Source organism: Selaginella moellendorffii, unplaced genomic scaffold (genome assembly GCF_000143415.4).
Source record: "Selaginella moellendorffii unplaced genomic scaffold, v1.0 SELMOscaffold_2, whole genome shotgun sequence".
Lineage (NCBI taxonomy): Eukaryota > Viridiplantae > Streptophyta > Lycopodiopsida > Selaginellales > Selaginellaceae > Selaginella > Selaginella moellendorffii.
The window spans coordinates 464,497-592,478 of record NW_003314263.1 but is presented as its reverse complement, the minus strand read 5'-3'; the positions used below and the strand labels follow the sequence as shown (position 1 = coordinate 592,478).

The following is a 127,982-nucleotide window of genomic DNA, read 5'->3' as shown; positions in this document are numbered from 1 at the left end:
GATGCAGAGGAGGATGCGGAAACTAACTCCTTCAATGTAACTGTGGAGTGGTTCAAGCCAAGTTCCGGATATACGAAGGATTGCCTAGAAAAGAGATGGGTGCTGAATCCAAGGGATCCCAGCATGAGCATATCGGTGGATAATGTTGTGCATGGTTGGATGCGGAAGCAGAGTGCCACCATCACCTTGCCAGACCATGCAAGAGATGCAGCAAGAGCATTCATAACTCGGGTTCAAGGTGAGATTCATTAATATTCCTTTACAAAGTTTCTAATGTATTTTATTTCAAGGTGAACAATCCGAATCTGAATCAGAGGAGGCTTGATATAGTGTGTGAGGTAAAACAAAGATGATGTGACATATGCATTTACCAATCACACGTGCATAAATCTAATAATATGGCGTGTGGCCCATATTAATGGCACATAAACCCATATTGTGGGCTTACGTGCTTTATGTACCATCATTCCCTTGCAGCGTGTGTGTTGGTTTCCTTTTATAACACAATGAACTCCATATTTTAGGGTGAAGAGCGTTCTCATGGCAAGCACAAAATCTGTAAGTGAGGCAGAAAAGGAGACGGAGAAGGAGATAGGTGAAGATGTAGAATATATAAGTCTTCCAAACTCCCCGTACTATACTCCAGGTGATCATTTTTCTGAACAAACGGCAACATTAACAACTATCGAGAACGCCCCAGTAACGTCAGAGACAACAATCCAAAGCAAAACAACTGACCCGGAGAAGGATGATAGTACCGCTGAGAGTACCAAAAAGGAGGTGTCCACTAGCGCTTAGGCTTATAATGGCGTGTGCCCTCATGCCATTTACTTGATCACCAAATACCTTTTTCCCTTTGCACTAGTATATCTTAATACCGGTCTGAGAAATAGAATGGCATGTGCCCTCAGGCCTTTTACTAAATCACCTTTGAAAGAAATGCAAGCCTCTATGTCATAAAAAAAAGGTACTAGAGAAATTCCTTAATAATATGAATGTTATTTAGTTTCATGAAAATACACTAAAGGTCAAATGAGTTAAATGACTTCTCCAGACTAGCAATGCCTCTTGCTACACCTTCACAATTAGATTCGTTAGAAAAAGATAACATTGAATAATATCTAAATGTTCTCACCATTAAGTTATATGTCTGGCTAATAGGAATGATGTTCATCTTGGAAAGCTCACCACACGCTCAATGAACAAACAAATAGTGTGTGCGCGCATGCCATCACTCTTCTTTAGCTTCAGATTCGGCTTGTTCACCTTGACAATGAGATTTATTATACAACTAGATGGACTCAGTCTGGACATAAGGTCACCGCGCTAGTCACCATGCCCCAGATATGTCTAGCCCCTGGACAAAAAACATATAATTTCACGTCATTTTCAAATACTTGAAAATTTGTACCTAGTCCCATTTTACTGAATAAATCCCACTTTAACGAAATAGAGCTTTTGTTTGGGTTAAGGAATAAAGTTCCTAATTCAAAGTGTTGATTTGAACTATTGATGATGGTGTGGCTTGGTCAAGGTGACCAAGTGGGAAAAGCACCTTAGGGAAATGAGCTATGTCATTGCGATGGCATAGTGTGTCCAAGGAAAGTAGTCTCTAAAGAGACCCATGGGAGGGTCACAAAGTTGGGCCGTGGATAGAGCCCACAGCAGAAGATGCTAAAGTGTCGCGAATGTGACTTCAGGTATCGAAAGTTACCTGTCGGCTAGTCCTTACGGACACTCTTACCTTACTGCCACGATGGCAGGAGGTCGGTATTGCTGGACCCATTATCAGTCTCCGCCTAAGCTAGTTGAGAAACTGGTCCTCGCGTGTGCACTTGACCAGATGAGCATAAGGACGGAATTCCTACGTGCTATTTGTCAAGCATACTTGACTTGGTTAGAGAAACTCATTCGTTGACTTGCACTTGCTAGTGTTGGGAACCCCCGCGATATTGAGCTTGGTCCCTCAATATCGCTAGATGATAGCTTACCGTGTTTGCCAAACACCCTCGCTATCATGCCCTTTGTGTTAGTCTCATTTCGGTCCTAAATATTATTTATGGAAAGTGTCTAGATTTGCTCATTTGGCATATCTACAGAATGTAGAGATCGGCCTGAACACAATGGTGTTCGTCCCGTGTCCAAATTCACAATCTAAGGACATTCCATATTTAGTAAGTTTCGAGCTTGTCCCAAAGACTAACTCCTGATACTAAAGGAGGCTTGGGGTGAAAGCCTAAAGCGTGTGTTCCTCAAGGGGGGGGGGGGGGGGGGCTATGGGGGGTTCCAAATGTATAGTAGGGATAGTGGGTAGGTCGGGCATGACCGACCAACCTGAGGTATAGTCTAGCTTCCGCTTGCGTGCCTGTCCTTGTTCTGCGTCCGGCTTGGGTCTAAGCCCAAGTTCCATTCCATGCTAGTTGGTGGAGTACCCATATCCTCGCGTTAGGCCACCGGTATGCCGAAATAGCGCCAGACTCCGTTTGGCTCCGTTTTGTGTGCTGGTCCTGGCATTGGGATGCTGGCTACTCTAGGACTGTTCCAAGTCGCTCCGGTCTCCTGTCCCTTCGTTCCTTGGGCTTTATGCTTAGGGGTTGCTCCATGGTTCGGTTCCATCATTCCTTGGCTCCATGCTTGGGAGTTTGGCACCATTCCTTCGTTCAGTGGCTCAAGGCCCTGAACCTCGGGTTCCTATGGACACGTGGCATGGACACGTGGCATGTGACACGTGGCATATGTCACGTGGCACAAAGAGGGTTTAGGTTCCGCTTCGTGGTGTTATCCTATGGTAAATCACCATAGGATAAAGGGTCAAAACCACGTGCGCTACATTTGGTATCAGAGGATGAGTCTCGGCGAGTACTATCCAATGAGATTGGGCAACTAGTCTCGTTGCATACGCAGAGATGAAAATGATGATCCGAGTGGGTACACGTTTGGGTGCAAAGGCTTCGCAATTGGTTCCTTGGGTATGGATATTGTTACCTTATTGTACCTTATGATGTGAGCTTGCGCTTGGGCTCACAAGAGGGATTGAGTTGTTCCGTTCGCACGAGTTTGAGCTTGGACTCGTGAGTGAGGCACATTAGTAACTCAAGGTTACACTTTGAGTTGGCAGGATTAATGTTAGCCTATCGGTGGTTCCATGAGTTGTTCCTTGTACCATGGGTAAAAGTAAACCTTCCCTGAGTTTGCTATGAGTGGCAAATAGGCTGGTCTGTAGTTGTTTAGCACGGCACTAGTGGATCCTTCCTTGGCATGGTTACAGTGGATCAATCAAGACTGTAGGGATAAGTCTATTGATTTCAAGTAATTGTTGCCGTGCTCTCTCATAAACTTTTCTTGGATTGAACTGAAGGCAGTGCGAATGCAAGCTTGAGGTTTAGTCAAAGATGAGACCGAAAAGAGAGTCATCAGGGACGAAGGATCAAATACGTAAATCATTTTCTCTTCTTGGAGAGATGATTTGCAACGAGGTGTTGACTCATTGCTCATGTTCATATTATGCAATCAAGATTCCCTACCTTGATGCATCTTGGAGATGATGGTCTTACAAATGGTGAGTTATGGGATGGATAGTGGTGAAACACTATACCATTTTGTCTAAGCTTGCTATTGGAAGACTTGGGTTGCAATGTTCAATTCTTTTCCAAAGAACCTTGCTATTGCTCCTTGAGTAGCTTGGTGTTGGATTAGTGTTGAGTTTGGTCGGATAGAGAGTGGCATAAGCTTATCTATGTTGTGAACAAAAGTTAGTGGTGTTGGGTGTTGTAAATCTCTGTCGGTGAAGTGTGGCATTTATGTTGCATTTTGTCGAATCGAGTTGGCACTTGATAGTCATTTAAACCTTTGTAGTAGTGACATGGGCATTACTCGTGGTGTTACTTGATTGATGATTACTTACTTGATTTTAGGACTATCCGTTGACTCTACTTGAGTCATCCAGCAGTTTTGGACTTGGTTAATTCACAGACCCGTAAGGTCCTACTTGTGAGGCACTAGCTCACTGGAATACACTTCTTGCATTCCTGTCCTACTCAAAAGGACTATTTTCACAAGTGTTACTCCGACACTTGATTTTGTTCTCTGGGGGCAACCTTTGCCCCTTAGGACTACTTGTCCATGTGATGAGAACACCAACTCATCCACTTAATACACCCCCAACTCCTTGGGTTGTTCCAGCATTTATTAGAGGTAGCCCCGGCTACCTTTTCAAGGACTTGAGTCCTCTTCCGTATTTGACCTCCCACGGTCATTACTTCTGGTCTCACATTCATAAGCACCAACCTCAACTATATGAGGAAAATCTTGTGCCTCCTTTATTGCTTTGGAGTCTTTATCTTTCCCGTGATCCCAACTGTAGTTGTTTACCACAACTACATTAGCTAGTTTGCTAAGTCAAACGCTCCTCTGGATCACATCCTCAACTCTTCGAGGAAAACCATATACTGTTCCCAAGATCCCAAAGTCGTTCCATTATTGGCCTTTTTCTATCCACCACCTTGTCTACAAGTTCACACATGAACTGTAATGAAGAGCCATATCTTCCCGACCTGCTACTCCTCAAGGATAGGCCCACTTCTCGGACCTTCCGTTGCCAACACCAGTGGTGATATATTTGAGCACCAATAAAAGTCGGACTAAGGAACAACTCCGATACCAAATTGTAAGCGACTAAATTTTTCATTCTACTTTAGTCACTTAACCACACCTCTGACCACTTGGAGGAGTCTCATTCACAACCTCCATAAGTCCAATCCAGGACTTGGGACTTGCTAGCCCCGAGAATGGCATCCATGCCACTCAACATTTGCACTTGGTCCAAGTGCTCCACGTGTCCGATCCCATGACCGACACTCAAAGGTACCACCGACATAGCAGCCCGTTACGCTAAGGCCATGCCCAATCACCTTTGCCACACTGGTAGTCCAATACCACTTGCATCACAGTCTTGGCTCTCCAAGACTAGGAAAACCATCCGTGAGTGGTCATCTCAGATCCACTCCTTAGCATCCTTAGGATGCCCACCGACAAGGGGAATAGCCTTCCCCAATATCCCTCTGTCAGTCCCCACTAAGTCCCTTTCTGCCCCTGGCCGTGTTTGCCAACACTGCCACTGGATCGAGACCCACAGGCCCGACCACTAAGTCCCACGGTCCTCTGGGACTTCCTCACCACACGACTGTGTCCTTGGTCACTACCCCAGAGGACTGCTCCTCTTCCTTTCCACAGTCTGGGCCTTTGGGACAACATTTCGGAACACCGTGGCCTTATGCGAGCCACCTGGGTACTCTCCTCGCCTTCTGCCCTTGGGTGCTCTAGCCATGGGCTTAGAGCGGGTTCCGTTGAGCCACACCAGGTATCCAAGTAGGTAGTGCCACCCACACTTGGACTGGGAGCATCGGCCAGTCGATCTCCCGGGGGAACTAGAGCCGGCTCTTGAACACTTCACCAAGCTACTCCGCTTGTCGGTCTGTGTTCACTCTAGTCTTGGACTTCCCAGTGGGCAGCTCATCACCCAACACTGGGTCCGGCCTTCCTGGGCCAAACTGGCTCCACTGCAGTCCTCCCCCTACTATACTTTTGGAGCTCACCAAACCCCCCAGGGTCTGGGAGATGAACGCTTTGGGCTTTCACCCTCTCAGGCTCCGGACTCGGACTCGGACTCGGACTCGGACTCGGACTCGGACTCAGACTCGGATTCGGACTCGGACTCGGGCTCGGGCTCGGTCTCGGCCTCGGCCTCGGTCTCGGTCTCGGTCCCGATCTCGGTCTCGGTCTCGGTCTCGGTCTCGGTCCCGGTCTCGGTCTCGGTCTCGACTTCGGACTCCATCTCGGACTCCATCTCGGACTCCATCTCGGACTCCATCTCGGACTCCATCTCGGGTCCATCTCGGGTCCATCTCGGACTCCATCTCGGACTCCATCTCAGGTCCATCTCGGACTCCATCTCGGACTCCATTTCGGGTCCATCTCGGGTCCACCTCGGACTCCATCTCGGACTCCATCTCGGACTCCATCTCGGGTCCATCTCGGACTCCACTTCGGACTCCAACTCGGGTCCATCTCGGGTCCACCTCGGACTCCACTTCGGACTCCATCTCGGACTCCATCTCGGGTCCATCTCGGACTCCACTTCGGACTCCAACTCGGGTCCATCTCGGACTCCTCTTCGGACTCCAACTCGGGTTCATCTTGGACTCCACTTCGGACTCCAACTCGGGTCCATCTCGGACTCCACTTCGGACTCCAACTCGAGTCCATCTCGGACACTCCCACGTGTCATGTGTTGGTCCTTTTGGGTCTCTTTTTGGAGCCTCGCCTTTTGCTCCCTTCGTGCTCGTTCCTCGAGCACTTCGTTAGGAGTTCCACTCCCGCTCTTGACTTTTCAAGTCGGAGCTTTTGGTCCAAACGTGTTACACTCGTTTGGCTCTCGCTTCGGCCACTACCATGTGGCGCCCTTCCGGCTCCACTTTGGGGCCTAGGGATTTTGTGTCTCACATTTGCATTTCGTTAGACTGTATGAGAGTAGTGAGCTCTCACTAATCTTGACTTGGCCTTGGTGGCCCTACGCTTTGGTTGAGGATGGTGATGTCCAACTTAGTTGTTTGAGGTTGAGATGTTAGTACCCGTACTATAGCTTTATCTATGAGGAGGTTGTGTACCGATATGAGTCCATCTCATGGTCTTCACTTTAGTTTCGATTGAGTGTTGATCACATAGCTAGCCTCTTCAAGGCATGCTCAGAGCTAGTGGCTAAATGTTTTAGTGAGCTTATTGCGATTGAGTTGGATTCGAGTGGTCATTTAATTTGTGCTTGTCTATGAACTTTTATCTCATACCTGGGGTATCACGTTCATGTTGGACAAGTATATAACTTGATGATAAGAGTTGGTGTTTAGGTCTTGTGAAGGCAAGTTGAAAGGTGATTGTTGGTTGCTTTGCGACTAATGATTACTTGTAGACTTCGTCAAGGATTGTTGACACTTGCTTTGCTCGATGATGATTTAGCAATGGGCTTGCTTTACTGGATGGTGTTGCGGAGGATCGTGTCGTTAGACTCACATGAGTTTTTCCATGTTGGCATATCGATTTTACTTTTGTCAATATCATTTGGTTGCATTTAGTTCATGGTATTGGATTTCATTGAGTCTTGGACGTGGTGATTCACTCCTTGAGGAAGTGTTATCTGTAACTGAGTTTTGCTAAAGGATTGGTCTCGGATACTAACTAAGGTATCTTTGACTTTGGTTAGCTTGGTTGCTAGAAAGTCTTGAGTGGTGATACACTCGTGCTTTCTTCTAGCTTTGTTCTAGTGTTGATGGCATTGAAGTGATGCCTTGTTGTTGATATTGTTGATGTTGAGATTTAAGTGAGATGAGATGTCTATCCTTAGGATTGATATTGCGTTTCATTACTCTCGATAGAGATCGTGTTGATGATTTGGCCATGACTTTGTGTTATTAGCATTTGCGCATTTGCTAGTTAGTAACTATGTTGACGTTCAAATGAACTGAGTGGCAAGTTTGAGTTAGTTGTGTTTTAGACGAGATTATTTAGTAGGGGTTGAGTGTTGGCTTTTCTTTGAAAAGTGATTTAGTCATGGACTATGCTAACTCTATAAGTGGAAGAGTTAGTGATCGATATTGAAAAGTTTGAATCCTTATTGGGTTTGAGTTGGAATATATCGATCATTAATGATTCTTCTTGTGCTTGTTATGAAGTGAGTTACGTCTTGCTATAGATGGATTCATGGAGGATCATTTAGTGATCACTTGTTGAGCATAGCTTCATTGTGCTTGGCTTTTGGATTGATGCAGATATGCTCTTCAATAGCTTTGGCATTATGAAGTTTAGCTTATGGATGTGTTGAGAAAGATATTGTGGGTTATACCATGATTTCTTCTTTAGCATTGAAGTTAATTCATGCGAGACTCGTGATCATTGTTAGGCAAAAACTTAGCTATAGACTTCTTCGAGCTTTTGGTTCCTTGCGTTATCATACTTGTGGTCCATTTGTTTGAAGTTGTTGGGGAAGGCATTTTTGGCTCTTTAGCTTCAATGTTGAAGTTAGTATTTGCGTCTAGCAATCATTGGTGATGATTGACTATCATCTGGGATAGTTGATTATCCTTGTCAAAAAGGTTTTGCTTGATTATTGTTGGTATAGACTGAGTTGCTGTTCTTCAGGATGGTAGATTCTTTCTTCAACGATGATTATGCATCTCTTTCTTGATGGGATGATTGATAGTCTTTCATGATAAGTTAGTTATTCTTTTTGATGGCTTCTGGCTTTTTGCAATACCACATGTTCTTTGTGGTTTGTTCTGGATTGGTCTCTTGGGTTTGAAACATCAGTAGGATGTTGCTGACACTTGCTTAGGCAACTTGAGTTCCTTGGTATTGTTGGCTGGGATCTATTCAGATTGGCTTTTGTGATAGCTAGCAGAAGTGAGTGTTTGTTGGTCTTACCGCATTCATTCTGTTCTGTTGATTATTGCTCAGGTTAGTTTTGATAGATTGGGATGTTATTTCTTTCGGGTGATACATTCGCGAGCATTGTGCTTGTCCGTCAATGATACTTTGTATTCTTTGAGTTATCTTTCATAAGTTGTTTGGCATTCTGTCTGCAATCTTTAATAGTTAAACTTTATCATTGAGTTTACTTGATGATATACTTGCTATTGCATTTTGTTTGATGGTGAATCCTATGTTTACCAATTATGATGATCTTGGTGGTTCCTCTACTATAATACTAGTTTATCAGATGATAACATACTTGGAATACTTTTGTGTTCTAATATAAGATTTATTCACTGATAATTAAGTCTCTAAGATATCATTGTCTATGACTTTGATATTGTCCATCTATTGATCTTTGAGTTTGGGCCAATATAGGCAGACTGGCTTCGGCACTTCGTGTGCATGGTGAAATCTCTAGTCATGGGATAGCTACTGTCGACTGGTCACATCACCCGCCTCTCTGTCGATGTTCCTTATTCCATTAAAAGGGCGTGACCGTGTAAACAACTCTAACTGCCTGTTTACAGTAGTCTATCTAAACCTTACCGACAGGTTTGGTTTCTTTGCTTAGGAGGGTTGGGGCCTCTGGCTTCTCTCTCTATGTCCCTGCGGGCAGGGGCATATCACACTTTTGTAAGCTGGGTGACTCCCAGAGTAGCAAGGGTGGCTGAATCTGTTAGTCATTTCCTTGTCGGCGATGGCCGGAAGGTGTCTGAGCTGGTAGCGCATCTGCGTTAGACAAAGAGGTTGCCCTCTAACTCATTTAAGTTGGTGCATTTCTCACATAGTGTGAGTACCGTGAAATTTTTCTAGAGTTGTTTCCTTGGCGGTATTCTAGACTTGAGTATGCATCGACGAGGACGTCGATCTTCCCTAGGGGGGGAGAGTGTCGCGAATGTGACTTCGGGTATCGAAAGTTACTTGTCGGCTAGTCGTTACGGACACTCTTACCTTACTGCCACGATGGCAGGAGGTCGGTATTGCTGAACCCGTTATCAGCCTCCGCCTAAGCTAGTTGAGAAACTGGTCCTCGCGTGTGCACTTGACCAGATGAGCATAAGGACGAAATTCCTACATGCTATTTGTCAAGCATACTTGACTTGGTTAGAGAAACTCATTCGTTGACTTGCACTTGCTAGTGTTGGGAACCCCCGCGATATTGAGCTTGGTCCCTCAATATCGCTAGATGATAGCTTACCGTGTTTGCCAAACACCCTCACTATCATGCCCTTTGTGTTAGTCTCATTTCAGTCCTAAATGCTATTTATGGAAAGTGTCCAGATTTGCTCATTTGGCATATCTACAGAATGTAGAGATCGGCCTGAACACAATGGTGTTCGTCCCGTGTCCAAATTCACAATCTAGGGACATTCCATATTTAGTAAGTTTCGAGCTTGTCCCAAAGACTAACTCCTGATACTAAGGGAGGCTTGGGGTGAAAGCCCAAAGCGTGTGTTCCTCAAGGGGGGGGGGGGGGCTATGGGGGGTTCCAAATGTATAGTAGGGATAGTGGGTAGGTCGGGCATGGCCAACCAACCTGAGGCATAGTCTAGCTCCCGCTTGCGTGCCTGTCCTTGTTCTGCGTCCGGCTTGGGTCTAAGCCCAAGTTCCATTCCATGCTAGTTGGTGGAGTACCCATATCCTCGCGTTAGGCCACCGGTATGCCGAAATAGCGCCAGACTCCATTTGGCTCCGTTTTGCATGCTGGTCCTAGCATTGGGATGCTGGTTACTCTAGGACTGTTCCAAGTCGCTCCGGGCTCCTGTCCCTTCGTTCCTTGGGCTTTATGCTCGAGGGTTGCTCCATGGTTCGGTTCTATCATTCCTTGGCTCCATGCTTGGGAGTTTGGCACCGTTCCTTCGTTCAGTGGCCCAAGGCCCTGAACCTCGGGTTCCTATGGACATGTGGCATGGACACGTGGCATGTGACACGTGGCATATGTCACGTGGCACAAAGAGGGTTTAGGTTCCGCTTCGTGGTGTTATCCTATGGTAAACCACCATAAGATAAAGGGTCAAAACCACGTGCGCTACATAAAGAGACTTACTAGGGGTGAACACCCTAGTCTTGGCAAAGCAGAGCCTTTGGTATGGAATCAAAAGAATACCTCAAGGAGGGAGGTAGAGATTCGATGTTGCTTGGTGCAACAATCAATGGATAGGAGCAAAAGATGAGTGGCCAAGATAGGGCCGTGGAATCCCTTGGAAGGAATCCAAGTGACAAAGTTAGGCGAGGAACACTAATGTGTTGGACACTAACAAATTGCGGGAAAGGAAGTGTGTTTCCAAGGATGGATTCCAAATTGCTCCAATTTGGCGAAAGTGGAAGCTCCAAGGGAGGGAGCGGTAAGGTAGCCAAATGATAGGGCCATGGACAGCCTTAGCACAAAGTATGATAAATAGAACTTAGTGCCCAAGGTGGCACGAAATAGAAGAGAGGATGATGGTGCCCTCAAGTAACGAACTTCCTAGAATGGGGAAGTGGAGTTGCACAATCTGTGCAATGCAAGGTGTTGGAGACACCTAGGAAATTGACTTCCAAAAGTCAAAAGAGTAAAAGTTCCAAGGTGCAAATGTTCAATAGATGGAAATTGAGACTACTCGAGAAGGAGTAGTGGGATTGACTTAGAGAAGGGTCTCTAAGAGGTTTAGCGAGAACTAAACCAATAAAAGGAGAGAATCACTACATGTGGTCCAATCAGTCTCTAAGTTGGAGAGACTACCCTCCTTAGAGGATGGGCAAGGCATGGTGAGCCTTTGGTGTCAAACCATTGAGGAATATGCAAAAGGCATGGTGAGCCTTCAATGTCAAACTATTGACGAATATGGAGAAGGCATGGTGAGCCTTCAATGTCAAACCATTGACAAATATTGGCTAGGTGCCAAGGATGGAAATGGTAACACATGCGGGTGTTACTTTATAAAATGGTTTACCGTTCGATGAGGACATCGAACTTCGTCTATGGGTGGTGGAGTTGTGAGACACAAAATCCCTAGGCCCCAAAGTGGAGCCGGAAGGGTGCCACGTGGTAGTGGCCAAAGCGAAAGCCAAACAAGTGTAACACGTTTGGGCCAAAAGCTCTGACTTGAAAGGTCGAGAGCGGGAGTGGAACTCCTAACGAAGTGCTCGAGGAATGAGCACGAAGCGAGCAATAAGCGCGGCTCCAAAAAGGGACCCAAAAGGACCAACACATGACACGTGGAAGTGTCCGAGATGGACCTGAGATGGACCCGAGTTGGAGTCCGAACTGGAGTCCGAGAAGGACCCGAGGTGGAGTCCGAGGTGGAGTTCGAGTTGGAGTCCGAAGTGGAGTCCGAGTTGGAGTCCGAAGTGGAGTCCAAGTTGGAGTCCGAAGTGGAGTCCGAGTTGGAGTCCGAAGTGGAGTCCGAGTTGGAGTCCGGGATGGACCCGAGATGGAGTCCGAGATGGACCCGAGATGGAGTCCGAGATGGACCCGAGATGGAGTCCGAGATGGAGTCCGAGATGGACCCGAGATGGAGTCCGAGATGGAGTCCGAGATGGAGTCCGAGATGGACCCGAGATGGAGTCCGAGATGGAGTCCGAGATGGACCCGAGATGGAGTCTGAGATGGACCCGAGATGGAGTCCGAGATGGAGTCCAAGATGGAGTCCGAGATGGACCCGAGACCGAGACCGAGACCGAGACCGAGGCCGAAGCCGAGACCGAGACCGAGACCGAGTCCAAAACCGGGACCGGGACTGAGTCCGAGTCCGAGTCCGAATACTAATACAGGTAGTTGGGTGAAAGCCCAAAGCGATCGTCCCCCAGGGGGGGGGGGGGGGGGGGGGGCTGTGGGGGGTTCCAAAAGTATAGTAGGGAGAGTGTGGGGGTTGGAGCCCAGTGGAGCCAGTTTGGCCCAGGAAAGGCTAGTTTGGCCCAGGAAGGCCATACCCAGTGTTGGGTGATGAGCTGACCACTGGGAAGTCCAAGACTAGAGTGAACACGGACCGACAAGCTGGGTAGCTTGGTGAAGTGTTCAAGAGCCGGCTCTAGTTCCCCCGGGAGATCGACTGGCCGATGCTCCCAGTCCAAGTGTGGGTGGCACTACCTACTTGGATACCAGGCGTGGCTCAATGGAACCTCGCTCTAAGCCCATGGCTAGAGCACCCAAGGGCGGAAGGTGAGGAGAGTACCCAGGTGGCTCGCGTAAGGCCCCGGTGTTCCGAAATGTTGTCCCAAAGGCTCAGACTGTGGAAAGGAAGAGGAGCAGTCCTCTGGGGCAGTGACCAAGGACACAGTTGTGTGGTGAGGAAGTCTCAGAGGACCGTGGGACTTAGTGGTCGGGCCTGTGGGCCTTGATCCAGTGGCAGTGTTGGCAAACACGGCCAAGGGCAGAAAGGGACTTAGTGGGGACTGACAGAGGGATATTGGAGAAGGCTATTCCCCTTGTCGGTGGGCATCCTAAGGATGTTAAGGAGTGGATATGAGATGACCACTCACAGATGGTTTGCCTAGTCTTGGATAGCCAAGACTGTGATGCAAGTGGTATTGGACCACCAGTGTGGCAAAGGTGATTGGGCATGGCCTTAGCGTAACAAGCTGCCATGTCGGTGTCACCTTTGAGTGTCGGTCATGGGATCGGACACGTGGAGCACTGGGACCAAGTACAAATGTTGAATGGCATGGATGCCATTCTCGGGGCTAGCAAGTCCCAAGTCCTGAATTGGACTTATGGAGGTTGTGAATGAGACTCCTCCAAGTGGTTGGAGGTGTGGTTAAATGACTAAAGTAGAATGGAAAATTTAGTCGCTTACAACCTTGGCGTCAGCAACGTCCCATTGGTGCTGTTGCAATGGAAGGTTTGGACACCGAGATGCATCTGGGGGGGGGCTGTGGGGGGTTCCAAAAGTATAGTAGGGAGAGTGTGGGGCTTGGAGCCCAGTGGAGCCAGTTTGGCCCAGGAAAGGCTAGTTTGGCCCAGGAAGGCCATACCCAGTGTTGGGTGATGAGCTGACCACTGGGAAGTCCAAGACTAGAGTGAACACGGACCGACAAGCTGGGTAGCTTGGTGAAGTGTTCAAGAGCCGGCTCTAGTTCCCCCGGGAGATCGACTGGCCGATGCTCCCAGTCCAAGTGTGGGTGGCACTACCTACTTGGATACCAGGCGTGGCTCAATGGAACCTCGCTCTAAGCCCATGGCTAGAGCACCCAAGGGCGGAAGGTGAGGAGAGTACCCAGGTGGCTCGCGTAAGGCCCCGGTGTTCCGAAATGTTGTCCCAAAGGCTCAGACTGTGGAAAGGAAGAGGAGCAGTCCTCTGGGGCAGTGACCAAGGACACAGTTGTGTGGTGAGGAAGTCTCAGAGGACCGTGGGACTTAGTGGTCGGGCCTGTGGGCCTTGATCCAGTGGCAGTGTTGGCAAACACGGCCAAGGGCAGAAAGGGACTTAGTGGGGACTGACAGAGGGATATTGGAGAAGGCTATTCCCCTTGTCGGTGGGCATCCTAAGGATGTTAAGGAGTGGATATGAGATGACCACTCACAGATGGTTTGCCTAGTCTTGGATAGCCAAGACTGTGATGCAAGTGGTATTGGACCACCAGTGTGGCAAAGGTGATTGGGCATGGCCTTAGCGTAACAAGCTGCCATGTCGGTGTCACCTTTGAGTGTCGGTCATGGGATCGGACACGTGGAGCACTGGGACCAAGTACAAATGTTGAATGGCATGGATGCCATTCTCGGGGCTAGCAAGTCCCAAGTCCTGAATTGGACTTATGGAGGTTGTGAATGAGACTCCTCCAAGTGGTTGGAGGTGTGGTTAAATGACTAAAGTAGAATGGAAAATTTAGTCGCTTACAACCTTGGCGTCAGCAACGTCCCATTGGTGCTGTTGCAATGGAAGGTTTGGACACCGAGATGCATCTGGGGGGGGGCTGTGGGGGGTTCCAAAAGTATAGTAGGGAGAGTGTGGGGGTTGGAGCCCAGTGGAGCCAGTTTGGCCCAGGAAAGGCTAGTTTGGCCCAGGAAGGCCATACCCAGTGTTGGGTGATGAGCTGACCACTGGGAAGTCCAAGACTAGAGTGAACACGGACCGACAAGCTGGGTAGCTTGGTGAAGTGTTCAAGAGCCGGCTCTAGTTCCCCCGGGAGATCGACTGGCCGATGCTCCCAGTCCAAGTGTGGGTGGCACTACCTACTTGGATACCAGGCGTGGCTCAATGGAACCTCGCTCTAAGCCTATGGCTAGAGCACCCAAGGGCGGAAGGTGAGGAGAGTACCCAGGTGGCTCGCGTAAGGCCCCGGTGTTCCGAAATGTTGTCCCAAAGGCTCAGACTGTGGAAAGGAAGAGGAGCAGTCCTCTGGGGCAGTGACCAAGGACACAGTTGTGTGGTGAGGAAGTCTCAGAGGACCGTGGGACTTAGTGGTCGGGCCTGTGGGCCTTGATCCAGTGGCAGTGTTGGCAAACACGGCCAAGGGCAGAAAGGGACTTAGTGGGGACTGACAGAGGGATATTGGAGAAGGCTATTCCCCTTGTCGGTGGGCATCCTAAGGATGTTAAGGAGTGGATATGAGATGACCACTCACAGATGGTTTGCCTAGTCTTGGATAGCCAAGACTGTGATGCAAGTGGTATTGGACCACCAGTGTGGCAAAGGTGATTGGGCATGGCCTTAGCGTAACAAGCTGCCATGTCGGTGTCACCTTTGAGTGTCGGTCATGGGATCGGACACGTGGAGCACTGGGACCAAGTACAAATGTTGAATGGCATGGATGCCATTCTCGGGGCTAGCAAGTCCCAAGTCCTGAATTGGACTTATGGAGGTTGTGAATGAGACTCCTCCAAGTGGTTGGAGGTGTGGTTAAATGACTAAAGTAGAATGGAAAATTTAGTCTCTTACAACCTTGGCGTCAGCAACGTCCCATTGGTGCTGTTGCAATGGAAGGTTTGGACACCGAGATGCATCTGGGAAATGAGGAGTCACGCAAGTAATGGAAGGACCTTGCACAAATAAATTAGTGACCCCTTCATCTTTCTTTTGGGAGCATCATTAAGGGGTTCACTTGGCACCAGTTCATCCAGTGTTTACTTTCCAAGCTTGTTTTTATAACAAAAGGTCTCCTATTATTTTCTCCATGTTGGTTGATACAGATTTGAGTTTATCTTCTATTGCTCGACTTATTGCCACATGTTGCCCTCTACACTAGCGTCGTCGGCAGAACCAGTTTTCATTCTTTATGGCAACAGCCGTACACATGCATGTGCACAGGATGAGGCGGACCTAGTTGTGCATGTGGGTGATCTCGAGCTTGAGTTGCAGTCATTGCGGGTGGTGCTAAGTCAAGCTTTTGACCTCATTCTTCGTATTGATTGGTTACAGTGCAATCATGCCAAGTGTGACTTTGAGGCTTCTCCCCTTGTTTCATACTTCCTTATGTTTCATCCATTTCTCTCACTTCCATACCTCTTCGTCCCTCTACTTCTACCTTTGCTTCCATTACTTTTGTTCCCCCATTATTTCCTCCTATATTTCTATCTTGTTCTACTCTTCTCTTTTCTGATCCCTCTGACAATCTTTGTGTTGTAGTGGTTGACCGGCTCATGAAGGAGTATTCTGATCTCTTTGAATTTGACCTATCGTCTGGGGCCAAGATTGCCACATATCATTTGATTCCAACCGGGGATGTTCGTCCAATCAAGGTTCCTATTTGTCATTGGTCACCCAAGAAGATCAAGATTTTATGTGCAAACGTCAAGGAGATGTTAGAGAAAGGTGTTATTCGGAAGTCATGGAATCCTTAGGCATGTGAACCTCATCTTGTGATGAAGCCTGATGGGAGTATTTGTTTCTGCATCGACTATCGTCCGTTAAACGAGGTGACGATCTCAGATGTGTACCCTCTTCCTCACATTGCTGATCTCTTGGATCATCTGGGGTGAAGTCGGTTCACCAAGCTAAATCTTGCTTCTAGGTACTGGCAAGTACCGATGGCTGAAGAAGATATTCCTAAGACTACTTTTCGTACACCATTTGATTTATACGAGTTCTTAGTGATGCCGTTTAGTTTGAATAATGCTCCAGCAACTTCTAGCAGATGATGGACGATGTTCTTTGCAATATGCCAGAAGTGACTGCTGACTTCATTGATGATGTCTTGATCCACTCGGAGGGGACGTGGGAGGAGCACGTTCATGATGTTTGTAAAGTGTTGGATCGGCTACACGACGTTGGTTTAAAGCTAAAGCAGTCGAAGTGTGTGTTTGGGTCCAAGGACACAACTTATTTTGGGTACTGTATTTCTTGTGAGGGTTTGCAAGTTGATAATGACAAATTTGTAGGTATTCTAAAGTTCCCTACTCCGAAGTGTGTGAATGATGTGCAGTGCTTCTTGGGCAAGGTGCAGTATCTCGGTTGTTTTGTGGATCATCTTTCTGATCGCAGTGCACCGTTGTGAGTATTACTAAAGTCATCAACATCATCTTTCATTTGGTCTTTGGATTGTGAGCAAGCGTTCATGGATCTCAAAAAGCTATTGACAACTCCTCCGGTTTTGGCATATCCTGACTACACTCGACCTTTTATTTTGCACGTGGATGCTTCCAATATTGGTCTTGGAGGTGTGTTGATGCAAGAGAGCCTGAGTGTGCCTGGTCAGCACCATTCCATTGTGTATATAAACCGTACATTGCAACTAGCGAAGGTGAACTACTTTATGACAAAGAATGAGTGTTTAGCAGTAGTCTAGGGTTTCGAGAAACTTCAAGCTTATCTACATGGTTCTTGAACGTTATTTGAAGGTGACCATGCTGTCATTACTTCATTATTGAAGCGAAAGAACATTATTGGTCGTACTGCTCGGTGGGCTTTAAAGCTTCAGATATATGATTTTGATGTTGTTCATTGCCTAGGGAGTTCTATAGCTGATGTTGATGCCCTTTCTCAAGTTCTTTTTCCTTCTCCACTGTCTTCTCATGTTTCTGACGAGTCTATTATTCCAGCATTTGTGGATTTTTTAGACGAGGATTCTGTGCCATCGGCAGTTGATGTACTTGACGTTTAGTGTCCATAAGGTGCAGAGCAAGATCTACCTTCTCTTGATGAGATTCGCGAGGCTCAAAAGATTGAACTGTGGATTCGAAGGCTTCGAGATGGGTTTGAGAATCTTGTATCACTTGCTGATGACTTGCCTTTCCGGCATTTACATTGTCAATATCACCTTGAAGATGGCCTTCTTTATTTTGTGGGGACGAATCTTGATGATCATTTACGGCTGGTGGTGCCTTCTTTCTTTATTTCATAGTTTCTCCATGCCTACCATGATTCTCTTATTCTAGGTGGGCATATAGGACATCGTCGTGTAACCGAGAAGCTCCACAGGTCTTTCTATTGGTCGAAGATGCGACATGATATTATCCGGTATGTGCGTAACTGCGTTTGGTACTAAGCTCATAATACTGTGTTACAGAAGGATGGTTGGAGTCAATTGCAGTTTCCCGTCCATTTGAGTTGCTGGCGTTTGATCTTATGGGACTTTTTCCATGGTCAACTGCTGGCAATGAATATGTTATTATTGTTTCTGACTACTTGACTCGTTGAGTGGAAGTTGGTGCTCTTACTAGTGCCTCTACAACTACTGTTGGATACTTCCTCTTTAATCGAGTGGTGTTCCAGCATTCTTGTCTAGAGCAAATTCTTTCTGATAATGATCACTTTCATGAGTGTTTATCATCTACAATCAGACGATCTGGTGAAACGACTCGTTTGGACATTCAAAGGGATGATTGTGAAGTATGTGAACTTTCAACATTTGGATTAAGATGGTTATTTGCCGTCTCTTCGGTATGCATATGTCATAGGGGTGCAGAGTTTTGTTGGTGCTTCACTATATAAACTCCTATATAGTCATGATCCAATATTAGCAATGGAGTTGGATTTACCTTCGCGATTGCCACGAGCTACCGATGCTAGGTCGTGGGATCAGTATTTGAGGAGCATTCTTCCACTTATCCGAGCAGAGTCTGCCAAACATTTAGACTGCGTACAAGTGGGATAACAACGACGTTACAATTCCCATCATCGTCCACCTGCAAAATACAAAGTGGATGATTTGGTGTTAGTCCATTTTCCCTATCTTACGGTACGTGGTTTATCTAAGGGGCTCCTTGTGCAATAGAAAGGACTGTATCGGGTGTTGTGGCAAGTTAGACCACAAGTTTATGAGGTTCGGTATGACGTCCAGCAGGCCAATCCTCTAGAGATTGTGCATGTGTAGCAATTGAAATGCTTCATACAAAGGGATCAAGAATAATTAATACCACCTACAGATCCGTTAATGCCTCCTCCTTATGTTCCTCTAGATCCCGGCCCGTCTACAAGAAAACCCATTATTCCAATAAAAGGAGATGATGTGAGGGCTAAGTGTACAGATACGATGCTATATATTAATATTAGTGTAGTGGGATTTTAATAGCTGTCGGATTGTTTTCAATCCGGACCACTTGCTCCTATATATAAACTAGGGTTTTTGGACTAATTGATATGCACATTTTCTGTATTCCCTTTCTATAATCCAAGCACTCACACTTTTATTTTTAATTTCAAGTATTAAAAATCTGAAAATTTTAAATTCCTCATTAAACTTAGAGGGCTTAAACAAATTCATCCTCTTTAAGCTTAACAATTGCAATTATATTTGAAAGGAACTGTGTGTATAATGAGTTATAAATATAATAATACAGTTATAGAATTCTAGAATATGTTTTTTTAATTTAATTGGCAAGTGGGGAAGTGGAAGAAATCCAGGATGTCTTGGCGTTGCTCACTGGCGTGCTCAGGCAAGACCAGCTCCTCTTCTCCGGCGATCACTGGGATTCTGTAACTCAAGGACTAGCACAATCTGCAAGGAGGACACTAACGTCTTGACTCCAATCTTCTTCCAGGACAGTCGGGCAAAAGATTTATTAGATTTGTAAACAGTCATCGCTCACTTGCTCGCAAAGCGAACGCGAATAAACTCCTTGAGCTTCTCGACTTGCGGCAGCGCCACTTTGGCCGAGGGATGCTCCGCCGCGGCCGCCAAGAGCTTGTGGAAACGCGGGCATTTCGCGGGCTTCAAGCCCATTACTTGCTCAACTCCTGGGATCCACACCGCATAGGGTGCCAGCAGCACATCCAAGAACGACATGCTCGCGCCACCAAAGAAGGGGCCCTCTTCCTCACTGCCCAGCTCCGCCAGAGCTCCCTCGATAAGCAAACAGTTTTGGTTGAACTCCTCGTTCACGGCCGCGTCATCGTTACTACGCAAGAATCGTATCCAGGAGTCGGAAAGCTGTGTGATCGATAAGCAAGAAGAGTATGAAACCCGTAGCAGCAGATTTCTAGTAAGAGAATCCATACCTTTTTGTCGATGAAATCGCTCCAGAAGCGGTGCTGTGCGCGAAGGAATGCGTCCTGAGGCAAGAGTGGGCTTGTTTCGGGCCAGACCTCGTCGATGTAGTGGACAATGATGGCCGATTCCAGGATGGGCTTGCCCTTGTGGATGAGAACGGGGATCTTCTTGTGAACTGGGTTGGATTCGAGCAGGATCTTGCTCTTGTTGCCAAGGTCTTGGGGGAGATCTTCGTGCTCGATGCCTTTGAGCGCTAGTGCAAGCTTGACTCGCATGGAATAGGGGCTGGGCCAAGCGCTGAGCAGTGTCACCTCTTGATCGCGAGAAGCCATGGCTGGAAAATTGACAAGGAAAATTGGAAATGCGAATGGAATGAGGTTTGATCGAATGAAGGGTCGCTTTTTATAACATAAAGAGCGTGTTCAAGGTGGCTCCACCTACGTGAATTTCCGAGAAGGCAGAGGAGAAGGCTGAAGGTAACAGGCTTAAACTTTAAAAAATCGATTGATTTGACTTTGGTCCTTCCATGAGCCTGAAGCTTAGCCCATTCTTCACGGTGATCGTATCCAACAGCAAAGCTCAAGCCCTGCTGGTGGCAATCGTCTCATCCAGAAATTCTTGGAACACTTTATTGGCCTTTGATTTTTGCTTGATTTTTGCAGTAACTTGTGATCTCGAATACGAGAGCCTCCTGTTAAGAGTATCAGCCCAAAGTCATCAAATTAAACCCAGCATGATCCTGATCTTGAGGAAAAAATACCCCAGTAATTATCTCACTATCTGTGAAAGTATTTCTTGCTATTACCTCACAGTATGGAAGCAATCTGGATATTTGCCTACGCTCTTATTGAAATTCCTGACCTGTGGGTGAGTTTTAATGCTTGCTCAAACTTAGAATAATTGTGAGTGAGTTATTGTAAAGGTTACTAAAACTGTTGATTTTGCATAAAATAAAAATAATTAGAAGTATATGTTTTTAAAACCATCTCTAAAGTTCTTTTATTTTAAATCTCAAGTCTTAAAAATCTGAAAATCTTAGATTCTTCATTAAACTTAGAGGGCTTAAACAAATTTATCCTCTTTAAGCTTAACAATTGCAATTATGTTTGAAAATTTATCCTCTTTAAGCTTAACAATTGCAATTATGTTTGAAAAGAACTGTGTCTATAATGAGTTATAAATATAATAATACAGTTATAGAATTCTAGAATATGTTTTTTAATTTTAAAAATATCATACTGTGAGGGCCAAGTGTACGGCTACGATGCCGTATACTAATATTAGCGTAGTGGATTTTGGTAGCCGTCGGATTGGTTTCAATCCAGACCACTCGCTCCTGTATATAAGCTAGGGTTTTTGGGCTAATTGATATGCACATTTCTATATTCCCTTTCCATATTCCATGCACTCACATTGGTGGAGGTGAGGGGCACCTTTGATTGTCCCTGGGGAGTGCTTGGATTTGGGATTTCAATTTAGATCTAGCTTTTGCATTGTCTAGATCTAGCTTTTTCCATTTCCTTTCTTTTGTTCTTTCCTTTCAGGATTTTGGTTTAGATCTAGCTTTTTGCATTGTCTAGATCTACCATTTCTTTCCAGCTTTTTGTCATTTCTCTTCTTTTGCTCTTTCTTTTTCATTCATTTTCATGGCCGATCCGCAATCTCCTCCTTTGACTCTAGAGCAGCAGTTGGTTCAATTGCTTGATGCTATGCGCTTGCAATTGAACAACCAAACTCAGTTGATGGCGGCGTTCACGGCACATGGTACAACTCCTCCTGCTTTTGGTGCCAATCCTCGCGTTCGGCCGGAGTTCTTTCGTGGGAATCCTGGGGATGATGTGTACCATTGGTTCGATCACTTCACGGTGATTGCCACATATCATTCTTGGGATGATGCTCGACGTTTGCGTGAGTTCCCCACATGTCTCCAAGGGACGGCATTGCAGTGGTACAATGGATTGAGTGCAGCTACTCGTGGCGATTGGAGTGTTCTTCTGGACGTCTTCAAACGCGCCTTCGGACACGCCGACGATTGTGATGATGCCTTCCAACAATTGCATCGTCTTCACCAAGGGCCATCTGAGTCGGTGATGCAATTTGGCGTTCGTTTCCGAAGTCTTTTGCTTCGTGCGGAGCCAAATATGTTAGAGCGGATCAAGCTAGGAATGTTGTGGCCAGCACTTCGTCAAGATCTTGTCGGACTTGTGCATGCACTTGCTCCTGCCACTCTTGACGATGCTCTTCGCTTGGCACAATGTTATGAGACGTCGCCTCTTCCACTTCTTGCTACACGTCCTTCAGCTCCACTTCCTATGAGTGATGGTCCTGTTCCCATGGAGGTTGATGCTGCTGCTACTTGAGTCCAAGGACAAGGGCGAGCACGTGGTCGTGGCCGTGACGTTCGTTGCTGGGTGTGTCATGAAGTTGGTCATACTTATCGGCGTTGTTGGCGCTTTCCGGATTGGCGACCTCCATTTCCTGGGTGGAGACCTTGGCGTCAGCAACGTCCCGTTGGTGCTGCTGCGGTGGAAGGTTTGGATACCGAGGTGCATTCGGGAAACAAGGAGTCGCGCGAGTAATGGAGGGACCTTGCGCGAATAAGTTAGTGACCCCTCCATCTTTCTTTCGGGAGTATCATCAAGGGGTTCACTCGGCACCGGTTCATCCAGTGTTTACTTTCCAAGCTCGTTTTTATAACAAGAGGTCTCCTATTCTTCTCTCCGTGTTGGTTGATACAGGTTCGAGTTTATCTTCTATTGCTCGACCTGTTGCCACACGTTGTCGTCTACACTTGCGTCGTGCGGCAGATCCAGTTTTCATTCTTTATGGCAACGGCCGTACACATGCATGTGCACGAGATGAGGCGGACCTGGTTGTGCGTGTGGGCGATCTCGAGCTTGAGTTGCAGTCGTTGCGGGTGGTGCCGAGTCAAGCTTTTGACCTCATTCTTGGTATGGATTGGTTGCAGCACAATCATGCCAAGTGTGACTTTGAGGCTTTTCCCCCTTGTCTCATACTTCCTTATGTTTCATCCATTCCTCTCACTTCCGTACCTCTTCGTCCCTCTACTTCTACCTTTGCTTCCATTACTTTTGTTCCCCCACTATTTCCTCTTGTGTTTTCATCTTGTTCTGCTCTTCCTTTTTCCGATCCCTCCGATGATCTTTGTGTTGCAGCTGTTGACCAGCTCATGAAGGAGTATTCTGATCTCTTTGAGTTTGACCTATCGTCTGGGGCCAAGATTGCCACACGTCATCCCATTCCAACCGGGGATGCTCGTCCAATCAAGGTTCCTGTTCGTCGTCGGTCACCCAAGGAGATCAAGATTTTACGTGCAAACGTCAAGGAGATGTTGGAGAAGGGTGTTATTCGGAAGTCGCGGAGTCCTTGGGCATGTGAACCTCATCTTGTGACGAAGCCTGATGGGAGTATTCGTTTCTGCATCGACTATCGTCCGTTAAATGAAGTGACGATTCCGGACGTGTACCCTCTTCCTCACACTGCTGATCTCTTGGATCGTCTGGGGCGAAGTCGTTGGTTCACCAAGCTAGATCTTGCTTCTGGGTATTGGCAAGTACCGATGGCTGAAGAAGATATTCCTAAGACTGCTTTTCGTACACCATTTGGTTTGTACGAGTTTTTGGTGATGCCGTTTAGTTTGAACAATGCTCCAGCAACTTTTCAGCGGATGATGGACGAGGTTCTTTGCGATATGCCGAAGGTGACAGCTGACTTCATTGATGATGTCTTGATCCACTCGGAGGGGACGTGGGAGGAGCATGTTCGTGATGTTTGTAAAGTGTTGGATCGGCTATGCGACGTTGGTTTAAAGCTGAAGCGGTCGAAGTGCGTGTTTGGGTCCAAGGACACAACTTATCTTGGGTACCGTATTTCTCGTGAGGGTTTGCAAGTTGATCCTGACAAACTTGTGGCTGTTCTAAAGTTCCCTACTCCAAAGTGTGTGAATGATGTGCAGCGTTTTTTGGGTAAGGTGCAGTATCTCGGTCGTTTTGTGGATCATCTTTCCGATCGCACTACACCATTGCGAGCGTTGCTGAAGTCATCAACGTCATCTTTCATCTGGTCTCCCGATTGTGAGCGGGCGTTCGTGAATCTCAAAGAGCTATTGACGACTCCTCCGGTTTTGGCATATCCTGACTACACTCGACCTTTTATTTTGCGCGTGGATGCTTCTGACATTGGTCTTGGAGGTGTGTTGATGCAAGAGAGCTCGAGTGTGCCTGGTCAGCGCCATCCCATTGCATACATCAGCCGTACATTACAACCAGCGGAGATGAACTACTCCACGACGGAGAAGGAGTGTTTAGCAGCAGTCTGGGGTTTCGAGAAACTTCATGCATATCTACATGGTTCTCGGACGTTACTTGAAGGTGACCATGCTGCTGTTACTTCATTATTGAAGCGGAAGAACCTGGTTGGTCGTACGGCTCGATGGGCTTTGAAGCTTCAGATATATGATTTTGATGTTGTTCATCGCCCAAGGAGTTCTATGGCTGATGCTGATGCCCTTTCTCGAGCTCCTCTTCCTTCTCCACTCACTTCTCATGTTTCTGACGAACCTGTTGTTCCAGCATCTGTGGATTTTCTAAATGAGGATTCTGTGCCGTCGGCGGTCGCTGTCATTGACGTTCAGTGCTCACAGGGCATAGAGCAAGATCTACCTTCTCTTGATGAGGTTCGCGAGGCTCAAAAGATTGAGCCGTGGATTCGAAGGCTTCGAGATGGGTTTGAGAATCCTGCATCACTTGCTGATGACTTGCCTTTTCGGCATTTACATTCTCAATATCGCCTTGAAGATGGCCTTCTTTATTTTGTGGGGACGGATCCTGCTGATCATTTACGGCTGGTGGTGCCTTCGGTGTTTATTCCGCGGTTTCTCCATGCCTACCATGATTCTCCTATTCTAGGTGGGCATATGGGACACCGTCGTGTCACCGAGAAGCTGCGCAGATCTTTCTATTGGCCAGAGATGCGACGTGATATTATCCGGTATGTGCGTAGCTGCGTTTGGTGCCAAGCTCGTAATACTCCCCCTTGTGCTGCGGAAAGACGGTTGGAGTCAATTGCAGTTTCTCGTCCGTTTGAGTTGGTGGCGTTTGATCTTATGGGACCTTTTCCGCGATCGACTGCTGGCAATGAGTATGTTATTATTGCTTCTGACTACTTGACTCGTTGGGTGGAAGTTGGTGCTCTTGCTAGTGCTTCTGCAACTGCTGTTGGATACTTCCTCCTCAATCGAGTGGTGTTCCAGCATTCTTGTCCAGAGCGGATTCTTTCGGATAATGGTCCTGCATTTATGGCTGAGGTATTTCATGTTTTGACATCTCGGTTGGGGATACGCCACACTTTTACGAGTGCTTATCATCCACAATCAGACGGTCTGGTGGAACGGCTCGTTCGGACATTCAAAGGGATGATTGCGAAGTATGTGAACTTTCAACATTCGGATTGGGATGGTTATTTGCCGTCTCTTCGGTATGCCTATGTCACAGGGGTGCAGAGTTTTGTTGGTGCTTCACCATATAAACTTCTATATGGTCATGATCCAATATTACCAACAGAGCTGGGTTTACCTTCGCGATTGCCACGAGCTCCTGATGCTAGGTCATGGGATCAATATTTGACAAGCATTCTTCCACTTGTCCGAGTAGAGTCTGCTGAACACTTAGGCCGCGTACAAGTGGGACAACAACGGCGTTACAATTCCCATCATCGTCCACCTGCGGAGTACAAAGTGTGTTAATCTGTTTTCCCCATCTTACGGTACGTGGTTTATCTAAGGGGCTCCTTGCGCAGTGGAAAGGACCGTATCGGGTGTTGCGGCAAGTTGGACCACAAGTTTATGAGGTTCGGCATGACGTTCAGCAGGCCGATCCTCCGGAGATTGTGCATGTGCAGCGGTTAAAACGCTTCATACAAAGGGATCAGGAGCAGTTAATACCGTCTACAGATCCACCAATGCCTCCTCCTGACGTTCCTCCAGATCCCGGCCCATCTACAAGAGAACCCTGACGGCCTTCCATTATTCCGAGAGGAGGGGATGATGTGAGGGCCAAGTGTACGGCTACGATGCCGTATACTAATATTAGCGTAGTGGATTTTGGTAGCCGTCGGATTGGTTTCAATCCAGACCACTCGCTCTTGTATATAAGCTAGGGTTTTTGGGCTAATTGATATGCACATTTCTGTATTCCCTTTCCATATTCCATGCACTCACAATACTAAATGTATTTTACATAGCAAAAATTGAAAAAAAAGAACTTATAGAAATATTTATAAAATATAATTATTATCAAAAATCTTTAAGAACGTTGCTAGTGGTTATAGTTTTTCAATGTGAAATTGTGTTCTCTGTATATTAAAAAAATATACTTTCGACTCTATAAAAGTGCAATTTAAGTGTTGAAATTCTAGAAGAATCAGTTCAAAAATTATAAATGAAATGTATTATGCATTTGTAATGATAATAGGAAAGAGTGTTAATATAAAAAAAATTCGAGCTATATAACAGAAGCCATTGACACATAAGAGAAAGTCCCTAAAGGTCTCAAATGGCAGCACCACCACTTTGGCCGAGGGATGACATGGCCTTGAAGAGCTTGGGCAGTGCTCCTGGCTCGTGGGCTTCACAGAGAAACGGGCCCTCATCCTCATTGCCCAGTTTTGCTAGTGCTCCCTTTACAAGCTCGTAGTTCTCGGTAAACTCGTTCTTTAGCGTCCATGAATCACAACAAGCAATCCGGAAAACTGTGCGATAGATCTTTGTGCTTGCGCCTTTGAACAGCAGTGTAAGCTTGGCTTGCATGGAAAAGAGCACCGAGCATGATCGCGAGAAGCCATGGAGGACTTCTAATTAGTGGTTACGCACAACCACTATATTAAGGGGCTAATTGTACCCAAGGATTGTAAGTTTGGAAGCATCTAAACCCTATAAACCAGCGAGGGCTTCAGTTAGGGCGGCGTCCTCGAGTGGAGAAATCCTTGCTTTCCCCGCGGGCGCAATTCAAGTAAGCATTTAGGACGCGTGTGGCAGTGATCCACGCTTCCTCGTCTCCTCTCCTCGCTCCATCGATCGATCGCGCTCTTGGAAGAGGGCGAGGAATGTGAAAGGGCAAAATTTCCATCGCCAACGATGATGATCCATGTCGCCGAGAGCGGCCAGTCCTTCGAGCTGGAGGACTGCCAGGCGGGGACGAGGGTGGAAGAAATCCAGGATGTCTTGGCGTCGCTCACCGGCGTGCTCAGGCAAGACCAGCTCCTCTTCTCCGGCGATGCCCGCTTGGATTCACACAGGTCACTGGGATTCTACCGCCTCCCAGACGACGAGAGGCCGATCTTCCTCTTCAATCGCCAGCGACTAGCGCCGAATTCGCCGCTGCCGCCACAGCAGGGAGCTCCAGAGAATGTCGTGCCAGTTCTTCCGGAGGCTCCAGCGGCCGAGAGGAGTGGAAGCTCCTCTCCTTTGGTTTCTTCCGAGAGGCAATTCCGGTATAACTTCCAGAAGGGTCACGCCATCTTGAGCGCTAGCCAGAAGAAGCTCGATGCATGCCACAAGCTCGCTCGAGAGATTCGTGTCCAGGACATGGCGCTAGAGACTGTCCGGCGAAGCATGGAGCAGCACTACCGCAGCATCCAGCACGTCTATGGCGAGTTTGTGGAGGATTTCCAGCGGCAGAGCCAGCAGCACACGGAGGTTCTGGCAAACTTGGGCAAGGATATCGAGAGATTGCGTGCTTGCAAGCTCCATCCGGCCCTCAGGACGGAGACACGGTACACTCTCTTGGATTGCGTCAAGGAAGGGAGCTTGCGCAAGTCGGCCGACGACTGTGGCGTGTATCACAAGCAGCTCTGCACGAAGGTGGCCGGGCTGGCGTCCGAGTACTCGGGCTTGAAGCGGAGGGTGGAAGACTTTCTCGAGGAGCCATCCGCGGTGAGCTTGGAGAATCTGGAGCGGACTCTTGGATTGCACGCAAGGTTTATCGATGAACAGTCGACGATCCTTCAGTCGTTGAGGTAAGAAAAAGAGTTTTTTATGAAGTTTCTAGTGGAAGTTGAAATGATCTTGCTTCTTTTCTTTCCAGGAAGGATGTGACCAAGGTGAAGAGGCTGAGCGATGACTACTCCGACGGAAGGTATTCATCCATGCAAGTTCAGGACGCACTGTTGGCTCTCGGCCCGATGCATGATGTGCAGGTCAAGAGTCACTTGCCGAGAATGGAGGACTGCGATGCCGAGCTCGCAAAGCTTCTCCAGCAGCTGGTCGTGGGGAAGAACGCGATGACGCTGTGCGTCCACCAGAGGATGCAGAGCGTGGCGTCGCTCCAGGCCAGTATAAAGTTGACGAGGAACCAGATATCCGGGTTCCGGGAAGTCATGGCTCGCCAGGACGAGAACTTTGAGATGCTCAAGCAGTTCCGCAGGGTCGGGAGTTCTTACAAGGCTTGCCTCGCCGAGGTCGTGAGGAGGAAGTCTTATATGAAGCTCTACCTCGGGCAGGCCGGGCAACTCGCAGAGAGGATGGCCGCCAAGAGGGAGAAAGAGGTGGTCCGCAGGGAAGAGTTTCTACAAACGCACACGGCTGCTTTGCCTCGAGAGCTTTTATCGCAAATGGGACTGCTTGAGGTTCCCAGTCAGTTCCTCATCAACCTCGCGTCTTTCGACTCCAACTTACTGGACATCGACTTGGCGGATGTGGAGAAGTATGCTCCTTATCAGGTAACAGGGTCACTCAAGGCTGATTCTCCGGCGGACGACTGGGGTGATCCAGAAGGAAAGGAAGACTTTTGCACTGACGAGATATCTGGCACGAGTAAGTTGGAGGTCGAGAATGCCAGGCTGAGAGCTCAGTTAGCAGCGTCCATCGCATTTATCTGCAGCATCGACCCCGGCTTTCAGCCAGACATCCTGGGGGATGCCGAGGACCAAGAGATACGTGGGAACTTGAGCTCGGCCGAGAGAACTGCCGAGGCTCTGAGGCTGAAAGACGAGCATGCCAAACACTTGCACAGAATCATAACCGAGAAGGAGGGCCGGTGTAGTTCATACGAGTCCCGGATCCGAGAGCTGGAAGACAGGCTGAGGGAGCAAGAGGAACGTGAGAGAACCGACTTGGATACGATGGTGTCGAGTGAAGATCAACGCAGGGAAGAGTCGGATAACTCGGCTATCACTGGAGCAGCGGTGGAGCCGATGGATGGTGCCACGGGACAGGAAGACAGTAGCGCACAGTCCGAGGAAGCGAAGAACCAGCATCCAGTCAAGGACGTGTTCTCACAGACGAGGGAGTGGCCGGCGGACGAGCCCGTGCTTTCAGAGGTGGTGAGGCTTCGAGAAGAGCTTGAGACGAGCGCGGAGCTACTCAGGCAGTGTCAGATGAACTCTGCGCATCTGGAGAATAGGCTTCACGAGGCACGGGAGGAGGCGCAAATCCACCTCTGCGCGGCCGACCGCCGAGCGTCCGAGTACAACGTTCTTCGCGCCTCCAGCGTCAAGCTTCGCGGCTTGCTGGAGAGGCTGAGGAGCTGCATTGCCTCTCCGGCCGGTGGCCCTGCCGGTTTCATGGACTCTCTACGCTCCTTGTCCGCTTCACTGCCGAGGTAAGTCGTTCGTCCGCGCTTTGGAAAGTTTGCTAAGTTAGTTCTTTGGAAGGCTTGCTAAGTTAGTTCTTTGGCAGTGATGGTGGAGACGATGTGGGAGCGGAGTTTCGATCGTTTATCAGCATCCTAGCGGACAGGGTGACGTTTCTGGCTCAGCAGCGCGCCGAGCTCGCCGAGCGCGTCAAGCTTGCGGAGAGCTCGCAGAGCCAGCTGAGGAAGGAGGTGGAGAACAAAGCCGAGATGGCCAAGAGCCTCTTCGCAAAGTGTAAACTTGAGAAACAGGTACTTACTCTAGACGACTTAGAGAGAATGGCTGGAGATTTTTTCTAAAGAAAAACCCGTTTTTTTTTTTGGTTCTTGACACCTTGGGAGACTCTGTGGAAACCTTGCAGGCTAGCAAGGAGAAGATCTGCCTGACACGATTCGAGGTCCACGAGCTGGCACTCTTCGCTCCAAACGCGGCTGGTCACTACGAAGCGCTCAACCGGAACTGCCCAAACTATTTTCTATCGGAGGAATCCATCGCGCTGTTCCACGGCAAGAACGAGCAGCGGCGGAAGTATATAGTCGGCCAGATCGTCCACATCGAGCACCACACCGTCGCAGCGCCGCCCGGTGCTAGCTCCTCCAGCTTCTCGATCTTGGAGGGAGGAGCTTCTTCTTCCTCGTCGGTGATGGGGAGGCATCGAGCAAACTCGTATGAGCTGCCCGTGGGAACCGAGTATTGGGTCGTGACGGTGGCGATGGTGCCGGGCCTTGATCTGTAAATAGCGTTACACTTAGCAAACATTTATCTAACACGATTGGAATAGATCATTCTTCGGATCATTCTTCACAGATGTGGCACGAGAAATTTGACAAAGCTGATGGAAAGGATCATCAGCGCTGCTGGTATCCCGTGGAAGACATCGATCTTGGCGACTTTCAGCGCTCAAAATGCGCCATGGACACGAGGCGCTTGAGTGACTCTAGTCTATCGCCGCAAAACCACGAGGAACCCTAGAATCAATGGCCCAGATCATATCCAAATATCAGAGAATATACTAAAAACAAAGATTATTCGCAAGCATATCCGAAGCACCTAAACCCTAAACCAAGTCTTTTAAATTTCGGAACAAAGATTATTCGCAAGAATATGCGAAGGGCCCTTAACCAAGTTTATCTCAAAGAGGGTGGTGGCTTCTTCTTGGATGAGCTTCCACGCAGCGTCTACGTGCTTGTCTTGCGTGAGTGGAGCGCCGATGGCCATCCTCAGCGTGTAGACGCCCGAGAGCACCTATTCAGGCAAGTATAACTTTGAGAAGAGAGCTCGGATTCGCGATAGTTTTGCTGGCTTACCGTGTGAGTGATAAACATTCTTCCGCTGGAATTGACAGTCTCCAGAAGCGTCGAGTTTAGAGTGCGTCCGTTGTCCGGATCATCGCTTTCTGGCTTTAGCCTGAAGCAAATCAAGCCGAATGTGCGAGGAACTAGAAGCTGCAAAATGGTGCCAGCGTGTTTGAAGAATAGAACGTGTGCCTTACTTGGAAGCGTGGGTCTTCACGCACGAAGCCTTCGAAGCGCTTTGCAAGGCGGACATGGTTCCTTATGTAGCTCCGTAATCCAGAAGCGCCATTCATGCGCATGACAAACCACAGCTTCAACGACCTGTTTTACAATGTTTCCTAAGGATTTGATTTTAAAGGGAAAAACGGAAGACTAGAACCTGAATCTTCTGCCGAGAGGTATCTGCCAGTCTTTGTAGTCGACAACTTGATTTAAATCAGATGCCTGGAACAACAAAGAAAGGAAAAGGAAACTTAAACACGAAAGTGAGAAAGATATGCGCTACCTTGTTACGCAAGAACTCAGGTGTTGTAGAAAGAGCTGACACCAGATGGCTGGATTCCTATCGAGAAAAGCAAAAGGTATAAGAACTCTTGGAAAATGAATGAACACCACTTTACCTTCACCCAAAGAGCAGAACAATCGAAGTTTGTAAGCAGCCACTTATGTGCGTTCATGTTAAACGAATCTGCTTTCTCAACTCCATCCAGGTGATGCCGAAACTCTGGGCAGATGCACGCAGAGCCAGCGTAGGCAGCGTCAACGTGGAACCACATTCCAAAATCCTGGTAACATTCTTGCATTTTGAGATCGATAGAAATTGAAAAGAAAAGAGCTATACCTTTGCAATATCTCCTAAAGCAGACAATGGATCCACGGCCGAAGATGATGTAGTTCCCACCTAGGAAAGAACATAACAGGCGTAAGGAGGGAGACAAGCTAGTTGCACGAACTCACAGTCCCGCAAAGGAAGAATGGCAAAAGTCCCTGCTTGACGCCATCCTCAAGTGCTTGTCTCATCGCAGCTGGTGATACTGCATAATTTGTTGAGCTATCAGTTGGAACAATCACTAGATTTTCAAGAGGAATCCCAGCAATCTGTACAACAAACACGAAGAGGTTATCACGGATTGAAAGGACTAGAAGCTTGAAATGGCGTACCACACATCCTTTTTGCAGACAGGAATGAGTTTGATCTGACGTATACACCGCCAGCTTTGAAAGAATCTCCGCTTCCGACAAACCTTTTCTCTTGTTTCCTGAAATGGCTCGAGTTCGAGCAGCGAGTAGCACCACAGCAACTGCCTCACTAGCAGTCCCTTGAATCACTCCGCCGCCATTACCTGCATTGTAAAGTGTAAGAATAATGATCTTATAATCTAAAATTTCCACCATACCTCCAAATAGAAACTCGTCGGGAAGTTTCAACAGCTTTGCAAGCCAGTCAAGAACAATGGTCTCCAGCTCTGTCGCCGCCGGCGAAGTTATCCAGCTAAATCCAACAATGTTCAATCCAGCACTTAACATTTCCCCCAAGAGCCCTGCCGTGCTACTGTTGGACGGATAATATCCGAAAAAATTCGGGCTTTGCCTTGCTCTGAATATCTGAAAGGAAGGAAACTCGGCATTTTATTGCGCTTGGAAAAAGAACATACCGGCAAAAACTTCCTCCAGCGTTTCGGGATCTTCAGGCGCAGCCGGAGGCAACAAAGTTTTCAAGTATCCAGGCTGCTCAATAAATCAAGTGTCAGGCAAATTAGAAATTGGAGGAAGAAGGAAAAACGTACAGAGACTTGACTGCGAACGGGAAAGCTCTCAATATCACGGTAATAATCTGCAATGAAGTCCACCATCTCGTGAGCATGCTTGCGAAATTCTTCCGCGTCTATTGGCTTGAGGCCAATGTTCGCTTCCCCCATTTCTAGAGACACGAAGACGGCAAACTGTCACACAAGGTGAGAAGCAAAACGAGACCTGCTAATGCAAGCCGAAAAGAACTACAGTAGACACAGCGAACAGTGAGAAGACAGGCTCGAAAGCCAAGGCCCTAAAATATCACAACGTTAAATCCAAACACATTGATGAACAATAGCTTTTATTCTTACCATGAATGAAAGGTTACATTGCTTTCATTTAAAAACTACCAGGTAAAGTTTGGTCTTGCCGACATTTCTTGCAGCTTCTTGTGATGGCTTGCTTCCAGCTGACACTGCATTTTGCACGGCCAGGAATTTCAAACCTGTTGCGGAAAAAAAAAAAGAAAAACTTACTCTGCATTCCTTGAGAAGAGGCTCGAGGAAGGACGACTTGAAGAAGCGAATTGACTTGGCAAGGGACGTGCGTTCCCAATCTGTACAGGAAAATGTGAGAACTTAAAAAGAAAGAGCCGGTACCTTTGGATACTGGACGCGCATCGCCGTTGTTTAGATCATTGAGCAGCTGGAAACAGAAGAAAAACTAGAATTTACATGTTTTAATCTGAAGACCAGTACCTCTGGCAATGTCGGGACAGTCGTTGGATCAAAATTGTCGCAGTCTGCAGGATCGATAGGCACGCAGACGCGTCCTACACCACAACTGACAAGTGATAAAACAGTTTAAGATGGTAAGCCATGCATTACCAGTCTTTGGATGGATGCAGAAAGGCGCCTTTAGCAGATGATTCATTTTCTTAGTTACCTGTTATACAACAGTGAGCAAAACAAGAGGGGAAATAACTTAAAGTTGTTCCCTCACCTCCAGGTCCAGTCTTGGGTACGTATAAGTAAATACAAGCTCTCTTTGAATACCTCGCTTCTGCATGAGCTTCCTCTGTAAATCTGCCCAGCGCTGTCTATTTATCTTGTCAGGGAGCAATGTATTATTACGCTTTTTCTCCTCCAATTGAACTGGAAGCTCGGAATAAACGCTAGACATATACTGCATTGACATACCTTCACCAGAGAGCAGCTTAAGAACCTTGTCAGCATTCTCTTGAGGATGCAGCAAACTCTGCTTTATCAGGATTTCTTCGTCAAAATAGCGACTCAAAAACTGTGAATAAGTTCTCCTGTCATGTCCATTGTCGAATCAATAACTAACAAAAAAGAACGAGACACATACGCTAGAAATGGATGAAGATGTGTAGGCAAGGACACCTTCCTGTTGTTATTCTCGTTACCCTTTTCACGAAGTCAGATCCTCACGACTAAAGAATTAAATCTCAAACCTTATAAACTCGAAAGTAGTCAGCAATGGACGCTCTTTGCTCATTAGTCAGCTTGCGAGCTCGTGCGTCACACACCCAGCAGTGTACTCCTCGTCGTCCACTATATACCCATAGGATGTGATCAAACCCGAAGTCCTCTAGGCGCCAGAAACCAATGAGCATTCAACCAAAATCAGACGACCGCTACCTCGCAAAGTCGAATCAACAACTTTGATAGCTATTGTCATGAGCGGCCAGCACTTCAAACAAATGTCGGCTCCAGAACAACAGTTTCGAATGTCATCGTAGTCTGTCATGTCCTGCAAGCGTGGTGAGTTTCTGACCCTTATATATAGAAGTTCTGGCACTCACAACATCAAATACCAATTCCTTCTCGACGGGAGCAAAAACTCTATCATTGGAAACGTTGGCATACGCTAAGCGCTTGGCAGGCTGCGAGGAAAAAAGTGTTAGGAAAGAAAGAAAAAAAACACAACCAGGAACTTACATCCACACTGTAAACCGCTCCAATATCAATTTTTTGAGGACGCTTTTCACACACAGTAGCTTCAAATTCCGACGCATCGCGGAAAGACATGTACCGCAAATAAATGTCGTTCTCCAGAGTGAAAGAGAACTCTCTCCGCCCAAAAAACGAAGAATCGCAAGAAGGATGCTTTCCATCTACGAAAAGACGACCGAAGTTAGATCTAGACTGGTATCGTCTAGAAACGTACCATTGCCATACGATAGCCACTTGTACATCTCAGCGAAAGGGAAAATCCGTCCTGGAGAATCGCGATCCAGCTTAGGCGCTAGCACACTAGAACGAACAATCTCACTGTAATAGAGGCTCAAAAGCTCGGGATTGCAAAGCGCCTGCCCTTGCTGTTGCTTGAATCCGTCGATTTCCATCGGATCACCTGCATTCGTCGTCGTCAACAGCGGCGCGCAGAGAAATCGACTCACCCGCCATAGCCGCTCGCTAAAGCCCTAGAAGAAAGAGGAAAGAAAATGGCGGGAAAATGAAGAACCCTAGAAACTTAACGTTAATTTGGCTATGGCGGCAATAGCCCTCAACGCTTCTCTCAGCGTTTCTTCTTCTAGATTTTCGATCCAGGGGGGAAGATGCCGCATTGCTTACAGAAATCGCGTGAGTTGCGCAGCTGGATCGTCGTCTCAAGAAAGCGAAGCAAGCGCGAGCAGCAGCGTTGTTGGATTGCCGGAGGCGAGCATTGGAATTGCCCTGGCAGGCGGTGGAGAGGAGCAGCAAGAGGTCGCTCCTGGAGACATCGGCCCGGGAATGGAAGAGATTTACAGCCAGTGCAAGGTCTGGGAGTGGAAGGGGTTGTACAAGATCAACTACGCTGCTCTCGTTTCGAGTGGAGGCCCCGCGATTCTTCTCGTCCATGGATTTGGGGCTTCTATCGGGCATTTCAGGAGGTAATTGGTTCTCTGGATGATATTCTAGCTTGTGAAATCCGTGAATTTGGTCGCAGAAACATCCCTGTTCTTGCGAAGAACTATTCGGTCTACGCAATCGATCTTCTGGGACTAGGCGCGTCTGAGAAACCGGCAAACTTTTCTTACACAATGGAAACATGGGGAGAGGTTTGTGTTCTTGCTGGTTTTGTTTCTTCTTTTTTGGATATCGTGCTAAGAACTTGCTACAGTGCGGCGTTCCGTAGAGCAGCTTTTGCTAGATTTCATCAAAGATGTTATGGAGTCGGCTCCGACTGTTCTTGTTGGAAATTCTATCGGCAGTCTCGCATGTCTTACTGCTACTGCGAGTAAGTTGATCGTTCTCTCTCTCTCTCTCTAACTTGCATGGATCTTCTCTTCTTTTTCTCTCTAGATGCCACTGAAGGATTGATTCGAGGAGCAGTGCTTTTAAACTGTGCTGGAGGAATGAACAACAAAGCAGTGGTGGATGACTGGCGCTTGAAGCTAGCATCACCCTTGCTTTCGCTCATAGACTGGCTACTCAAGCAACCAGGAATCTCCTCTCGTCTCTTCAACCGAGTGAAGTCGAGGTAAGCTTCACCATGGCTGCGCAAACTTTCTAAAGCTTTGCAAATCTACAGGGAAAATCTTAAGACTCTTCTATCGTCAGTTTACGTCAACAAGGAAGCTGTGGACCAAGAACTCATAGAGGTACTCGATTCCTTCTCGAGTTTATCTCAAACTTTCGCCTCCACAGATTATCAGAAGGCCTGCGGAGGATCCAGGAGCTCTGGAAGCATTCGTTTCGATCATAACTGGTCCTCCAGGCCCGACTCCCATGGCTCTCATCGACAAGATCCACTGCCCGATCTTGGTGCTATGGGGCGACACCGATCCTTTCACTCCGGTGGATGGACCAGTGGGCAAGTACTTTACCAGCCTTCCATCCTCACGTCCAAACGTAAAGCTTCGAGTGCTACAAAACGTTGGACACTGTCCTCACGACGACGGGCCAGAGCTTGTGCACGAGCAGCTCTTGCCGTGGCTGGCCAGCTTAAGTTCTTGACCAGATCCAAGCTCGCTAGATTTTGATCACAAAGAGAATCACGAGCAAGCTCAAGCTTTGGTTTCTTATCCAGAGTGACGAAGTTCCAGCATAAGTTACATTCATGGTGGCTAGCAGCGTTTCTCGATCTAGATCTTGCCTCTCGGGCCAGGCGTCGGCGGCCCAACAGCTCCTCTCTTGACAGGGACGAGACTCGCAGGTGCATTAGCGCCCGTGAAAGCCACAGCACCGGTACCAGCAAGCAGTAGAAACTTGAGCAACAGCCCTCTCTTGGTGAAAGCGCCAGCGAAGATTTGGAAGAATTGGCTCTACGAAACGAGAAAGCAAAAAAGTTTCATCTCCGTGGATCAAGAAGAAAGAGAAGACACACCTGGAGTCCATTGTAAGGGGAAGGCGTATCCGATCCATACAAGTCCCAAGCTCCGGTGGTGTTGTTGATATCTCCCAAGTCGAAGTAGACGCTCTTCTCTCCATACTTCGCCGAGACACCGAGCCTGGAAGTTTTCGAAGGAACAGTTCCACTGTAAGTTTTCCTCTTTGAAGTAACTTACTTGGCTGTGGATCTTCTCATTGAAACTTGCGCTGTAGGCTTGATTCGTAGCTTCGTCCCATTCAAGCTGCTGCTGGCAAGTCCAGATGGTACCAATGCTGCTGCTGTTGCTGCTGCCATCGCCACTTCTCTCACAGGGAGGAGCTTGCTAGCCAAGTTGCTCCAAAGAAAAAATGGTGGCTGTGTTCTCGACACGTCGGACTCCACGGAGGACAACACCACTTGGTTGCAAAGCTTGCCGAGGTGTAAAGACGCAATAGGTGGAAACTGGATGTGCCGATAAGAGGCACTCTAGAAGGATCGATCCCTGTATCTATTCGAAGTAGAGGACGTTAAAACCACCAAGAACTGCAAAGATTATTTAACCTGTGATCGTCTCAAAAAACTCTACCAAGCCGCACGTCGATCACGGAGTGGAGCTTTGATCCGTTGTCTCTCGCTGCGGCTTTTAGTACATCAGAGAGAGAACGCTGGTTTCTCCACGCTGCAGTAGCCCAGGATTTTAGTCTTTCAGCTTCGCTTGCTCGCTGCTCCACGCTAGACAGGATATCGGCATATCTAGCTGCGATTGTCCAGAACTAGAATTAGAGAACGAAGTGTGGAACGTCTGAATACCTCTTGTGATTGCAATGGCGTCCAGATATTGAAGTTTGTCCTTTGCTTCTGTTAGAAACATGAGCTTGCGGCAGTTAGACATGAGCTTCGCTAGAGCTTCTACCTTTTTCCAGCTGGGGAGCTTTCAACAAGTTCAAAGATCTGCGATAAAGGCCCTGCATTGAAATTTTGTAGAAGATGAAAATGTATACGCTACAACAAGAAAAAATTACAAACCTCTGCTATCATGAACCCGCTATTCTCGGCCTTCGCTCGTCTACTGTAGAGATCCGCCATGCAAGATAACACAAGTCCAACTCGTGCGTGCGTCTCACCTGCAGTATCATATTAGCTATCAGCTTTAGAAACAGGCTGTTTTCCAAATTACCACTAATGCTTTCAGCGACTTGAAGAGCTTCTGTCAAAATTTTCTCTGCTTCATCAAAGCGTCTGTAATAAAAGATAATCACGAGCGCCTAGAGATATGAAAATTTGCTTACCCAAGGTCAGCTGAAAGCTGTCCTAAACCTGCTAGAGCTGCTGAATGAACTTCGGTAGAAGTCATTGTGGCTCCTTTGCTTCTGTCAGTTTCGTTTTTTGCAAGCGCAGCAGCGCTTTCGTAAAAGTTTTTAGCTTCCTTGTCAGCGCCTCTTACGTGGGCAACTTCAGCTCGAGCAAGGATGGCAGCTCCTAGAATTCAACGTAAACTACGAGCATGAAAAGAAATGATAAAAACCAACCTTGCTTTGTATCAGGTGGAAATGCCTCAAAACACGAAGCCGCTGCTATACGCGTGTTGGAGTAAAGAAACAATCATCATCAAAACAATAAAAGGAAAATACTCATACCAGCATCAAACTGTCCTCCAGATAGTTTGACGAGTCCGGCTAATGCTTGCGATCGAGGTCCAATATCAGATTCCGGAGTAGCAAGCTCTGATATAGTTTGCAATTGAGCGGACGCCAATTCATCCTAGAAGAAAAGCACGACGAAAACACCATAACCAGAGATGCTTATCCAAACGAGAAATGAAAACTAACCTCGTGTATTTGCAAGTAGAGTCCTACCAAAGCTTCCAGAGCAGAAACTAGCCACCATAAAACAATCAGCGAAAAACATTCCACCGACGAAAAAAGCGAGAGTAAACTGACCCCGCACCTCCAATCCAGCCGACTCATTGCTCGAAACACCATGTAATACCTCAGTAGCGTCCGAGACTTTCCCTCTACAAGAAAAAAAATACAAGAAAAATTTAAGCTTAGACCAAAGACTCCTAGTGATCTTACTGATCAGCGTGGAAGTTCGCTATCGCGAACTGGATCTTACACAGCGCATTGGCAGCCGAGGGCCCGGAATTCTTCACAAAGCTCACGCCATGCTCTAGAACCTGCATTGCATCCAAATACCCGGCGCCTGCTACAAGGATCACTAGCTAGATCGCAAAAGCGCGAAATGTTGTACCTCCTTTCTTCCTCGCCGCCGCCGCGTAGTCGAGAATCTGCGCCGCCATGCCCTCGGCCGCGGCATCATCGCCATGAGCCAGAGACGCGAGGAATCGATGAGGCCGGAGAGACCTCGCGATCGATCGCGATCGCCCTGGGACAAGGCGCAGCAAGAGCGCCATTATTGAGAATTTAGGGCTGACTCACTCTCAAGGGATTAGGGCTTTAAATAGAAAGATGCAGTTGGATCAATGTTCGATCTGGAACGGATTACGGTCCTGGAAATTTGTTGCCTTGTGCTCGTCTTACCGCATTCCACAGCAATATTCACGTGTTTAAGTACTTTCACTCAATCAGGGAGCTCTTTAATGTAATGCTTTTTTAAAATATCCAAAGCATCTTATGAGCGCCATTATTGAGAGTTTAGGGCTGACTCATTTTCGAGGATTAGGGCTTTAGAAGCTTGAGGAAGACGATGGCGGACAATGGCGACGATCCATACGCCGATGAGGAGGAGGACGAGGAGGACGAGTACGCGGTGGTATGCGCCAGGGATTTCTAGCGTGTTTGATCTCTTTCTTGATCGCATCGCCATGGCAGGAGGGGGCGACCAGGGATTACGTCGTGTTTCTGATCGACGCTGGGAAAGATATGCTTCTCCAGCTCCAGACAAAGCGGGTATTCTAAGGTCGAGCTCCATTTTGGTCTTTGATGAAAGATTTCTTTGCAGGGAGAGACTAAAACTTACTTGGAAGCTGTGATGGAATCTATCACTGAAGATTTGAAGACGAGGATCATTTCTAGAGACTCCGATGAAGTGGGAATTTGCTTCATCAACACGGTAAGCCTTGGTTCTCCTGGTGGAATGCGAGGAAAAAAAAATTTTAACGAATTTTGCAGCGCGAAAAAAATAACTCGCTCTCCTCAGAGGGTGTTTATACGTTTAAGGAGCTCAGCAAGCTCTCGGCTTCTTTTATCAAAGATACTTCTTCCTTGTGCGGTACCGTGCTTTTTGTCCAGCTACTTTCAGCCATCTAATGTCTTCTCCATCTCAGAAAACTTTGATAGTGTTATAGGGAGCAACGATGGTTCTAACTACGGGGCCAGAGAAAATCCGCTTTACAATGGCCTTTGGGTCGCACAAGGCATGCTCGGAAAGAGGTACGCTGGAAAGCTTCCCTTCGATTGTTCCTTCAATGGTTTCTTTCAGTGCTACAAAGAATCTAGGCAAGCGAATTCTGCTGTTTACGAACAACGATGATCCTTTCGAAAATGCGGATCCCGTTACAAAGGCTGACATGAGGAGAACAACTATACAACGGGCAAAGGTACTTTGCTGTGATTATTTTATTTGATCAGTAATGTTATTGCAACCCCAGGACTCGCAAGATCTTGGAATTTCGATTGAACTCTACCCGATGAGCAGGCCTGGAGAAGAATTTAATCTCAACATCTTTTATAAGGTTCGCTCGGGTTTTGCATAACCAGATCCTGGAACAATTTTTTTGCAGGATATGATTACCATGGAAGATGACGAACTGTCGAATTTTATGGTTGGTGCAGAAAAAAGGTATGTTTTGGTACGAAGCTTTGCAGACTACCTAAAGCTCGTGTTGCTGTAGATTTGAAGAACTCAAGGCTAGGATGAGAAAGAAGCTTTTTCAAAAGCGTGTTGTAAGGAAAATAACGTTCACCATTGCCAATGGGACTAGTATCGGTCTCGGGACATATGCGATGGTTCGGCCGGCTACGACAGGTTGAAGACTTTGGCTGATTGTAAAACTCATTCTCAGCTTTTCTATGTAGGCAAGTACGAGTGGCTTGATTCCACGACAAACAAGCCTGTGAAGGTAACTCCTTCAACGTATTTACCTGAGTTTTAACAGCCATTGCAGTCTGAACGAGCTCTCATATGCACGGATACGGGCGCTATAGTGACGGAATCTACGAAACGTTTTACACACTATAACAGGTATATGACATTGGCTGTCAGTTTCATCATCCATGCGTTTGATGCAGTAAGCGAGTTCTCATGACACGCGAAGAGCTTGCAGAAGTGAAAAAGATAACTGACGTACAACTCCGACTTCTAGGCTTCAAATCAATTGCTTGCCTTAAAGACTATCACAACTTGAGGCCAGCTACGTTCCTGTATCCTAGTGAAGAGGTAAGTGGCTTGACTGGAAAACTAGAGATTTTCTCTAAACGCTACGTGCAGGCCATCAAAGGCAGCACCTGTCTTTTCATTGCGCTACATAGGTCTTTGATCCGGCAGAAAAAGTGAGTCTCTTATTCTACCAGTTCTTATCTGAAACGTGGCTGTGTAGGTTTGCTTTGGCGTTTCATGGAAATTCGACGTCTCCTCACCTGGTTGCTTTGGTTCCCCAGGTACTTGAAGGCAACGAATGCCAGCTGTTCGTTCTGATCGAGTTTCTGTTTTAGGAAGAGATTGTGAACGAGTATGGGCAAGTCCAGCCACCTGGAATGCATATGATCTACCTTCCATATGCAGAGGACATTCGACAGCCTGAAAAGGTAGTTGGCGTCAGGCTTCCATGTTTTCTCTCTGATACCAGTTTCTTTCACAGATAAATCTGAGCAAAGGTGGAGTTGAAATAGCGGCAAAAGAGCATATCGACAAAGCAATGGCTCTCATCAAGAAGCTCCACTTGCGAGAATTTACAGTATACGATATACAAAACCCAGGTTAGTGCTATCCATAGCATCTTAACGTTGCCGGAACTTTTCTTCATGTCTTTTCTCAGCCCTTCAAAGACACTATTCAAATCTGCAAGCTCTTGGACTCCAGGAAGACACCGTGGAAGAAGTCGAGGATTGTACATTGCCAGACGAGGAAGGCATGAAAAGGTGCGTGGTACTTTGATCTTCATTTTCCAACATGGCTGAAACTATGCTTTTCAGGCCGTCGATAGTTGCCGTAGTTCAAGCATTCAAAGACACTGTCTACGGGGCTGATCATGACCAAGAAGAGGCAGCTGCGGAGGCCGAACGGGCGAAAGGAAGCGTCACAGCTCAAAAGAGAAAGGCTGCTGCTGAAGTAGCGACCAAAGAATCAGAAAAATACAATTGGCGTCAGCTTGCTTTGGACGGCGAGGTAAGCTCTTCGTTCTTTCCAAACGGAAAAATACCTTTTCCTTCGTTGCAGCTTAAGAAACTCACCGTGGTGGAGCTCAAGTATTATCTCGCGGGAAAGAAGCTCCCGCTCAGCGGCAAGAAAGAGATCCTCATTGAACGCATTCTAAACGACTTGGGAATGTAATCTATCTACACGGGGTAAGCAAGCCAAAAGAAATCCCGGATCTTCTGCTAACCTTTGTTTCTTTCCTTTTCAAGGAATCAAAAAACTTGTGTATCATCACCATCTTCAGAAAACGTGGTCCGCGATCACGTAGACGTTGTCCGAGGTTAGTCTCACGTCCGAGAGAATGTAGACTCCACAATCGTGGGAATCAATCGCGACTTCGAAGCCATCCTGCTGTCGCTCGCTCCAATCTTCATGCTGAGGTACCAAGAAACAACGTTAAAAGAGGCATCATTCAAAGTCGTATCAGCACCTTCCACAAATCTCGAACGCGAACAGACACTCCCGGCTCCAGTCCAAGATCAAACCAATTCACTTTGATGGCAACTCTTCGCCAATCTCGGTTCCAGAGCGCTAGAACTATTCTCTTGCCGGAGAGCGGCCCTGCCCAGACCTGTTGTTTCAAGGATCAACGCAAGAACAAAGATTTTCGCAGTGACGTCGTACCTCACGACATTTACAACGTCCCTGCCTGCTAACTTTTCTAGCTTGAATCCCCAGTGGATCTATCACAGGAGAAATATAACGTGATTAAGTTTCCATGCAAAAGCACCTGTGCAAACCTTGGTTGATGTCGATGATCTCTTTGTTTTTGTAGATTTCCAGGTGTTCCTCTCGGATTTTCCTGAGCTCACACCCGATGATCAGTGGCGCCTGTGACAAAATTTTAGCAACTTGGTGAAGTGAAGTGAATGAAACAAGTGAGAGCTCTTACTTTCATGATAGACCAGATGCTGAAATGCGACCGATACTCCGCCACACTCATGCGTCCGTTGCCAACCTGAAGCATATCAGGATCTGGAGACCAGCTCTAAAAGTTTCAATACAAAAAACACACTCTTCAAGAACAAGCCAGCAGAAAAATCTCTCTTTTTTTTTCTCGTCTTTCTTTCTTCGTCTAGGAATGTAAAGAGACTGGGCAGCTTACCGTTCCATCCTCCAGGACCAGCATACGCTGCCCACATATTGTTGTCGTCGGCCAAAATCTGGATTCTGGAAGGAGAGAAAACATTGACCCACACACGGGAAAAAAAGAAAAAAGGAGAACAAAATTTTACCGGTCCCATCTGTCCTTGACATCTAAAGAAGTGCGCCACGAGTTTGCATACTTGCCTGCCCAGAGTGCGGGATGATCTTCACCCCTACGCGCAAGAAAAAAGAAAAAAAAGCATTGTAAACAAGATGTTGAAGAAGATGCACTCACCATTCACAGATGGTATAGAATATCGGTCTGCCACTTTTGTTAAGAGCTTCGCTCATCACCGGGTAACTACAAGCAAGGAAAACCAGAAATAAAAAGCTTAAGCTCGCGTTCAAAGCGTACCGAAGGTGCGGGTAGTAATGTTTTTTGTGGAAGCAATTGTCATACTTGAGATAGTCCACGCCCTGGTTGAAAAATGAAACAAATGTGAGGTGGAGGAATCTGTCGCAGCTTTGACAAATGTTTTACCCATGAAGCGAATGTTTTGGCGTCCCGGATTTCGTGGTCCTCGGAGCCAGCTCGGTGTCCTATACAAGTTCTCCTTCTGCATCGACAATGAGATTCAATCTTGGGAGAAAAGCAAAACAAGTTCGACCAACCCTGCGTCCGAGTAAAGCCCGAACTTCAATCCTTTGCTATGCGCATAGTCTGCAAGTGCTTTCATTCCCGAAGGAAAAGTCGTCGGATGCGACTTCAAATTCCCCTGTACACAAAGACAGACGGGATTTTCATGAGAAGCTTCACTCCGTTTTCTACTCACCTGCTTATCGCGCTTATAAGCAGCCCAGCAATCATCTAAACACAAGAAATAGTACCCGAAAAAACCATGTGATTGAGATATATTACCAACAATGACGTAATTGTATCCGAGCTGATCGAGCCCATGCCTGACCAGCGCATCAGCTGAAAAATCATATCAACCACAACAATAAGATAAGTCCTGTTGAAAAGAACAGAGCAAGAAAAAGAAAACGTGAAAGAGAGGTCTTACTGTTTCCGAAAACGATCTTCTCATTGATCTTGCACTCGTATTTGTTCCAGCCGCTCCACCTATATGCAACAGCGAACTCTCATCAGTCCCGCGAAGAAATTGGCTTCTCAAAAAGCATGAAAAAAACCCATTTTTTTCTTGACACTCACCCCATTATCGGAGTTTTTCCCAACCCGTTGTCGTAGACCAGACGTCTTGGCAGCGGCACAGCGGCTGTCACGTTCCACTTCGTTTGCATCTTGCCATTACCCGAGCTGCCCAGCAGCCGCGACTGCGTCTTCCAGGTCAGTAGCACGACCCCCAAAATGACACCACAGTTCCTCCACATCACAAAGTTCCGCCGGAGAGTCCCACCAATCCAATATAGCAAGCTCCACGGCACCAGATGCTTGGAGATCCAGTGCAGCCTCTTCACCCCTATCCATCTCACCAAGAAAGTCCTGCTCAAATCCAAAGCTCTGTCGATCCAACCCAGAACCAATCCTGCTACCAGCACAACGATGCTCCTCATCGCTGGGCTACAGCTTCTAAGCCAAGAACGCAGGTCTCCTCCTCTTCCTTTGTAGAGCCCACTCACAACTTAAAAGCTCCGAACGAAGTCTTGGGCGTCCAAGAGACGTCCGAATGTGGTGGTCGGGCGAGACGAGGAAGAACTGTTGGACACGCGGGCAACCTGGTGGAGGCCGGCTTTCATTGGTGCCCGCGGATATTCCTAGTTTTTCGTCCCTGCAAGTCAAAAGCTCGATCGTGACAAATGGGGATAAACTACGAACTTGCCACCTTTATCTCCGTTTGAATCAGTCGTCGTCCTCGTCGTTAGAGCCGCCTAAGACCAGCCATTGGCCGCGGCTCTCCGACGACTTTGACATGGACCTCGTCGACTTTAGCTTTCTTAGCGGGACTTTGGAGAGGCTTCACCTTGACAAGGATGCTGGAGTGGGATGGTCGCTTTGCCAGTGTGATTCCGAAGGGAAGAATACTTGGTTTCTTACCACGGCGTCTCTCCATTTTTTGTGATGCTGCTGGGGAGTGGGAGCTGCCTCTTGCGATGCTTTGGCTACTGCTGCCTGCTCGTGACAAACGTTTGTTTAGCTCAAGACAGAAGGCTGCTCCATAGCTATGAAACACTCTTGCTTAGTTCTAGCGCTTCTTCCTTTCTACTTGCTGGTCGTGTTCTCTTCTCACCTCCATTACTTTCCCAGAAAACTCCACGGGAGGAAAGATGTCAATCCTTTGCAAATTCAGAGTGAGGATATAAACACAAAAGAAAGAAAGAAATCTTCTTAAAATTCTTTATCCTGTTCATTCAAAGGAGAATCTTCCTCCACTTGATTTCAACTCCGCCCTAAAACCAATTAGAAATTCACTGCTAAAGAATATTCTTTGTTTCTTTTTCTTTGTTTTCATTGGTAATAAAAGGACAAGTTTTTCTAAAACACTTTTTTTTTTTTCCCATATTTCAGATTTAAGGAAATGAAATGACCATGTTAGTCCGCGGACAACTTTGGCCGAGCCTCGCTATAAAACCAGCCATTCCACAAGGGAAGTTATCGTCAAGCAGCAGCGATGGCACTTGAATCCACCAAGTTCTTCCCAGCAGCGGTGCTTCTCATCGCGATCATCGCCTCCTTAGCTTCAGCGCAGTACAATTTGCCCAGCGTTCCAGCCCTGTTCATCCTCGGAGATGGCACCGTCGATGCTGGAACCAACACGTATGTGAACTCTACGTACCAAGCCAGCGTTTCTCCATACGGCGAGACGTTCTTCGGCCACGCTGCTGGACGTTTTACCAATGGCCGGACGCTGGCGGATTTCCTGGCGCAGTCCCTCGGCCTTCCTCTCGTCCCGCCTTTCGTCCAGCCGCTGGGAGATCACAGGCACGGCGCGAACTTTGCCTCGGCTGGGAGTGGCCTGCTCGATTCAACCGGTACTTCCAGAGGAGTCGTGAGCTTCAAGAAGCAGCTCCAGCAGCTGTCAAGTGTGATGGAGGTTTTCAAGTGGAGAGGCAAGAGCAACGCCGAGACGATGCTGAGCGAGTCCGTGTTCGTCATTTCCACTGGTGCCGATGATATTGCCAACTACATTTCACAACCGTCGATGAAGATTCCCGAGCAGCAGTTTGTCCAGAGCTTGATCGCCACCTACAAGTCAGGCATCGAGGTAAGTGTCAAGTTTCTGGAGTTTTCTTTCCTCAAACCGTTTGGTGCTTTGCAGACGCTGTATAACCATGGAGCACGAAAGATAGTGGTGGTGGAACTTGGACCCGTGGGTTGCTTCCCGCAGTCAAAGCTAGCCGCATCTCGTTCGAGCCAGGGATTCAGGCGTTTCGACTGCTTGGAGGCAGCAAACACCTTGGCCAAGGACGTGAACGCCGGACTTGACGATCTCGCCAAGACCCTGTCATCGCAACTCACGGGAATTCAGCTGATTGTTCTCAAGCCGTATGATCTCTTGATGAGCACAATACGCGTACCTAGAGCTTCTGGTAAGCGGTCTCGTTTCGTGGTAGAAAATTCTTCTGACACTCGATTCGTTGGAACTTGAGTAGGATTCGTGAACAGTGTGGATGCGTGCTGTGGAGCTGGCCCTTTCAACGCTGCCGAGTCTTGTGCCGATTCCTACACACAGAGGACGTCTGAGTACCAGCCCTTTTTGTGTCCAAACCCGGCAACTTACATGTTTTTCGATGCTGCTCACTTCAGCGAGGCTGCCTACTTGATGATGTTTAAGAACTTTTGGCACGGAGACCAGAGCGTCGCTACCCCGTTCAACCTCAAGGACTTGTTTGCAGGCAATGCTGTTCCATTCCCACCTCTGCCACCAAGATTTACTTAGGCAGTGAATCGAGTTCTTCACTTATCCTCTTCATTTTCGTTTCTTTTAAGCTAGCTTCTCAATCGTATCTCCATTGAAATATAATGCTAAACTCCCGCTCAAGGCTTGTTATTAGGATCCCCTTCCTAAGAAACCCTAAAATGCCGTTAAACCCCTCTTTTTTCCCTTCCAATCCACTCTGTTTTTAGGTTTAGGGCAAAAGCTATGGAGCAACAACAGCAGCCGGTGCGCTTGATGCAGTTCATCTCCGAGAGTAAGGTGGGATGCATCAAATCTCGAGCCATGGCTCCCTCCATCACTCTATGCATTCTCTATCCAGTTGGAAGAGCTCAAATCTTCGCGTGGAGCCACAATTCAGGATGGAACGCTGGCGCCTGAGAGGCCATTGCACGAGGTTTGGCGCGTGCTTTTATCTTATATTTCCTTCTCCCTTGTCCTTCTAGATTCTCAGGGAGAACAAGCAAAAGCAGGATAAAGAGTTCAAAGACCGCTTCAAACACCGTGAGAGTTTTTTTTTTTTTTTTTCTGTGTGTGTGTGTGTTAACTTGGCTCACACTGAATGTGTAACAGAACCACCGAAAGCGTTGGATCCAGAGGAAATGGAGTTTCTGGAAGGGATTGACAAGGTTCTTCCTTCTTTTCTTTTCGCCCTTGGATTTTTTCGTTTTCTCGACTTACTGAGAAAGTAATGTAGGTGAAAAGAGAACACGACCGGCAAGTAGCAAAGGAAGAAGCGCTAGAACTAAGCAACTTTGACGTGAGTGAGCTTGCGTTTCATAGGCTTTCTTTCTTGAGCTAAAGTCGCGAGCAGGCAGCGGTAGCGAAGAGAATGCAAGCATCACAAGAGGCAGCTCCCATTCCCCAGCCAAAAAAGAGAGAGGCCGTGGTAAGAAACCAAGTTTCGTTCTTTCCTTGGAATCACACTCTACAGGCAGGGCCAAAGCGACTGTCCCACTCCAGCATCCTTGTCAAGGTGAAGCCTCTCCAAAGGCCCGCTAAGAAAGCTAAAGTCGAAGAAGGCCTCGTCGAGCAAGACAGCAAGCCGGGGATCATGGCTGGACTAGTCGCTGCTTATGGCGACGCTGACGACGAGGACGACGACTGAATCAAAGAAGAGATAGAGATCTATGTCACGATCGAGCTTCTGACTTGCAGGGACGAAGAACTAGGAAATATGCGGGCTCTAGTTCTTTCTCGTCCCTTCCATTCGGTCGTCTCGTCCGCCCAAGACTTCATTGGAGCTTAAGGAAGTGGAGGGGACTTAGAAGTTGTACCTCATCGTCCGCGCAGATGCCAATGTTCGGCAAGAGGAAGAGACCTTCAGTACGTCGACTTTGTGTTCATGTTTGGGGAGGGGAAAGCAGACGGCGACGATTTCGTGGTGGCTGTGAACGAGATCTCGTCCAAGCTTCAATAAGGTGCCTAGCTGGGCGCTCAGGAACATCAAGATTGTGCTCGCGTTGGCATGACATGCCAGCTCTTTGTCAAAAGCGCTTCAGGTCTTGAGGTAGAGCCACTAGACCCTGCGTACAACTTGAACCTTATTGACGACGTGTCAAGCTTGTTCTGCATTTCTTCAAGCTCTACTTCCTATGCTTGAGTATCTGCAGGGACATGGTACCTAGCGGGTATGTTTTCTTCGTATGTCAACCTTTTTATTCTTGATTCTTTCTCAGAATGCTGCCGCTCTTCAAAAAACACGAGAGGGCATGGTCCACTATCCAGCTTGACGGCGAGGGATGCATGAAGAGCATTGACAATTGGGTGGTCTACAAAACAAAGTATGGGACTGTTAAATCACACATTGAAAGGGCATACAATGTCGGTGTTCAGCAGCTTGTTTCTGCTGCGGTGATGCCAACAGTTTCTTTGAATGGCATGTAGCACAGGAGACCAGATCATGTTGTCCAGTCTCACTTCACAATGAACCACCTCCAGCTTGTGAAGACCAGCCAAAGCACTAAGCATTCCCACACAAGCTTCATGCACTTGTCCTCTGATGTAACCTTGGGATTCCCAATGGCTGGGTTTAGACTATGTACACCTTTAGGCTTGTTATGCATGATTAACATTTAGTTGAAACTAAAATGAAGATTGCAAGATGGATTTATATTAGTATATAACCTCCTCATAAATAAAGTTATAATATGGATATTAACACCTTAATTTCAAACAATTAATTAAACATCATTATTCTTAGCTAAAGTATAGATCCACTAAGGCCAAGTCAAAGTCAATGAGAATTACTACTCTCATAGAGTATAATGAAATATAAGGTGCAATCTACCACCTACTATAAGGCTATAGAAGAAAAACATAAAATTTATCTTTCTAGAAAAGTGCAATGGCCACTTTTTTATACCAACTCTAAACTTTATTTAACTCAATTGCCTTAACCTTAAAAGTCAGTATCCTTTTTGAGCCGTATCATACAAACTAAGTCTGAGTTAATCAAAGTCAACTTTAACCCTTTCACTAGTTTATATTGGCTTATGAAAATGGAATGGTTTTCAAGAAAAATTATTAAAAAATTAACCATTGGAAAAGTATAAGAAATTTTATGGAAAATTTTCCATCCTAAAGAAAAAATGAGACTCTGTTTAAAAATGTAAACTTTCAAGACTCAATCAACTTCCTCATATTAACAACTTCATATAAATTCACCTCAACATAAATTCTTATGACTTAACAACAAGTTTAACCATCAAACATCATGCCCATATTTTCATTGACATCCGTAAAATGCAAATGAATACCCAAAACTTGATTACAAAGATTATATCTTTGGATATTCACATTGCATTAACATTTTTCTTCAATCACTTTCAAGATTTAGTATAAAGCTAAAACACTAACAAGAAAAATGACATGGAAAATCAAGCTCTAAGAAAAATTCCTCATCACTCAATATAACAATGCTATCTCTAATAATACAAGTGCTAATAATATCAATGCCTCAATTTCACACTTTCTCCATTCAATAATGTATTCCAAGTATGAATAAACTAACAAACTATAGCAAATGAATATTATAACTTTTTCCAATACCTAATGAGCAAACTCTCAAGGAAAAAAGGTACTAATTTAAACTTAGCATAATGGATCACTATTGAAAATTAAGTCAAAGCTACTACTTGCAAGTAGACTAGTTTTACTATCAACCACTTTGGGGTTGATCATTGTTTGACTAAACAACTTTGTAAACACATTACTCACTATTTCATGAATATAATATAAACATCATAATGACTTGATCATCAATTAAACATCGTTATGAGCAAGCCCACATTATTACTCCATAAATTTACGTAAGTATCAAATACCAACTCTATTTGATAAAATGCAACATAAATACCACACCCTATCAATAGAGATTTACAACACTGAACACTACCAATTTTATTCACAACATAGACAAACTCATACCACTCTTTCCAACTAAACTCAAAACTTATCCAACACCAAGCTACTCAAAGAACAAAAGTAAAGTTCCCTAGAAAAAAATTAAACATTGTAACCCAAGTTTTCAATAGCAAGTTTATACAAAATGGTTTAGTGCTTTACTGCTATCCATCTTATGACTCACCACTTGTAAAACCATCATAACCAACATGCATTAAGATAAGGACTCTTGATTGCATAATATGAACACAAACAATGAAATCACATTTTGTTGCTAAATCATCTTTTAAAGAAGAAAAGATGATTTACATGTTTGATCCTTCGTCCTTAATAACTCTTTTTTCGGGCTCAACTTTGACTACACCTCAAATTTGTATTTGCATAATTTTCAGTTTAATCCAAGAAAAATTTATAAAAAGCATAGTATGACTATTTGAACTAATAGACTAATCCCTACAATCTTGATTGATCCACTCATAATCATGCCTAGGAAGGATCCACTAGTGTTGTGCTAAATAGCTATAAACCAGCCTATTTGCCACTCATAGTAAACCCAAGGGAAGTTTATTTTTACCCATATTATATCGAACAATGGAGCAGTTCATAGGACCATTGACAGGCTAACATTAATCTTACCAACTCAAAGTGTAACCTTGAGTTGCTAATGTGCTTTATTCACAAGCCCAAGCACAAACTCGTTCAAATTGAAGATCTCAATCTATTTTATGAGCCCAAGTGCAAACTTCCACAATATAGGACAAAAAGGTAATCAAAATCCATACCTAATGAACAAATGTGAAGTTTTAACACCCAAGCGTGTACCCACTCGGATCATTGTTTTCATATTTGTTTATGTAACAAAACTAATTGCCTAATCTCATTAGATAGTACATATTGAGACGTATCCTTTGATACCAAATGTAGCATACGTGGTTTTTACCCTTTATTCTATGGTGATTTATTATAGGATAACCATGAAGCAGAACCTAAACCCTTCATATGTCACATGTCATATGCCATGTGTCCAAGGACAATGGAGCAAAACCCAAGTTTTAGGGTCTTAAGCCCTAAATGAAGGAATAGAGTTGAACTCTTAAAGATAGAGCCAATGAACAAAGGAATTGGAGTATAGAGTGACTCTTGTGCGTATAACCCAAGAAATGAAGGGACAAAAGCACAAAACAACTTGGAACAGTCCTAAAGAATTCAACATCCTAATGTTATGACTGCCACGTAAAATAGAGCTAAATAAAACTTAGCGCTATTTTAGCATACTGGTGGCTTAACGCGAGGATATAGGTACTCCACCAGCTAGCATGGTGTGGAACTTAGGTTTAGACCCAAATCAAATGTAGAACAAAGACAAACATATAAATGAGAATTAGATTATACCTCAGGTTAGTCGACTATGCCTAATTTGCCCACTATCCTTATTATATATGTGGAATACCTACTTTGGGCTTTTACCCTTAGCCACTCTTAGTACTATGAGTCTTTATGAAAACTTACTAAATATTGAATGATGTTAGATTGCGAATTTGGGCATGGGAATAACACTATTATATTTAGGATAATTTTGACATTCCTTAAATATGCCAAATTAATAAATCTAGACACTTTTTGTAAATAACAATTAGGACCAGAAAGAGACCAATACAAAGGGCATGATAGTGAGGGTGTTTGACAAATATGGCAAGCTATCATATAGCAAATATTGAGGGACCAAACTTAATATCATGGGAGTTCCTATCAAGCTAGTGCAGGATAAAGTAAAAGAGAATTAATAAATTAAGCCAAATATGCTTGGCTAAATAGACACTTAAGAATTCCTTTCTTATGCTCGTCTAGCTAAGTACAAATGCTAAATCAAGTTTATTAACACTTGAACAAAAAAGATTGATAAAGGGTTCAGCAATACCAACTTCCTATTATCGTGGCAATAAGGAAAAAATATTTGAAAGGACTAGCTGATAAGTAACTTTTAATACCCACAATCACATTTGCAACACCTTGTAAAGGGTGTTTCACACTTAAAGTGGCAAGTATTCCTCCTAACAATTGAGTATCGCTCAACTAGTCTAAAACGTAAATTTTCACGTTTATTCATTTGTATATTTACTTTTTTTCTATGCCTTACTTCAGGGGATATAGAGTATGTTTCATGTAATTACCTTTGATTCCTCTCTATGGGGCTAAATATGATGTGAGTGCTCTCAAAATCTAAATAAGAGTGACACTTTTCACACTAAGCAGTGTTTGTAACTCAAATATTTGAGTAAGTTCTTTATGTATAAGAGATAAGCCTTGACTAATTTGCCTAGGTGTACTAGGTGAAGAGTAGTTCAAATGGTTAAAGTGATTAGAACAGTTAAAGTGGTTCGTGATAATCATTTCTAAATTTTTAACTTATGAGTTTTATTCAAGCCTCATAGGCTTTTGAAATATGCATAAGAGACTTAAACTCAAGACAAGTTTACTCTCAAACCATGTTTGAGTGGTTGTCCAAACTAAAGGACCTTGGATTAAAGTTTTGAGATAACATAATGTTCTAATTATTATTCTACTTCTCTCTCTATCAAAGCGTTGTAAGATTTTGATAAATAATTCCCCAATTTGTTCTTCACTAAAACTGGCTTTATCTCTCTTTAAGCTAGAGTCAAAGACAAGAGTTACAGATGCATAATTTTCTTCCTTATATATGCTAGAAAAATTGAGATACTTTACTGAAAAATATATTCTCTAAAAACCTTAATGAAAACTTGCTTAGAAGGAAAAAATTCTAGAGTAGTTAATTGTATTTTCCATATCAAGCAAACTCTATTCCTTCTTCTTTTGGATTTTTCTCAAGAAATTGCTTGTTAAACAATTTGAATTTGAATTTCTTGGCAATGTATGCCAAACTAGATAACTTAAGTAGCTTTTCAAAGGAAAACAAAGTTTAGTGCAACAATGCTAACCCAAGCCATATCTTTCCAATCTCTAATTTGTGCTAATTTTAAACTCATCCCATACTTTGTGGCTTATGTGATGGTTGAAAAATTATTTTTCTTATGTTGTCTGGGCACTAAGCTATTGCAATTGCAAAAAAAAAACTTTTTCATTCAATATTGTCTAGGTTTAAAGCCTCTACAATCATTGAAGAAATTACTTGAGTGCTAGGTATATTTAGAATTAATAAGCAATTTTCTCTCAACTATTTTTCAAACCAAAAAGTGATAATTTATCCCACCGTAGTCACCAAAAGTGAATAAAGTTTTTTTTTACCTATACTCGCATTCTTGCTCCTACCTACAAAATTATGACAAACAAACAAAGACAAGAACATAGACAAAAGAAGAAGAATGAAAATAAAATGAAAAAGAATTCAACATCAAACCCCAAAGGCATAAGTAAGGATAAGTATATATTATTCTCTCAACTCTACTTTGCATAAATAGTCATAAATGGGAGAAAAAATGGTTAATTCAATGCAAATATATATAACAGTGAGTAAGGGTTATTTTTTAGCACATCTAAATGCTACTTATATATTATATGATTTTGTAATTGTTCCTAACTACTTCTCATATGATGAGCATTGCCTAAGTTTAAAGTTAACTCTATTTTGCCTAAATTTCTTTCTTTTGCTCTACTTAGGAGGATACATAAAATAAAATATTTACCTCTTTATCAAACACCCTTATTACATTTGACCTAGAATCTTGTTTGACATAATAGCTAAACTTCTAAAGTGTGAATTCTGGATGATAAAGATCACTTATTTAAGATTCAAAGTCGCCAATGAAACCATGATAGCAGATCTAAATAAGCTACATGTTATTTCCTTTCTCAAGCAATTTCAAGCTTTTCTTGGCTTTGATAATTAATTGCATAAGTTTATGCAACACTTTGAACAGTGGCCCCCCTTATTGACATCATTTGTTTGTCAACATTCTCCTGGTCAAAGGGAGCACAAGCTTCCTTCAGTCCATTGAAGGAACAAATATTGTCTGCTCCAATATTTGTCCTCCCAAATTTTTCAAAGGAATTTGTTGTTGAGACAGATGCTTCAGATGTAGGGGTTGGTGGTGTGCTCTTACAAGACTCTCACTTCATCACTTTTGAGAGCTATCGATTTTCTTTGGCTGAATCTTGCATGGTGTACAAATAGGAGATGACAAGAGTGATTCACACAATTCATAAATGGCACCACTACCTCTCATTTTGTCATTTTTGCCTACAAGTGGATCACCTCAGCTTGCAGTTCCTGATGGATCAACAGCACCTTAGCAAGAAACAATGTAGTTGGATCGAGGAACTACAGGCTCTTTGCAAACATACATGAAAGAGCATTAGGAATTGTATTGGAAGTACCTGGTGTATATTCAATCGCCAAAAGATTTTGCTATGTATGGAATTTCCCATATAAATAATAATTTATAATTATACTCATATACTCATATAATTTGTATGAGTATGAAGAGGACCTAGCTGTTTTGGATGCTGTCTGGACATTGTCCGCAGGACAATATCATTCCAAGTATGTCCTTGATGAGGACCTTCTCTGGATAAAGGCTTGCATTGTCTTGAGTAGCAGGCATGACCTTCACAAACAGGTGTTCTGTGAGTGCCACTCTAGCTTGGTGGCTGGACATCCAGGAGGAACATCGACTAGCTGCTATCAGACTCCATTTTATTGGAAAGAAATGCATAAATGCTTGGTTTGTCAACAGACTAAGCATGAGATGGTTCCATCTCGCAGTTGGTCCATTTGACAGTATTAACATGGATTTTACTGTCGGCCTTCGTTCTGTCCGAGGTGCCATATTTGTGATCGTGAATCGTTTCACCAAGGTCGGCTGGTTTATACAAACGAAATCCACTGCTACAGCCAAGGAGGGTCGTTGAGCAGTTCTGTTCCGAGGTCATTCATTTTCATGGCCTTCCACACGAAATTATTTTGGACTGAGATCCCAAGTTTCTCAATTCCTTTTGGCAGCCTCAGAAACAGTCAGTTTTGAAAAGGAAAAGGAACTTATCCACCTGTCTGCCACTAAGAAAGGAGAGGCTCCTAGGGTGAAAAGCCATGTTGTATGCAAATGCAGTGAAGGGGAGCCACTTGTACCAGGACAATGGAAAATCCATAGTGTAGCCATCGAGATATGCCTTCACAGTTTGCTGTGGATGGTACACAAAACTAAAGCTCAAAGACACTTCCAATGTGTGAAATAGTTGTCCTTGTCAATAGATCTCCATCAGCTTGTCCATCAGTGATCGATTGCAGCTCAGATAGTATGAAACATTTCGCTGATCGCCACAAATCTTCTCAGACTTTTGAGGTTAGGGACTACGTCTATGTTCATTTCCACTGCTGCTCACTCCAAGCTTCATCCCAGGTTCTTTGATCCATTCTTAGTGGTCGAGAAGATCAATGAAGTTGCTTTTCACCTAAAGCTTCCCATGTCAACAAAACTCCATGATGTGTTCCACATTTCCGAATTGAAGCAGCACTTCAGACTTCTTCCACCTTTGGCCACACTGTTCTAAAACAGACACTTGGATCATGCAGGCTGAGCTCGAATCTGCTAGTGTTCCCTAAGGACAGGGGGAGTGATGTTACAGACTGTCATATGGACCATAGGACATATGGGACGTGGCTAATGAAGGAGTATGGAAAGTTTTTTATTTTCTTTCTCAATGTTTTCCCTCATACTGGGGAGTGATCGATGCTACAAGATGTGGAGGGGCTGGTTCATCCAAGGATCAACTCAGCAATCCATTGTTTTAGGGTTGTGTGTGGCATGGTGGCCATTGTGGGTGGCATGATGAGGGGCCAGGGTTAGATAGTATCCAGCACCATCCGACACCTTCACACAAGGGGAAATGATCGTGGGGTGGCCGGAGGCAGCAGTTGTGGCTGGTTGTTCTCCCGCCGTCTTTGTTGGGCGAGGGCAAGCTCCCGGTTTTGCGCAATTCGGCACTGCTGTTTTGATGTGACACTCGGGGCTTGAAAGTAGTTCTAACAAGGTTATCGCGAAGACAGGTATGGGTACCTGAAGATAAAGTAAGATCGTGGATGGATGAGAAAGGCTGGTCGTTCGTGCTGAGGTCAGGGGTCAGTAAATGGACGCGAGGGAGCGCTTTGCAAACCTCCAGGGTCTGACCGAGGTTGAAAAGGGCGAGCTCTACAGCATCCTGAGTGAGGCCGGGGAAGATGTTTGGCAGCGCGAAGTGCCGGGCTTTCTAAGCGACACAGCGGTCTCTGTATCTCTGAGAAGGAAGTACCTCTCGCGCACTGATAGTGGAGCCGAGGTTGCCACTCTCATCGCTGCTGTTCCTGCCTTCACCTCGGTCCAAGCAGGTGAGCCAACCAAGTCCGAGCTCATAGCCTACTTGGAAGATATCCGGTGCTTGGTGGGCTTGATACCTGTGGCAATTCGCTCTGTCGAAAGCGTGGCAAGGCTACCCCGTGGCTTGGATGGTGGAAGCCCGTTTTACTTTTCGGATAGCATTCTGGGGGTGGCCGTCGCGAGTGCTATTGACCCTGGTTTGACCGGCTCAGGAGATATTGTGGCCAACTCTCGCATTCTGGCGTTTTGTAAGGTGTTCCAATATCTCAAGGACTTCTCGGCTTCTGGGGACCGACTGGATTACCAGTTTTCAATGGAGACAGCTGCTTCTTCCGCATCCATGCAGACGCCAAGGCTCGGCACGAGGAAGAGACCTGACTTCCTGTTTCAGTACGTCGACTTTGTGTTCATGTTGGGGGAGGGTAAAGCAGATGACGACGATTTCGTGGTGGCTGTGAACGAGATCTCGTCCAAGCTCAACAAAGTGCCGAGCTGGGCGCTCGGGAACATCAAGATTGTGCTCGCGTTTGCTGTTGGTGGCATGACATGGCAACTTTTTGTCAAAAGCGCTTCAGGTCTTGAGGTGGAGCCACTAAGCCCTGCGTACAACTTGAACCTTATTGACGACCGTGTCAAGCTTGTTCTACTTTACTTCAAGCTCTACTTCCTGTCCTTAAGCATCTGCAAGGACATGGTACCTAGCGGGTATGTCGTTTCTGTTTCTTTTTATGTCAACCTTTTCATTCTTGGTTTTTCTTTCTCAGAATGCTGCCGCTCTTCAAAAAACACGAGAGGGACTTGTCCACTATCCAGCTTGATGGCAAGGGATGCGTAAAGAGCATCAACAAGTGGGCAGATTACAAAAAAAAGTATGGAACTACTAAATCACACATCGAAAGGGCATACAATGCCGGTGTTCAGCAGCTCATTTCTGCTGCGGTGATGCCAACAGTTTCTTCAAAGGGGGTGTACATGGTCCGAACCCAGCCATTGGGAATCCCGGCACGGTTTAAGGTTACATCGGAGGACTGCATGACCCTTGCGCAGGACATGCTTAGTGCTCTGGCTGCTCTGCACAAGCTGGAGCTGGTTCATCGAGACGTCAGACTGGACAACATGATCTGGTCTCCTGACAGGGCGTGCTACGTGCTTATTGACTTAGAGCTTGTTTCCAAAGCTGGCACTAAGATGAAGGTATTGCTTACGGGCTATACACCGACAACCTTGGTGAATGGGAAGTACACCAAGACTTCTGATCTCCATCAGCTTGGTGAGGTTATCGAGAAGCTCAAGCTCAAGGTGCAGCCGGAGTGCAAAGGATTTGTGCAAGCGCTCAAGAGCCATGGCTCTACTGCTGAGAAAATGCTTTCCCATAAGTGGTTGTCAAGCTCAGAGGTAGATATTTCCCCTTCCCCTAAACGTTTCTCCTCCAAGCATTTAAACTAAACTTCAAAATTTTCCACTATAATAACTAAAACAATTATTGCTTCAAAAATCTTTGTAAATTGCTTTGAAGATTTTGTTGCCTACATAGAAAAGTTGCAAATGATTTTTATATTCAGCCAAAGTCTTCAACCTATTCAAGCTGGCGGAACGACCGTACGTTCCGAGACTGATACTCGTCTCGAAAATGTTATTTTCCTCACAAGAAGCTTTTGGAAAGGCTTCACATCCTACCCTTGAGTTAGCAATCTTTAAACTTTGCACCAAAACATACCTTTTATCTGCACCAACCAAGAAACTTTGATCTTCCATCCTATGAAAGCTCATGTTAGGAGCAAAACCCAACCGCTGAAACCAGAGCTCTGGGTTTGCAATAACGTTAGTCCAATAAAAATGATCACCTTTGCACATTGTATCACCATTTTTGAAATCATTGTTGTTCGTAAACAAAAGCTTCCTTGTAGCACCGAAGGAAAACCATTGGGAACAATCCACCTGCATACCTCTAGCATTATCTCTGACCATACATACATATCTGTCTATATATATATTATATTTACAACCATTTATGTTTCTTTTGTCCTAAACCTAGTTAGTAAGGGTAAAAAACGGGCCTAAAATAGTAAAAGCAGAGCCCTAACAAGTGTCTTCTTTTCTATGTTTCAAACTCTATGATTCAGTTTGACTAGAACTTCGAGTCTGGAGACATAGAAAGGTAAATTGCTTGATTCCACGACAAACGGCCCTCATCTTTTCCAGAATCTCTCGAGCTCGGAGAGGTGACTTTCAACAGGCAGTGAAGTCTATGCACGGATACGGGGTATAGTAACGGAGTCCACGAAACGCTCTACAACAGGTATATGCCTTTCACTGTCAGTTTCATCATCCATGCGTTTGATGCAGTAGGCGAGTTCTCATGACAACTTGTAGAAGTCAAAAGGATATTTGACGTGCAACTTCGACTTCTAGGCATGATCACAACTTGAGGCCAGCTACATTTCACTATCCTAGTGAAGAGGTAAGTGGGCTTTTGACTGAAAAACTAGAACTATTTTCTAAACTCTACGTACAGGTGATCGAAGGCAGCTTGACTCTTGTCATTTGGCTATGGCGATTCATGGAATTTCCCTTAATCCTTTGGTTGCCCAGGTACTGGAAGGTATTAAAAGGCAAGCCGTTCGTTCTGCTTGAGTTTCTCGTTTTGTTTGGTAGGAGGAGATTGGGAACGAGTACGGGCACCAGGAATGCATATGATCCCCCTTTGCAGAGGACATTCGACAACCTGAAAAGGTAACTGGCATCCATGTTCCATGTTTCTCTCTGATACCAGTTGCTTCACAGATAAATTCTAGCAAAGGTGGAGTTGAAACAGCACCCAAAGGAGCATATCCACAAGGCAATGGAAGCTCCATTTTCGAGAATTCACAGCATACGCAAGTCCAGGTTAGTCCTATCCAAGTCTGCTCGAACTTTCCTTCAAAGACACTATTTTAGATCTGCAAGCTCTAGCCAGGAAGATACCGTGGAAAGAAAGTCGAGGATTGTACAAATGCAAGCCAAAGGTGCGTCAAGATCTTTACTTTACATTTTTCAATACGGCTGACAGTGTGCTTTTACCGTCGTAGATCGCTGTTTAGACAGCTGCCGAGGCCGAACGAGCAAAAGAGAAAGGCTGCGAAGAACTACGGTTGGCGTCAGCTTGCTTTGGACGGAAAGGTAAGATCTATAGAAGAAAAAAAAAGCTTCTTTTTCAGCATAAGAACGTTCTATCTCGCCAGGAAAGAAGCTCTCGCAAGAAAGAGGCCCTCATTGAGCGCATTATAGCCGACTTGTGAGTGTAATCCATCTACACGGAGTTAAGCAAGCCGAATGAAATCTCGGTTTCGCTAACCTTTGTTTGTTTGCTGTTCAAGGAAGCTTTTGTTCTTTCGAAAGTGGAGCATATTCGCACGAGATAAAGGAAAGAGAAAAGGCAAGGAAGGAAAAACAAAAGCCCGGCTCTCTCTACAACAAATGCGGGCATTGATTCGATCGAAAGAGCTCTCAGGGGGAGGAGAAAACAAACTTCCGCTGGAGCGGAGAATTGAAGGATCCTGGCCCCTGGGCGATGGAGCTTTTGTTGGTTTCGTCGCTCCCGTTGATCGCATTAACAGACCGGTGACTGTTATGCAATCAGATCATTCAATGTTTGGGCGAAAAATCTCGCAAAACTTTCAAAGACGACGATGCTACCAGAGGGAATTCATTCAAATCCGGAAGGGAAAGAACGCCATAGAAAGAATCAATCTCCACTCGTGATGGCCGTACGGCCATTGGGGCGATCAAACAAACACTCCCAAGTGAAAGTTCTTCCAAGTTTAAGCTGCGCTTAGCACGCGAATCCATTCAATCCAATCCAATCCACCTACACGCAGCAAGCAAGCACGTCTACCTAGATAGCCTCTTAGTCCTTTATTTTTCATTCTTTTTTCCTTGTTCTTCCCTATTCACCTAGAAATCTCGCCACTGCGCTCTCGCGTTGGCTCGACAACAGTGGCGCGGCGGCAAAAAACAATAGATTCGAGTGGACCTGGGTGACAAAGAGCGTCGCATTGGGCACCTAATCTCTCTCTCAAATTCCTCTCAATCTCTTCTTCCCACTTATACCTTTCTTCCATTCCGTAGTGCCCTTCGCTTGCTCTCTCGCAATTAACGCCCCCGGGGACGAATCTAGAGCGAGCGAGCGATGGCAATTGGGACTGGGCTTGCTCGGGCGTTGCGGAATCCGGGCGGCAAGCTGGGATTTTGAGCGCGCCCAATGCGAGACAGGGTCATGAATCGCTGACCCAAGTCGCCGGATTCGCGAAATGTCGAGCAGCGGGGGAGGAATCAAGCCCACAGGGAAGATCCAAGAGCAGAGAAAGATCGCTCAAGAACAGAGGAGGCTATGATTGATTGATTGATTGATTGGCGATGAACAGCAGCGCTAAGAGGAACAGCAGCGAGATGAAGGCGACCGCCGCATCGGCGAGTTCATCCGGGCGATCCAGCAAGAAACTCAACCATCCCCCACAGGTGAGAGAGATCAAAGCTTTAGATCGATCAATCAATCGCAAAGCTGCTCTTGCCAGGTCGAGAGCGCATCCTGCTACTGCCGCGCGGAAGCCCCCAACGCAATCTCCTCCCACAGCGCCAAGAAATTCGTCCCGGCCACCGCCAGGCACTGCGTCCTCCAGGAAGAAGCGATCAAGCCGCCTCCAGCCGTCCGATCAAGATCCCGAGCCCGATCTAACGGCTCAAATCCACAGCTCATCCCGGGCCTTCCAGACGACCTCGCCATCGCCTGCCTCATCCGCGTCCCGCGATTCCACCACCGCGCGCTGCGAATCGTTTGCAAGCGCTGGCATCGCTTGCTCGCCGGCAATTTCTTCTACACCCAGCGCCGGATCGCGGGTCTGGCGGAGGAGTGGGTCTTCGTGATCAAGCGCGACAACGAGAAAGAGGGCGGCCGGATCTCCTGGCACGCATTCGATCCGCGCTTCCAGCAGTGGCAGCCGCTACCGCCCATCCCCCAGGAGTTCTGCGAGGCGCTGGGATTCGGCTGCGCTGTGCTGGGCGGATGCCATCTCTATCTCTTCGGCGGCAAGGATCCCGCCAAGGGATCGATGCGCCGGGTGGTGTTCTACAGCGCGCGCACGAATCGATGGCACCGCGCGCCCGAGATGCTCAAGCGGCGCCACTTCTTTGGATCCGGCGTGATCGACAATTGCCTCTTCGTGGCGGGGGGAGAATGCGAGGGCGTCCATCGCTCGCTACGCAGCGCCGAGGTGTACGACCCTGCACGGAACCGGTGGTCGTACATCTCGGACATGAGCACGGCCATGGTCCCATTCATCGGGGTGGTGTACGGAGGAAACTGGTTCGTCAAGGGGCTGGGTTCACACCGGCAGGTGATGAGCGAGGTGTACATTCCGGGGCAGAACGTCTGGTCGCCCATTCTCGACGGAATGGTGAGCGGATGGCGGAATCCCAGCGTGGCGCTGGGGGGGACGTTGTACGCTCTGGATTGCCCCGACGGGTGCAAGCTCCGGGTGTACGACCCAGTGAGCGACACGTGGAAGAGATCCGTGGATAGCAAATTCCACCTGGGGAATTCCCGGGCGCTGGAGGCGGCGGCGCTGCTACCGTTGGATGGGAAGCTTTGCATCGTGAGGAACAATATGAGTATTACCGTGGTGGACGTGGGCGATGGAAGCTACGTGGGCGATGGTAACGATGGTAGCGGCGGTGGCAGTAGTAACGCTAGAATTTCACAGGTATGGGAGACCATCGCTGGGAAGGGCCACTTTAAAACATTCGTGACGAATTTGCTCTCCAACATTGCGGGAAGAAGCCGACTAAAGAGCCACATTGTCCACTGCCAAGCTCTATCGGCATAGAAGTAGCAAAAAATTCTTATCAAAGTCTTGTTTTTGGGAGAAGATCCATCCAATCCACAGGAAAAAAGAAAAGAAAGAGTGTTCTTATTCACGCGATTCCTCGTCTGTGCCCAAAAGACGAAGATAAACAAACTAAGAAAGAAAGAAAAAAGCAAAGGAGAGAACGAACCAGTGATGGTGCTCTTGATCTTTTTTCCGATGGAGCTGGACGAAGGGCGACTTCTTCGCTTGTTCCTCTACGCGACTCGATCGATTCAGTGAATCGCTGGAGCTAAATTTCTATCGCAAAAGCATACGCACCCGTGAGATTGAGCGACATGTTGAGGACGATGCCAAATGTGACCGCGAATCCGGCGAGGTATGGCCACTGCATCTTGGCGAGCGCCAGCGCGCTGCCCCACACTGATCGCTTCCAGATCTCATCGCCCCTCATCGCTCTCGCCCAAAAACCCTCTCACCCTAATCCACAAAAGGTATTTCTAACACCAAAGGAATATACTCAATAGCCGAAGAACCCTAAACTCCAACTTAACCCCTACTTAAACATGTTTACTTAATGTTAAGCTACATATTTAGTTAAGACAAAACATGCTTATTGAGCTCAAGGGTCTTTGTATTGTCAAAATTCGTAACACAAGAAAGAAAAGAAACAATCGAATTGATCCATCCACGCCTCGAGAAACCCCGAGAGCGCGATCGATCGATCGACCCAATCACGCCGTGAGCACGACGGCACCGCCGCACTTCTTGATCTTCTTCTCGGCGTGCTTGGAGATGAACTTGGTCTTGACGACGATGGGGAAGTCGCCCGAGACGCGACCCTTGCCCAGCACCTTGAAGAAGCCGTGCTCGGTCACATCGATCAGCGGCGCCTCCTTGCCCCCCTTCTTCACCTGGGCCTTGACGTCCTCGGGCACCAGCGACCACAGCTTCTCCACATTCACCGTCGGGCGGTAGTACTTGTTCCTGTTGAGATGGAAGTAGCGCATTCCTACCTTGCCGAAGTAGCCCGGATGATACTTGTCGAAGAGGATCCGGTGATGGTGGAGGCCTCCCGCGTTACCGCGCCCTCCCGGATGCTTGCGGTGCTTGCCGATGCGCCCATGCCCGTGACTGACATGGCCCCTCTTCTTCCTGCTCTTCTTGAATCTCGTCGTCATCGCCGCCTCCCTTCTTCCTGCGGCTCAAGAACCCTAGAAACCAAACCTCAAAAACCCTAAGTCCTAGCCGTCGGATCTAAATCAAGGGTCCCAAATCGTAGCCGTCGAATCATAAAGAGCCCTAAATCCTAAGCCGTCGGATTAAATCCATAATCCCTAAAAGCTTAGCCCTAAAAAGTAATGCGGATCGATCCCTTGCCCTTTAACACGTTAAAACATAATCCCAACGCTTATCCATCCTTTGTCTACATTTTTCTTGCTTGGATCACTCGTAGCTCAGTCTCGTTGGCTGAGGAGCCACAGCCAATCTTCGCGGCACACCGATCTCGCAAGCATTCACTTTGGCCGCAAACCGGAGCGAGCACAGAGATTCGTGCAGCGACTTGGCCTCGGGGGCGATGTTGACGAACATCAGCGTCTTCGAATCTCCACCTAAGCAAGGCTGCAAGATGAAAAAAAGGGGAAGAAAATCTCGCTCAGTACATATAAGATCCTCGCTAAGCAACTCAAAGTCCAAAGCCATATCTCTTTGTTTACCTGGAGAAGATACGTGAGCTTGGAGTTTCTGTAGGGAACGTGTTGTTCTTTGTTGGCAATCGCGGCAATCACGTCACCGAGGCTGGCCAAGCTTTTGTTTATGGCCTGCGGGACAAGAAAACTCGATGGAGTCAACACATAAATTCTTTGCGAGCACGAGCCTTGATTGTACCTGCGTCTCTTTGAGACGATCTCCAGTTGATCCACTACGGGAGAGGCGTTCGCTCCCCGCCAAATCAATGAGATTCAACACCCCATTGACTTCTTGCTCGGTGCTCTGTTAAAAAAGGAAGAGAATTATGCATAGCCTTGAAGTCGCCACTAGGCTTTTTTGTTACCTCGTTGGACCCGGTGATGCGTAGTGTAAAAACGCAATGACTCCTCGACGACTGTTCGTTCAGTGCCGTTTTACCCACAGATCTACAAAGAAAAAGAACAAACAAAGAATCAAAGAGTTGAAAACAGTGGTGTTTTGCATACGCGAACCAAAACAAAGTATTACCTGCTTACAGTAGCCCGATGCAAGAGTGACGATACTTCTTTCCAATTGGTGACATCAACCATAGTGAGATCTGTGACATATGTGTTGCCAGTTTGATCGTGCTTCACCTGGTACTGCTGCTGACATTTCATCGGAGTCCCACCCTCTGTAGTGCTAGCACGACCAGAACCCAGCAGATCTCGTATTTGCTCGTTGTAAATTTCCAGCATAGACGCCTGCGTGCATTTGTCAAAACCACAAAGAAAGAAAATATCAGATATACCTGCATCCTGAATGTCCAGCCTCTAGTGATCAGCTCTTGACTAGATCTGAATATCTGCTCCAGAGACCGCGGAATCACCCCCCTCAGTTCATCTACTTCGGGATTGCCAAGCATTGTGTGTGTTTTTCCTGAGCCAGTCTGACCGTACGCAAATATACACACCTGCGAAGTGTTACAGCGTCATCATATGAGTGGCAGTAGAAAAGATACGCTTTTCTTAATTACCTTGTATCCATCCAGAGCACTTTGCACAAGTTGAGATATTTCTGTAAACACGCTCTCTTGGCCAGTTTCAGGACCAAACACTTTGTCGAAAGAAAAGAAGTGCCTTTGACCTGCTTTGGAAAGGAGGATTCAATAGCTTTCGCAAGAGAACGCAAACTTACCTTGCATGGGAACGAGTTCCACTCCACGGCCAAGCAAGTCTGTTGTGTTCGGATACTGCACCACGGAAATGCCTGCTTCTGGATCACCTTCTTCTTGAAAGATTGGACGCACTCGACAAAACACCCGAATGTTTCCTTTCATTTCCTGGAAGTGACTCTCTGGTTAGATTACGATAGATGACGTTTTCAGTATACCTGAATAGTGTTGTGGAGCTTGCGACGAATTTCTTCACCTTCGCGAATTCGGATATCAGCTTCAGCCAGACGATTCGTCAGATCTTCTATTAGCTCTCTGTTCTCCGCAACTTCAGTCCTTTCTTGAAGATATGAGCGCTCGGTTATCTGCGTTGATAAAGAAAAGAACTGGATAGAACAATCCATGGCATTGGGCATTTCGTACCAGCAGTTTGTGGTTTGCAACGTCTAATTGCTGGCGCAAACTTTTAACTTGCTCGGTTTGAGAAGTATAGCATTCCTTTAAATGAAATTCACGTATAATGGTTTGAATAAAACGGAAGTTCAAAAACGTTACCTCCAATGCGATTGCCTTACTGCTTAAAAACTCAAGCTCTGCAGCCGACTTACCAGTACATTCCTTGTACGTATTGTTTTCTTCCATCAGAGACTGAACATGAGCTGCATGCTGGTCACGCTCGTCAGTAATGCGTTGAACTTCTGCCCGTAGCCTTTCCGCCTCGTCTATCAAAGCTTTTTTCTGTTTTAACTCTTCCTGCAGAGTCGCCTGCAATTGACGGGGAAGGTGAGGCCAAGAAAGAAACAGCTAGAAAAGAATTCTACCTTAAGCATATCTATTTGTTCTTGGAGTGCCGCGGTGTGGCCACGTAAACTGCCCAAAGTTTCCATTAAGGTGGTCTTTTCCTTTTGAAGTTTCCCGCAAGCTTCTGCCGAGACTGATGCATCACTTTGCAATTTGCTGTTATATTGTTGCAAGCTAGTATTATACTCCTGCAAGCGTTTGTTGAGATCTTGAAGCGACAGCACCTGACATATGGACAAGATTGGTATATTTGTGGTTTAAAAAGAAAAAGAAAAAGAAAAAAGTTACCTGATTCGACAAGCTCGTGGCTTCACTCCGTGATCTTTCAAGCTCCTCAACAAGTCCAGCCATTTCTTTACCCGTTGCTTTTAGTTGTTCCATATCTTTTTCTCTAGCACACAATAAAGACTACACAAACCAGATAAAATCAACTCATGCTTAAACAAACGTCTGGTCACAAACCTCCTTTTCCGACATGACTGACATCAATCTATCTTCCAGTGATGTACATAGATTCTTGAGCTCAGAAAGACCTTGCTCCAGCTCATCCTGCTTTTGCCTTCGAAAAGCCTCTGCAATTGGAAGAGAAAAAGTCAGACACAGGCAACACCGGGTATATCGTACCAGTTACTTCTCGATCGCGTCTTTCTCCGTCAAGCGCGCTCTCAAGGTTTTCCTTTTCAAAACTTAGCTTCACCTCCTGGTCTTGGAACTGCCTGATACAAACTCGAAGCTTCTTTATGTAGTCACTCATCTGCTCGTTCTTACCCTGTCACACACAACAATCCCCGTCGCACAAAATCACCAGAAAAGAAGAAAATACCTTGAAATCAAACTTTGTCTTTCCAGCCATCTTCATGGCTAACAACGCGTCGACATCTGCCCTGGACAAACTGCAAGCCTCTGATAGAGAACCCTCCAACGCCACGCTTTGGTGTGTCTGGAGCGGATGAGAGGGGCTTGCATCCAACAGCGTGGTGAGCACAGGACGCGAGCACCTCGTCTCTGGGGCTTGAGGCGTCTGCTGCCTGACTCCAAACACATCCTTACATACGGTCTTCCTCCTCTTCTCAAACGGCGAGTTAAGGCAGTTCTCCTTTTGCTGCAAACAGCGCGATCGTCTCATCTCAGCACCATATTTCCAGAGATCTCTACAACCGCCAAGCTCATCTAAGAACTTACATGGTGTGGATCTTTCTGCGCGCTGTTTGGCGCACTCCCGGGCGTGTATCCAGGAACTTTGCTCGATCTCATGGCGCCGGAGCCGCGATCCGCTGGAAATCACCGAGAATCGTGAGCGCCTTGCCGCTCACAGACGGCGCGCTGGGCTAGATCGCGATAACCTAAACCCGCATTGCTCAATCCAAAATCCCTCTACCTCGCTAGGGCTTCTACGAACAAAGGCATGGTTTGAAGCCAACGGTCATATTGCGTAGCGACCGTTGATTTTGTCCTGGAGATTTTAGTGCACAGTCGCGTGTTCGATCCATAGCACGTCACGGGCGGAATTAGGGCAGATTTTAGGGTATTTATTTTGTCCCGGGCGGCGCAGGTTTAGGGTTCTTGTGGCAGTGTGTGTGTACTAGAGCTGTGCTTGCTCCCTTTGCAGCTCTTGAATGGTACTACTGCTAGATTCCTTGTGGGGAGCGTGGGCAGTTGTTTCGTAGGCGCTGCCAATCACGAATTTCAACAATCACGCTCTCTAGATCTAGAATTTTGCTTCTTCTCGCCGCTCGTTAGGCAGAACATTGGGGCTTTTTCTCTCGTCGCCCGCGATGTGTTGTACAGTGGCAAAATTCTCCCGCATCGCTCCGGGTAGCCTGTAGATAATCTGGATAAGCAGGCTCTTTCGAAAACGGTGCTAGATTTCTCAGGAATTTGGAATTCAAGGGTGCTGTGATGATGAATTTGCCAGTTTTTAGCCAGTTCTGCTTCTGAAATCTTCGTGATCGAGAACTGGTACTCTTAGTCTGAGCTCTTTCTTGCCATTGCTCGTTTCAAGAGGCGTTACCCTAGCGATCTCTTTCGCTGGGGGTGTCGATTCGAGCATAGATCGATTGTTTAAGTCCAGCTTTAAACCATTGCCAGAGATCCCATTTCAATCGGCCTGGCAATGACCTGTCTACTGGAACATGTTAAGAACCCTAAAACTACGGACGAATATTCGTTTTTAAAATTTAAATTTTGCGCGCGAACCTAATCCTCTCGCGATCTTACGCGGTCGTGATCAACGAGTAGAATACATTGAATTCATGAATTGAGAGGAAAGAATGGCGGCAAATCCTGTGCAAAACCTACAAATCCCCTGTGCTCTAACCCTCGCCCTCTTCCTCCTCGAACTCGCCCTCCTCGTCCGCGCTCGCGTCCTGGTACTGCTGGTACTCGGACACCAGATCGTTCATGTTGCTCTCCGCCTCCGTGAACTCCATCTCGTCCATCCCCTCGCCGGTGTACCAGTGAAGAAACGCCTTCCTCCGAAACATGGCCGTGAACTGCTCGCTCACCCGCTTGAACATCTCCTGGATGGACGTGGAGTTGCCCACAAACGTCGCGGACATCTTCAATCCCTTGGGCGGGATGTCGCACACGCTCGACTTGACGTTGTTTGGGATCCACTCGATGAAGTAGGACGAGTTCTTGTTCTGGACGTTGAGCATCTGCTCGTCCACCTCCTTGGTGCTCATCCGGCCCCGGAACATCGCCGAGGCGGTGAGGTAGCGGCCGTGGCGAGGATCCGCGGCGCACATCATGTTCTTGGCGTCCCACATCTGCTGCGTCAGCTCCGGCACCGTGAGCGCGCGGTACTGCTGCGAGCCGCGCGACGTGAGCGGCGCGAAGCCGATCATGAAGAAGTGGAGGCGCGGGAAGGGGATGAGGTTGACGGCCAGCTTGCGGAGGTCGGCGTTGAGCTGGCCCGGGAAGCGCAGGCAGCACGTCACGCCGCTCATGGTCGCCGAGATCAAATGGTTGAGATCGCCAACTGCAAAAACACGAAGTTATCAGTGTTGTTCTCACAGAATTCCGATCGCCCAAGTTCCAATTTCTGGTTTTTCTTACGTTTCCAGGTGTTTCAAGAGCAGGGCAGCAAGAATGCAAAGCGCCCAAGTCCCAGAATCTCATTTTTATGCATGGTTTCGTTTTCAAGTTCCCCGAAAGAGAGAGTGGGATCGATCGCTCACAGGTTGGGGTGGTGAGCTTGAGCGTGCGGAAGCATATGTCGTACAGGGCCTCGTTGTCAAGCACCATGGATTCGTCCGAGTTCTCCACAAGCTGATGAACCGAGAGAGTTGCGTTGTATGGCTCCACCACCGTGTCGCTCACCTTGGGCGACGGGAAGACCGAGAAGGTGAGCATCATCCGGTCCGGGTACTCTTCCCTGATCTTGGAGATGAGCAGCGTCCCCATGCCGGATCCCGTCCCGCCACCCATGGAGTGGCAGACCTGGAAACCTGTTCATCCAAATCCACACAAGCCAGTGTCAGTGAACAACGTTTTGGGCGATCGTGTTCTTTCGGATCTTTGAGAATCGATCGATATACCTTGGAGGCAGTCGCAGCTCTCGGCCTCCTTTCGCACGACGTCCAGCACCGAGTCGATAAGCTCGGCCCCCTCGGTATAGTGGCCTTTCGCCCAGTTGTTCCCGGCTCCGGTTTGGCCAAACACGAAGTTGTCCGGGCGGAAGATCTGGCCGTAGGGGCCGGATCTCACGCTGTCCATGGTACCGGGCTCCAGATCCATGAGCACCGCGCGGGGGACGTAGCGGCCGCCGCTGGCCTCGTTGAAGTAGACATTGATGCGCTCGAGCTGGAGGTCCGAGTCGCCGTGGTAAGTTCCCGTGGGATCGATGCCGTGCTCGTCACACACCACCTCCCAGAACTTGGCACCGATCTGGTTGCCGCATTGGCCGCCTTGGATGTGAAGGATCTCCCTCATCGCTGATAGGATTCCTCCTCAATTACTGGGAATCGGGTCGATCGATCGATCGACTGAGGGATTGATCGATGGATCGCTTCTTCCTCGAGAGAAGATCGATGAGGAAAAAGAGATTTTTTTCGAGAGAAGTTTGCGGCAACACTTTTGCTCTTTTCAGTTTGGTTGTTTCGTGTGAAGTTGAAGGAAACTGCCGGCCACCAGAACCGCCGAAACCGCCGGAACCGTCACTCGGCTAAGGCGGGTATATTCGATCAAGGATGACGTGGTTAACCGGCTGCCACGTCTGCGGGAACTAGGGCTTATGTGTCTGGGTTTAGGGGCACGTTGTTTGGGGGTTTTTGGCAGCGATGGAGAGATGCGCCACGGCGCCGCCGTCCGGGTACCTGGACAGCTTCAGCACATTCGAGGCGCCGGTATGTAACATTCTTGCGAGATTTTGCTGGATCACTTGTTCTTGAGCGGCGGCATTGCGAAATCTCGCCTCTAGTTCGCTAGATCGTTTCCTCTTGAGCAGCGGCATTTTGGTTTCTTCCGAGAGCAATGTGTTCTTGCCATTGATTTTTTCCAGTTCCGGCCTGGTATGCGATACATACCACATGATCTTGGCTATGAAGCTCCCTATCGACCGGGCAAGGCCGTGTCCTTCCCCGACGCCAAAGGTCGCGTATCAAGCTTGGATGATGGATTGGTCGCGCGCACTCCAACTCTGGTATGCTTTCTCGCTTTTCCTCTTTCTTGGGATTTTAATCTAAGAACACAACAATGGCCAGACGATTCACGATCGCTAAATCGTTGCCAGGAGATTTTGATTGAGATTCTTCGTCGAGTTTCTCTCTCCGAGTCGTCTGCAAGCTCGGCAACTTTGGGTATGAATCTTTCTTTCTCCATCGCTCTAACATCTTGAGTTTTCTTTCTTTCCCAGTGGAGGCCTGGCATCAAACGTGTTGATCCTGGAAGTGGTTCTCTGAGTGAGAGGCCTTTCAAACCAAGCTTGCGTATGGTACCTGGTCCCGAGGACAACAAGCTCGCGTTATGGAAGTCGAGCATACACAGTGTTGATCACGTAGACGAGAGCCTTGGGGATTCCAAGTGGAAGTCCTCGCGGCATCGGCCCTCGATATTTTCCGAGTGGTATCTTGAGGAGACTGCCAACCCCGAGTGGCGATCCACCAGGAAGCCTGGAACGTATTTACACCAGCCCGAGTGGATTCCACCCTTCCGGGAGTACGAAGGCAAAGTTCCTCGTCGGGTATGCATTGAAGCTTTTTCCTTCTTCATTCGTTTTCTAAGACTTTGGTATCTCTGTGACAGTTCTATTCGATTGTTCCTGGTGAAGCAGCGAGAGCGGCAGCTGCAGCCGGTGCTGCCGCTGGAGCTGCCGGTGCTACGAGCAGAGGCGGCCCAGTTGGGAAAAGAAAAAGCAAAGTTTACAACCAGTTCGCAACGACTTTACACTACGACGAGAACAAGAGATTTGTGGGAGGGATCAAGATCGTCCCGAGGCCTAAGAGTGATACTCTGGGGCCTTTCGCGTCAGAGCAGACACCCAGGACAAAGAGGCAGTTTACCAGTCACATTTGTCACACAGATGGCGTTAGCATTCTCATGAATCACAACCAGGATAAGGACTACAACTCGTACATATTCCACTAGAGTACTCGCAATCGTACCGACATAGCTGGGAGAATATCGACTTGGAATTGGCAGGACTTCAAACTTTCTTATTCATCAGAAGTTCTTCACTTGGAAGTTGTGACAGATTCAAGCAGAAGAAATCAGCGTGGCAAAGCTTGCAGCGGTTTATATTTCTCCGTCCCAGAGCTCTTTGACGCTCTTGTATGGACTGGTGGAGTCGTTCACCCATTCATTCCCAGGCATGCCCCGTTTCTACACAAAGCAGACACGAGAGTTATGATCTTCTGCCAACAACGATCCAAGAACTTAGTACCTGGGAGATCTTGGAGAACTTTTGGAGGTCCTCCTCTGCAATGGTGAAATCGAAGACCTCCAGGTTGGACTTGAGACGGTCGGCATTGGTGCTCTTGGGAAGAACAGAGTTTCCAGATTGGATCCCCCATCTCAGAGCAACCTGTGCAGGGGACTTTCCAAGCTTCTCGGCGATCTCCTTGACAACCGGGTCGCTGAGCACACTCGTTCCTGTCGATCCAAGAGGCGAGTATCCCTGCGGTAAACAATGTTCTTGAGATTTTCTTCTTTGATATTACCGTAGCTCTTTCTTACCGAGAGATGGACTCCTTTGGACTTGCAAAACTGGCGTAGCTTGTTTTGCTGCCACAGTGGATTGCATTCCACCTGGTCCACTGCGGGTGGAATCCTCGCGGTGTTGAGCAGATCTTCGAGCTTCTTGCTGGAAAAGTTGCTCACGCCGATCGCTCGGACTTTGCCGGAATCGACGAGCTTCTCCATCGCTCGCCAGGTCCCCGGGATGTCTGGAGCGATGAAGCTCTCGGGGCTTGTGTTCATTCCTTGGACGCTGTTCTTGAATCGAATAGGCCAGTGGATCTAGACAAGAGAAGAATCGTCAGCAAAAAGTTTACAATCATCCTAGAGTTCTAAAGTTGACAGGCACAAAAGTTCTTTTGATCTTACGAGATAGAGATCCAAGTAGTCGAGCTGGAGATCTTTGAGAGTTGCCTCCAGCGCTTTTGGCACGTCCTCCGGATCATGGTCGGTGTTCCTGGTTTAATTCCAGCACAAGAGGTGAAAAAGGAGTCACGAGATCTTCTTTGTTACCAGAGTTTAGAAGTAATCCACACATCCTCGCGCTTGACAATCCCGGATTTGAAAACTTCGCTCAAGGCCTCGCCGATCTAAGCAAGAACGCACGAATCGTTTAGAGCTTGAAAGAAAGAACTCAAAAGCTCAAAAGCTACTACTTACCTCTTTCTGGTTTCCATAGACGCTAGCACAATCAATATGACGATAGCCAACCTGATCAAATAACCACATTCAGTCCCGGATCCAGCGAAACAAATAAAAAATTTGGATCTTACTTCCAGGGCAGTCTTCACAGCCTTTCCAACCAAACCGGGCTCCGCTTGCCAAGTTCCAAGACCCACCGCCGGGATCGAAGCTCCATTGCTGAGCTTGAAATGGAATGGACCCTCCAATCCAGCCGACGAACCCATGGTACCAAGAAAAAAAATTTCCACCAAGCAGTGGCAAAAAGAAGAACAAGAGAACTCGAGAAAACTCGAAGAACTCCTCTAGAAACCAAAAGTTTATATAGCTCAAGAAAGAGAAAGAGAGAATTCCACCTTTCTAATTGTCTGCTCGACACGTGGGCCAATAGCGAAGCGCCATTCTTTTTTATAAAGAGGAATCGAGCCGGGGACGTGTTCGTCTTCTAAGCAGTTTCACGAGAAAGGACTCGAGCCATGGACCTGATCGTGAACAAATTAAATGTCGCCCACTCGTTTCTCAGTGGTCCAAATGGATGGTCCCCGTTTTCTAGAATATGCGGGGAATAACTATTTTACCGCGCTTTTGTTTATCCTTGGGAAAAGAATGTCCGTTTCAAAAATGCCGGGAGTGATTGACGGCCCAAATCTATCTCGCGGGGCGCACGTTAATCTCCGCCCTTAGCTTGGAACTGTCGAGATTGCGCTCGCCCGTCTACACCGTTGATCTGGTAGGGTTTTTAATTTTATTTGTCTTGCGTGGAATGTGGCTATGGTGGAGCTTCCCGCGGCGCGCTTGAGCTCCTCCTCGGCGTCCTCGATCGATGTTGGTGAGGGTAGGGCTCGCGGTCACTTGCTCGGTCGCGGCATTGGCGCTAAATCACATCAAGAGCAAGCGCGAGAGAGATGCCGCCGGTAGGTTTTCTTGGATGCATTGCCAGCGGATTGTCGATGCTCTGTGTGGAGTTTTTGTCCAGAATTTCAAGCGAGGATCGCCAAGAAGAAGCAGCGCAATGACAAGGAGATCGTTGCCTATGGGGACAATCCAGCGCCGAGTGAAGAGGTATGCGATGTTGCGTAACAACGCTCCCAATCTTCTTTTTCTTTGTCATTGAATAGGAGGAAGAAGTGAAGCAAGTTAACGTGGTAGTTCGCAAAAACGAGAGAAACGAGCTGCTTCTTCCAGAGATCGAAGACCTTATATCGAATGGATTGGACATTTTTCCAGAGCCAGATGATGGGAAAGGTGGAATTAAACCCGTGGATGAGATCGGGGATTTGAAAGCCAGGCTCCAGCAGCTCCAGGAAAAAGAGAGGAAGCTCAACGCAGAGCTTTTGGATTACTATGGTCTCAAGGAACGGGAAAAAGGCGTCAAGGAGCTGGAAGCTCAGCTCCTGGTAAAGGATGAACAGATTACTAGCCTCACGGCATCAATCCGGAAGTTGGAGGATGAAAAAAAGAAGATGGCCGACGACATCAAAGCCGCTAGTAAATCCAGAGGCGAGCTCAGTGAAGCAAGGATGAAGATCAAGGATTTGCAGAAGAAACTTTCCAGTGGAACGGGAACAAATGCGGCACAGAACGCGGCGCAAATCACTATGTTAAAACAGCAGCTCGAAACACTTAAAGCTAAGGAGCAGAGCTCGATGAAAAAGAATTTTGAGATCGAGAAGAAAATGCAAACGTTGAAGGAGCTTGAGATTGAGGTGGTCGAACTTCGCCGGACTTGTAGAGAGCTTCAACACCAAAAACGAGACCTGACAGTGAAGCTTTCAGCAGCCGAAGCTCAAGTGACTTCATTATCGAGCGTAACAGAGGTAAACAGCCTTCCTTCTTTCGGTTTTTCTTTAGAACTTGCTTCTTTCCTACACTCTTTTGGTTTTTACAGACTGAGCTGGTGGCCCGGGCAAACAACGAATCTCAAATTCTAAGACACGCAAACGATGACTTGATGCGGCAAGTTGAAGGGCTTCAAAATAATCGGTTTAGCGAAGTTGAAGAGCTTGTTTATTTACGGTGGGTCAATGCGTGCTTACGCTACGAGCTACGTAATTTCAAGGCAGCCGATGGGAAATTTACAGCTTTGGATCTCAACAAGAGTCTGAGCCCGAGATCTCAAGAGAAGGCGAAGCAACTTATGCTGGAGTATGCTGGTCCCGACTTACTGGCAATGAGATCCAAGGAAACTCTACCGGACAGTGGCTATGACAGTCCTTTCTCGCGTACGTCCTCCGACAGCATTGACATGGACGACTACGGTAGTGAGGAATCCAGCTCCAAGAAACCTGGCTTGATCAAACGACTCAAGAAGTGGGGTCGTAGCAAGGATGATTCTCAAGTTGGCGATAAACCGAAAGGCGAGAAGAACAAGAGCCCGGGGCATAGGCCCGCCACACCGGCTAGTCCTATGGGACCTCTAGAAACGATATTGCTAAGGAACAGCAAGGACTCTGGGATCACAACTTACGGTTCTGTGGACACGGATGGTGCTTCTCCAAACGAATCGTCTGCGAAGGGAAAGCAAGAGCCAGCAAAGTTGACGCCAGTAAAGACCAAGTCGGACGGCCTAAACAGTATCGCTGCTTCATTCCAGCTTATGTCACGGTCCGTTGTAGGCAGTGACGTTGCCGACAAGTACCCCGCTTTCAAGGACAGGCACAAGCTGGCTGTGGAGCGGGAGATGGCTATCAAAGAGAAAGTGGAAGAGATAGCAGCAAGCAAGAAGCCAGAGGCTGTCGCGAAAATGACGCCTGCGGAAGTTGAGAAACGAGAACTTCGGGTTGCTAAGCCACCTCCAAAGCCTTCCTTGGCTGGGCCACCAACGCAGACTGTTCTCCCTCCCAGGCTCGCAGGAACTGCACCACCGCCACCTCCGCCTCCTCCAGGTATTCCAGGTGCTCCACCCTTGCCACCGGGTGCTCCAGGAGCGCCACCTCCGCCGCCTCCCTTGCCTGGCATGGGTAAGCCACAGGGCCAAAGTGGAAGCAAGGTTCAAAGAGCTCCCGAGGTGGTGGAGTTTTATCAGTCCTTGATGAAGCGAGACGCAAGGAAAGATGCGGCAGTTTCTAGCTCCGGAAACGCATCATCAGAAGCTCGAAGCAACCTGATCGGTGAAATCGAGAACCGGTCATCACATCTTCTAGCGGTATGTAGCTTTGTCTTGCGTTATTTTTTATCTGACTTTTGTGTGGATTCGCAGATAAAAGCTGATGTTGAGACGCAAGGCGACTTTGTCAACTCACTGGCTGCTGAGGTTCGTGCTGCAGTCTACTCGAACATTGACGATATCCTTGCATTTGTCAACTGGCTTGACGAGGAGCTCGCATTCCTGGTATGGATAGTACTGTAACCGGGTTGTAACAGGCTATAACAAGAGCTTTTCTTGCAGGTGGACGAGAGAGCGGTCTTGAAGCACTTCGATTGGCCGGAGGCAAAAGCTGACGCTTTGCGGGAAGCTGCGTTTGAATATCAAGACCTCCAAAAACTAGAAGCGGACATCTCTTCCTACAAAGATGACCCCCGCGTACCCAGGGACGCCGCTTTGAAACGAATGTTTTCACTCCTAGAAAAGTAAGTGCTTCTTCCTTCTCGTCCCTGACCTTTTAACTTCTTGTCCTTGCCACCACCACAGGGTAGAGCAAAGTGTATTCGCACTCTTGCGAACAAGGGACATGGCTATAGCACGCTACAAGGAGTTCAACATACCAACGTACTGGATGCTCGACTCGGGACTTATTGGAAAGGTAAATGTTGACAGCACGCACATCTTTGTCTAAAACCAAGAGTTTTGCTTTTTGTCTTTCCAGATCAAGCTCGCATCTGTCAAGCTAGCGCAGCAATACATGAACAGAGTTATAAAGGAGCTGGACTCTGTCCAAGATAAGGAGCCACTACGAGAGTTCTTGCTCCTCCAAGGAGTCCGGTTCGCCTTTAGAGTTCACCAGGTAGAATCGCTAGCCAAGCTTTTGCTAACTTTCGATCCATTCGCCACTAATCCTGACCTTGTTCTCTTCAGTTTGCTGGTGGCTTTGATCCAGAGAGTATGCGAACGTTCGAAGAGCTGCGAAATCGTGCTCAAAGTGAGCAGCTCAAAAGGTCATGAAAGTATCCTAACCTGCAGTTTTGCTTGTATCTATAGTGTCATCTAACAGTGGGCCTGGACAAATGTATAATTAAAACTAATAATATGGAGACAATCTTTCTGTGGTTTTGATAGTCAAGGAAATCTAGAAAACGGTAAAAAAAACATGAAAGAATCTTCACAATTCTGGTGATTCTGCTAACTCGTTCTAATTCTCTCAATTGTACCACAAAACTCATAGGACAAGCATATGTAAGCCAAATATATATATAAAAACCAATACATATATATTCCCTCTCATACATAAAACTAATTATATTGCTTGAATTCCATTGCCTTCCAGTGCCCAGCGTACACTAGCTTTGGTAGAGCTGTGAATTTCTTCAGGCAATAATAGACTTTAATAAATAATGGGTTTCTATAAATCGGCAAAACTGTAAGTAAGGGTTTTAGAAAACATGTCGGCCCTTAAGCTCCTGACTTGCATCGGTTTGGAGGAGACGACAGCGAGGAGCGCTCTTGAGAACCCCAAACTTCTGTCCGATCTCATTGCCATCATCCAAGAGGTGAGCCCATCTTCTCAAATTTGCTCTTCTTGTGTCTTCTCCAACCTCTCTTTCTGCAGGCCGGAGTGGACAACGGCTGCGACAAGCACATCGGCAAGCTTCTGTATACGGTGCAGTTTTTGCCCCCCCATTTCTTTGCTCTGTAAGATGTTGGACTTTCCAGGTTGCCGCAAGATACATGAATGGCCATCGCCCGCAGCACCTGTCTACCGTCTTGCGCTACATCGCGTCTGGAAAGGTGGGAAACCTTTGTGCTCCGCTTTCTGATGAAAACAGAAGCTCATGTTTGTCCGTTTGGTAGATGCGGAGCCACCAGCTAGAAGCAGCTCTTGAGTACATCACTGCCGCGAGGCGCGAGTCTGTTGATCTCGCAAAGTTCGAGAGGGCTTGCGGAATAGGTAAGTCGATTGTTTTGTTTATCTTTTTTGTTTTTCCTTCTGCTCATGCGAAATGTTGCAGTGCCTCTCGAGGACGTAAAGGCTGCAGTTGATACTGTGATCAACAGAAACAAGGAAAAGCTTCTGGCTGAGCGCTATGCTGCCTTTAAACGTGAGCTTTCTGCTTAACTTAAGTTGGTTTCTCTGACCAACTTCCAGTGTCAGCTTTGGTGGCGCAGGTGAGGGAGCTCCAGCCGCACGCTGATCACAGAGACGTGAAAGCGGCACTGGATGGGCAGCTCTACGAGCTGCTGGGTGAGAAAACCGGGGACGCACACAAATCTAGAAAGACCAACAAAGCTCGTGTTCCCGAGCAGCTTCCAGAGGAGGACCTGGATCCGTTCTCCTCATTTCCGAGCCCCCTGGACAACACGGGGCCTCACGTCGACGTCGAGCTGAGCGATGGAACGGTCTTCCGCCCGTCCAACTCGAGGGAAAAGCTGGAGAAACATCTCAGCGCCACCGGAGGGGCGGTGGTCACGCGTTTTCCACCCGAGCCCAATGGATATAGCCATTTAGGACATGGCAAGGCCATGGGTATGAACTTTGGCTTTGCGTGCGAGGCCAACGGGAAATGCTACCTGCGGTGAGGATGGTTGAAAAGCTTTATCCATGCATGTAGAGCTAACGCCTTTTGCTGTTTGGCTGTGGCAGGCTGGATGATACGAATCCAGAAGGCGAGAGTGACGAGTTCACCGCCAACATCCAGGATATGGTTCAGTGGCTCGGGTGGAAGCCATTCAAGGTACAGCCTCTTTCTTGCCAGCCTTTCTTCTTTCTGTACTGTTACCTCACTGTGGATTTGCTTCAAAAGGTGACTTACTGTAGCGATTACTTCGAAGAGCTCTACGAGAAGGCTGTCGAACTTATAAAGCGAGGTTATGCTTATGTGGACCATCAGGTGTGTGATCTTCGTCACCTTTTCGAAAATCTCAACTCCCCGGTGGTTTCCTTGCAGACGCCGGCAGAAGTAAAAGAGTACCGGGAGAAGCTACTAGAGAGCCCCTGGAGGAACCGTCCCATAGACGAGTCCCTGGAGCTGTTTGAGCAGATGCGCGCTGGTGCCGTCCCAGAAGGCCAGGCCACCTTGCGCATGAAACAAGATATGAAAAGCAACAATGGCAACATGCTCGATCTCGTTGCTTACAGGATCAAGGTAAATCTCTCTCTCTCTCTCTCTCTTTCTCCAAGTTTCCTCCCTGACGCTGGAATGCCTCTCTCTAGTTTGCCTCGCATCCTCGAACGAAAGACAAGTGGTGTATATACCCCACTTACGACTACTCTCACTGCATCGTCGATTCTCTGGAGAACATTACGCACTCGGTATGGACACTGATTCGTTTTTCCCGTCCTCCGCCTCATTGTTCTCGCTTGTCGCAGCTTTGTACGCTGGAGTTTGAGACCAGGCGCGTCTCTTACTATTGGTTGTTGGACAAGCTTGACATGTATCTCCCGTATGTCTGGGAGTATGGCCGCTTAAACGTGTCCAACAATCTGCTATCCAAGCGCAAGGTGAGCTTCCCGTTCGAGCATTCACAGCGGTGTGACACTGTTTGTTTTGGCAGCTCAAGTATCTGGTAGACAAGCAAATGGTTGATGGTTGGGATGATCCTCGCCTCTTGACTCTGGCCGGGCTGCGTCGAAGGGGCGTTCCGCCGAACGCAATCAACAACTTCTGTCGTGCTCTAGGCAGAACACGCAGGTTTTTCTTTTCTTTCCTTTTTTGTGGAAGTTTAAACAGTCTCTGATCTGGGCTTTACAGTGACAATCTCATAAGCACGGACCTGGTAGACCATTTCGTGCGGGAGGAGCTAAACAAGACAGCACCGAGGACGATGGTGGTCTTCCAGCCGCTGAAGGTTCGTCGCTTCACTATTTCTGTATTTTTCATTCACTCCCCACGCATGCAGGTGACGATCATCAACTTTGAAGGTCACGAACAAGACCAGGTTGTGGAGGCGAAGCGCTTCCCGGACGCAAACTCTCCCACGTACAAGGTTTGTAAAATAGAGATTTGCACAGAAGAAAGAAGAAATCATCTTTTCCGCTGGCAGATACCCTTCACCAAGACCATATACATCGAGAGAACGGACTTTCGAGAGCACGACTCAAAGGACTACTATGGTCTGTCCAAAGGAAAGTCGGTGCTGTTGCGGTATGCGTTCCCGATAACTTGCGTGGATTACGTCTGCGTGGATGGCGAGGTTGTGGAGCTTTTGGCTACTTACGATCCCCTCAAGGCCATCAAACCCAAGGTAGTCTTCGAGCTCATCTTCGAGCTCATTGATCATATTTTCTTTCCTCCCGGTACTGAAGTTGTTCGATTCTTTTGTTCCAGGGGGTTATCCACTGGGTTCCCGAAGCTGCGCCGGGAACAAAGCAGCTGACGGTCGAAGTGAGGCTTTTCGGCAAGCTGTTCAAATCAGAGGTAAAGCAGTGAGAAAAACCTTTTCTTTTTCATACCTTCGTGTGTGTGTGTAACTGCAGGATCCCAGGCTCCACAGCAACTGGCTCGAGGATTTTAATCCCCAGTCCAAGGAGGTGATCAATGATGCGGTTGCTCTCCACTGCTTGAAGGATGTGAAGTGCGGGGATTGCTTCCAGTTCGAGCGCAAAGGTATCACACTAATTTTTCTTCCTTGTTTGGGGACCAATGGCAAGCTCTGTTCTAGGCTACTTTGTTGTGGACCGTGATTCCAGCTCGTGCAAGACTGTTTTCAACCGGATCGTCGCTTTGAAGAGCTCGTTTAGAGGATGATGGTCCACGCTCCGACATCTAATGTTTGGGCCTCTTTCCAAACTGCTACCAGTGCGAATCCTCGTAGTGCTTTAGAATGGTAAGCCCAGTTAAGTAGAAGAGCTGGAACTTAACTTGTTTTTGCAGGATCGATGCATTTTGCTCGTTGGAACTCGATCTTACAAGAGACAAATGTTTAATTAAAATAGAAACAATCTTTCTGTGGTTTTAAATCTCTAAAACATGTGATTGTGCCACTTCTCCCACTTGTACCACAAACACGTCTCGCTCATAGGACACGCTTTCGTATCTGTACAGCTGCTTCCGTCCCCATACACAAACTAATTATACTGATTGAAATCCAGTGTCGTCTAATCTGTTGGAGATTGAGCTCCAAATATGTCGTGCCCACTTGCACATAATATCAAGATCGAGTGTCAGAGAAATTTGCAATATTGTCACAATTAGCATCAATATCATGGAGTAAACATTTAATAGCCTTAATAAACTATTTCTTCGTCTCATTTTTCAATATTGTCTATACCATTATTTTTGTTCAGATGAGAAGACCAGCATATTGGAAATGATCATCGAGACATTATATTTTGTATTTCCCGCAGGGCATATTCCAGGGCTGCTTGGCAAGATCCACTGCCAGCATTTTGAGAGAAATCAATTCGCTCACCAGGAACTTAACAAAATCACCCCAGAGTTTTGTTTGCATTTGCATAGACACAAGCCTTAAGGCTTTAGTTCAAAAAGTTGATGAAGCGACACGCAAGCTGCGCATCATCAGAAGCTCGAAGCAACCTCAGTGAAATCAAGAACCGGTCATCACATCTTCTAGGTAGCTTTGTCTGCTTTCTGTTTGAAATGTTTTGTATGATCTAAGAACTGTGTAGATTCGTAGATAAAAGCTGATGTCGAGACACAAGGCGACTTTGTCAACTCACTGGCTTCCGAGGTTCACTGACGATATCCTTGCATTTGTCAACTGGCTTGACAAGGAGCTCGCTTTCCTTACGGATTGTACCGTAACATTGCTGTAACAAGAGCTTTCCTGCAGGTGGACGAGAGAGCAGGCTCGAAGCACATAGGCAAAAGCTGACGCTTTGCGGGACCCTGCGTTTGAATATCAAGATCTCCAAAAACTAGAAACGGAACTCTTCCTACAAAAATGACCCTCGGCCGCTTTGAAACGAATGTTTTCACTCCTAGAAAAGTAATTGCCTCTTTCTTGTTCTAGTTCGGCAACCGTTAACTTGTCCTCAGCACCACCACAGGGTAGAGCAACGTGTATTTGCACTCTTGCGAACAAGGGATATGTCTGTACAAGGAGTTGAACATGCCAACGTATTGGATGCTAGCCAAAACATTTGGAATTTTCGACGCTCAGCTCTTCTTTGACACACTAGGCAAAGCAACCTTTATTCGATGATATCTGGATATACTTCCCAACGGGACGCAGAGAATGAAGGAACGACTAGTATGGTTTACCTGAATCTTTTTATTGGACACGACTGTGCGTATCCCAACCGGGATTCGGAAACAACGACTCACATCAACAACTAACAAAGGCAACTATATCAGATGGCAACCAGCTGTGCATCGTCAAGCAAAAGCTCTTGACAAAACTCTTCGTACCTCACGTCCTGTCTGTAGGTGGGCACAAAGAACAGCTTCTGAAGCCTCCGAAGCTGCTCCTGCAGCAGGTTGCCATCCACATGTGACACAACCCTTTGCTCAAACGTTTGCACATCGGAGAAGAGTGCCCTCTTGTACATGGACACAATATTGGCTCCCGAAAACCTCCATGGGACTCTCCGCCCCATAGCCAAGTAAACCAAGACGTACATTAGGCTCTCCATCTCACTTGAGAGGCAGTGCTCGTTTCCATCCAAAACTTGCACTGCGGCAAAGAGCCTGGTAACCCCGGTTCGTTCATCATCAGGGGTGAAACAGCTCACAGCGGAGCCAAAGTCGATTAAGTAATACCTCGTGGCATTGTAGACGACATTACTTGCCGAAACATCACCATGATATATGCCCCTGTCACAGAGGAGCTTGAGAGTCTCCGCAACCTGTTGAAGCATTTTGACATACTCTCTGCAAGGCCTGTGAAGAACAGGCTCATCAACTGTCCTGCACAGAGGAGTCACTATGTACGTGTGCCCACCAATCCACTTCCCGTGTGCCAGCAGGGGTAAGATGCCGGGCACCCCTTGAACTGCAGACAAAACCTGTACTTCCACTTCCATAACTCGGCAGAGTTTCACCACCACAGCTCCGTCACCATCGAGCGTGCCGACAAGTATGTGAGAATCCCCTTTGGATGAAACAGCAGTCAAGTGCTGGATGCATCTCCCGTCATCCAGCCGCAGTTCGCGAGTTCCCAGAGGAGTTACATACCCGTGTACTGACTGGTCTGCATATATCATCTGCAACAGAAGCCTGAATCCGCTGTCATCTGTGGCCTCCAAGTGAAATGCATACTCTTGTGACCACCAGAAACTCTCCTCCCCTCCGGAGACGTCCAAGCCTACAAACTGAATGGCCCGCCGGTCCGCAATGAAGCCGAATACAACATTCCTCCCTTTCTGGGTGGATATGATCTTCCTGAGCCGTGCTACGATTTTTCCAACACATCTTTTTGTCCCCGAATCTGCACCATCCAACTCCCAGCTCAACTCTCCCACCATCACGGCACATAGCCAGCTTACAACATACTGGCAGCTGGAGAAAATGCAATCTGGCTTATCTTGTGAAAACAGCACCCCACCCTGGCTCGTGTCGAAAAACCACGATCCCGGAGCTTGCAGCTGAGTGAAGCCCTGACTAACCCCTCTCTGCAGCTTCTTCTCACCGTCGAAGCTCAACTCCTGCGCACTGAGCTTCCGCTTTTTCAAGTGTTTCACCTCCTCAAAACTGGCTCGCATACTCTCCTTGAAGACCTCCACTTTCCCAGAAACGTCCACCCCGGCGAACGTCTGGACTATAAATCCCTCTCGACTATGGTCATAATCTGGCCGAGACATGATGCTTGCACCTAACAGTTCATCCTTCAGGCCCAGCGTCAAGTCTGTATGCGTAGCTACGCGGAAAATATCCGCCAGCTTCTCATCAACCATATGGCCAATAACACCTGGGCCAAATCTCAGCCCAAATAAATCCAAGAAATGACAAGAAAATACGTACCCAAAAAATGGCTTTGAGAAGCAGCTCCAGGGCTAAGCGGCTGAAGAAGCCCGTCGCGCTGCATTAGCTTGATGAAGAGCGGTGGCACTCCCAATTTCTGGAGCTCATCGTAATTGAACATGTTGAGATCACTAACCCGCTCAATCCCCGCTTCTTTGAAGGTTGCCAGACATTTCGCAGTCGCTCTCCTGCCCGCAAACCTCTTCTCAACGTACAACTCCACGACGTCGTCTGCCATAGCAAAGGGAATGATTTAGGGCACATTAACTCACTAATTTACCAATATAAAAGATATTTAGAAACACAATTACTATTATATAATTTATATATTTTAATTCAAAATCAAGAAAGAAGACAAATAAAAGAAAGTAATAAATGAGACTTCCGGGCTTAATGAAACCATTTTCAAGGATGTTTTCTATATTATTGCACCTTCTTAGTTTTGATTAATTTCTCTTTTTTCTTTTCTTTTCTTTTCCTACTGAAGCACTACTGAAGCAGAAGATGATCATCCAGACAGCATTTTGGCCTCATGCTTCTGGGTACATGACAATGTAGCAAATTGAGATTATGAGAAAATTTGAGATGTAGAAGCTGGTTGGACTCCTATATCTCAAGTGATAGGAAGAGATTTCCTTCTATCAAATCTTCCAGCTCGTTGAACATGGTTATCTATAGGAGAGATGCTCTTGAGAGAACGACACATTATATAAAACTTTCCCTAGTCTTTTCCAATATAGAGTTTGCAAGCGTGGACTTGTCCCAATTGTAAGGCTAAACACCTATGCCCAATTTTACCCTTTTGTTCTTTTGCCTAGCCTTTACAAAGAGGTCCCAAAGAAGTGAATAATCTTGTTGCCAACTTTGACCCCAAGCTTTAACCTGATGTTCGATCATACAGCTTGACCCCCAAGATTCGGCCAGCACAAGAGCACATGATCATTCTCAGCAAATACAGCTAAACTAGATCACCTCCCAGAAATTGCCTTTCGAAAGCGACGCTAGCGGCAAAAAGTGTCGTTCAGTTGGCCTCTCTCTCTTTGCGCAAATCAAAAGAATAGAAATGGAACGAGGGCCCTCCTTTCAAGTGCACGAGTGACATTGTAATTCGCTCCAACCGTAGAAAGCTATTAGCGTACACGTCTGTGTATAGGAGGTTGGCAGGGTTTTACCAAGTCTTAGGACCATTAGGAGAGAAGCCGCCATGCTTCCTTCTTCAAGATCCGAGTGGGCTACCACCCGCATTACGTTAATTGGCCGTCGCTATTCTCCATCCCCACAAATTTGTCTCCACCATACGAGTTTTAAGTGCTTCCACTCGGACACTTCCAGCTTCTTCCAATTCCTCGCGATAAGCGACTGATTCGCTTGATCGATTCCTTGGACTTTTGGGATGGGTTCTTTTCAATCCTGACTCCGCTGATCTCACACCCAAGAACTTCTCGTCCGAAGAAGAAGCGGAGAGATATCCTTCTTCTTCGTTTTTTTCCTCTCTAGTCTTGACTATCTCGGGACTACTATACAGCCTGTCTCTGTGAAGTGGAAGATATTTAACGGGACTTAAGTTTTATGGGATTGCTTAGCTCATGGGCCCGTTTGGACACAGTCACCTAACATACATGACAACGTTTTTTTTTTTTTCTTGGTGTTCAAGGTGGTGCTCCACTCTTGAAACTGCGTTTAAAACTCTTGCAATGTGTCCTTCCAAGTTGCCTACCTATGGAGAAACTTAAATGAGAAGAGAAGGAAGTGACTAGAGATAGAGTGTTCTTTTCTTTTCCTCTGTCCTGGATCATGGCATTGCAATCGATGGTCTCGAGTGCTTGCCGCGCGGTTGTGATTTTCTCTTTCCTCGCTTCCTGGAGCTTCGATCTGGTGGCTGCTCAGAATGAAATAACCAAAGTCTACGACTTCCAGGTCAGTTTGCTTAATATGCTCTCGCCAGTTTCGAGCATCCAGAGCTCATCGAATTGCCACCGCCCAGGTCGTAAGCTCGATGGTGAGGAGGCTGGGAAGAACAAAGAACATTATCACTGTCAATGGCGAGCTCCCGGGACCAACAATCTATGCCAACGACGGCGATAGGCTTCTCATCACAGTAAGGAACACTGTGAAGTACAAGATGTCGATCCACTGGTGATGAGCGAGAGCCAAAGTCTCAAAAGTTCCAAAACTTTTTCTGATCTAATGCTTTGTCACAGGCATGGAATCCGGCAATTTAGAAGTCCCTGGTTCGATGGCCCAGCGTATGTCACGCAGTGTCCTCTCAAGCAAGGCCAATCGTTCCTCTACAACTTCACCGTGGATTCACACATGGGAACTCTCTTCTGGCATGCCCACATCATGTGGCTTCGAGCCACTGTTTATGGAGCCATCGTCATCTATCCAAGGAGGACAATGCCTTACCCATTCAAGTCCCCCTACGAAGAACAAGTTGTCATCCTTGGTAAATTTCTCGAGAGAATTGGAGGAGATCATCTCCGCAGGAGTAGATAGATCTAGAGGACACAGTTCTCACACACAATCCTCTGTTTTCTAACAGGGGAGTGGTGGAACAACGACATCCAAGCGATCGAGGAGGACGCTTTGAGGCACGGGGCTCCAAACCAATCGGACGCTTACACCATCAATGGATTCCCGGGCCCGAGCTACAAGGAATCGGAAGCACAAGGTAAGCCAGAATTGAAGAAAGAATGTCTCTCTCTTTCTCTCTCTGTGTGGATATCATCACTCTTCTTGTTCTCTCACAGAAGTGTACACCCTGAACGCCATCACCGGCAAGAGATACCTCCTCCGCCTCGTCAATGCTGCCCTCAACATGGAGCTCTTCTTCTCCATCGCCAACCATAGCATGACGGTGGTGGAAGTAGACGCCGAGTACACCAAGCCTTACACCACGGACACTATCCTCCTCACGCCCGGACAAACCACTAACGTAGTCATCACCGCGGACCAGCCATGCGCTCGCTACTTCATGTCCGCAGTGCCATACATGTCTGCGCAGCATGTCCCCTACACCCCCACCGCTGCCACTGCCGTGCTCGAGTACATCGCCTGCGACATGAAATCCTCCACGTTTGCGACGCCAGAGACTCCGATCCAGCCCTTCTTCAACGACACAAGCTACGCGACTAGATTCTCTGGGAGCTTGCGGAGCCTGGCATCTTCACAGCACAAGATCGATGTCCCGCAGACCGTGGACAAGGAGTTTTTGTTCGCGATCGGGCTGGGAATCAAGCCATGCTCGCCCGGGAGCACTTGCCGAGCACCAGGTACGCGAGACAATTCTCTATACAATGGACAATCATATTGTCGTTCCAGACAATGGGAACTTCACTGCCTCGATCAACAACGTCTCGTTTGCTCTCCCGACCAAGATGTCCCTCATGGAGGCCTACTACCGGAATGTCCCGGGGATCTACTCCACGGACTTCCCGGTCGCGCCGGTCAACCCTTTTGACTACACTGACCAGAGCTCGGGTTCTTTAAAGAATGTGGCTCCCCAGGTGGGAACCAGGATCTCGGTCATTCCGTACGGCTCCAACGTCCAGATTGTGTTCCAGAACACGTACATTGCTGGGTTTGAGAACCACCCAATCCATCTCCACGGCTATAATTTCTATGTGCTCGGCTATGGCTTTGGAAACTATGATGCTTCCAAGAGCTCACAGTTTAATCTGGTTGATCCTCCTCTCAGGAACACAATCGGTGTTCCATCCGGAGGATGGGCCGTGATTAGATTCAAAGCTGACAATCCAGGTATAGAGATCATATTCCGTTTAAAGAGAGTTTATACTTATACGTATGTTGTTTGATCAGGTGTGTGGTACATGCATTGCCACCTTGAGATTCACACAACTTGGGGCCTTGCCACTGCGATTCTTGTCACAAATGGCGTAGGACCGGATCAATCGATTGTTCCACCGCCGGATGATTATCCACAGTGCTAGCTAGTGCCTCTGATCATCACAGCGAAGATCTTATATCAGGATTTAGTTTAGTTTTCTTTCCCTCCAGGTTGCTTTAAGATGCAAGCAAGCGAGGGGAATGATTTTAGGTGGGTACATACAATGATCGGGTGTTTAAACCTAGAGTTAAAAGAGAAAGTCAAAGAAAAGAGAAAGCACGTTGAGATCTGTGGACCAACTTCTTGAGTAAGTTCTTCTCAAAGAAGAATTCCATTACTTTACGTATACATACAAGATTTTCGTTGCCTAGTCGTCATCAAACCCAAAAGTTCTTCCCCAGCAAACCTTCCAACCCAAAGAGCCTGAATCCAAAGTCCTCAGCAAGACTTGAAAAAGAACCACACCGAATAGACAGGTCTTGGGCAAACGGTACAATAGAACACTAAATCATTTGAAATAAATCTAGGAAAGTTTGGATCAAACGGTCGCAGCATTCCACTGCCTGTCCGATCGTTGAACTCGTGTCAACATTGTTGGCTGCTTTATAGATTCTCTCGTGTCATGCTATGCTAGAGAAAAAGCTGTGTTAAAAGAAAGTAGCAAAAGATTGGACTCTTGGGTCATTATCATCCACCCGGGTCTCAGAACTTACAAACATATTGGACAAGAGAAGAAACGGAGATGGATTTTTGGGATCCAAATCCATGGCCTCTCCGGCCGCCCGAGCTCCCCTCTGAGAATCTCCGTGAAGTTTGCAAGCGGCCAACAGCGTCGACCATGCAAGGCCATAAGACTCGAACGGCATGTTTCTCGCGAGCTCCTCGGCGTCGTCCAGCCTCTTGACACGTCCCAAGAGATCAATCACGCAGCAGTAGTGCTCAATCCTCGGACAAAGTCTAAAATCACCACACATAATGTGGAAGAACTCTCGAGCTCGATCGGCGGCCCCAGCGTGGCTGAGCCCGGTGAGCACGCACGTAAACGTAATGTCCCGAGGCTCGAATCCCGCGAGAACCATTTTCCGGAAAATATCTACACACTCTTCCAAATGCCCGGCTTGGGCATATGCGGTAATCGCAGCGGACCACATCACAGAGTCCTGTTCTTGCATAGAATCAAACACAGTTTTGGCATTAGAAAGGTGGCCGACATTCGAATAAGCCGCAAGCATCACAGTAGATGCCACTGTGCTGTTGGAGGGCACTTTGTCTAGCAGTGATTTTGCCTCGACAAGATGCCCTTTTGTGGTATATGCGTGAGCAATGATAGTCCACGCGATAACTCCGTGGTAAGGCATCTTTTCAAGAACCATTCTAGCACGGTCAGTTTGGTAGCTTGCGCAGTAGACTCCGATCATGGCAGTCCAGGTCACTGCGTTCTTCACAGGAATCTTCTCAAACATCTCTTCAGCGAGGATGGTTTCCCCGTTCGCTCCACAGGCCGAGAGCATCGCAGTGGAAGAAACTCCATCGTGCTGGGGCATTAGGGCAAAGATCCTGTGCGCGCTCTCCAATCGCTGGTTCTGGCCGTGGGCGGCAAGGATCGCTGTCCAGGCCACAATGTCGCAATCGGGCATGGATTGGAACGTCGCCACGGCGCGATCGAGGTGACCTAACTGCGCCCACAGCTTGATCATCGCGGTGGACGAAACGGCCGTACGCTCCGGGATCGCCTGGAATATTCGGGAAGCTCCCTCGGCATCCACGGCTTGGGCATATGCCTGGAGCACGGTGTTCCACGACGGAATATCCCACGCCGGCATCCTGTCGAACAAAGCCCTGGCGCTTTCCACGTTTGCTGCGTCGGAATATCCCTGCACCATCGAGTTCCACGTTACCACGCTGCGACACGACATGCCATCGAATATCCTTCGAGCGTCATCAAGATGCCCGCCCTGGGCATATGCTACCAGCATACCAGTCGAGGCAATAACGCACTCTCCCGGAATCAAATGAAAGATTCTTTTCGCCTCTGCAAGATTCCCTGTTTTGGTGTATTGGGTAACAAGCACACTCCACGTTACCACGTTGCGCTGGGGCATCAAATCGAATATTTCATGGGACTCGTCCATATGCCCGTTGTGGGCATATGCCGTGATGAGTATATTCCACGAGAAAGCATTGCGCGAGAAAGCCCCACTGTGGAACAGCGCCAGAGATTCTTCCAGGCAGCGGCATTTGGCGTAACTGTCAATGAGGAGATTTGCGAGGTACGTGCTGGAGTAAAAGATTCCGCGGCGAATGTGAGCGTGGATTTGGCGGACGGATGCAACCCCTTTGCAGGACCGGACTTGTTTCGCCAAAAGATCCTCGGATTCGTGATGGAGACTAGGCATCTCATTTGCTGTTTCCCCGAGAATCACCCTTTACCACCCGCAAAACTGTTCCATGGATCAGAAATAGAAAAGCGGGATTTTTTTTTTCAAAAAAATATTTGAAACAAGCTTGGCCACCGACTTTATTTTTGCCGATTTTCTTGCATCCAACAAGGGACAAATCACATCCCTGTCAACCCCGTTTCAACAAGCAGGAATGCAATAGTTTACACTCAAGGTTGAACATACCAATCCCAGCCACCAATCCACCAAAAGCCAGCTAGATTCCTCATATACGTAGAGGATTAACCTATCCATCAAAAGCCATATTATCAACCAAGGACCTTTAAGTTTCTTTAATCGCTCCTAGAGCTTATAGTAGCACTATTAGTGATTCGTGTTTTCTCTTGTAAGGAAAGAACTCTTTTCAAGTGATCGCACGCTCGGTCCCAAGAACTCGTCCTCGAAAGTCGCCAAGAAGGGTCCGAAGTGGGTCAAGACAAAAGATGCAAGTCCCATTTTCATTGTCATTGGGCAAAGACAAACACGGATCGATCAACACAGCTAGCATGAGAACTCGAAAGCTTCGCTTTTTCCAGAAGTTGATTTCGAAACTTTCTCATAAGATTCTTCTTGTTGGCGATGATCACGACACTAAAGAATTTGGAGAACCTGGAAAGAGAAGAGGCTCTAGAACGTGAACATTCTACCTAAGAACACAGACCAAGTATTTCTTTGGCTTAGAATTCTAATCTTATACCCCACTTGAGAAACACACCTAAACCTCCATTTGAAAACTCCAAAACGCCTTGTCATTCTCACTCGGACTGTTGCTTGATATGTCCACACGACCAACAATCTTGTGGCCACTTCGTGATGCCACGCAAAGTGGTCGTGGAAATGCGCTTGGTTGGATGGCTCCGTCTTGGCACCCAAAGGTTGCTTGGAGGATAATCTCACGTAAAGACTTTGAGAGGGTCCACGCTCTTTGATCGCGTCATGGCTCCAAGACCAAATCTTTTCAACCATGCCGTGAAAATGTCCACATTCTTACATGGTTGACACCATTGATAAGCGATTATCAAATGGTAGATTGCATCTACTCTGACATTGTCCTTAGATATAGCCGATCTAGACAACCTTAATGCGCTCTATAATCAAGTGGGTTTTCAACGGACAGACCTCCAAAGCTTCTAGATTATCTCCCATCCAGGCACTTTGGTGACGAGCACGTATATCAGTCTTACGCGGATCCCAGCCGTTGGCTGCGGCGCGCACTAAGGGGGCACCATTTGAGGGCGTCAACACGGAAGGTTTGAACTCCACCGTTGGATGGGAGGATTTGAAGCGCGCCGTCGGATTCGTGCCCATCCGACGGCTTGAGCCAGCCACAAAGAGCAGTGGCGATGGCGATGGCGATGGCGCGACAGCATTGTTTACTCTAGCTCGACGTCGTGCTTCTTTCCTCCCTCCATTTTCCTGGAGACCCCACTCGTGTTGCTGTTCGCTAGCCTGTAAGGAGTTGAATTTGCTGTGCCGAAGCATCGAGCACAACACAGTGGCGTTTTGATTCCGTCGTCGGGGATATAAAAGGATCGAAAGCGCACAAGGTTTTGGGGGAGAAGTAGCCGCGAGTAAGAGGGGAGGAGACGCGAGCTAGCTAAGAGATCCTTGTTTTCTGGCGTGTCAAGCACGTAGTATTGATCGCCCTCCTCTTACTCTGCTCGATCGGCTTGAAATCCCTCGAAAGTCTTATTGCTCTGGCACAAGCAGAGCGCGCAGGAGTGTTTGTAGGATTGGATCGAGCTCGATGGCCAGGCGAGGGGCAATGCAAGCGAGCTTGGCCTTTTATTTCTTGTGGTTGGCAATCGGAGCTCAATTCTCCGGGGCAACGCCGCCAAGAACAAAGTTCTACGAATTCAATGTAAGAATCCTCTGTTTTTCCTCCATTTTGTCTTAGCTGCAAAAATTCTCTCTTGGTAGATTACCGAGAAGAAAATCACGAGGCTCTGCAGCACAAAGTCAATCATCGTGGTGAACAATCAATTCCCAGGACCGCAAATCGATGTCGAGGAGGGCGATAGCCTGGAAATCAGAGTAAACAACTTCATCAATCACAACATCACATTGCACTGGTAGAACAACACAAAGATTCAAGTGTTCTTCGCTTCTGATGGATGGATTTCCAGGCATGGTATCTTCCAGAATCGAACAGGCTGGTTTGATGGCCCGGCTTACATCACCCAGTGCCCGATCCAGCGCCAGAGATCCTTCGTGTACAAATTCGATGTCGTCCGGCAGCGAGGAACGCTGTGGTGGCACGCGCACATCACTTTCTTGAGAGCCACCGTGTATGGAGCTCTCATCGTTCATCCAAAGGAGAGCCTTCCATTCTTGCGACCAGGCGAGCCGAAACCAAAAGAGCTTGTCGTCATGCTTGGTAAGAACATCGTCAGAGTCTAGTTCCAGTCCATGGGTTTCCAGCAATTCATCTTCTCCGTGACCTCCAGGCGAGTGGTGGAAATCGGACGTTCTCGACGTGATCGGACAAGCCATGCTAACTGGCGCTGGGACGAATCTCTCGGACGCATTCACCATCAATGGATTGCCCGGGCCGCTGTATGGCAAGTGCTCGCAACAAGGTAAGAGAGCCGAGATCATCCTAAGCTCCTACTATCCCTGCCCAAATCTCTCCACAATTCTTGCGAGAATCACTCCCAGAAGAACAAGGAAAGAATCCCACACAAACTCTCTCTGATTTCGCAGACACGCAAGTCTTCAATCTCCAGCCCGGGACGCGATACCTCCTCCGCCTCATCAGCGCGGCCATGAACACGGAGCTCTTCTTCGGCATAGCCAACCACACCCTCACCATCGTGGAGGCCGACGCGCAGTACGTGAAGCCCTTCACCACTCCCTCGCTGGTCATCTCCCCAGGCCAGGCCATCACCGCCCTCTTCACCACAGACCGCGATCCATCCCTCACGTACTCCATGGCGGCGCACGCCTTCGCCTCCGCGCCGCCATTCATCCCCTTCCAGAACACCACCACCGCCGCCATCCTCTCCTACGCTTCCCCCCCGCGCAAATCCTTCCCGCGCTTCCTCCTCCCATCGCTCCCGCCCTCCACCGCTGGATCCGCCTTCTCGGACGCCTTCGCGGCGAAGCTCCGCAGCCCAGATCGCGTCCGCCGCGAGTTTCCCCTCCCGGCATCGCCCGTCGCGGAGAAGTTCTTCATCACGGTGGGTCTCAACGTCCAGAGGTGCCCGCCAACCATGAACCCTAACATCTCGTGCCTCCTGCCGGTCCCCGGCGGCGGGCGATTCGGCGCCTCCATGAACAACGTCAGCTTCATCGGATCCTCCTCGGCGTTTCTCAAGCAGCACTTCGATTTCATCCACAGCGGACAGGATCCCAGCGGATATACCACCGATTTCCCGCGGTTCCCGCGTCCGTACAACTTCACCGCGAGCCCCGCCATCGCCAACCAGAACGCGCCCGAGGGGACCAAGGCGAGGATCATTCCGTACGGCGCCACCGTGGAGGTGGTGCTCCAGGGGACGACGCTCCTGGCGCCCGAGAACCATCCCATTCACTTGCATGGCTTTGATTTCTACGTGCTGGCCACCGGGAGGGGGAATTTCAATCGGACCCGCGACTCGCCAGCGTTCAACCTGGTGGATCCGCCGCTGAGGAACACCATCTCGGTGCCGGCGGCCGGCTGGGCAGTGATCAGATTCGTCGCGAACAACCCAGGTGAGTTTTATCGCGAGTTCTTTCGTGGGATGATCGTCTCTCTTCTTCTCGTGCTGCCAGGGACTTGGGCGTTTCATTGTCACTTGGATTTGCATTCTTTGACGGGGCTCGATACCGTGTTTATTGTGGAGGACGGTGCCGAGGAGTGGCAGCGCTTGGAGCCACCGCCCAAGGATCTGCCGCCTTGCTGATTGCTCGCTTGTTTGTACAAAGACCACAACCAGCCCTGGAGAGGTTAGCGGCCGATCGATCGATTGATTGTTTGATAGAGTCATACACCACTGTCCCCACAAACGTGGGGGGTTATAGTCGAAAAAGCCCAAGAACAGGGACAAAGGGAAGATTTAAAAAGAATTGGAGTTTTGTTTTGGAATCTCAAGTGGGTTCTCGAATAATAAAGTGGGTGTTTTTGTAAATCGATTCTAGAGAACTCTATGCTTAGAAGGCCCCTTCGGTCGGATGATGCGACTTTCTTGAATTCTTTTCCTTCGGCATTTGCCTGGAAGGGGCATGCGCAATTTGGGCATTTCACGCAAGAAAGTTCATGCGTGTCAACGTGGTTCATGGAGGCAATGCAATCACAGCACAGCTTGTCATGATTGTGAAGATCTCGTCTACAGCGAAAGAGTTGTGCACGTAAATTTGCCAAGTTTGCTTCCTTTCCATTTCGTTATCTTTGCTTGCAGTTTCTTCGTTTCCGCGTGATTGAAAAGATCTTCGTTTGCAAGTATTTCTTTATTGTGGTTCGTTTGACAATCTTTGTTTCTGTGCTTGAGGGTCCAAAGCAAACTTAACAAGAAAAATCGGATGGGAGAATGTGTGTGGTAACTCTTTAGCAGCGTGGATAATCCGGTGGGGGTGCCTGGATCGATTGCAAAGGTCCCTCGCCGTTCTCGACGATGAGAACAGTGTCCAATCCCCAAGTAGTGTGGATATCTAAGTGACAGTGCATAAACCACACTCCTGCGAATGGAGAACAAGGTATGAGAATTTCAAGAAAGATGGCGAAGGGGAAACTAACCTGGATTGTTTGCTATCAATCTTATAGCTGCCCAACCTTTGAGAGGAACCGAGATGGTGTTTCGAAGAGGAGGATCCACCAGGTTGAAGCTGGCTTCGTACTTTTTCTTGTAGTTTCCAAAGCCTTGGCCGACGATGAAGAAGTCATAGCCGTGGAGATGAATTGGATGGCTTTCAGCGTTGACAAGGCTCGTCCCCTGGAGAATTATCTGCACGCTACTGCCGTAAGGTATGATCCGAGCTTTCGTCCCGTTCTTCGAGTTTAAGTTCCTCAGTGGCCTTCCAGTGTAGTCGAACTTAACCGGCGGCTTGGTCGAGAAATCCTTGGTGAAGACGTTCATCAGCTTGTTGGTGTAGTAAGCACCGAGAATGGAGCTTCTCGGCGAGACGTAAGTGATGTTGTTGATGGACGCGACAAATCTTCCCCCATTTCCTTGGCAGCTCGAGTTTGGAGCTCCCCTCGGACAATCCTCACGGTTGAGTCCCACGGTGAAGAACAAGTGCCGGTCGACTTTCACGGGTACTGTTGGGAGCTCCTCGGTTAGTAAGCCTCTGAGCTTGCTGTTGAAGCTCACCACCTTTCTCGTGTCGTTAAACGCAGGGAGCCTTGGCAGCCCCGAGAAGAAAGACGAAGGAGACGATTTGTATCTGATGATCCCGGCGGTGGTCGTGTTGTCGAATGGATTCTGGGGGACTGCGGCTGCGTAGGCCGAGGCCGCCATGAAGTACTGGCCGGGAGTTTGATCCGCGGTGAAGAGTACGTTTGTCGTCTGTCCGGGAGTGATGACGATATAGTCGGTTTCAAAAGGCTGGTGATACGAGGCATCGGCTTCCACCACCGTCAACTTGTGATTGGCGATGCCGAAGAAGAGATCGGTGTTCATCGCAGCGTTTATGATACGTAAGAGGTACGTTTTCCCTTGCTCCACATCGAGTACGTATACATCTGGCAGGAGAAATTAGAGTCTGACATGAGAAAATTTACTCTTTTCATTACCGTTTCCAGAGCAATTGTAGAGAGGCCCGGGGAGGCCATTGATGGTAAAAGCATCCGAGACGTTTGGACCACCGCCGGATGCTAAAGCTTGATTCAAGACGGCTTGGACGTCCGATTGCCACCATTCACCTGTAAGTTCTTTTAAGTTAGCTTTTCTTCTCTTCTTCCTTACCTAGGAGGATTGGTACTTCAGCGTCTGGTGCTGGGAATGGAAAGCTCGATCCAGGCCTTGGGTGGATAATCAGCGCACCATAGACTGTGGCCCTCATCCACCGAATGTGAGCATGCCACCAAAGAGTTCCTCGCTGGTTTTTTATCACGAATTTGTACGTGTAGGAGCTTCCAGATTGGATTGGACACTGCGTGACATAAGCAGGGCCGTCGTACCAGCCAGTTCGATTCTGGAAAACTCCATGCCTGCGTCAAAGTCACGTCAGTAAGCTACTCCTCTTCGTTTCTTCTAGTTTTTAATCAGGAGTGCTTGGATCAAAACCGAACATTTGGCAAGAACACGATGGAGTACGTGAGAAAAGTTTTCTATGGGATTGAAAACGAGATTTTACCAGTGGAGTGTGATGTTCTCCGGGACCTGGTTATTGACCTTGACAACGAGCATGTCTCCTTCATCGAGGTGAATCTCGGGCCCCGGAAACTGTCCATTGACGTTAACGATGTTCTTCGTACTGCAGAGTCTAGTAACTTGCGATCTTGTGATCTGCAATGAGAAAACTTCAAGAGCTGGAAGGACAACACAACTTGACAAACTTACATTAAACTCGTAGAACCTTTCTATCTCGACCGGATTGGCATGAGAAGCAAGAGAAAAACTCAGCAGAATTGCCGAGAATATTGGAACGAGCATCCATCCCTCGAGCTGCATTGCCTCTTCCCGACTCAAAGAGAAATGCTATAACTCCTTCCGATTAAAAAGCCAAGGAGCAAACGCAAGAGAGAAAGAGAAACCAACGAGCAGCTCGAGAAGTGACTCTTCATGACAAATCAAGCGTCTGTATATATACTCTCTCGACTTGATTGCTCGGCAAGCAACGAGAAAACCGCGTGAGGCTTTCATCCACGATCGATTCAAGGTGGAATTTCCAGAAAAGCTGCTATCTCACCACTTTTTTCTTCTTCTTCTTCTTTCTTTTCATCGCTTCTTCAAAGTCAGGCACTAGCTGTAGGCGCTCTTTGAGCTTTTGACAAGGTCAGCTTGGAGGAAACCACGAAGAACCGGAGAAAAAGACTGGTAACTAGACAAGTCCTGTAACGGAATAGAGAAACCATTGTCTCACAGCCCAAGGTGCTTGAATCGCGAGCGAGTTCCATAGAATTCTTCTCGGTGGGTGATGAAAGCGATACCTTGCGGCTGTGGAGTGATTTCCAGAGAAGAAACAAATTCGTGCTGCAAAAGAGAGATTTTGGAGGTCGCCGGGTCTATCCAAAAAACTATAGATGATCGCTTTCGCAGTCGCTAGATCAAAGTTTCTTTTGGAAGAAGGACTTCGAGGACACGGTAGAATCATTCAACCAGTGTGGTCAAAAGATCTCTTTTCGTAAAGGGATGGTACGAACGACCCAGCACATTTGACGTACGAAAAGAATATTCTTGTCTTGTGCTCTAGGGATTGCTCCATTTGCTAGGGTTTGTGGATTTTTTGCGGCAGGGCAGCTCGAGAGATCCGGGATGGCCGATCGGGAAGACGAGGAGACTGTGGCAGCGGCGGAGGAGCACGGCGCTGGCGCCGGGGAGGAGGAGGACACTGGCGCACAGATCGCGCCGATTGTGCGCCTTGAGGAAGTGGCTGTGAAAACCGGGGAGGAGAATGAGGAGGTGCTACTGGATATGTGAGTGCTCTGCTTGGATTTGTGAGTTCTTTGTGTGAAAGGATGGATTTTTTTCTCTAGGAAGGCGAGGCTGTACAGGTATGATCAGGTGTGGAAGGAGCGGGGGACCGGCGTGATCAAGATTTTGAAGGACAAGGAGACGAACAAGACGAGAGTACTGATGCGACAGAACAAGACGCTGAAGATCTGTGCGAATCACTACTGTGAGTAGAAGAAACTTGGAACTTGCATTGTACTGATCTTCATTTCCTTTTCTAGTGGTTCCTGGAATGACTTTGCAAGAGCACGCTGGCAGTGACAAGACCTGGGTATGGCACGCGATGGATTACTCCGACGGCGAAGTGAAGAAGGAGCTTTTGTGTGTCCGATTCGGCAGCGTCGAGAGTAAGCACACCACCTTTCTCTTTCTCGACGTGTTAAATCGTTTGGTTTTCCAGATGCCCAGAGATTCAAGGACATCTACGTGGAGCGCACTGAGGAGCAAGGCGAGAAGAAGGCGACCGAAGAAGAGAGCAAGGAGGAGTCCAAAGTGGCCGAGACGCTGGAGAAGCTGTCCGTGAAGGATCTCTCGTCCGACCCTGTCAAGCCCGCTGCTAACGACGACGAGAAGGAGAAGCCAGCGGTCGACGACGTGAAAGCTGACGGTAAGAAAGAATGAGAAGTTGGGGGAGAGAGGGGAGCACACGGGGGCATTTGGTTCGTCTTCGTCGTCATATCACAGCCGTCGTAGCTAGAGAGAGTTCTTAGTTCTTGGTCGGTCAGGCATAGCCGGGTTCTCGCAGAGAATTTTTACTTCCTTGTCCAGTGCAATACCATGTCATCACGAGAGAGAGGAGAGAAGGAAGAGTCGTCTCTTTGTCGTCGTTTCTTGGAAGATTTTTAAGACGTGTATTGATTTTTGCATCGCTAGCTAGATCACTCGTTCGTAGGCTCTGGCAGTGTCGTCTTGGCTCTCAGTTCCGCGAGTTCTTGCTTGAACTTGACGTAGGCAGTCTTCATGGAGGATATCATCTTCCTCGCCTCGGTGTCTCGGCGTAGTATCTCTCGCAGTTCCGCCCGTAGACGTCGAATCTCCAGCCTTTGCTGTGTCACTAGATCGTCCCCGCTTGTCATGGTTTGAACGCCAGCGTCTTGTTTCTCTACGGAGAGTCTAGCTCCAGCGTCTCGTTCCTCGGTTAGCATCTTTCCAGCGTTCGATCCATCTCCTTCCAGTTCTTCTCTAGTGTTTACGTCCTCCTGTGGCGGCTGGACTTCGATCTCCATCGCTTGCTCTTGAGAGTGTGCTTCCAGGTTCTCGAGCTCCTCGTTCCTGTTGTCACCGCTAGCTCCATCCTCGGTTACCATCTTTCCAGCGTTCGATCCATCTTCTTCCGGTTCTTTTCTGGTGTTTACGTCCTGGACTTCGATCTCCATCGCTTGTTCTTGAGAGTGTGCTTCCAGGTCCTCGTTCCTGATGTCACCATTCTCCTTAACTTCGAGAATTTGAGCGTCACCATTCTTGTTAGCTTCGAGAGTTTCTTGATCCCTTTCAACTTCCTCGCTTGTTCTTCCCGGTTCTTCATTGGTTCCTTGTTGTTCTCGCTGTTCTTCGCTTGTTCCTTGCTTTTCTTCGCTTGTTCTTCCCTGTTCTACGCAAACTCTTGACAGCGTCATCGTACCGCGAGGCTCATCACTCTCGCCGAGCTTGCTCCTGATGATCTTGGTCAGCCACTCTCCATACTCAAACGCGAGCCTCCTTCCTTTGCTCTTGGTGATGGCGATGGTGGCCGTGGCACGGACGATCATCCTCGCCAGGAACTCCGCCCATCGCATCTTAACTCCCATCCTGTACGACTTGTCCAGCGCCAGCACCATCTCGGCCGAGAGGAGATGGTAGGAATCGTTCTTACACTCGAGCTTGGCCATGAGCATGGTCGCGATGGCTTGCATCTCCTGGACGTGATCTCCAAACGCCAAGTGCTGGATCGAGTAGCCCCGCGTCCTCTTCTCCTTGGCATCGGTCATCACCTTTCGGAGCGCCAGCTCCTGGGCCTTGCTCGGAGCTCCCAGCGTTATCTCATCGTCACCGAGCGGTAACCCGGTAGCCTCGGCCACGCTCGCGGCGTCCACCACCACCACCTTTCCTTGGACGATCCCACTCGCGGCTTTGACGTCGAAAGTGGCGAGGAACTCGTCGCAGAGGGGCTTGTCTAGATCTGGCACTGGCTCCCTCGCGAATCTCTCCAGTCCCATGCGTGAGAGGAGATCCAGAGCTCGCCGCTCCTTGAGGATGGGAAGATCAAACACCCAGGCCTTGCGGTATGTGAAACCGCCGGTTCGGAGGCGCGAGCACGAAGAAGATGGTGGTGGTGTGCGATCATATCGGATCGCTTTGATCGAAGAAGCTGGCGATGGATTCTCTGCCGGAGGAGGAGCTGTGGCTTTCTCGGCTTTCTTCCGCCGCTGGAAAGTCTTGAGAACCTTCGAGTTTCCATCGTTGCCCCGATTGAAGAGCTTCCGCTTGCGAGCTTTTCCATCCCTCTGGAGATCCACGAGCAGAGATCGGAAGCACGGGGGCACATTTCTTGTCAAGAAAATTTTCCTCCTTTCTTCCTTGAGGGGACGAGCTTCGGTCTCTTGAATCTAGAAATGCCAAGAGAGTCCAATGCAGGAGAGAAGAAAAGCACGAAATGAAACTTACATGTGTTTGCTCGCAGCCCAAGTGAAGGATCAAAGCGACCTCATCGTCATCATCCACAGCTTCCACCCTTTCCCCGAGTGGGAGAGGGCAAACATGCGCCTCCATCGCCAGACCTCCCAGAATATTCTCTCGTGTGCTTTTACCTCATTACTATTTCCTGTACTTCACGATAATATTTCTTGTAGTTCGTGATAGGCTTTAAGAACTGATAATATATTTCTAGAATTTTTAGCTTTTAATAATTGACTCATATGAATTGTAGTATAATTAAATAATTAGTATTATTAACTTTTATAATAAACTTGTGAAAAATTAACATAAATATTTAAGATATACACTTATGAGTATTTTATAAAATGAAAAGTTTTCATGTCTTTTAAATATTAGTTTTGGCTTATACGAATATATTATTTTATAAAGTTTTAATTTCAGTATTGATTAAATAATTGAATTCCATATTTAATTTCATATATCATTGTTTCCATTTTGCATATATTTAAATAAATCTATTGTAGTTATTGACCAACCATGTAAATGCTATATTACCAAAAAGTTTACAAATTTTTTTAATTATAAAATAAATAGAAAATACTTTAAGAAATTGAAAGTAGTAATAAAAAAACTACTAAATGTAAAAAAGCTAATTATGTGTTATTTTTCTATCGAAAAGACATCATTTGAGAATATAAATGTTAGAGTGTTAATATTCATTTGGAAGAGTATATAAATTATGACCAGTACATAAAAGTATCTAATTGATGTTAAAAATATATAAAAAATTAGTAAATACCGTAATTTGGAACATAAGATTTTTGCCATTGATGAACCATTTTTACACACATATGCTATTTAAAAAATTAAACTATTTTTTCTTATTAAGTGCATTAAATTGTATATGAATAACAATAATAAAAAATTCAGTTAAATGCAATTGATATCAATCATATTTAGCTTTAAAATAACATACATAATTATTTTTGTTTGATCAATATAAAATTTATATCCTTTCTGCTAAACATTCAATCAAGAATATAGTAAAGAAATATTTTAATGTTGCATTATTTGCTAAATTTAACTTTATATATTTTAACTCTTTTTTTGTAATGTTAAATTTCTTATTTTATTTTTTAGAAATATTTTTATATCAAAGTGAAAGCATTATTAAACTGATGGATATAATATGAATTTAAAACTATTGATGTAAATTCATCTATAAAGGTTTTAAAAGAAGTTGCACAAAATGTCATAAATGCCAAATTGAATATATGTTGTTATACGATTGAATTTTGTATAACAACATTCTCTTTACAAAACCCTTATGATCACAAGATCAGTGTCCACACCGAGCAGAATAGCGCACTCCAAATAAATTTGGACCAAGCCTGATCATTTCCATTATATGTAAAAAATTTATTAAATATATATATTTGAAAGTGGTTTAGAAGGATAAAGATTGAAACAAAAAAGAGTGGATTTTTTTATTGTTCATTATTAGAATAAAAAATATTTTGTAATGAATTTGGTAAAGAAATTTTTAGGGCTTTATCCAAGAATCACTTTACAATATAACAAATTATTAAGTTATTTATCTTATTTATATAATTACATAAATCATGATTAAATAAAAATATATTAATTATAAAATATCATCAAAATTTAACAATATCTGATTTAATTAATTTAACTTTTAAGACCTATGGAGACTTATAAAATTTTATTTATATTATCTAACTAGGCTATTTTAGTCAATTTGTTTATTATTGTACTAACTTGACTATCCATAACAAATCCTTCTCTTTCATAACCCATTGGAAAATCACATGAAGGTAAACATTTTCTTAATCTTTCATAGATACAATCTTTATATATAATTTTTTATTCCAACTCCTTCAACATTAACACTATCTTGGAATGGCCTTTGAAAGGCTTGCAAATATAAGCTTGAGAATGATCTCGTAAGCGATTTTTGTAACAACAACAACAAACACCATTGTGAATGAGATTCTCACAGCAATTTGAAAGTGTTTCTCCATGAGGAGCATTTTAGTGTGTGCTGTTATTGATTGAGCATTTGTAAGAACACAACACACAAACTGTAAAGTAAGCTTTGAATGGCAGGAAATCACTTTACCTGTCATTTGGACAGAATAGTTGATAGTTAAAACTAGGTTTTGCTAGTTCTTCAGCTTACCATTGCCATGCTTGTTTAGTTTCTAAACTCCAGGCATACCTTGGAGAACTTCTTATAGAGCGAACAAGAGATAACGAGAGATAACAAAAGATTAGAGAAGAGCTACGCTTCTTTTTGCTATTTGTGATATATTCCTAATTGTGATAAAGTTTCTTTATTAATTACAAATTGTGAATACAAAAATGTGCATATTATATTAGCAAAACCAAACCAGTTTATTTATTTCGCATGATATATAACTTCCTATTTACAGTGTACAAAAGTTGAAAGCTATGAAATCTTGGTCTCGGGTGGTCGTGGTTGCTCCCCCTCGGGAGGAGGAGTTTGCTCTGGAACAACAGGCATGAATGGTCCACTCGTGCCTAAGCATGCCCCCTCCTCAGTGATTATGTGAGCTACTTGAATCAAAATCTCTTGCTGCGCTTTGAAGAAAGATGGACCTCCCTGGATCGACGAAAACCAAAAACAAATCCTTGAACAGAAAGTAACACTTAGCGTGGAACTTACCGGAGCTCGAATGATACAAAGAAGTCCTATGTCGAGGCCGAGCGATCCCATGGACTTAAGGTAGCACATTGGAGGCTGGCTTCCCTTGTCGACCTCCTTGTGCCACCGCAAGTACTGGACAACGCGGTTAGTTATCTTCTCGATCAAGAAGATGTCCTGGTTTCTGACTTGAAATGTTGCCTCGAGCAGCTTGTCCTTTGCCCTGGAGTAATTGATAATCACCTGAAGAGAATAATGGCTGGATGAAACTAGTGAGAGATAGAAGTACGAGTTCTGAGTTTCTGTATGATTCAGACCTGGTTGATAAAGGCCTGATTGGGAACGAGTACGGGAACTTTGTCAAAACCAAGTAGCTTGGTTTGAAGAAAGCCAATGTCCTGGACTTCTCCCGAGAAAGAGCCAGCCTGCGTGTAGCAAATGTTCGGTACATTTCCAGCTGTGGCCTGTAAAGTCACTCACCTTTATCCGCTCTCCAATAACGAATGGTCGTGTCATGAAAAGAATAGCCCCGCCAAAAACGTTGCTTACAATCTCCTTTGCAGCCAGACCGACGGCCAAACCTGCATAGAAAACGAAAAGATTAAAATAATCCCAAAAAAAAAAAAAAACAAAAAGAATTTGACGATGGAAAAATACCAGATATACCACCGACAGCCAGCAACGAGCTCAATGCAAACCCACAAACTTCAGCAATACTTGATGCTGCCAAAAAATATAGAAACAACGAAGCCACCTTGTCGATTGCAACAACACGAGGCTGCAGCAAAACAGCTACATTAGCTGCTAAGAAAATGTCCAATCCTCATGAAGCTTACCGCATCGATTCTCGACTTTGAAGCAAGATGATCAACCATAATTCGCTTCCAGCGAAGTAAAAACCATATCACAGCAACGACGAGGCCAATGGCTCGGACTTTCCCGATCACATAGTGACCAACCTTGAGCGGTGTAAGTACGTTGACACTGCAAAAAAAACTTCTAGTAAAAATTGTTTCTAGCAAAAATAGAGATTTGTTCACTCACAATCTTGTGGAAGCCCATAACAAAACTGTTAACTTGATCGGACCCCTCACTGCTGTAAAGCTGGAGTCTTCATAGTCTTCACTTTGTACCTCCTGCTGCTCCGGCTTTGTGTTCCTTATGTACAGCCTGTGTAAACATAATTTCGTCTAAGGACTGGCAAAAGATAAAACTTTGACAGAAAACTTACAACTTACTTATTCAGCCACCGACAAAAGGAGTCGACTTTGATGAAGACAACATAAAAGAATCCAAAAATCAATGCTTCACGCACGAAAATAATAGCCTGCAAAAACAAAAGATGAGCGACAAGAGAAATCTCTTCCAGACCTGACGCTTACAAGATATTCACTGCTGTGGAGACGCGAGTGGATTTTCACGGGCAACCAGCTGAAGATGTCGAAGTTTTTCGGGAAGTATGGACTAAAGAGCGTCCGCAGCCTCCTGAAAATATAGCTACTCACACGGTCGAGGAAATTGTCGCTAAACTCTGCCACGCTCTCGAAAGGCTTGGCAATTGGAAAAGATGGCCGGTTTTCATTGTCCTTGTCCCTAGAACTCCTGGATGCCAAAGTCTTAGATCTCAAATGCCGCTTAAGCGTGAGCTCGTCACCTACAAAACGAGATGCTTAAGCGTGAGCTCGTCACCTACAAAACGAGATGGTGGCAGCTGGAAGAAATGAAATATAAGTAGAACACTAACACGAAAGAAAAATATGTAAAGCTTACCTTGGAGGACGAAGAACAAGGACATCCAAAATTCCTAGGCATCGCAACACATTCTCGTGTCACGATCCTTGCGCTCTTGCTTCCAAATCTTCGCCACCCTCCTCCGCCTAAATCCCTGGACGGCGCTGCTACTCTCATCCTCGCGCTCAAGCCATGCCACTCCAACGATGAGGCTACGGAGGCCATTGCCGGAGAGACACATGCTTATAGACACTCTCCCTTCTCCTGGGATTCAAGCTTTCTCGCGCGCGCGCGGTGCTGGAGGAGCCATGGATTCAGGGGAGAAGATTGATCGCTACCGCATTGCTATAAATCCCTACGAAACGGACGACGGATCCTCTTCATTCTCGAGCGCCTGGAAACCCTAAACGTGCAGAAATGTGCAAGGAATATTCGAAGGCGCCATTAATTTGAAAACCACAAGTATGGTTTAGTTAATGAAAAGTAAATATAAAGGTTTATGATTATAAATAGTGCTTTAATATAAATGAAAATTTTAGCCATTGATTGGGTTAAATTTCAACCATAGAAAAATAATAGATTGAGAATATTCATGCTGAAAGTGATTTCTGCTTATTTTACCCTTTTTACCCCATAAAATCATTCAGATTTTTATAAGCTACTGTTATGTCAGTACACAACTTTTACACATGCTGTATTAATATTTATACCATATAGGCACTAAAGAGAATTTTTTAAAAAAAAACTAGAAAAATCATAATGAATGAGACAATTTTTTATATTTTCTTAGTAAAATTTATTAACAGTTTAATCTAGTAGGTGTATGATTCTTTGAAACTTCTAGAAATAGCCCAGTTCTTATTGCCTCAATTCTCACACTAAGCGATCCATTGTCCAAATATATGGTTCCACCTCTATTATAAGGTTTTATGCATTTATCCCATATTATGTTTAAAGCGTCATCTACATCACTTCGAGTTACACTACTATGGTGCTTTGTTTAGCAGATAACATAAATGGAAAAAAAAGCAAAAAATATTTCTTCATTTTCTCTACAAAATTATAACAAAATCACAAAAAGACATATATATGCACCTTCCATTTCTTGGATGGTAAAACCAAGACTAGATGGTCCACAGATGGAGAACAGTAGAAGGGATAGGTGGATGAAGTAGGCAGCCCTAGGGCGTTTTAACATTTTAAATGTTAAATCTGGCTCCAAGTTGCCATTTGGTATGATAGTCTGCTACATATACCCATGGAAGCAAATGGAACCAGGCATGGTTAGTGAAAATGGGCAACATGAATGGATGATCACCTAAAGTTCCTGGTATGTTCTACAGTCAACATTTCAAAGTTGTTTCCAAATATGTCCACGTGGCTGCTTGACTCGACGTTTTTACGAGTTCTTGGGCTCTTAGGTATTAAAAGGTTAAGATTTGTCAACCTTGCGCAGCTGGTGTAGTGGTATCATAGTACCCTCCCACGGTACTGACCGGGGTTCGATTCCCCGGCTGCGCATTTTTTCTAATCGTCCTTTTGAAAAAGTTTTTAACTTTATGAGAGTCGCCTAGGTAGTGGATGCGCGAGCAGCATCGATTTTGTTCGCTACTTCGCAGTTTCTCCCAAGAGCGGTCCCTCGCCCGGATCAAAAGGCTTCACGAAATTCTGCGAGAGAATGGCTATGATCGAGATGATACAATGCTGGGAAATGTTCTTGTCCAGGCATATGGGAACTGCGGCAACATTGAGGAATCTCGATTCGTGTTTGGGAGGATCCGGCACAGGAACATCTTCTCGTGGACAATCCTTCTTGTGGCAAATGCCCAAAATCGGCATCTTGAGGACGCTAGGCTTGTCTTTGATAGAATGCCACAGAGAAATCTTATCGCATCTAATGCAATCCTTGCGGCGTTTTGGAAGTCTGGAGATTTTGAATCAGCCGAAGTTATGTTTGAGAAGATGGAGACTAAAAACACTGTCACGTCGAACACAATGCTTACCGCTTATGCCCAAAATCGGCATTTGGATAAAGCTCAAAAGTTCTTTGATCTAATACTTGATCGGGATGCTTTTAGCTGGTCGATTCTCGTCAATGCTTTTGCACAATGCGGCTATATGGATCACGCAAAGAACATTTTTGACCTGTCTCCACAGAGAGATTCTTCCCTTTGGAACGCCGTCATTGCGGGATATTCCAGAAATGGAGATTCCGCGTCTGCTTTGGCTACGTTTCATGCAATGGATCTCCAGCCGGATCAAATTACTTTCGTTTCAGCAATCGATGCATGTTCGACTGTCGAGGAATTGGAAGAAGTTCGTGAAAAGTTGGCGAGCTTTGATTTCAGAAGGGCGGTTTACGTGGGAAACGCATTAATTGCGACGTATGGAAAATGTGGTCAGAGCATTTGTGCTAGAGATGTCTTTGATCAAATGCCGGCAAGGGATGTTCAAACGTGGAATACCATTTTAGCGACATATGCCCAAGCAGGGCATATGCGAAATGCTCAAGACACCTTTGAGAGAATGCCATCTCGAGATGTAGTAACGTTCAACTCCATGGTGGCAGCTTTCTCTCAAGACCGCAACCTTTCCAAGGCCAAAGAAACCTTTGATGAATGTCCGTGTGTAAACTTACAGTCCTGGAATGCTTTGCTCGCAGGATTTGTAAACAATGAGTTAGCAAAACAGGCCATTACACTCTTTGTCTCGATGGACTGTGAGGGCCTCCAGCCGAACAAGCTCACGTTCTTGGCTGCCCTAGATGCTGCTGCGATGCTATGCTCCTTGTCTCTGAGTGAAAAGCTACACGAAGAAGCAACAGTTCTTGGCTTCGAATCCGACGTTTTCATTGCAACATCACTTGTGACACTTTACGGAAGATGCGGCAACGTAGCAAAAGCAGCTGCGGTGTTTGAAACGATGCGTTCGAGGAATCTGGTATCTTGGAACGCTATGCTTGCAGCATATGCCCATAATGGGCACTGCAGGAAAGCCATTGGGCTGCTGAAAACAATGGACGTTTCGGGTGTTCGTCCCGATAACGTCACCTTTGTGAGCGTTGCAGACGCTTGCTCCGGCCTCGGAAGCCTGGCCACCTCTCGACTTGTTCACAAAACCATGACCGAAAGCGTGATTGACAAAACAAACGACGTTACTCTTTGCAACTCACTCGTAAACATGTATGCAAAGTGTGGCAGCGCTCGAGATGCGTGGAGGGTCTTCACGGCAATGCCGAAGCGAAACGCCGTGACTTGGAACTCTATAGTTGCAGCATTTGCCCAGAACGATCGGCCGCGCGAGGCTATCCATCTTTTCAACTTGATGTGTCTGGAAGGTGGCGCTCCAAACGAAGTTACGCTCTTGAGCGTTCTCGCGGCTTGTAGTCACGCTGGGATGGTCGGTCGAGGCTGGAGTTTCTTCCATTCCATGAGAGATGACTTTGGGGTGGCGCCCAAGATGGAGCACTACGCCTGCCTGGCGGATCAACTGGGGCGAGCTGGGCATCTGAAAGATGCTCAAGGGATCATTGATATCATGCCTTACGAGCCCCACTCCAATGCTCGAGTGGCGCTGCTAAGTTCCTGCGGTGTTCACGGCGATGTTTCCATTGGAAAGTGTGCGTTTGATGAGCTCGTCGCTTTCGATCCGGAGAACGGAGCTTCGTATGTCTTGGCTTCCAACTTCAAAGACTAGACGCTCTGATCTGTGGATGCAGTTTCTTTCGAAGAGTGATGCTGTAAAAATACAAAGATGGAGTGGCTAAGATGATTCTAGGATGGAGCAAGCAGCTCGCACTGATAGTTTTGTACCTCGACACTAAACTTACAAACGGAAGCCTCTTCTTGCTCCTCGTCCTGCTGTTGCTGCTGCTGCTGCTGCAGCTGCCCATGCCTGGTTTGCTGCGCCTCCATCCTCCTTCGCAACTCTAGAGACATGAGTTTAGCCTGAGTGGCAATGAAACACGAGGCTTACTCTTGTTTGCAATCTCCTTTCTCGTGAGATCGAGAAACTCTTCCCAGGTGAGAGCATCCAGTTCGAGTTTAACGGTCTGAGAGAGCTCAAAGTTTGGGACCCTTCCACACATGTAAGCGGCCCTGCGAAGCGAAAGTTAGAAGGACTAGCGAGAGGCTTCACGCAATGAAGGAGAAGATATAGAAACTATACCCAAGAAACTAGCTAACCTGTCGTAGAGATGAGCGGCATCTTCCTTTGTGGAGACAGTTCCAAGGTGCACTTGTTTCTTGCCGACTTTGATCGCGGATTGCCACTTCATGTTTTTGAAATAAACACCTCGCAAGCACAAGGTGTTGTGCTTCTTCCTCTGGTAAGTTCGCTTCTTTATCTCAAACTCTACACACCAGGAAGAAAGTTTTAAGTATCTCGACATAGTTGTGATTGTTTTGATCAATCGCTTACCAGTACTACGAGAACGAGAATGAGCACCATTCCCCGCTCCACTGCCAGTAGGCGATGAAAACTTCGCCAAAAGGCTCTAAAAGAGAAACAAATCGCGATAAGAAACAAGACCGACCAAGTTCCTCTCTACCTAGATCTTTACTTCTTGCGAACGAAGCTACTCCATACCTTGCTGCTTGTTTCAGGAGTACAAGGTCGCAAAGTTCTCTTCTTCCGTCGCTTAACAATCACTGTGCAAGCAAACAAGCCAAATGAGCTAAGAGAATGGAGAAAAAAGGAGAGATTGAGAAGCTAACCTGCGGAAGCAGCGATTAATCGACGCCTTCTGATGCTAACCATGGAGTAGTATCCTGTCACAGCGTCACTCGTCAGCAAATCCGGGAAGAAAACCTCCCTTGCGCTAGAAATCTTCGAGAGAACACTCACCTGGTGTGATTTAAGACGAATTTCTTGCTCCTTGCCAGCAGCCGATGCCGCATTTGCAGATTTAGCTCGCTACACCGCAGCGCTACACGTGCTCGCTCGCGCGTTTAGGGTTCTTCTCTCGCGCACGGACATAGACGGTCGGAAAAACCCACAATCCACTTTCCAGCTGTATATTCCGTTACTTGACGGTATGTTCATTCTCCCTTTAAACCCTTTCACTGTCGTGAATATTCTTATTTTAGTGCTAGGTCAAAGCGATGGAGCTTCGTTGATCGAGGTAACTCTCTTAGGGCTTTGAGATTCTTCTTATCGCATGCTTGCTCGTTCTCTGGCCGCGCTGCGATTTAGCGCGCGAGTAAATCCATCGCCAGTGATTTTTCGCTGGAAATTGGATAATGGATAGGATTGCCGCTTGAATGTTCTTTATTCTTTGCAGCTTTTCTGTGTGGTGCATGTATATATCTTCATTCATTCGAATGTGATTTTTTATTTCTCGCGTCCTTCCTGACAGTCAATTTCCAGAAGAAGTGTTTTTTTTTTTTTTTGTTCTTTTATCCGGAAGGAGAGAAAGAGGAAGGCAACCAAAATTACAGGATATGGACATTTCGTCCGGTTTCTAGTTTCTATACCGATGAAACTTCGAGTACCTCCGGATGGCTGCTTTTCTGGCTCGCTATCAACGGTGTTGACACCTTGAGAGCCGACGATTCCTCCGAGGTATGCTTCACTTCCCTGAGCAAAACAACCACTTCTCTCATGGTTGGTCTTCCAGATGGCTTGGAGTTCGTGCAAAGCAGTGCTATCCCGAGAACTTGGAGCATCTCCTGGACTTCGGGGTCGGGCATTCCTTGCATCCTCGGCTCGAGCACCTCCACCGCGGAAGCCGACGTCTTAAGCTGCTCGCGTATCCACTTGACGAGGTCGACGCCTTCGCCGAATTCGTGCTCTACAGCTCGTTTGTTGGTGAGGATCTCGAGCAGCACGACACCGAATGCGTACACATCGTTCTTGGTGGTGATCTTTAAGGTGTAGCCGTATTCTGGAGGGGATGCGTAAAGCACTAAGTCACGGATGGCAATGAAAACAGAAGGTGGTACAAACCTGGGGCGATGTAGCCGTATGAGCCAGCGATCCTCGACACGGTTTTGGCACTCCGAGACACGTCCATCAGCTTGGCAACTCCAAAGTCTGCTATGCGAGCTTCCAGCTGGGAATCGATGAGAATGTTGGTGGACTTGATATCCCGGTGGACTATCGGCGGCACCGAGTCGTGATGGAGGTATGCCAGGCCTTCGGCAGCGCCAAGAGCGATGTTGTAGCGGACAGTCCAGTCGAGAGATTTCTGCTCCAGCAAAAGATCCGCAAGGCTGCCGTTTGGCATAAACTCGTACAGCAGCAGCATGGTGTCCTGGTTTGTACAGTAGCCGAGGAGACGAAGGATATTGCGGTGTCTTATCTGGCTCAGCGTGTCCACCTCGAGCTCGAATGGGATTCCGGAGCTGGACTCGCCTTTAGTCGTCATCCACAGGCTCTTCACGGCGAGAACTTCTCCGTTTGGCATCGCGCATTTGTAGACCGTTCCCGAGCTCCCACGGCCGATGACGTTCGACGAGACGAGGTTCTCCAAGACATCAGTCAGTGCAAAGTTGAGCCTCTGGAAGGTGGTCAACTTCCAGGAGCCGGGTGGATCCTGTTCGTGGTCCCACTCCCGGCTGGCGTTCCTCCTGGACGAAGAGACGACGCATATCAATGCGCCGAGCAGTATCATCAGTCCCAGGCCGAGCCCGAGAATGGCAGCTATGAGACTTCTTCGAGTGTGTGACGACTTACGTGACCGTTGTTCCGAGGCCGAGCATGCAGTCGATTCGCCGTTCCCGCAAAGTCCCGGGTTGCCAACGTAAGCCGTGGGTGTCATGTTTCGGAAAACCGGGGAGTCGGGCAGCGGGCCTTTAAAGTTGTTGAAGGAAACGTTGAGATACGACAAGCCCAGGGTGCTGAGCGGCGCTAGAGTTCCTGTCAGATTGTTGTGGGACAAGTCCAAAGACTCGAGTCTCGATAGGTGGAGAAACTCTTTCGGAATCGGGCCCTGGAGCTGGTTGAAGCTGAGATTAAGTCCCATCTGCAAGCTGGTCATGGTTCCTAGAGACGGAGGAATGCTTCCAGCGAGACGGTTGCCACCGAGATCGAGCAAGCTCAATCTGGAACACCCGCTAAGTTCTCCGGGGACCGATCCCGTCAGCCGGTTGTCGTTGAGCTTAAGAAGCACCACGTCGCCGAGACTGCCTAGTGCCGGAGGAATTGAGCCGTCGAGCCTGTTGAAGGAAAGGTCGAGCTTGTAGAGATTGCCAAGGCCACCAAACGTTGTTGGGATGCTCCCAGAGAGCTGGTTGCCGTGCAAGTCGAGCATTTGCAAGCTGGTTACTTTTCCCATGGCCAGAGGGAGGCTGCCTGTGAAACGATTCCCGGAGAGCTCTACATACGTCAAATTCGGCAGCTTGCTGATGCTCTCGGGGATGCTCCCGCTCATGTTGTTCTGCTGGAGACGAAGCCGGTTCAAGCTGAGACACTGGCCTATAGCTTCCGGGATGGGACCAACCAGCTGGTTTGCGAACAAGTTGAGGTACATGATATTCTCGAGCTGGAAGATTTCCTTCGGAAGTGGCCCCGAGAGCTGGTTGCTGGAGAGGTCGATCCGGAAAAGCTGCCTGCAGTTCCCAAGAGTTGCCGGGATTGTACCAGTGAGCTCGTTGTCCCAGACGTTCAAAGTCTCCAGGTGCTCGAGACGGCCCAACTCCAACGGGATACTTCCGGACAGGTCGTTGGACTGCAGTTCGATATCGACCAGGAAGGTGCAATTGGAAAGCTCCACTGGGATTGATCCGGTCAGCCTATTCAAGCTCAAGTCCAAGTATTGCAGCTGCTTGAGCTTTCCGAGCTCTTTTGGAATGGGACCGTCGAGCAAGTTCTGGGGGATATCCAGCTGGACGAGGTTGTAGCAATTGCCGAGCTCCGGAGGAATGCTGCCTTCGAGGCTGTTGTTCCATATCCAGAGCGCTTCCAGGTTCTGGAGCCGGCCATACGCGTATGGAATCTCACCTGTGAGCTTGTTCTCGAAGAGGGACAGCTCCAAGAGGTGCGTACAGTTTCCGAGCTCCGCTGGGAGTGCTCCACTGAGCGAGTTCTGATGCAGATAGAGCGAGCGGAGCTTCGTCAAGCGGCCAATGCTGGACGGAATGCTGCCTGTGAGTAAGTTCGTAGCAAAACCCAGAATTGTCAAGCTCTCACAGTTGCCAATCTCAGGGGGTATGGAACCTGTCAAGGCATTTCCTCCTGCTCGTACCTCTTGGAGTTTTTGAAGCTTTCCAATCCACGCTGGGATGCTGCCGCTGAGATGGTTGTCGGAGATGTAGAGAAGCTGGAGTTTGAGACAAGAAGCAAGCGTCGCAGGAATCCCTCCGGACAAGAAGTTATGATTGAGGTGGAGCTCTTCCAGGTTGACCAGGTTCCCGAGCTCCCGCGGGATTTTCCCTATGAGCTGGTTGTGCTGGAGGTCGAGCGTCGTCAAACCGGTGCAGTTTCCAAGCTGCGGAGGGATCTGGCTGGATATGTTGGCACTGGACAAGTTGAGAGTTTGCAGCGATGTGAGAAGTCCAAACTCAGCAGGAATGGTGGCTTGAAGATCCATGTAAGCAAGTGAGACGCTGACAACTTGACGCAAAGAAGAGCACTCGACACCAATCCAACCGCTGCAAGGATCACCTTGCGAAGCATTCCAACTCGACTCCAGTACGCTCCTGCTGCTGCCTTGTGCCGAGCCGAGGAGTGCGAGCAAAGCCTTGGCTTCCGGCGACGGCGATACGGATTGACCGAGAAGGAGCGAGCCGAGCAGCAGCGTCCAGAAGAGGAGAAGGAAGCATCCCATTTTGCGGTGCCGTGTTCTTCCTTCTCCTCTTTCTCTTCTTCTTCCAAATGCCGGTAAGTTTGCTCTCTCTGCCGGGACTTATTCTAAACTCCGTGGTGATATTTTCCCTGCTAGAGCTGCGAGCTTGGAGGACAAGTCCCGCTTCATTACAAGCACGCAGTTGGCAATCAATCAACAGCGGGCCTGAAGAGACAAAACAGCTACCATATGGCTACTCCGTCGATAGATCCGCTGATCAAAATGTGGTCTCGTTGCTGAAGTATATGCTGCCAAAGTATGTGAGGGGGAATGCGGAAAACACCACTCAGTGCCTGTCGGTCCTCGATGTTTTCTTTTAAGGCTACAGCAGAAGAGAAGCAATCAGGCAGGCGGCGGGCTAACACGGCAGCACCGCTCCATCACTCTTAACTCTCTCTCTCTCTCTCTCTCTCCCTCTCTCTCTCTCTCTCCCTCTCTCTCCCTCTCTATTTTCTTAAGTTTTCTGAAAGCTGTTTTTCTACGACTAAAGCCTTTCTGTATTCATGTGCAGGGGGAGGACGAGGACAATGTGATCCAAGCAGCGATCCAAGCAGCGACTACGCAAAAGTTGGCCACCTCAACCGGAGATGACGACAGACAAGTAAGCCCCTCGCTCCCTCCCTGCTGCTTGCAATGTCATCTAGAACCAAGTGGCTCCCCTCGCGAACTTTTCTCTGCCGCTGTGCTGCAAGCGTAAAACTTTGATTTTATTTTTTCAAATCTTGCCTCTCCAGCCATGCCCTGGGTGTTACTCACTTTTTCTCAGGCCAAGGACCTCCAGATTTCACCATCAGGGCCAGAATCAATGCAGTAGCCCCAGAAAAACAGCAGAGAGCCGCCAGTGCTTGTAGAAAGAATGGCAGCGCAGCGATAAGAGCGAAGGAGAGAGAGAAGGAGAAAACAAAGAACTAGTGAGGCGCTCTCTGCTGTACAAGCCTGAGCCCGAGTGAAGCCTTAGCACTCTCCTTTTCGCTGCTGCCATGCATTGGTGGTGCTGTTGTTGCTGCTTTCTTTCTCTCACTCTCCCCTCTCTCTCATAGTTGTTCCTCCTTCATTTCTGTGTGTGTGGTCTTTTTATATTCTTCCTGTCTGTCTTCCTGACTACAGAGCTGTGCTTGTTTTTTTTTTCTCTCTCTCTCTTTCTCTTTTCTGGTTTGTTTTTTTGTTTTTCGTTCTCGGGAGAAAAAGTGTTATGGCTACTTTTTTTCTTCCCGGCTCCTGACAGTTATGGCATGGTCCCCTCAGAGTTCATTTAATCAAATGAATTGTTTTTCTATCGCTCATACAGGAAGCATGAGAGATTTCGACCTGTGTGGTGAGTGACTGAGAACGATATATTCCCGCTCCTCTACTACACTGTGTGGTCCTCGAGCTAGAACTATGTTCATATTTTAATACTTGTTTCCTTTTCATTGCCTTTTCGCCCCTCCAACTTTGCTTTCTTTGTGGTGGATAATGTTTTCTTTTTTTGGGTGAGCGCAGCACTGATTTTCACGAGTTTTCCAGATTCAGGATTCTCGCCCGTGGGATTAGTGCGGGCCGGTGCACGAGACTAAATTTGTGGAGCTTATTAAGTGCGTTGGCTACGACTTTGAGACGATCTTTGAGCTCTTGCTACTTCGGGCTCCAAGGCGGATCTGCTTCCTCTACAAGGTACAGCCATTTCTTGTTTATTCTCCCTGGTCGGTAAGACTGCGTCAAAATCTTACGCATCTTACCGCTCTCGTTTTCTGCAGTGCACAGGATGTTCTTGGTGACTAATGCCAAGACTTATTTAAAGAGGTGAGCGCCGCGTTCTGAATTAAGTTAAAACTGGTGTTTTCACTCGCAGGTTCTTGCTACCGGAATGACGTCAATGTTCTCTCCATCGATTCACCGTGGCTTAGGTGTGATGCCTCTCTCAATCAAGCTCCTGCTCGTTTTCCTAAGTTCTCCTACTTTAAAGTTTCTGGTACTACCTACAGTGGCTGGCTGACTGTTTCGCTTGTACAGGAGCGCGACTTTGTCTAGTCCCTCAAAGGTGGAGGTGGCGGAGTGGAAGTATACGCGACAAAATGAGAAGCTACATAGGTATGCTAGCTATGGGCAAATTGTGGTCCTTTCTCTTTGATACCATAACACACTTCTGCCTGCTTTTCCTGCCGCTGGGTGCTCCTTTCTGGGGGTTTGTTGTTTGGTTGAAGTGGAGAAAGGGAGAGGTGTATGTAAGCTAGAGGATCTTAGCCTATAGTGTCCAGTCTACTCCAGCCAGAAGCCGCTAGAGGTCACTATTCCCCACTAAGTTCTCTTTTCCTCTCTCTCTGAGCAGCCTTCGTTTCCCTTGTCCTCCTCTTAACGTGCTCTGACTGTATGTACAAGGTAAGATATTGTGTGTATGCTACTGTTCAATGATACTCGTTACTTAGCTCTTGTCGGGATTGGCATGAGGTTCTCTTGTGCTGCAACTAACATAATGGAAGTTTTAGATTATACGTGGCAAATATTCGTTTGGTGGAGGAGAGGATGGGAATGAGCGGAGCTGAGCTCAACAATGTGTAGCTGCTGGCTGGCCTCTGCTAATCATTGTCATTGTTGGTGGTGATCCATATTCTCAATCGGCTATGCTGGAAGCGAGCACAAGGTACTTGAATTCTAGCGAGTTTCTATTTTGGAGTTTGGCAAGGAGCCACATAGCTACAAACCTTGTTGTTCCCCGCAGAGTTTTTCCTTATTGACTAATGGCTACATTCCTTTTGAATACAGACGAGCGAGCTATAGGCTATGGAGTTTATAATCTGGGCCAGCGCTAGTTATCAGGTACTTAAAACGTTTTTCCCGTCTCTTTCTCTCTTCCCGCTGTTCATTGATGTTGTTCCTAGGATCGATTCGTCTTCACCATGTATTCTAGTGGATTCTATGCGGAGGAGCATTATGCAAGTCGCGGTAAAGCTTGTGCTGGACAGAATTTGTTTGGCATTTGGTGGGATCCTTTTGACGGCGTTATATCCGACCATTGACTAATCTCTACATCGCAGGCTTGTCAGAATCAACTCTGGATCTTTACGATGGATTGTCACAGAACAGTGAACGCAAACTCGTTGTTGATCCATTCTCCAGCAAAATAGAATTGAGTTGTCAACGCGAGCACCAACGAAAGGTAAGTGGCTTCACTTTTTGGAAGCTATGCACTTTATCCGTCGACTACTGCTGATGTCGGATTGATTCCATTGTCGTAGAATACTTGCGTCGTTTCTTGATCACTGCTGAGCGAATCACGAGCATTTCCACAGAATCTTTAGTACCAATCTACGGAGATTTTAGTCACAATCAGCTGTGCGATGGTTCGATCATAGAGGTACGTTTGGGCTATTTTCTCCCGAAACATGGAATTTTGCTGAATGCTTTATTTTCTCCTTTTGTTCTTTACCCTTGGCATTTTGGAGGACGTCCACTTAACTGGCAAGGCAGTCCACTTGCGAACAGGGTTCCGTGGCATGACTTTCCGGTTTAGATTTCGAGGTGCCATATCTTTGTTACTAAAAACTTCCAGGTACTGTATGATCTGCGACAGAGATTGTAAAGCTCGGTCATATTCGCCAGGAATTTATAAAAAAAAAGTGTGCTCAAGCCAAAGGAGTAAAATCATGATGCATGATTTAGATTTCACCATATCTTGAGGTTCCTTCTGTCAGACAATATTATGAACAACTTTCTCCTGGAAATGTTACTAGGCACCGTTTCTCTATGATCTGCGAAAGAGAAACGATGATCGGTTTTGTTTTATTCGCAAGGAATTGCCACACACTTCATTCAAAGAACATTCCAGCTTAAGAGTCTCTCAAGCCAACGGAGTATAATCTTGTTTCATTTCTTCGTCCGGCTGGCACGAGAAATAAAACGCTACGTGTACGCTCGACCACCACAAAGAGCCTACAGGCACCAGATCCAGAGCACTATCCACCACCATTCCTTTGTGCTGGCCGCTAAGTTATTAAGAGCGCCCACGTCAAACACAAAGTAATGCATCACCCACAGCGCCAAGCCCATGGGCAGATTTCGGTGGAGAAGCCTTGCTGCTTCTCGAAGTGCTCGCACCCCAGCGAATCCATCCAGCACCGCAACAGTAGCAGCAAGTGAAGCCACCATGGATAAGTATTCAGCGAAAGCCATCAGCGAGAATATCAAGTTCACTTCGTCGTGAAGATAGCTCAAACTGAGGGCAAACTCAAGCGCTTGGATCAGCAACGAGCAGAGTGCAACGCTGAGCAGCGCGAACCACACCCTCGGCCTGATGTGAAGAGCCTCCCACCTGGAAATCTCCTCGCCGGGGTGGACACGAGCAGCGGTGGAAAGCAGCGAGGCCGTGGACACCGTCCACAAGGCCGCGGAGATTGCCAGGGAAGAGAGCAGCGATCGCTTGTTTCGCTGTGACGTCGGAGACCCATCGCAGGAACGATTCCACAACCGCAGAAGATATGAAGGGCCCCGAGGAGGAAAGAGGCTTCGGATCGAGGCCCAGGAAGCTCAAAACAGCGGGTACAAGAAAGACTTGGACTCCCGCCGCTGGAAGGATAACGGTGAGAGATAGGAAGAGTTTGCTCTCTTTTTGACAAATAATTCCTGCGGCTTTGGAGATTGCATGAAAGCTTTTCCCTTCCATCGCTCGAGAATGATGTGTGAGATGTGTATTCCCATGTTATTTTATTCCATCACATACGGTCTAGAACGCGCTCTCGGCTTGACCTCAAGAGTAAAACGCGGGACTAAATTGATTAGCTTTAAAGTTCAAACAAATATATGAACTACTGCATTTCCCATGAGAGTTTCAAATTAAACCTTATCAATCATCTCCTTTAGACCGGTGCTTTATTTCTCCACCTCGAGCTTTTGACCAAGCTGACAGCGTGTTCTAGACAAAGTCATACGTGATGGAGTGTAGAGTGCCTGAGGTTGTCACTCTCGAGCTTGGAGGGGAAAAGCCCTCACGCAAACTTCAAAGCCGCATGACCTATTTTAAACAACGAGAGTATATCATCTCTACTTATCACTCACCTTGACGAGAACGGTGTCGCCTGAGATGAGATATACTCTCTTTGTTTAGAATAGGTCATGCGGCTTTGAAGATTGCGTGCTCTTGCTCTGAGTGCTCAAAAATATTATGTATAAAATACAAATAATATTTGCCAGACTCCAGCCTACACTTTTTCCAAAAGTTTCACACTTAAGGGTGGACATTATCATGTATAAGGGTCATCTTTCAGTACAGTTGCAGATCCTAAGAATTGTTATAGCTGGTATAATGAATGTGGAGCCTCAACAACACAATCCCCACTTGCAAGCCATCGCACTCAAGCTACAGAATGTGTTGTGGCCTCAACAGTAATTCAGCAAAAAGTTTAGCTCAGGTGATTACAACTGACCTCTAGCCCTAAGCAGCGGGCAATTGGATAGAAAGCCCGAGAGCCCAGCGTTTGTCAAGCTCTCAAACCCGCGTAGCTTGAACCATGGCCACAACGTCTAATTCATCTGCATTGAAAACTAGCTCTTCTGGCTGTGATGAGCTTTAGTCCCAGACAGCCAACAGCCTTCTTACCTCCAGTGATTCAAGCTTTGGAGAAGCTTGAGGCAACTCTGATGCCCCAGGCAGGCTCTAGTGAGAACGAGCAAGACTCCAAGAGCCCACTGACTTGAGAGGTGTTTCCAGAAGGATATGGAACAAGCCTTGAATTCCAATCAAACTCCTCTTCCAGTCATTAGGTTATGTCTTATAGCTAGCACACCTCTTACTAAATTTCATGGGAATAACGGGCCAATAGATTTTGTGAAAGAACTATTAAGGTTTTAATAAAGGTTTACTTTGAAGATTGCATTAATCGGTGATTGCACATTAAAGTAGTAAAACAAAAGTGGTAAAACTTTACTATATTCTTTAATTTTATTATGATAATTAATTAATTTTTAGCAAAAAATTAAAATGCCTTAAATGTCTAAAATTATAAACATAAGATTAATCTATACACACAAATCTCTTTTATTTAAAAGATTCCTAAAAATTATTATACATTTTCTATTTCTTTCTATTTATTGAAGAGTATATTCACCATTACTACTGTGAAAGCATTTGCCAAGGATGTTTTCATTAATCAAGAACAAAAGTTGACCAAACCTCTGCTAATACGATTTGAACTCAAGATTTATTATATATATATATATATATATATATATATATATTGATGGGCATATGAGATTAAACATGCACTCAGGGTTAGACAAGATTAATTCCAGGGTTTTGAGGACTTTGTAAAATTATTAATGAAATACTAAAACAATGGAGGAAAAAAAGATGAATTTCTATTAAAAAATCTAAAGACAAACTTTTGATAATTTGAACACTTTGATGCTGATTATCTAGCTCCAGTCAAATGCAACATACATAGTTTTCACCTATGATCTTAGAAATCTATAGGCAAAAGCACTCTAGTAGACAGCTTCAATGATTATTTCTATAGAATATGGAGACTCAAGTTCTGCGGCTATTGAAGGATTACATGGCATGCATACAGCTTAGGAAAATAATGAAGTTGAAGCCAATAAAGATTCCTCTAAGACCATTCTCATTCGTGTGCATCAACCTCACCAAGTACCATGAGTCTTTAGTAGGGCATATCACACAAACCTAAGAGCCCAAACTTGGATTGCCGCCATGTCTTGGGTGAGAATCTTCCTCTTGGTATGTAGCCCCTAAAGAAAACTAATTGCTCCATTGTGGATCTCTAGTAGCCTCCAATTCTAGGGCTCCATAGAAGTGTTCACTTGGCCCTCTCCACATGCCTTCTTCCCATATAGCATCTCACTTCCTTTTTCTCTTGGCCACTTTTCTAGCCGATTCCTCCATCTTACAATACCTTTACCTCATGGCCATTCTTAGACTCAAATCACACTATCTTGTAGGTTTGTATTGCTTTACTTTTCTATTTTGTCAGCATGCAATTCAAACAAGTTACAAGTTACTGCAAAGTACAAAGTGAGGATTAGAGATCCTTCTCCCTACTGCTCTAGGTCAATGACTTCCACACCCTCTAGCAACAATCTTCTTTTCTCACAAAGATTCTATCACCTAATGTTCAAAACCTAAATAAGACAATCGCCATCATCGAGGAAAAGATGGTGGTAGTATGACAAGACATCCAATATCTTCTGTCCTTCTAGAAGAACTCCCATTTCTTTTATCTCTCTCTCTCTCTTCAGCAAGTCAGAGCAGACAAGAATCATTCTTATAAGGCACATGGCCACCTTCATGAGTGTTATAGTCGGATTTTGGCATGGATCACATATAACAGATATCACCAAGGGCACCAGCATGAGTGTAGTATTACAAGTGAGCAGACAATAATGAATTGGTATAAATTATGTCATGATATTGGTGTTATCACATTAAGATTGATAGTCAATTATAGAAATTGATAAAATTAACTTTGGTAAGAAAAATTATAATCATAGTAGAAGAATAGAAGGTTAGTAGGTCTTTAAAGGAACTGAAGATGATTTAGATAAAATGTTTATGGTTCTGACTATACTGCACAAACTTTAATTGATATATTATATACATATGTTAAACCATGTAAGTTTTATTTCTATTATTATTTATAATTAATATTTTAGATTTTTGGGTTGGTTACAATTCAGAACTGTTGAATCAGTTGAACTTCACTCCTTTATACAATCAACCTCTCATAAAATTTTATTGATCTAGCTACCAAAGTTAATACAAAACTATATTAAATCGACATGGAATATAGTGAGAATATCCCTTCCTTGCTATGATAAAAAAAATTGATTATATAGCTTTTAATTTCAAGAATACATTTGGTAAAAAAAATATATAGAAACTGTATTTAATCTTCTATGTGGTCATATTAAGCATTACAATCAAGATAATTCTGTTATAATAAAATAATAAAAAGTATATTTTATTTTGTACTTTTAGATACTTATAATAATTGAATAGAACAATCTTTAAATTTATACAAGCAAACGGGACCCACCCTCACTGGGCTGGTAAGACTGTGTTGGAGAGAACCTGGTGGTGGAGCTTCTTGGCTTCTCTCCTTGCATGACTGAATGCTATCTCTTCGGCAAGACGCTAGAGACCATCTATGAAACTGAAATATGTGAAACAATATTAAATCAAAACATAAAAACAAAGAATCATACAAGCTTTGAAGCACAGAAGTTCCAACTCTTCAGGGATACTTCTTGTCAATCCATTCTTGGCGAGCTCTAAATCTGTGTGCAGTGAGCAATTCCTGCTCGGTAGTATTGAGCCGTGCAGCAGATTGACATGGAGATGGAGCCCCCGGAGGCAATGAAGGTGTATACATCATATAGGTGTATTCTCCCCACGATATACTCAAGCAGCAACAAAAGGGTTCACTGATGTATGTTTGTTTCTCATACAAACCCTGGATACACCATGATCTCATTCTTAATCTCTTAACCGCCAGGTCTCTTGTATGGTGAAAGTAGTGGCTTACTTAGGCCATACATCTAGTTAAGGAGATGATATTCATATCCAGACTTGGAAGTGTGGTTTACAGACAAGAAACATGAACATTCGCTCCTCAAATTATCGCACCCTGAGGCTTAGGATGACGACCCCATTCCCACCGCTTATAAATATGGTGCAAGTATTGCCTTGAATGGGATTTGCTCCACTGAACAAACCAGTGGCATTGTTTATTAAGCAAAGGAGCAAAGGTCTCCAAGCAAGATGGATCTGGAACACCACATGGATCCTAAGAAGGTCCTGGCGACTCTGGAGCAGCTAGTGTCATCTACCAACAAATCCCTCGAGGAGGCATTTACAACAGATCCCAAGCTCAGGGTTGCAAAGGTGGCAAGCATTAGTGCTGCCTTCTTTTACAGGTTTGAGAGCATCCACCCGTTCAGGGATGGGAATGGACGTGTGGGCAGGCTTTTTGGTGGCCTACTTGCTTGCCTCCATCGTTCCCTGGGGCAGCAACAATCTCTATGCGCCCCTTGGGGGCGATGAGGTTTGCAATGCCCAGGATCCTCCAGGACAAGAGGATGTACCTTAAGTGCTTCCAAGTGATGAAACAAGGGATGGCAAGCATCCAGTGGCGCTCTTTGTCCAAGTTATTCACATTGGCTAGACAAAGTTCATCAAGTGTTTGTAATTCTCTATTTCATTTGACTGAATCATTCAGTAAATAAGAATTAAAACTAAAACTTCCTTGACCCTGAATGTTTCTCTAACTCATGTGGCAACTTGGACACGTTATGGAAATCACACTTCTGTGGATCATAAGCTTGGTGCCCTCTTTATTCCTCTAGAATAAGAATGTCTTTTTGCCCCTTCCAACTTTACTTTCTTTGTGGTGGATAATGTTTTCTTTTTGGGTGAGCGCAGCACTGATTTTCACGAGTTTTTTCAGATTCAGGAACCTCCGTGGGATTAGTGCGGGCCGGTGCACGAGACTAAATTTGTGGAGCTTATTAAGTGCGTGCTGGTGGCTACGACTTTGAGACGACCATTAAGCTCTTGGTACTTCGGGCTCCAAGGCGGATCTGCTTCCTCTACAAGGTACAGCCATTTCTTAACTTTCGCTTGTTTATTCTCCCTGGTCGGTATCGTTTTCTGCAGTGCACAGGATGTTCTTGGTGACTAATGCCAAGACTTATTTAAAGAGGTGGACGCTTGAAAAACCGCGTTCTGAATTAAGTTAAAACTGGTGTTTTCACTTGCAGGTTCTCGCTGCCGGAATAACGTCCATTAATCATTACTCCGATCCCGGAGACCAACACAACACACCTCTCCCTTTCTTCACTTCAACCAAACAACAAACCCCCAGAAAGGGGTGGAGGTGGCGGAGTGGAAGTATGCGCGAGTGTCCAGTCTACTCCAGCCAGAAGCCGCTAGAGGTCACTATTCCGCACTAAGTTCTCTTTTCCTCTCTCTCTGAGCAGCCTTCGTTTCCCTTGTCCTCCTCTTAACGTTCTCTGACTGTATGTACAAGGTAAGATATTGTGTGTATGCCACTGTTCAATGATTCTCGTTACTTAGCTCTTGGGATTGGCATGAGGTTCTCTTGTGCTGCAACTAACATAATGGAAGTTTTAGATTATACATGGCAAATATTCGTTTGGTGGAGGAGAGATGGGAATGAGCGGAGCTGAGCTCAACAATGTGTAGTTGTTGGCTGGCCTCTGCTAATCATTGTCATTGTTGGTGGTGAGCCATATTCTCAATCGGCTATGCTGGAAACGAGCACAAAATATTCGAATTCTAGCGAGTTTCTATTTTGGAGTTTGGCAAGGAGCCACATAGCTACAAACCTTGTTGTTCTCGGCAGAGTTTTTCCTTATTTACTAATGGCTACATTCCTTTTGAATACAGACGAGCGAGCTATAGGCTACGGAGTTTATAATCTGGGCCAGCGTTAGTTATCAGGTACTTAAAACGTTTTTCCCGTCTCTTTCTCTCTTCCCGCTGTTCATTGATGTTGTTCCTAGGATCGATTCGTCTTCACCATGTATTCTAGTGGATTCTATGTGGAGGAGCATTATGCAAGTCGCGGCAAAGCTTGTGCTCGACAGTATTTGTTTGGCATTTGGTGGGATCCTTTTGACGGCGTTATATCCGACCATTGACTAATCTCTACATCGCAGGCTTGTCAGAATCGACTCTGGATCTTTACGATGGATTGTCACAGAACAGTGAACGCAAACTCGTTGTTGATCCATTTTCCAGCAAAATAGAATTGAGTTGTCAACGCGAGCACCGAAAGGTAAGTGGCTTCACTTTTTGGAAGCTTTGCACTTTATTCGTCGACTACTGCTGATGTCGGATTGATTCCATTGTTGTAGAATACTTGCGTTGTTCCTTGATCACTGCTGAGCGAATCACAAGGATTTCCAGAGAATCTTTAGTACCAATCTATGGCAATTTTAGTCACAATCAGCTGTGCGATGGTTCGATCATAGAGGTACGTTTGGGCTATTTTCTGCTGAATGCTTTGAAGAGATATACAGAAGCTATGATGGACAAAGATGTCTCCAAGGATAGTCGAATATAATGTCATAGCCAAATATACATGATCAAGAAACACGGATCACTGAGGTGGCATTACTGCCACCTACGATCATGTCATAGAGAGCATATACCTCAACATGCTTTATTTTCTCCTTTTGTTCTTTACCCTTGGAATTGTTACTGCAGTGGAGGACCACTTAACTGGCAGGCAGTCCACTTGAGAACAGGGTTCCTTGGCATGACTTTCCGGTTTAGATTTCGAGGTGCCATATCTTTGTTACTAAAAACTTCCAGCTAGTGTATGATCTGTGAAAGAGATTGTAAAACTCAGTCATATTCGCCAGGAATTTATAAAAGAGTATGCTCAAGCCAGTCAAGATGCATGACTTTGCAAGGTTTAGATTTCACCATATCTTGAGGTTCCTTCTGTCAGACAATGTTACGAACAACTTCTTCCTGGAAATGTTACTAGGCACCGTTTCTCTATAATCTGCGAAAGAGATTGTAAAACTCGGTTTTTTCCCAAGGAATTGCCAAACACTTCATTCAAAGAACATTCCGGCTTAGTGTTTAAGTCTCAAGCCAACGGAGTATAATCTTGGTTCATTTCTTCGTCCGGCTTGCACGAGAAATAAAACACTACGTGTACGTTCGACCACCACAAAGAGCCTACAGACACCACGGGGATCCAGACCACTATCCATCACCATTCCTTTCTGCCCGTAAAGCTAGTCAAAGCGTTCACGTTCAACTGCGCCAAGCCCGTGAGCAGATTTCGGTGGAGAACCCTTGCTGCTTCTCGGAGTGCTCGCACCCCAGCGAATCCATCCAGCACCGCAACAGTAGCAGCAAGTGACGCCACCATGTAGAAGTATTCAGCGAATGCCACCAGCGAAAACATTGATATCAAGATCAGCACTTCGTCAAGATAAGTCGCTATGAGAAAAGTGATAGCAAACTCAAGCGCTTGAATCAGGAACGAGCACAGGGCAACGCTGAGCAACGGTAACCACACCCTCGGCCTGAAGTGAAGAACCTCCCACCTGGAAGTCTCCTCGCCGCGATAGAGACGAGCAGCGGTGGAAACCAGCGAGGCCGTGGACACCATCCACAAGGCCGCCGAGATTGCCAGGCAAGAGAGCAGCGAGATTGCTTGTTTCGCTGTGAAGTCGGAGACCCATCGCAGGAACGATTCCACAGCCTCAGAAGATACGAAGGGCCCCGAGGAGTTGATCAGACGAGCAAGAGGCTTCGGATCGAGGCCCAGGAAGCTCAAAACAGCGGGTGCAAGAAAGACTTGGAATCCCGCCGCTGGAAGGATAACGGTGAGAGATAGGAAGACCTTACTCTCTTTTTTATAAATAGTTCCTGTGGCTTTAAAGATCGCATGAAGGCTTTTCCCTTCCATCGCTCGAGAATGATGCGTGTGACCATCACATACGGTCTAGAATGCGCTCTCGGCTTGACCTCAAGAGTCAAACGCTTGTGGTAAATTAACTACATTGATTAGCTTTTAAGTTAAAACATATAAATGAACTACTAGATGTGTGCTGAAGAGGATCTTGCTTCCTGCCATTCACTGAATGTTTGCTTGCTATGGCCAGTTGCATTGTCTAAGCCATCCTACTACCAATCCACTGGATCGTTCTATCTTCATTATAGGTATTAAAAGTTATCTATCGTTTAATCCTTTTGGATATTCTTTCCTTACTACTATGACAGTAGGAGGTCAATATTGTTAGACCCTTTTATTAGTCCCTTTTGTCAGTGTTAGTAAACTGGACTTAGCATCTGTACTTGGCCGGGGAAGGAATTCCTAAATTTCTATTTAGCCAAGCATACTTGGCCTGACTTGTTAATTTTCTTTTGCTATGTTTTGCACTAGTTTAGCAAGAACCTTTATATACTGAGATTAGTCTCTTAATATTACTAGATGATAGCTTATTGTGTTTGTCAAACACACTTGCTATTATACATCTTGTGTTAATACTATTTGGTTTCAATTGTTATATATGAAAAGTGTTTAGATTTGCTCATTTGGCATATTTATAGAATGTAGAGATTATTTTGAACACAATGGTGTTCATCCCACATCCAAATTTACAATCTAAGAACAGTTTATATTTAGTAAATTTCGAGTTAGCCCCAGAGACTAACTCTTGGTATTAAGGGTGGTTAGCCTAAAGCATATATTCATTAGGGGGGGATTCCAAATGTATAATATAGGTAAATTGGGTATGGTCAACCAACCTGAGGTATAATTTAGCTTTTGCTTGCGTGTTTTCTCTTGTTCTACGTTTGGTTGGGTTTAAGCCTAAGTTCTATATCATACTAGTGTGAGACACAAATCCCTAAGCCCCAAAATGGAGCCGAAAGGGTGCCACGTGGTAGTGGCCAAAGTGAAGGCCAAACGAGCGTAACACATTTGGACCAAAAGCTCTGACTTGAAAAATCGAGAGCGGGAGTGGAACTCCTAACGAAGTGCTCGAGGAACGAGTACAAAGTGAGCAATAAGTGAGTTTCTAGAAAAGGAACCCGATGATCGCTGCTGGCCGCTGCAAACAAAGAACGGAGAGTATGGATCAGAAAGATTATCTTTGCTCACTTACTTAGAAGCGGGTACTTTGCAGGGACGCGGGTGTGTTGAGGGTGATTTTGCACACCAGAAAAGTGGCTCGACGTTCTTCCTCTGCACAAACAGAGCATCAATCCAAGGTCATCTTGGGTCCATCTCAAACTCCATCTCGGGTCCATCTCGAACTCCATCTCGGGTCCATCTCGAACTCCATCTTGGGTCCATCTCGGACTCCATCTCGGACTCCATCTCAGACTCCATCTCGGGTCCATCTCAGACTCCATCTTGAACTCTATCTCAAATCCATCTCAGACTCCATCTCGGACTCCATCTCGGACTCCATCTCGGTC

General features: G+C 46.6%; 28 protein-coding genes, 3 long non-coding RNA genes, 2 other non-coding genes and 1 pseudogene across 37 annotated transcripts; 16 read left to right on the top strand and 18 right to left on the bottom strand.

Annotated features, from left to right (window-relative positions):
* Positions 1-19,397: 19,397 nt before the first annotated feature.
* LOC112340957 (probable glutathione S-transferase) lies at positions 19,398-20,229 on the bottom strand. The gene is made up of 2 exons (XM_024660246.1): positions 19,878-20,229; positions 19,398-19,809 (listed from the first exon to the last, which is right to left on the bottom strand). The coding sequence occupies exons 1-2, from the start codon at positions 20,199-20,201 to the stop codon at positions 19,465-19,467; spliced, it is 669 nt and encodes a 222-aa protein (XP_024516014.1). The 5' UTR covers positions 20,202-20,229; the 3' UTR covers positions 19,398-19,464.
* A 6,610-nt stretch (positions 20,230-26,839) lies between these two features.
* Positions 26,840-30,321, top strand: LOC9647170 (autophagy-related protein 11). Its single transcript, XM_002962751.2, has 4 exons — positions 26,840-27,903; positions 27,972-29,486; positions 29,564-29,768; positions 29,879-30,321. The coding sequence occupies exons 1-4, from the start codon at positions 27,023-27,025 to the stop codon at positions 30,251-30,253; spliced, it is 2,976 nt and encodes a 991-aa protein (XP_002962797.1). The 5' UTR covers positions 26,840-27,022; the 3' UTR covers positions 30,254-30,321.
* Positions 30,322-30,570: 249 nt separating this feature from the next.
* Positions 30,571-32,951, bottom strand: LOC9647169 (annotated as a pseudogene).
* LOC9661796 (DNA primase small subunit) lies at positions 32,891-35,009 on the bottom strand. Its single transcript, XM_024662961.1, has 14 exons — positions 34,969-35,009; positions 34,842-34,922; positions 34,737-34,787; positions 34,508-34,683; positions 34,372-34,452; positions 34,208-34,319; positions 34,021-34,157; positions 33,915-33,973; positions 33,549-33,861; positions 33,434-33,491; positions 33,305-33,378; positions 33,206-33,251; positions 33,083-33,162; positions 32,891-33,021 (listed from the first exon to the last, which is right to left on the bottom strand). The coding sequence occupies exons 1-14, from the start codon at positions 34,973-34,975 to the stop codon at positions 32,953-32,955; spliced, it is 1,344 nt and encodes a 447-aa protein (XP_024518729.1). The 5' UTR covers positions 34,976-35,009; the 3' UTR covers positions 32,891-32,952.
* A 50-nt stretch (positions 35,010-35,059) lies between these two features.
* On the top strand, positions 35,060-36,576 carry LOC9647168 (uncharacterized hydrolase YugF). The gene is made up of 6 exons (XM_002962750.2): positions 35,060-35,442; positions 35,499-35,610; positions 35,693-35,789; positions 35,855-36,032; positions 36,084-36,153; positions 36,200-36,576. The coding sequence occupies exons 1-6, from the start codon at positions 35,060-35,062 to the stop codon at positions 36,506-36,508; spliced, it is 1,149 nt and encodes a 382-aa protein (XP_002962796.2). The 3' UTR covers positions 36,509-36,576.
* LOC9647167 (photosystem I reaction center subunit VI, chloroplastic) lies at positions 36,547-37,294 on the bottom strand. Its single transcript, XM_002962316.2, has 3 exons — positions 37,060-37,294; positions 36,879-37,002; positions 36,547-36,816 (listed from the first exon to the last, which is right to left on the bottom strand). Exons 1-3 carry the CDS (start codon positions 37,176-37,178, stop codon positions 36,637-36,639), a joined length of 423 nt encoding a protein of 140 aa, XP_002962362.1. The 5' UTR covers positions 37,179-37,294; the 3' UTR covers positions 36,547-36,636.
* Positions 37,295-37,319: 25 nt separating this feature from the next.
* On the bottom strand, positions 37,320-39,291 carry LOC9661795 (protein KINESIN LIGHT CHAIN-RELATED 2). Of its 3 annotated transcripts, XM_024660264.1 has the most exons (13): positions 39,114-39,291; positions 38,939-39,065; positions 38,804-38,877; positions 38,693-38,739; positions 38,501-38,624; positions 38,393-38,437; positions 38,153-38,342; positions 38,041-38,102; positions 37,890-37,987; positions 37,777-37,828; positions 37,674-37,721; positions 37,425-37,620; positions 37,320-37,371 (listed from the first exon to the last, which is right to left on the bottom strand). In XM_024660264.1, exons 1-12 carry the CDS (start codon positions 39,274-39,276, stop codon positions 37,436-37,438), a joined length of 1,215 nt encoding a protein of 404 aa, XP_024516032.1. In that variant the 5' UTR covers positions 39,277-39,291; the 3' UTR covers positions 37,320-37,371; positions 37,425-37,435. The 3 variants fall into 3 exon arrangements, with proteins under 3 accessions (XP_024516032.1, XP_024516027.1, XP_002962361.2); XM_024660259.1 differs by having other exon boundaries at positions 37,371-37,620; XM_002962315.2 differs by having other exon boundaries at positions 37,371-37,620; positions 38,393-38,434.
* Positions 39,292-39,542: 251 nt separating this feature from the next.
* On the top strand, positions 39,543-42,564 carry LOC9647166 (ATP-dependent DNA helicase 2 subunit KU70). Its single transcript, XM_024661783.1, has 20 exons — positions 39,543-39,635; positions 39,695-39,772; positions 39,825-39,935; positions 39,995-40,094; positions 40,150-40,255; positions 40,305-40,422; positions 40,474-40,557; positions 40,606-40,664; positions 40,717-40,850; positions 40,901-40,944; positions 40,990-41,066; positions 41,114-41,261; positions 41,313-41,374; positions 41,422-41,482; positions 41,537-41,629; positions 41,683-41,800; positions 41,860-41,962; positions 42,017-42,209; positions 42,261-42,388; positions 42,449-42,564. The coding sequence occupies exons 1-19, from the start codon at positions 39,570-39,572 to the stop codon at positions 42,372-42,374; spliced, it is 1,869 nt and encodes a 622-aa protein (XP_024517551.1). The 5' UTR covers positions 39,543-39,569; the 3' UTR covers positions 42,375-42,388; positions 42,449-42,564.
* On the bottom strand, positions 42,390-45,193 carry LOC9661794 (alpha-galactosidase). 2 transcript variants are annotated; one of them, XM_002962314.2, is made up of 15 exons: positions 44,539-45,193; positions 44,390-44,448; positions 44,245-44,301; positions 44,159-44,193; positions 43,998-44,101; positions 43,867-43,942; positions 43,741-43,802; positions 43,621-43,686; positions 43,475-43,558; positions 43,345-43,409; positions 43,132-43,214; positions 42,980-43,070; positions 42,864-42,922; positions 42,670-42,810; positions 42,390-42,614 (listed from the first exon to the last, which is right to left on the bottom strand). In XM_002962314.2, exons 1-15 carry the CDS (start codon positions 44,898-44,900, stop codon positions 42,480-42,482), a joined length of 1,479 nt encoding a protein of 492 aa, XP_002962360.2. In that variant the 5' UTR covers positions 44,901-45,193; the 3' UTR covers positions 42,390-42,479. The 2 variants fall into 2 exon arrangements, with proteins under 2 accessions (XP_002962360.2, XP_024517557.1); XM_024661789.1 differs by having other exon boundaries at positions 44,159-44,301.
* Positions 45,194-45,955: 762 nt separating this feature from the next.
* LOC9661793 (GDSL esterase/lipase 6) lies at positions 45,956-47,224 on the top strand. The gene is made up of 2 exons (XM_024689194.1): positions 45,956-46,874; positions 46,938-47,224. The coding sequence occupies exons 1-2, from the start codon at positions 45,956-45,958 to the stop codon at positions 47,222-47,224; spliced, it is 1,206 nt and encodes a 401-aa protein (XP_024544962.1).
* Positions 47,225-47,400: 176 nt separating this feature from the next.
* On the top strand, positions 47,401-48,827 carry LOC112342466. The gene is made up of 7 exons (XM_024664348.1): positions 47,401-47,482; positions 47,544-47,618; positions 47,668-47,725; positions 47,795-47,850; positions 47,919-47,981; positions 48,036-48,110; positions 48,156-48,827. The coding sequence occupies exons 1-7, from the start codon at positions 47,429-47,431 to the stop codon at positions 48,327-48,329; spliced, it is 555 nt and encodes a 184-aa protein (XP_024520116.1). The 5' UTR covers positions 47,401-47,428; the 3' UTR covers positions 48,330-48,827.
* An 11,569-nt stretch (positions 48,828-60,396) lies between these two features.
* Positions 60,397-62,907, top strand: LOC9647165 (F-box/kelch-repeat protein At1g55270). The gene is made up of 2 exons (XM_002962746.2): positions 60,397-61,452; positions 61,509-62,907. The coding sequence occupies exons 1-2, from the start codon at positions 61,351-61,353 to the stop codon at positions 62,814-62,816; spliced, it is 1,410 nt and encodes a 469-aa protein (XP_002962792.1). The 5' UTR covers positions 60,397-61,350; the 3' UTR covers positions 62,817-62,907.
* On the bottom strand, positions 62,788-63,286 carry LOC112341649. Its single transcript, XR_002990631.1, has 3 exons — positions 63,117-63,286; positions 62,986-63,052; positions 62,788-62,920 (listed from the first exon to the last, which is right to left on the bottom strand). It is a non-coding gene; the product is annotated as an uncharacterized LOC112341649 (long non-coding RNA).
* A 125-nt stretch (positions 63,287-63,411) lies between these two features.
* Positions 63,412-64,035, bottom strand: LOC9647164 (60S ribosomal protein L27a-3). The gene has a single exon (XM_002962313.2). The coding sequence runs from the start codon at positions 63,974-63,976 to the stop codon at positions 63,530-63,532; it is 447 nt and encodes a 148-aa protein (XP_002962359.1). The 5' UTR covers positions 63,977-64,035; the 3' UTR covers positions 63,412-63,529.
* Positions 64,036-64,147: 112 nt separating this feature from the next.
* LOC9647163 (kinesin-like protein KIN-14N) lies at positions 64,148-67,828 on the bottom strand. Its single transcript, XM_024688223.1, has 17 exons — positions 67,624-67,828; positions 67,265-67,543; positions 67,066-67,210; positions 66,904-67,013; positions 66,730-66,849; positions 66,462-66,665; positions 66,196-66,405; positions 66,064-66,138; positions 65,859-66,005; positions 65,664-65,808; positions 65,503-65,612; positions 65,278-65,439; positions 65,016-65,230; positions 64,852-64,933; positions 64,686-64,790; positions 64,514-64,618; positions 64,148-64,418 (listed from the first exon to the last, which is right to left on the bottom strand). The coding sequence occupies exons 1-17, from the start codon at positions 67,693-67,695 to the stop codon at positions 64,242-64,244; spliced, it is 2,463 nt and encodes an 820-aa protein (XP_024543991.1). The 5' UTR covers positions 67,696-67,828; the 3' UTR covers positions 64,148-64,241.
* Positions 67,829-68,006: 178 nt separating this feature from the next.
* LOC112342594 lies at positions 68,007-68,151 on the top strand. Its single transcript, XR_002991019.1, has one exon. It is a non-coding gene; the product is annotated as a small nucleolar RNA snoR135 (small nucleolar RNA).
* A 414-nt stretch (positions 68,152-68,565) lies between these two features.
* Positions 68,566-70,374, bottom strand: LOC9661791 (tubulin beta-1/beta-2 chain). The gene is made up of 3 exons (XM_002962311.2): positions 69,981-70,374; positions 69,621-69,890; positions 68,566-69,421 (listed from the first exon to the last, which is right to left on the bottom strand). Exons 1-3 carry the CDS (start codon positions 70,372-70,374, stop codon positions 68,754-68,756), a joined length of 1,332 nt encoding a protein of 443 aa, XP_002962357.1. The 3' UTR covers positions 68,566-68,753.
* Positions 70,375-70,707: 333 nt separating this feature from the next.
* LOC9647162 lies at positions 70,708-72,042 on the top strand. The gene is made up of 5 exons (XM_024663744.1): positions 70,708-70,787; positions 70,943-71,083; positions 71,145-71,240; positions 71,297-71,623; positions 71,686-72,042. Exons 4-5 carry the CDS (start codon positions 71,372-71,374, stop codon positions 72,025-72,027), a joined length of 594 nt encoding a protein of 197 aa, XP_024519512.1. The 5' UTR covers positions 70,708-70,787; positions 70,943-71,083; positions 71,145-71,240; positions 71,297-71,371; the 3' UTR covers positions 72,028-72,042.
* Positions 72,043-72,144: 102 nt separating this feature from the next.
* On the bottom strand, positions 72,145-73,541 carry LOC9661790 (aldo-keto reductase family 4 member C10). Its single transcript, XM_002962310.2, has 7 exons — positions 73,389-73,541; positions 73,276-73,326; positions 73,129-73,205; positions 72,985-73,072; positions 72,616-72,897; positions 72,323-72,556; positions 72,145-72,261 (listed from the first exon to the last, which is right to left on the bottom strand). The coding sequence occupies exons 1-7, from the start codon at positions 73,521-73,523 to the stop codon at positions 72,175-72,177; spliced, it is 954 nt and encodes a 317-aa protein (XP_002962356.1). The 5' UTR covers positions 73,524-73,541; the 3' UTR covers positions 72,145-72,174.
* A 509-nt stretch (positions 73,542-74,050) lies between these two features.
* Positions 74,051-77,511, top strand: LOC9661789 (protein CHUP1, chloroplastic). Its single transcript, XM_002962744.2, has 9 exons — positions 74,051-74,210; positions 74,273-74,358; positions 74,415-75,113; positions 75,185-76,441; positions 76,496-76,627; positions 76,685-76,866; positions 76,928-77,039; positions 77,103-77,240; positions 77,312-77,511. Exons 1-9 carry the CDS (start codon positions 74,120-74,122, stop codon positions 77,396-77,398), a joined length of 2,784 nt encoding a protein of 927 aa, XP_002962790.1. The 5' UTR covers positions 74,051-74,119; the 3' UTR covers positions 77,399-77,511.
* A 324-nt stretch (positions 77,512-77,835) lies between these two features.
* On the top strand, positions 77,836-81,378 carry LOC9647161 (glutamine--tRNA ligase). Its single transcript, XM_002962743.2, has 19 exons — positions 77,836-77,943; positions 78,003-78,053; positions 78,107-78,181; positions 78,245-78,341; positions 78,403-78,492; positions 78,540-78,966; positions 79,035-79,125; positions 79,195-79,281; positions 79,339-79,536; positions 79,605-79,703; positions 79,761-79,892; positions 79,946-80,082; positions 80,143-80,239; positions 80,291-80,377; positions 80,435-80,635; positions 80,719-80,808; positions 80,868-80,997; positions 81,053-81,217; positions 81,265-81,378. The coding sequence occupies exons 1-18, from the start codon at positions 77,836-77,838 to the stop codon at positions 81,136-81,138; spliced, it is 2,283 nt and encodes a 760-aa protein (XP_002962789.1). The 3' UTR covers positions 81,139-81,217; positions 81,265-81,378.
* A 4,626-nt stretch (positions 81,379-86,004) lies between these two features.
* LOC9661787 (laccase-10) lies at positions 86,005-88,507 on the top strand. Its single transcript, XM_024663385.1, has 7 exons — positions 86,005-86,229; positions 86,297-86,448; positions 86,514-86,758; positions 86,855-86,983; positions 87,063-87,584; positions 87,634-88,071; positions 88,132-88,507. Exons 1-7 carry the CDS (start codon positions 86,107-86,109, stop codon positions 88,260-88,262), a joined length of 1,740 nt encoding a protein of 579 aa, XP_024519153.1. The 5' UTR covers positions 86,005-86,106; the 3' UTR covers positions 88,263-88,507.
* On the bottom strand, positions 88,499-91,563 carry LOC112351368 (pentatricopeptide repeat-containing protein At4g02750-like). Its single transcript, XM_024689125.1, has 3 exons — positions 91,313-91,563; positions 88,873-90,583; positions 88,499-88,582 (listed from the first exon to the last, which is right to left on the bottom strand). Exons 1-3 carry the CDS (start codon positions 91,561-91,563, stop codon positions 88,499-88,501), a joined length of 2,046 nt encoding a protein of 681 aa, XP_024544893.1.
* A 485-nt stretch (positions 91,564-92,048) lies between these two features.
* On the top strand, positions 92,049-94,717 carry LOC9647160 (laccase-4). Its single transcript, XM_002962741.2, has 6 exons — positions 92,049-92,458; positions 92,518-92,669; positions 92,724-92,974; positions 93,045-93,176; positions 93,301-94,290; positions 94,351-94,717. The coding sequence occupies exons 1-6, from the start codon at positions 92,345-92,347 to the stop codon at positions 94,479-94,481; spliced, it is 1,770 nt and encodes a 589-aa protein (XP_002962787.1). The 5' UTR covers positions 92,049-92,344; the 3' UTR covers positions 94,482-94,717.
* A 405-nt stretch (positions 94,718-95,122) lies between these two features.
* LOC9661786 (laccase-12) lies at positions 95,123-97,187 on the bottom strand. The gene is made up of 6 exons (XM_002962308.1): positions 97,077-97,187; positions 96,871-97,022; positions 96,480-96,724; positions 96,308-96,436; positions 95,312-96,256; positions 95,123-95,253 (listed from the first exon to the last, which is right to left on the bottom strand). The coding sequence occupies exons 1-6, from the start codon at positions 97,185-97,187 to the stop codon at positions 95,123-95,125; spliced, it is 1,713 nt and encodes a 570-aa protein (XP_002962354.1).
* Positions 97,188-97,933: 746 nt separating this feature from the next.
* LOC9647159 (ran-binding protein 1 homolog b) lies at positions 97,934-99,065 on the top strand. The gene is made up of 4 exons (XM_002962740.2): positions 97,934-98,152; positions 98,213-98,355; positions 98,411-98,536; positions 98,590-99,065. The coding sequence occupies exons 1-4, from the start codon at positions 97,992-97,994 to the stop codon at positions 98,808-98,810; spliced, it is 651 nt and encodes a 216-aa protein (XP_002962786.1). The 5' UTR covers positions 97,934-97,991; the 3' UTR covers positions 98,811-99,065.
* On the bottom strand, positions 98,914-100,991 carry LOC112341933. Its single transcript, XM_024662964.1, has 2 exons — positions 100,833-100,991; positions 98,914-100,774 (listed from the first exon to the last, which is right to left on the bottom strand). Exons 1-2 carry the CDS (start codon positions 100,935-100,937, stop codon positions 99,068-99,070), a joined length of 1,812 nt encoding a protein of 603 aa, XP_024518732.1. The 5' UTR covers positions 100,938-100,991; the 3' UTR covers positions 98,914-99,067.
* A 2,207-nt stretch (positions 100,992-103,198) lies between these two features.
* Positions 103,199-104,401, bottom strand: LOC9647158 (mechanosensitive ion channel protein 1, mitochondrial). Its single transcript, XM_024662176.1, has 6 exons — positions 104,346-104,401; positions 104,167-104,287; positions 103,990-104,090; positions 103,827-103,934; positions 103,531-103,768; positions 103,199-103,467 (listed from the first exon to the last, which is right to left on the bottom strand). The coding sequence occupies exons 1-5, from the start codon at positions 104,382-104,384 to the stop codon at positions 103,658-103,660; spliced, it is 480 nt and encodes a 159-aa protein (XP_024517944.1). The 5' UTR covers positions 104,385-104,401; the 3' UTR covers positions 103,199-103,467; positions 103,531-103,657.
* Positions 104,402-104,434: 33 nt separating this feature from the next.
* Positions 104,435-104,929, bottom strand: LOC112342113. Of its 2 annotated transcripts, XR_002990831.1 has the most exons (4): positions 104,892-104,929; positions 104,748-104,836; positions 104,554-104,679; positions 104,435-104,493 (listed from the first exon to the last, which is right to left on the bottom strand). It is a non-coding gene; the product is annotated as an uncharacterized LOC112342113 (long non-coding RNA). The 2 variants fall into 2 exon arrangements; XR_002990832.1 differs by lacking the exon at positions 104,892-104,929 and having other exon boundaries at positions 104,741-104,803.
* A 1,761-nt stretch (positions 104,930-106,690) lies between these two features.
* TRNAG-CCC lies at positions 106,691-106,761 on the top strand. The gene has a single exon. It is a non-coding gene; the product is annotated as a tRNA-Gly (tRNA).
* Positions 106,762-106,821: 60 nt separating this feature from the next.
* LOC112351363 (pentatricopeptide repeat-containing protein At3g09040, mitochondrial-like) lies at positions 106,822-108,869 on the top strand. Its single transcript, XM_024689115.1, has 2 exons — positions 106,822-108,820; positions 108,859-108,869. Exons 1-2 carry the CDS (start codon positions 106,822-106,824, stop codon positions 108,867-108,869), a joined length of 2,010 nt encoding a protein of 669 aa, XP_024544883.1.
* Positions 108,839-110,252, bottom strand: LOC112342230 (ethylene-responsive transcription factor-like protein At4g13040). Its single transcript, XM_024663729.1, has 8 exons — positions 110,086-110,252; positions 109,956-110,009; positions 109,828-109,889; positions 109,660-109,735; positions 109,425-109,593; positions 109,216-109,337; positions 109,053-109,168; positions 108,839-108,977 (listed from the first exon to the last, which is right to left on the bottom strand). Exons 2-8 carry the CDS (start codon positions 109,996-109,998, stop codon positions 108,933-108,935), a joined length of 633 nt encoding a protein of 210 aa, XP_024519497.1. The 5' UTR covers positions 109,999-110,009; positions 110,086-110,252; the 3' UTR covers positions 108,839-108,932.
* A 363-nt stretch (positions 110,253-110,615) lies between these two features.
* LOC9647157 (probable LRR receptor-like serine/threonine-protein kinase At1g34110) lies at positions 110,616-114,427 on the bottom strand. Its single transcript, XM_002962306.2, has 2 exons — positions 111,187-114,427; positions 110,616-111,124 (listed from the first exon to the last, which is right to left on the bottom strand). Exons 1-2 carry the CDS (start codon positions 114,005-114,007, stop codon positions 110,709-110,711), a joined length of 3,237 nt encoding a protein of 1,078 aa, XP_002962352.1. The 5' UTR covers positions 114,008-114,427; the 3' UTR covers positions 110,616-110,708.
* A 27-nt stretch (positions 114,428-114,454) lies between these two features.
* LOC112340901 lies at positions 114,455-117,633 on the top strand. The gene is made up of 11 exons (XR_002990337.1): positions 114,455-114,626; positions 115,532-115,678; positions 115,762-115,807; positions 115,857-115,911; positions 116,018-116,095; positions 116,491-116,645; positions 116,768-116,821; positions 116,884-116,984; positions 117,040-117,161; positions 117,241-117,359; positions 117,448-117,633. It is a non-coding gene; the product is annotated as an uncharacterized LOC112340901 (long non-coding RNA).
* Positions 117,634-127,982: the final 10,349 nt, after the last annotated feature.

Excerpts from the sequence above, each read along its gene's own strand:
- LOC112340957 (XM_024660246.1), bottom strand. The coding sequence starts at position 20,201 with ATGGCTTCTCGCGATCAAGAGGTGACACTGCTCAGCGCTTGGCCCAGC. Across the intron at positions 19,810-19,877 it reads GCGATTTCATCGACAAAAAG|CTTTCCGACTCCTGGATACG; the intron begins GTATGGATTCTC and ends TCGATCACACAG.
- LOC9647170 (XM_002962751.2), top strand. The coding sequence starts at position 27,023 with ATGATGATCCATGTCGCCGAGAGCGGCCAGTCCTTCGAGCTGGAGGAC. Across the intron at positions 27,904-27,971 it reads ACGATCCTTCAGTCGTTGAG|GAAGGATGTGACCAAGGTGA; the intron begins GTAAGAAAAAGA and ends TTTTCTTTCCAG. Across the intron at positions 29,487-29,563 it reads TTGTCCGCTTCACTGCCGAG|TGATGGTGGAGACGATGTGG; the intron begins GTAAGTCGTTCG and ends GTTCTTTGGCAG.
- LOC9661796 (XM_024662961.1), bottom strand. Across the intron at positions 34,684-34,736 it reads GTGGCTATCGTATGGCAATG|ATGGAAAGCATCCTTCTTGC; the intron begins GTACGTTTCTAG and ends GTCTTTTCGTAG. Across the intron at positions 34,158-34,207 it reads TGTTGATTCGACTTTGCGAG|AGGACTTCGGGTTTGATCAC; the intron begins GTAGCGGTCGTC and ends TCTGGCGCCTAG.
- LOC9647168 (XM_002962750.2), top strand. The coding sequence starts at position 35,060 with ATGGCGGCAATAGCCCTCAACGCTTCTCTCAGCGTTTCTTCTTCTAGA. Across the intron at positions 35,443-35,498 it reads TCTATCGGGCATTTCAGGAG|AAACATCCCTGTTCTTGCGA; the intron begins GTAATTGGTTCT and ends ATTTGGTCGCAG. Across the intron at positions 36,154-36,199 it reads TGGACCAAGAACTCATAGAG|ATTATCAGAAGGCCTGCGGA; the intron begins GTACTCGATTCC and ends TCGCCTCCACAG.
- LOC9647167 (XM_002962316.2), bottom strand. The coding sequence starts at position 37,178 with ATGGCAGCAGCAACAGCAGCAGCATTGGTACCATCTGGACTTGCCAGC. Across the intron at positions 37,003-37,059 it reads ATGAGAAGATCCACAGCCAA|GCTCGGTGTCTCGGCGAAGT; the intron begins GTAAGTTACTTC and ends GAAAACTTCCAG. Across the intron at positions 36,817-36,878 it reads CCCCTTACAATGGACTCCAG|AGCCAATTCTTCCAAATCTT; the intron begins GTGTGTCTTCTC and ends CTCGTTTCGTAG.
- LOC9661795 (XM_024660264.1), bottom strand. The coding sequence starts at position 39,276 with ATGGCGCTCTTGCTGCGCCTTGTCCCAGGGCGATCGCGATCGATCGCG. Across the intron at positions 38,103-38,152 it reads CAGCTTTCAGCTGACCTTGG|ACGCTTTGATGAAGCAGAGA; the intron begins GTAAGCAAATTT and ends CTTTTATTACAG. Across the intron at positions 37,829-37,889 it reads GCGGGTTCATGATAGCAGAG|GGCCTTTATCGCAGATCTTT; the intron begins GTTTGTAATTTT and ends ATTTCAATGCAG.
- LOC9647166 (XM_024661783.1), top strand. The coding sequence starts at position 39,570 with ATGGCGGACAATGGCGACGATCCATACGCCGATGAGGAGGAGGACGAG. Across the intron at positions 39,773-39,824 it reads TCCAGCTCCAGACAAAGCGG|GGAGAGACTAAAACTTACTT; the intron begins GTATTCTAAGGT and ends ATTTCTTTGCAG. Across the intron at positions 41,483-41,536 it reads TGGTTGCTTTGGTTCCCCAG|GAAGAGATTGTGAACGAGTA; the intron begins GTACTTGAAGGC and ends TTTCTGTTTTAG.
- LOC9661794 (XM_024661789.1), bottom strand. The coding sequence starts at position 44,900 with ATGAGGAGCATCGTTGTGCTGGTAGCAGGATTGGTTCTGGGTTGGATC. Across the intron at positions 44,102-44,158 it reads CTTATAAGCGCGATAAGCAG|GGGAATTTGAAGTCGCATCC; the intron begins GTGAGTAGAAAA and ends CTTTGTGTACAG. Across the intron at positions 43,687-43,740 it reads CATTACTACCCGCACCTTCG|TTACCCGGTGATGAGCGAAG; the intron begins GTACGCTTTGAA and ends CCTTGCTTGTAG.
- LOC9661793 (XM_024689194.1), top strand. The coding sequence starts at position 45,956 with ATGGCACTTGAATCCACCAAGTTCTTCCCAGCAGCGGTGCTTCTCATC. Across the intron at positions 46,875-46,937 it reads ACGCGTACCTAGAGCTTCTG|GATTCGTGAACAGTGTGGAT; the intron begins GTAAGCGGTCTC and ends GAACTTGAGTAG.
- LOC112342466 (XM_024664348.1), top strand. The coding sequence starts at position 47,429 with ATGGAGCAACAACAGCAGCCGGTGCGCTTGATGCAGTTCATCTCCGAG. Across the intron at positions 47,851-47,918 it reads TTCTGGAAGGGATTGACAAG|GTGAAAAGAGAACACGACCG; the intron begins GTTCTTCCTTCT and ends AAAGTAATGTAG. Across the intron at positions 47,982-48,035 it reads TAGAACTAAGCAACTTTGAC|GCAGCGGTAGCGAAGAGAAT; the intron begins GTGAGTGAGCTT and ends AGTCGCGAGCAG.
- LOC9647165 (XM_002962746.2), top strand. The coding sequence starts at position 61,351 with ATGAACAGCAGCGCTAAGAGGAACAGCAGCGAGATGAAGGCGACCGCC. Across the intron at positions 61,453-61,508 it reads AACTCAACCATCCCCCACAG|GTCGAGAGCGCATCCTGCTA; the intron begins GTGAGAGAGATC and ends TGCTCTTGCCAG.
- LOC9647164 (XM_002962313.2), bottom strand. The coding sequence starts at position 63,976 with ATGACGACGAGATTCAAGAAGAGCAGGAAGAAGAGGGGCCATGTCAGT.
- LOC9647163 (XM_024688223.1), bottom strand. The coding sequence starts at position 67,695 with ATGAGATCGAGCAAAGTTCCTGGATACACGCCCGGGAGTGCGCCAAAC. Across the intron at positions 67,211-67,264 it reads AGACAAAGTTTGATTTCAAG|GGTAAGAACGAGCAGATGAG; the intron begins GTATTTTCTTCT and ends TGTGTGTGACAG. Across the intron at positions 66,666-66,729 it reads CCACGAGCTTGTCGAATCAG|GTGCTGTCGCTTCAAGATCT; the intron begins GTAACTTTTTTC and ends TCCATATGTCAG.
- LOC9661791 (XM_002962311.2), bottom strand. The coding sequence starts at position 70,374 with ATGAGGGAGATCCTTCACATCCAAGGCGGCCAATGCGGCAACCAGATC. Across the intron at positions 69,891-69,980 it reads GAGCTGCGACTGCCTCCAAG|GTTTCCAGGTCTGCCACTCC; the intron begins GTATATCGATCG and ends TTGGATGAACAG. Across the intron at positions 69,422-69,620 it reads CAAGCTCACCACCCCAACCT|TTGGCGATCTCAACCATTTG; the intron begins GTGAGCGATCGA and ends GTGTTTTTGCAG.
- LOC9647162 (XM_024663744.1), top strand. The coding sequence starts at position 71,372 with ATGGTACCTGGTCCCGAGGACAACAAGCTCGCGTTATGGAAGTCGAGC. Across the intron at positions 71,624-71,685 it reads AAGGCAAAGTTCCTCGTCGG|TTCTATTCGATTGTTCCTGG; the intron begins GTATGCATTGAA and ends TCTCTGTGACAG.
- LOC9661790 (XM_002962310.2), bottom strand. The coding sequence starts at position 73,523 with ATGGGTTCGTCGGCTGGATTGGAGGGTCCATTCCATTTCAAGCTCAGC. Across the intron at positions 73,206-73,275 it reads TCTATGGAAACCAGAAAGAG|ATCGGCGAGGCCTTGAGCGA; the intron begins GTAAGTAGTAGC and ends GTTCTTGCTTAG. Across the intron at positions 72,262-72,322 it reads AGTTCTCCAAGATCTCCCAG|AAACGGGGCATGCCTGGGAA; the intron begins GTACTAAGTTCT and ends TGCTTTGTGTAG.
- LOC9661789 (XM_002962744.2), top strand. The coding sequence starts at position 74,120 with ATGTTGGTGAGGGTAGGGCTCGCGGTCACTTGCTCGGTCGCGGCATTG. Across the intron at positions 74,359-74,414 it reads ATCCAGCGCCGAGTGAAGAG|GAGGAAGAAGTGAAGCAAGT; the intron begins GTATGCGATGTT and ends GTCATTGAATAG. Across the intron at positions 76,867-76,927 it reads ATGTTTTCACTCCTAGAAAA|GGTAGAGCAAAGTGTATTCG; the intron begins GTAAGTGCTTCT and ends CCACCACCACAG.
- LOC9647161 (XM_002962743.2), top strand. The coding sequence starts at position 77,836 with ATGTCGGCCCTTAAGCTCCTGACTTGCATCGGTTTGGAGGAGACGACA. Across the intron at positions 78,054-78,106 it reads TCGGCAAGCTTCTGTATACG|GTTGCCGCAAGATACATGAA; the intron begins GTGCAGTTTTTG and ends TGGACTTTCCAG. Across the intron at positions 80,083-80,142 it reads GCTCTAGGCAGAACACGCAG|TGACAATCTCATAAGCACGG; the intron begins GTTTTTCTTTTC and ends TGGGCTTTACAG.
- LOC9661787 (XM_024663385.1), top strand. The coding sequence starts at position 86,107 with ATGGCATTGCAATCGATGGTCTCGAGTGCTTGCCGCGCGGTTGTGATT. Across the intron at positions 86,449-86,513 it reads TACAAGATGTCGATCCACTG|GCATGGAATCCGGCAATTTA; the intron begins GTGATGAGCGAG and ends GCTTTGTCACAG. Across the intron at positions 88,072-88,131 it reads ATTCAAAGCTGACAATCCAG|GTGTGTGGTACATGCATTGC; the intron begins GTATAGAGATCA and ends TTGTTTGATCAG.
- LOC112351368 (XM_024689125.1), bottom strand. The coding sequence starts at position 91,563 with ATGGTTGAAAAGATTTGGTCTTGGAGCCATGACGCGATCAAAGAGCGT. Across the intron at positions 90,584-91,312 it reads GTTTTCAAATGGAGGTTTAG|GGTGATTCTCGGGGAAACAG; the intron begins GTGTGTTTCTCA and ends CGGGTGGTAAAG. Across the intron at positions 88,583-88,872 it reads TTCTCTTGTCCAATATGTTT|GCTCTTTGGGTTGGAAGGTT; the intron begins GTAAGTTCTGAG and ends CTTTGGATTCAG.
- LOC9647160 (XM_002962741.2), top strand. The coding sequence starts at position 92,345 with ATGGCCAGGCGAGGGGCAATGCAAGCGAGCTTGGCCTTTTATTTCTTG. Across the intron at positions 92,670-92,723 it reads CACAACATCACATTGCACTG|GCATGGTATCTTCCAGAATC; the intron begins GTAGAACAACAC and ends ATGGATTTCCAG. Across the intron at positions 94,291-94,350 it reads ATTCGTCGCGAACAACCCAG|GGACTTGGGCGTTTCATTGT; the intron begins GTGAGTTTTATC and ends TCGTGCTGCCAG.
- LOC9661786 (XM_002962308.1), bottom strand. The coding sequence starts at position 97,187 with ATGCAGCTCGAGGGATGGATGCTCGTTCCAATATTCTCGGCAATTCTG. Across the intron at positions 97,023-97,076 it reads AAAGGTTCTACGAGTTTAAT|ATCACAAGATCGCAAGTTAC; the intron begins GTAAGTTTGTCA and ends TTCTCATTGCAG. Across the intron at positions 96,437-96,479 it reads TGAAGTACCAATCCTCCTAG|GTGAATGGTGGCAATCGGAC; the intron begins GTAAGGAAGAAG and ends AAGAACTTACAG.
- LOC9647159 (XM_002962740.2), top strand. The coding sequence starts at position 97,992 with ATGGCCGATCGGGAAGACGAGGAGACTGTGGCAGCGGCGGAGGAGCAC. Across the intron at positions 98,153-98,212 it reads GAGGAGGTGCTACTGGATAT|GAAGGCGAGGCTGTACAGGT; the intron begins GTGAGTGCTCTG and ends TTTTTTCTCTAG. Across the intron at positions 98,356-98,410 it reads GATCTGTGCGAATCACTACT|TGGTTCCTGGAATGACTTTG; the intron begins GTGAGTAGAAGA and ends TTCCTTTTCTAG.
- LOC112341933 (XM_024662964.1), bottom strand. The coding sequence starts at position 100,937 with ATGGAGGCGCATGTTTGCCCTCTCCCACTCGGGGAAAGGGTGGAAGCT. Across the intron at positions 100,775-100,832 it reads TGGGCTGCGAGCAAACACAT|ATTCAAGAGACCGAAGCTCG; the intron begins GTAAGTTTCATT and ends TGGCATTTCTAG.
- LOC9647158 (XM_024662176.1), bottom strand. The coding sequence starts at position 104,384 with ATGGTTGATCATCTTGCTTCAAAGTCGAGAATCGATGCG. Across the intron at positions 103,935-103,989 it reads TTATTGGAGAGCGGATAAAG|GCTGGCTCTTTCTCGGGAGA; the intron begins GTGAGTGACTTT and ends TGCTACACGCAG. Across the intron at positions 103,769-103,826 it reads ATCAGGCCTTTATCAACCAG|CCATTATTCTCTTCAGGTGA; the intron begins GTCTGAATCATA and ends AGTTTCATCCAG.
- LOC112351363 (XM_024689115.1), top strand. The coding sequence starts at position 106,822 with ATGCGCGAGCAGCATCGATTTTGTTCGCTACTTCGCAGTTTCTCCCAA.
- LOC112342230 (XM_024663729.1), bottom strand. The coding sequence starts at position 109,998 with ATGGTTAGCATCAGAAGGCGTCGATTAATCGCTGCTTCCGCAG. Across the intron at positions 109,736-109,827 it reads CTCCTGAAACAAGCAGCAAG|AGCCTTTTGGCGAAGTTTTC; the intron begins GTATGGAGTAGC and ends TTTCTCTTTTAG. Across the intron at positions 109,169-109,215 it reads AAAGGAGATTGCAAACAAGA|AGTTGCGAAGGAGGATGGAG; the intron begins GTAAGCCTCGTG and ends TCATGTCTCTAG.
- LOC9647157 (XM_002962306.2), bottom strand. The coding sequence starts at position 114,007 with ATGGGATGCTTCCTTCTCCTCTTCTGGACGCTGCTGCTCGGCTCGCTC. Across the intron at positions 111,125-111,186 it reads ATACGGCTACATCGCCCCAG|AATACGGCTACACCTTAAAG; the intron begins GTTTGTACCACC and ends CATCCCCTCCAG.